We start from the raw sequence: 144179 nt of genomic DNA, 5'->3' as shown, positions 1-144179 counted from the left end.
CTTCCCATCCTAACTGCCTGCTCCATGGACTTCAAGCTTCTGCATCAGACACAAAGATAACAGCCTTACAGAGACTGCTTAATCAGCTCCCAGGACAGCATAAAGCCAAATCCCTTAATATACAAACATATATCCTAGTAGTTCTGCTTCTCTGATTGAACCTGAACTGACAGTTAAATGAGGCTGGTAAGATGCACCTAAAATGGTGCTTGTCACTACATTCTCAAAGCACCTTGTACTAAAGTCTGTATTATATGACACATTCTTATTGCCTTTCTAGTAGATTTTAACTCTCTGAGGTAGGGACTTTTATCTCTGTATGACCAATGCAGGATGGTGCTTAGCACAAACTAGGTGTTTATAATTCTTTATTAAATGAATAATTTGGAACACCTCTGTTGACCCTATCAAAATCTCATTAAGTAACAATAAGGATGTCAATCTGATTTCTATATTAGGTGAATACATTAGCCATCAATAAATATTGACTCAAATGATTATTACATAAATTAAAGTCCTAGGAAGTCAATGAAAATAGCAACTACCCATATGGTACATATTTTCAAATATTTCCTATTATGTAAGTTGTCCATTTGTGTATAAATAAATCCTTACACAAGTATAGGAGAATTAAAGGCAGACAAACCTATGGAAGGGCAGAATTTTCTGATTTACCTGCTGGATTCTTAAGAGTGATTTTATGACTCATTAAGTTCATAATATTTTCTATAGACATACTTCTAAAAGATAATAAAGTCAATGATATGATATACAATATTTCCATTAGTTATTTTAAGAATGCTAAAAAGTTTTAAGTTTCCCATAACCTACTAGTTAGCCAGAAACAGTTTACCACTAAGTCTTATAAACAAGATTATCAGTTCAATGATATCTTTAATTTTTTACCCAATTGACAAATGTTGACATAATATTTCAGAAAATCACGCAACTTGAAAAACCTTGTTTCAACTGTCACTTTATTGCAAGATGGTAGAATTAATTATAAATTTAAACTATAACTTGGTAATCTTTAGCCAGGCACCAAATTTAATTAAAAGCAAATTGCTTATTCAAAAGTGATCATGGAACAACTCAAAATGCTGAGCAAGAAAGATGAGAAACATCTCACTGGCCAATTGATTATTTTAGTTCTCTCACTATATGAAACTCAAACTTTGCATTTTTAGGAAAGGTAAGCTGTCACTTAGTAGACAGCAATACAGGAATATTTTGTCACACAGACTAGGTTCCATTTAGTGAGTCAACTGTTTCTAGTTATCTCAACTGGGATAGATGCATTTACACAACTGGCTGTGCCTGAGCCTTCTTTGCGAGCAGCTTTAGATCTGAAATGCACTTGGCAATTGTCTCCTTTTCCTGTAATAAGGAAAGAGAAATCTGGTTAGACCTTTGCAATCATAGAAGGGTAGAAACACCGTTACTTCCTACAAGAGCTCAAGAACCTCAAGATGGATGATTGGCTTAACATGATACACCACAAGGAATTATTTAATTATTTAACATAGAGATACAATTCATTTTCAGCAAATTCAGGGCATCAGCTAAAATCCTTCAGCTCACAGCTTTTATAAGTGAAACTTGTATAGAGTTTGAAGCCAGATACTCCTGTAACCATGTGCCACTGATGTTAGCTTATACAGCTAACAGCTGCTTGAAAAAGACCAATTTAACAAACAGCAGTAATATGGAAATGTTAAGAAAGAATGAAAATAATTTTTAGTCTCTTTTCTATACTTTTGTTTTCCAAGTTTCTTAAATAAGTCTATTACTTTTATGTAAAAGTTTATTAAAAAAAATAAAAACAATTCATCAAATGTTGATAGATCTTGTTTTCCTAGACCTCCATGGTTACGCAGAAAATGACCACAAATGCCTAAATATACTATATATCTGAGAAGAAGATATCAAGTCATAAGTAAGTAAATAAAGAATACAAATTTAAAAAAGGAAATCAAGTCTAGGTAAATAATAGAAAACACTGCTTTTCTGTCCAAGACCAATGAATTAAGCAGCTGGTAAGAAGAAATGGAGTGGAAATGATGGAATTAGGAAATGGAAGGGGATCAGAAACAGCCTTGTCCAGTCTCCAACGTTACCCAAGTAATGGAACCTGAGCACGAGTCTGCCACAATCAGCGCTCTCAGCAGTCTTCCCACTGTTTTTGACCTATGAAGTGAGAGGCCCTTTGGTAACCAAAATTTGAGGAAAGAGGAAAGCCACCATGGTAGTTGTGCAGCATCTTTTAGGTTACCACTATCCAGAAAAATGGACTAGTGCCACTCGACTGTCTCTAGGCTGAACACTCCTTGCCAGCTATTCCTATCCTAAGAGAGCATCAGCAGTTGCTTGTCAGAGTTATCAATACAATTCCAGAAGCTTCAAAATATTGTGTACCTGCTGTGTAGACAGGCTCTGTACCACATGCTTCTCCACCCAGTTTACCATGTGCTCTTGTTCCTTCCGACGCATCATATTCTGCACAGAGATTTGATAGTCCAGACGATTCTTTACCTCCTTGTATACTCTATGCAGCCGTTCCCGGTAAGTAAGCTCCAAGGCCATAGCAATGTTATTCTGAGCAAAATTAAGAAACGAAGAAAACTGTTTCATAGTTGAAGGATCACTTACACTCTGAGGATTCTGCCAGTTAGAATACACTCCACCACTTTCTTGTATTTTATACAAAATTCTTTTAATTTAACATGAATAGGGAGTACATGTGGTAAAAAATTCTAACAGCATATTGAAAAAATATACTTAAAAGTATGTGCAGTAAAAAATGTCTCCTTGGGCCGGCTCCGTGGCCAAGTGGTTAAGTTCTCGCGCTCCACTGCGGCGGCCCAGGGTTCGGATCCTGGATGCGGACATGGCACCACTTGTTAGGCCACGCTGAGGCAGCGTCCCACATCCCACAACTAGAAGGACCTGCAACTAAGATATACAACTATGTACGGGGGCGGGGGGGGGGGGGGGTTTGGGAAATAAAGCAGGAAAAAAAAAAAGATTGGCAACAGTTGTTAGCCCAGGTGCCAATCCCTAAAAAAAAAAAAAAAAGTCTCCTCTACTACCCCCAGAGGCCACCATCTTCCTGAATTTCTTGTATTCCCTCCCAGAAATATTTAATAAACAAAATATAGGTATTATGCATGCACGCACACACACACATCACTTTTACTAATTATGACATGTAGACCCACCCCAATTTTAAAAGTTATATTGGCTTCTACTATACTGGAGTCCTGTAATCCATAATTTACTTAACGAATCCCTATCAAGAAATCAGGTTGCTTCTAAGTTCTACCACAAATAATGCTGCATATATTGTATACGTCTTTGCACTTATGTGTGACTATTTGCTGGGTCAAATAATAGCTAAAATCCATTGAGTATCTACTATGTTCTAAACACGGCGTGTCAATTGCATTAAGTCTTATAATCACACCATGGGATAGTTATTATTACTATATCCATTTTACTGGGAGGAAACTAAGGCAGAAGTTAAGGAATTTGTCCAAGGTAATGGAATTAATAGATTGTGAAGCCTAGATCTGAATACAAGGAATCAGGCTACAAAGCTCATGTTTTTTTGTGTGTGTGTGAGGAAGATTGGCCCTGAACTAACACCTGTTGCCAATCTTCTTTTTGCTTGAGGAAGAGTGGCCCTGAGGTAACATCTGTGCCCATCTTCCTCTATTGTGTACATGGGACACCCCCACAGCATGGCTTGATAAGTGGTGTGGGTTCACACCCAGGATCCAAACTTGCGAACCCTGGGCCACCGAAGTGGTGTGTGCCAAACTCAGCACGTTCCACAAAGCACATGCTCTTAAAGATCCACTTTAAATTGTCATTAGCATTGTCAAATTCCACAGAAAAGTTGTACCACTTCATTCTCCCACCAGCAACACAAATGCCTATTACTCCAAACCTTGACTAACAGTGTTTATAAAAGCTTTTACTACCTGCTCTTCTGATAAGCAGGAAACATTAATTTTAACTGTCATTATCTAAGGAGAAAATTTACATATTTAGAAGCCTCTTACATTTACTTCTTTCTTTATGAATTGTACACGTTCAATGCCTAGTTTTCTACTGGGGTGTTGGTCTCTCCTAAGCTAACTAGCCTTTTGTGTCACGTAGAATGCATGAATTCTTCCCAACTTGTCATATAGCTTTGTTTATGGTAATTTTTACACATAAAATTTTAAAATTTTTATAAGATCAATTTAACAACTTTTCCACTTACAGTTTCAGGATTTTGTTGTGTTTAGTAGAAAGGCCTTCTCAACTCCAAGAGTATTATATTTTTTTCAATGTTCTCTTTTTCTACTTTTATGATTTCATTTCTTAAAGATCTTCATTTGAGATTTTAGTATAAGGCAAAAGGTAGGAAACCAACTTTCTATCTGCAAAAGTACCCATTTGTCTTTCCGCCTCTAAGATGAAAATGCCACTAACTAGATTCCCTTTTGTATTTAGGTCTTTCTCTAGACCCTCTCTCATCTTGTACCAATCTGGCTTCCTATTCATATACTTGTACCACACTATTCAACGTTCCTTTAATTTTACAGTAAGTTTCAGTATTTGGTAGGACTGTTCCTCATTACTTCTCTTTTTCAGAATACTCCTGGATACTCTTTTTATTTTTTTCTATTAATAATCAATGTGTCCAAGTCCCAACATTATCTACCTCCAGCCTATTAGCATTTTCTTTCTACGAATGTGTTAAATTTAGAGATTAAAGTAGGGAGAATTGATACATTTATAATAGTGAGTCTTCCAATCAAAGAATACGTTTTTAGAAACTTATACCTCAAAAGTACTTTACATTTTTCAAAGTACAATTATACATTTGTAGTGAAGTTTACTCCTAGGCATCTTTTCCTAAATGGTCTATCTTCTCCCAGCATATTTCTAACTGACTGCTATTCCTATATAGAAGACTACTGATTTTGTTTATTAGCTATTAATTTTGTACCCAGACACCTTACTGAATTTGCTTATTGTTTTAAGAGTTATTTTGATTCTCCTGGTTTTTTTATGTATATAATCAGGTAATCTACAAATAAGGATAACTTTGCCTTTTGTTTTCTAATTTTTATACCTCTTATTTCTTTCTTATTTGATAATATCAGATACCACCTCCAAAATAATATTGATAAACAATGGTGGGAGGGATATTGTCAACTTCTAGTTTGTAATGAGAATCCTTACAGGTACCTATTAAATATAACGGCTTGAGATATTAATCTCAAGTAGGCCCTTAATACTTCTAAGTACATTTCTTTAGACCATTCACTCTCTGCTCTTCTTTCTCCTTAAATCTCCAACATCTCGACTACCTTCCCTCTCAGCAAATGACCTTGCTTCCTACTTCACTGAGAAAATGGAAGCAATAAGACAACTCCCATAGACTTCTACAACCACATAAATCAATCTACCTGCATCCATACTCGAATACTTTGCCTTCCTGTCTGTAACTATGACTGAACTGTCTATCCTCTTGAAGCCAATCCCTCCACCTGTGCACTGTATTCCAGGGCCTCTGGCCTATTCAAGGACATCACTCCAGCAAATTTCCCCCCACTTTCTTGGGGGAAAATTTTTTTTCAATTTTTCTCTATTAACTTTTATCAGATGCTAACAAGTAATTATACTTTCTATCTTTTAAAAAAGATCTCTCAATTCCCACATCTTCCCCTCCTAGCTACTAATTTCTTTGCCCATCCTTACACTAAGACTCCTTGACAATTCTGACAGTTGTCTATACTCTAACTCCAATTTCTTTCCTTCCTTTTTTTCTTCAACCTACTCCGATCGCTTCACTCAAGTAGCCCAAGGTCTCTAGAAACCTTCACGTTGCTAAATCCTATGGCAAATTCTTAGGCCCTTTATTACTTGACCATAAATAGGGTGACCATAAATTAAAACAGCCCTTGTTTTCATCTGTTTACCTTGTGTTCCAGTCTTATGGCTTTAAGTGCCAGTTGTACGCTCATGACCCCCAAATCTCTAGCCTGGAATTCTCTCCATCAATTCCAGACCCTTATATCCAATGGTCTACCTAACAACTCATTTCAAACCAATGCATACAACACCTAAGGCTATGTGAAACAAGGCAATCAGAGTGACCCTTGAAAACATAAGTGAGATCATATAACTCCTTTGCTTAGAAGCCTCAGTGACTCTCATTCAGGGAACAAGTCAAAGTCCTTACAGAAGCCTAGAAGACTTTACATGGTCTAGTCCCTGGCCATCCTCCATCTTGCTTCCTTTTATTCCTCCCCTCCCCCTCTTCCACTAGTGATCTTCTTACTTTTCCTTGACTGTAGAAGTAAGCTTCCACGTTTAGGGTCTTTGCAATTGCTTTCTTCTGCCGAGTGTACTATTTCTTCAGAAATCCACACAGCTTGCACCATCACTTCTTTCAGGTCTCTGTTCAAATATCACATTAGAGACCCTCCTGGACTACCCAATAAAAATAGTAACTCCCCCCTCTAAAATCTCTTTTCCTTTAACACTAGTTTATTGTTCTATATAGCACTTATTACCAGTTGACATTCACAGCCACTAATTATTTTCTGTCCTCTCAACTCCTGGTTAGAAAGTAGACTGCATGAAGACAGAAACTTTGTTCTGTTCTCTGCTGTATTCCCAGCACCCTGCTCTGACCAGTCTCCAGACAGAAGAACTCAACAAATGTCTAGTCAACAAATTTTTCATAAATAAATAAAAATTCTAACGATTATCATTTGATTCGTATGAAAAGGTTACATCTTCAAAAGCCAGTTTTGTGTGTACATACATATTATATATGAAGCAAGAAGCATTCCCCAGCTGTAACCTAAACATGCTTGAAAGAGTTTTTAAAATTTTCTGAGGTTTTCAAACATTCATGCACTTGAGAATCTTTAGGGATCCTGCTTTAAAAAATATAGATTCTTGGATAGCTCCTAACAGAGGTTCTGAATCCACAGGTCTTGGAAGGGGTCCAAAAACTTGCACCAAAGACAACTCTGATGCATGTGGTACTAAGACCACTCTGAGAAATACTGGCCTAGATCCTTAATATTTCAGATACTTACTCTACTTTAGCATCTCAATTTTCATTTAGAGGTGCTTCTACAACTTACAATTTCAATATAAGGGCATCTCACTTTAAATATCAGCATAAAGTACTGGGCTCAAAGTAAATAATAACAAAATACTTGAAATATGTTCCTAGGGTTATTATAGAAACTAAATGTTTTAGAATCTAATTACACTTTAACCATAGTAAAAAGTTCTACTGATATCTGAATTTGCTTTGTGAATGTGGAATGTAAGGCATCAGGTTTTCTTTTGGCAAGTACACTATGGAAGACTTTCTTATAGTAAGCATGTATTTCACCTACAGCCCTAGACAGTGCATGCCATTTTTTTTTTTTTTTAAAGATTTTATTTTTTCCTTTTTCTCCCCAAAGCCCCCCCGGTACATAGTTGTATATTCTTCGTTGTGGGTCCTTCTAGTTGTGGTATGTGGGACGCCGCCTCAGCGTGGTTTGATGAGCAGTGTCATGTCCGCGCCCAGGATTCGAACCAACGAAACACTGGGCCGCCTGCAGCGGAGCGCGCGAACTTAACCACTCGGCCACGGGGCCAGCCCCCAGTGCATGCCATTTTTCAATCAGCTATAACTTGATGACTGTTTTCCTTTTGTTTGGATCCAAAATGTGTTCTTTCATAACTTTTACTATTTCTAATTTTAGAGTAGTAATTCTAATTATTTACCCACTTGATAGGTCTTAAATGTCTAAATAGCTATAATTGCCAACCCCCGCCCAAATCTTCTCTTTTCAAAATAAAATATGCTCAATATACTCAACCATTCCTTATACGAGATTCTAAATTTTTGTTTTAAATGCACACAATGAGTAACTTCATTCTCCTTAAAAAGTTCTGAAACCTACCCTCTGGACATCAAAAAGGTAATGGCGTTTTTGAACCAGTGCCTGCTGTGACTTCTCCAGATCAATTGCATCCTGGATCTGTTTGATGGAAGCCTGTTTCACCTCTTCTAGTTGTGCAATTTTTTGCTGCAATTATGATATTCACAACAAAGATCAGCGAAAGTAACAAAGGTAAAAAAAAATTCATTTTATGCTTCCTAAAGTTATACTTCTCATTTGTGAAAACACCTAGAAAGAAACATACATACACATAGAGAGAAATGCACAAATCCTTAAAAAGAGTTGCCCATAATAGCTACCCAATACAGTCATGCACCGCATGACGTTTTGGTCAGTGATGGATCACATGTACAACAGTGGTCCCGTAAGACTGGTACCACAGAGCCTAGGTATACGGTAGGCTATACCATCTAGGTTTGTGTAAGCACACTCTCTGATATTTGCACAATGACAAAATTGCCTAATGATGCATTTCTCAGAACGTATCCCCATCGTTAAGCAACACGTGACTGTATCTTGTTAATGAAAAAACTATGGAAAAGCTGGACAAAGTTTGGTAGATTTTAAAAAAATTTATCTCAAATTAGAAACTAACATTAACACTTATAATTGTAATCATTATTATTAGATTCCTTTCTACATGTTCTTCCAACATTCATATCAAAAACATCACTTGATGCTTCTACTGAGGTCTAAAATCAGAAATAAGGTTTATGGTTCTTACCTCATTGAGTTTATCAGCAAATTCTCCAATAGAAGCACCATATTTTTTAACTATATAGACCAGAACGCCTATTGTTGATATAGCAGAGATGGTCTCTGGAGTAATCACATATATTTCTTTGGATAGAAAATACAAGATAAGCCCAGTTCCGAGCACATAGGGTCCTAAAAGAAGAAAGAGTTATTTTATGATGGATGTGCTATGCGACCAGGGGAAGACAGAAAGATATCGCTGCATTTGATTAGCTGAAGACAACGTTAAGCAATGATTTAAAATAACCAGATTCAAAGACAGAACACTGGATTGAGAAGCAGTATGGCAGAGTCGAAAGAACAAGGATCTGGACTCAAGGAAATCTGACTCTGCAACTTACTGAGCAATACAAATTACTCTGAGCTTAGTTTCCCAGATCTGTAAAGTGGTAACAATATCTTCCTCACAGGGTTGATGAAATCGAGAAATAACGTATATAAGGTGGCTAGCACAACTGCTGGACAAACAGGAACTATTATTCTACAAAGACGCCAGATTACTTCCCAAAGTAAATTGTGTAGCAAAATATACTACTGATCGAATGAGAACCTTGGTCAGGATAAAATTTACCCATTCTTGCCTATTTTTATTGAATAGAAACCTGACTCAGGAAATAAGCAAAAAACAACTATAAAGTAGTTTATATGCAAAACGAAGACTTAAACATCAGGATTCTCAATTCCTGTAGCATCTAATTATAATGCTTCAAACAGGACTATCCTTTTCTTCCACCGGGCCATGAGCTCTGAAAGGACATAAACCATGATTTACCTTTCTCTAGGATTTTCCTCTGTGCCTCACTAAATGCTAGGCAGGGACCAAGCAGGCCTTTGGGGCAGTACTTTAGTGTTCTGAGCAACACTAGCACCAAGGGATGTCAGGACCATCGATGAGAACAAACGGGTTACAGTCTCAAATATATTTTATCCCGTTTCCTATATGAAGTTTCAACCGGTTTTTTAACTTCTCTTTAATATATAAATGTTAAATGTGAATTTGCAAAAAAGGACTATCATATGTAATATTTTAATCACCTATGGAGATCTGAAGACACTAATGTTTCCTGCAATTTCAGTTAGGGAAATGCTATTTTAGGCCACTCCAGGGTTAAAAAAAATAAATCTTTGGTTTCCAATGTTCCACAGTCATAGCAGTATTTGGGTATAACAAGAAAGGTAGTGTATGTAGTAGAAGAAACACCAAACTCAATTGGAGAACCTGTGCTTAAGTCCAACTCAGTTACTAAAGAAAGAATAAATCTCAGCAAATTCTTTGTTTTCCAGTTCTTCTGGATAATAAAAATGTCTTCACAGGACTATTGTAAGGATTAAATAACATAAGCGAAAGCATACTGCATTATGAAAATGCAGGGTTTCAGAACAGTTTATGCCTTTTAAAAGGGGAGAAACTGATAAACATGGTCCAGTTTCTGCTTTCATGTTCATATACACAATTTAATAGTCTCTACTGCCTTACCTGGCTTTCTCATCCACACTTCTTCCCATTACCTGACAGTTTATTACACAGTTACTCATTTCTTCACTGTCTACCCTACAACAGAATGTATGTTGCATGATGGCAGGCCCCTCAGTTCTCCACTGCATGCCTAGAACAGTGCCTCGCACAGAGCAGGCATTTGTTAAATTTGGTTTATCAACAAATGGAGACAATACTATAAAATTAAGTTAAAATTCCAAACAAATTTATTCCAAAGACAAGTTAAAGGAAACAAATCAATTGTTACATTGAATCACTTCCACAATTTCCTTTTAAAAACAGCTGACTTGTTTTTGTGGCATATATGGAAGTGGGAACAAAATCCTAGGTTAACACAAACTAGACCATGCAAACATCCTATCAAACACAGGGCTAAAGCTCACCTGTCACACCCGTTTTAGGATAAAGGAACTGGAAGAACTCCTCAGGGATCAGCCCCAAGCGAACTTTTCCTCCATATTCAGGAAGAGGTGGTACAGGGGCAAGACTTGGCTGTCCTGTGTGAAAGATCCTTGTTGCCTGCAATACCCTACAGATAGCAATTATACAAATTTAAAGTGTATTCTTTAAAGAGAACACAATGTACAACAATTAGAAGAAACAACCAATGGGGATGAGGATGGAGGCAGTTTCCCACTAATCGTCATAATGGAAGAGAAGAGACTGGGAACAGGAAGGTCCAATAATTAGCTGCGTGGCAAGGGTAAAGTGCCTTACTTAAAGCCGTACGTAACCTTCTACCCAATACTAGACTCCCTTCTCTAAGTCTCACAGGTCACCTGTCCACCAACTGTATGTGTTATCAGCACTGAAGTATATAAGAGTGTAGACTCCACAGGCGATCAGGGTTCAAATCCCAGACCTGCCATTTGACTTTGGACAAGTAACTTAAGCTTTTGTGATCTCGATTTCTCTAAGTAAAGTGAGAATAAAGGATATTACCTTACAGGGTTGTTGTGAAGATTAAATGAGTTAATATACATAAAGTGCTTAGCATGGTGCTTGGTACACGGTCAAACATGTAAGTGGTTAGCTACTACACGTGCACTGTGTTGTGAGCTCCTTCAGGGCAAGAACTTTAATCTTTCTGAATGTTCTCTGTGATGCGATGCTAACTAATCACTATGTGAAACAGGCCTTTTCAGTGTTGGGTAGCTCTAATTACGTTTATCTTTGAACTGAACTGCTATGTACATCCATGAAACCTCCATCCATTAGTTCTAATTTTATTTTTCTATGTAAGATCAAGCTTATGTATCTGGGTTAAACATCTCAGTTCCTTCACAATAGTGATTGTCTACAACAAGGAGCTCTCTGGTTTTGTTTACAAAAATGAGGTTATATAGAACTGAACGTGGCTCTAAATACAGCTTGACCAATTCATTTGTTCTACAAATATATGAGAACTTACCATCGCCATTATTGGGCTTGAACTACTGTACTATTATCATGGACTTCCAAACTATTCTTGTACTAAAGTAGCCTAGGACTGCATTTTTAGCAGTTATAGCATACTGGTGTCTCATTAAGCTTCTGATGAAATAAAATCCTCTGGTCTTTTCATTCTGCTATCAAGCTCAGTCTCTTTCAAATTCTCAGTATGTGTTCATCCTTCACTCCTCCAACTCTCTACCTCTATCCCCTTGCAATGTAAGAGTTTATTTCACTGATGGGGTTCATTGCTTGTCTTTTGAATATTATTTCTGCCTCCCAATATATTACCTACCCTGTCAACTTCTGAAATCTGAGAATCACGCTTGAGATTCTTTCATTTAAATCAGGGTTTCTCAGTCTCAGCACTATTCACAATTCTTTGTCGTGGAAGGCTCTTTTGTGCACTGTAGAGTGAGCAGTATCTCTGTGGCCTTTACACACTAGACGCCAGTAGCATTCCCCTCTCACCGAGTGGTGACAACCAAAAATGTCTCTAGACACTGCCAAGTGTCCCCCAGAGGGGAAAACTGCCCCAGGTTGAGAACCACTGACTTAAATCACAGCAAGAGAGGACTTGCTTTAGTCTGACACAAATCATCTTCCCAACTGGCTTAGTTCAACCCTCATCACCTCTTGTCTAATCTAGTTAACAACCCCAAACCTACTCTTTCCACTTCTCATCAAATACCCCTTAATATTAGCTCCCTCCACACTTCTGCCAATGTTTCTAAAATGCAAATTTGACTCTAAAACTCTCCAACAGGCTTTCTCCTACCTATAGAAAACAAACTACTTAGTATAGCATATATGATTCAGCACCTATCAAATTTTATAACCTCATCTTCCTTCATTCTCCTACCCTTCAGCCATATGGCACTACTTACAGCTCTCAAACACAAACAAAACAAAAGCATGCTTCATAGTGCCCCTTCTGCCTGGTATGCCTTTCACTTAGTGACGGGCAAGCCCAATTAGCCTCCAGGACATCTCAAGCATATCCTTCATAAAGGCCTCTCCAATCCTGGACTAACAGTCATTCACTCAACAAAACATTTACTGACTTTCTACTTATGTCAGGCACTGGGAGCACAGCAATGAGCAGACACTGTCCCAGCCCTCAACATTCTAATATTCTAGTGGGAGTGCAGGAAGTGTGAGTGTAGAGATCCACAAGCAATTTCAGGCAGCTGTAAGTGCTATGAAGAAAAACGGAGCAAGGTAAGGGGATAGGGAGCAATGGAGTAGGTGAAAGGCTCTTTTGGTAGGAGGCCAGATGACATTTGAACCAATAAGCTGGGGAAAAGAGAGAAGAGCAAGGACAAAAATCCTGAGGCAATCACAAGCTTAGTAGCGTTCAGAGGAACAGCAAGAAGGCCAGTGTGGTTGGAGAATAAGCTTAAGAGAATGAAAGGAGATAAGTCAAGGGGTAGGATGGGATCAATCCATGTTGGGCCTTCTAGGTCATGGTAGGTTTGGATTTTATTTCAACTGGGATGGAGCTCTGGAGGTTTTAGGTGGGGGGCTGACATAATCCCTCTAGCTACTGTGAGAATGGGCCCTAACGGGACAAGAATAGAGATGCAAGCAGACTAGCTAAGAGACCACTGAAACAGCCCAGGTGAAAGCTGCTGGTGGTTCACACTCCAGGAGTAGTGAAACAAGTGGTCAGAGTCCAGATAGAATCCGGAGAAGAGCCTTGCTGATATCAGTATGACACATGGAATGTGAAAGAAACAGAAATCAAGGATGTTCCTTGTATCTTGTATATATATATCTCTTATTACCTGTATTATGATTATTTGTTTACACGTCTGTATGGAATCTTTTTTCTCTGATAAATTGGAAGCAGTCAACTATAACCTGACTTTATTGAATACAAAAATTAATCACAGAGAGGCCACAGCCAGTTTTTCAAGCCACAGGATAGTTAACAAATTTTGCAAGATTTAGGACTAAGTTTGGAAGTAGAAAGAGAAATCCCAAAGAAAATTGACATGTTCTATGAAATTATATTAACAATAACAGCAGCTAATGGTTACTAAGCACATATTACGTACTATTTATGACTTTAGAATGTCATAGGAATTAAGTCTCTTAATTCTCATAACCCATAATACACTATTATCTCCATTTTGCAGATGAGGAAGCTGAGGTCACACAGCCCGTAGGTGGACAAGCCAGGCGTACCCTGTTCCAGCTCTTGAGTCCTCACTCTAAACCACTACTCTACAGCTTTCTCCCCTCGTAGACAGTGTGCAAGCTCCATGAAGCCAGGTACTTAGCCTTAGTCATTTTTATATCTTTGGTTATGTGGGTGCCAAGATAGATATTTACTGAATCAGTGAATGACTTCTCTGACTCTTATGATCTTGCAGTAAAAGTCAGGATCTGGGAGACAGACTGAAAACCGCATGCTTCTCTGCTTTAATAAAGCTTGGGCTTGGGTATGCAATCTAGGAACGCGGATTCGGGCTGTGGCAACTTTGGCCAGCTGAAGGTCACAAGGGAGAGGGCTGGGGCTGAGAAGACACCAAACCAATTTCTAGTTTAGTTAGAACATAGCGCTTATGCTCTTAATCTTTATCATTAGGTAATACGATGATGTTCCAGGCAGTTACAGGAGCACAAGTGCCGGAATGAGGCTTCAACGTCCCAAAGTCACCTGAAGAAAGGCAGTTTCTGGCCTAAGGCTAAAAGGAGGTGGCCGAGCAGTGAAAGGAGGCGATACAACAAGTCCGAAGGGGAGTATTAACCCCTCACACTCACCCTGGACCGAGGAGGGCCGCGTTCTTCAGACAGGGGGCTGTAAACACAGAAGGCACAGGTCAGCAAGGTCAAGGTGAAATCCGGGCTGCCCCTTCCTCGCTCCCCGAGGGGCCGGATCACTAAGGCCATGCGCCTCTTTGCTGTACCCCGAAACCCCGCGCTCACCTTGGGAGCGGCGCTAACCACTCCCCACTAAGGCCCAAGTCTCGCCAGGCCTTCCTTCACCCCCTTTCCCCAACTCCCTCCCGGTAACGCTAGACGCGCTTCTTTGCAATCACTCTGATAGCCTGGACCAGCGGTCTCTCACCCGCTGCGGCGGCAGCAGAAAGGACCACCCGGGACAGCATGGTCAGCAAGGGTCAAGGCGCGAGTCCAAGCGTCCCAGTGACCCCGGACAAGAGAATCCGTCCGGACAGGAGAAAGATGGTCACTCCCAAGTCTCGCGAGAAGAGAACGTCGTGCCTTCTTTTCCCATCAACTGCGTCTCGAATTTCTTCTTCTCGCGAGAAGAGGCACCGAGCGCGCAGAACCTCTTGCCGGAGAGCAGCAGCCGGAAAGCGGAATGGAATTCTCGCGAGATATACAGAGGCTAGCCTGAGAAGAGGGGCTGAGGCCCAGCGGGGCACCACGTGGGCCTTGCTATCCAGAGCTGAATCTCCCGCTGGTCTCCAGTTTGGGTCTGGGTTGGAGTTGGGACCGTGGAGATGCGGGAGGAAACCTCGTCTCCCCTAGGTGCCCCCGCGGCCCGGGAGTGGAACCTTCCTCCTAATGCGCCCGCGTGTATGGAGCGGCAGTTGGAGGCTGCGCGGTACCGGTCGGGTGAGCTGCGATCTCAGGCCTAGGATCCCTCTCACCCCGGCCCAGGGCGCCCCTCCCGCGGACTTCTAGCCCGCCCCCTCCCCGCTTGCCATCCTGACCGCTACCTCTCGTTGCTGAGCTCAGCCCCCAGCCCTGCCCTGCTTTCCTGAGCTCAGATCCAGACCCGGCCGGCGTGCTGCTCGGTGCGGTCACCATGGAGACGAGCCCTTCCACCCCTCACGCGCTGACAGCTTGTACTTCCCGTAGATGGGGCGCTCCTGCTCGGGGCCTCCAGCCTGAGTGGCCGCTGCTGGGCTGGCTCCCTCTGGCTTTTCAAGGACCCTTGTGCCGCCCCCAACGAAGGCTTCTGCTCCGCCGGAGTCCAGACGGAGGCTGGAGTGGCTGACCTCACTTGGGTGGGGGACAGAGGTATCCTAGTGGCTTCTGATTCAGGTGAGTCACTTTCTCCCCAGCCCACAGGTAGAATGGAGGCTAGGGGTACAGGTCGGTTTGGGCTCCATCTTTAATGTCTCATACTCAGTGATTGGGGGAGCTCGAGGGTGTTGGCCCCGAACGAGAACTCCTATGTAGGTGGGAAATACCTTTCCCAAGGTTCTAAATTGCCTGGTCGTCATTTCTGGAGAAACCCGTAACGAAATTAAGAAATAGATTGGAACCATTTTTCTTTATCCCCCAACGCAGCCCAAGGATAATCTTGATCTTAATGATGATGCTTAAGTCAATGTGTGCTACCTGTCTCTTTCCATTTCTTCCCATTTTCTTCTTCTTCTTTTTTTTTTAAAGATTTTATTTTTTTCCTTTTTCTCCCAAAGCACCCCGGTATATAGTTGTGGGTCCTTCTAGTTTTGGCATGTGGGACGCCGTCTCAGCATGGCTTGATGAGCGGTGCCATGTCGGCGCCCAGGATCTGAACCCCGGAAACCCTGGGTGGCCGAAGCAGAGCTTGCGAACTTAACCACTCGGCCATGGGGCCGGCCCCCCCATTTTCTTCTTTTACTTCGTTCTCATTCTGCTTTCTTTATTTTGAATGTCAGGCTCAGCAATGGAGACTTTGGCATTTAAAGAAAAATCAATTTGGGTGTTGGCAGGCATTTTGTGGAAAGATGAAAGTGAGACATTAAAAACCTAGCTTCTCTGGGGGTTGAGCTTGAACGCTATATGTTCAAGATAACTTTTGCGGCGACGCGGGGGCGGGAGGGGGTGGGGGGGGTTCTCTACTTAGCCAGTCACTCTGCAAGACACTCAATTATTCAGTGTATTTTTTGAGACTCTGTAAGATGTTTATTCAAATTGTTCAATAAATATTTATTAGTTTGCAAATAATTGGAAGATTTAACCTCCCTGGGCTGTGTGCTACACAGAGAATCCTGGAGACTTCATCCGTTTCTCCTGGGAACTTATTTTCCAATGTTTTCTCACTGGAAGCAGAATAATGGATTTTACCAGCTATTCCATCTTTCCCTCTCTTTTTTTAAGAAACTTTCCCCACCTAGGTGTCTGGACTGTTATTAGGAAAACTAATGCTAGCTTAAATCCAAATGCTTGGAAGTTAGCTAAACTCTCTGATGATGTGGACTTTGCTTTGCTTTTATAGGAATAACTCGCTTTTTTAGTTTAATGACAGTGTACTACTTGAATCCTAGAAGTGAATTACTGTCTTGGTATAATCCAAGCTTGTTTCCCTCACCCTCTACTCTACCCGCATCAGGTGCTGTTGAATTGTGGGAGCTGGATGAGAATGAGACACTCATTGTCAGCAAGTTCTGCAAGTATGAGCATGATGACATTGTGTCTACAGTCAGTGTCCTGAGCTCTGGCACACAAGCTGTCAGTGGTAGCAAAGACTTCTGGTGGGTTCCTATTCTCATCACTCCTGTCTCTAGGCCTTCTTGGTTGTCTTTACTATCCTTTTAGTATCATTAAGTAACGTCTTGGGCTCAATTTAAGAATCCAGTGATTAATTTTAACATGTGCATCAGGTTTCCTTAGAGATTTTGCAATCCCTTGTAAATAGACCATGGCAGAAACCCAACAGGCAAAGACATAGGACATGCTGGTTATAGGAAGCTCTTGTTTGAGCACATGTTTTTATGTAGATAAAATGCGGGTCAGAATTAAGTATCTCTTTCCTTTTCCTTCTTAGCATCAAGGTTTGGGACCTTGCTCAGCAGATGGTACTGAATTCATACCGGGGTGAGTGCACGGTCCTTCCTTATCAGTCCTGGCCTTAGCTGTTTTGTTTTTATTCACCTCTTTGGACTCTTTGAACTTTCCTTGGATATTAGAGGCAGCAGCAGTTCCCTGCTGTCCTGCCTGATAGTTTTCTTCCGAAACTATAGTCAGGCCCCAGTGTCTATCCCCTGCCCTTTCTTAATTTCCCTATTTCTATTGATGGCCTCACCACCTTCTTGGCCAACGGAGGCTCAATCTCTCAGTCCTCTTCCACTCCTGCTTCCCCACTATCACTTGGTCACGAAGTTCTTTTGAGTCTTTTTCCACTTGGTCAATGATCTTTGTTTCCATTTCTTATGCTCCCGTTTACTTTAAGGCTTTACTGCACACAGCTGGTGGCACTCCTCTCTCTACCTGTAATCTTTGGTCTTTCATTGGTTTCTTGTGGCTTGCAGAATAAAATCTCATTTTATTGTTACAACATTCAAGCCCTTTTACTATCACTCCCCCTTCACGGGGACTGCGCTAGCTAAACCCAGTCACAGTAGATCCTTGGCATTCTCCAAGTATAAACCCTGAGACTTGTGAATCTTGAACTTGTGAAATACACCTCCATAAGATTTCTATTTTTCTGGTGAGAACCATCAGTTTCTACTAATGTTCCTTTTTCTGCTCGCTTTCAATAACAGCGCTAGCAGTTAACTTTATTTTGGGAGCCATTTTTCATAAAGATACCGTATCTTCATGAAGATAATGTCTAGAGCATTAATGTGTGTGGCTAAGAGGTGGAGATGCTGTGTGATCATCTGCTTTACTCAAAGGCTAAGTGCCTTTCTCTGCCAATTCTAACTTCAAAGTATGTGATTCGGATTTGTGCCAAAGCAAATCGTAAACTCATATGTATCCCGGACTTTCTGGGTCACTGGAAATAGTCAAACAGTAAATGCCAATGCCCGAAGTCTGCTATACTTGCCTTTCGGTTCTTAGACATATGATTCTGTTTTCGTGGTCAATGCTGACTCTTTTTCAGCACTTCTCCTGTTCAGCTTTTTTCATTAGTCCTTTGTGTTTATGTCTTATTCCCGCCCCCCCCCCCCCCCCCCGACTGTATTCCAAATCCCTTGAGGGGAGAGGAACCACGTAGTCTTCATCTTCTGTATTTCCCCGTGATGCTTGTCCCAGAGCTTTGCTTTCTTTAAGTGAGCAATAGATTCCTTTTCATCATGTTGGCTTTCCATGGATTCTAGGACTAGAAAAGAGGTATGGAAGGTGGTTCCATCCCATCCTCTGTTTCAGGGCAGAGCTGCATTCAGACTGCCTCAGGAAGTCTGGTTAAGTGACTTAGAGAAGGTGGTCTGGACAGCCTATAATTAGCATCTACCAGGAATCTTCAAAATTTTTTGCTTGTAGACCTGAAAGAATTTTGAGAAACTGTACTCTCTCACATTTTTAAATATCTAAAATAATATAAGGTTAAATAGTTGCAAAGAAGGTAACTCTTGGCCATATGATTTATTGTATACTTGTTTCAATTTTACGTTTATCAAAATTTTGGATTTGCAGATTAAGCCTATTTAATTTATGCAAAATGTCTACCAAATAACCCAACTGGTAAAAAATGATCTGCATTGTTAAGCCACTTGGCCAAGTTAGACTTCACTTTCCGTCAGAAAAAGTCCGACTTCATTTTTAATTTCAGGTAAACTTGTTAGATGTCTCCTTATGACAACTATCTGTCATATTTTTCAAAATTCTCATTATTAGACAAAAACAGAGATAAGTCACTGAACCACTCTTGTGTTTGTGGCATAATGGAACAAGGCCAGCCCCTTCACGGAAGTTTACCCAGATGCACTTCTTTTGCTCTTTGGCTCTTCGGTATAAGCCCCTTTTGTTGTCTACCTCAGGTTTCTATACTCTTGAGCATTGTACCCTGGAAAGGTTTGGGGTGGGTGTTCCTTCTGAAAAGTGGGAGAAGAGTGATTGTGAAAGTAGAGGTAGGAAAGGAGTGCTGGCCCACTGTAGGCAGCCTCTCAGTTCAGCCTTAGGGGGGAGAAATGGGAGAAATTTATTCCCTTCAAACTTGCAGTGTCCAGAACTCCCTTGGAAATTTTTGTATACTACCTGGAGGCGTGTGTACCACAGCGTGGGAACTGCTGTTCTAGGAGTCTTAGCCATACATTCCTTCACTCTTCTTACTCTGCTGCTGATTTCTCTTTCATTGTCTTTACTAATTCGTTCTTCTCCAAGCCTTTTTAGGTTTTACAACTCCATCAGCCTTTCTTCTTAGGTTTTGTCTGATCCAAAATCTCATGAAGTTTGTTAAATTGCATTATGAGACAAGGCCTGTTTCTCACACCCTCCCTATTGCCCCTTCATGGTGTCCCAGCTGCCTGATGGTACTGCCTCCAGCCTCTCTGTCATGTTTCTCTTTCTCTCTCCTTTACAGCTCACTCTGGGCAGGTCACCCGTGTTGCTGCCTCTCCCCACAAGGACTCCGTGTTTCTCTCATGCAGTGAGGTGAGAGCCCACCCCTTCTTCTCCCGTGCCCGCTCCCTACCCATGCTCAAACCCTCTGGGCCCAAGTCTAGTATGGAGACCTCCTGGCCAGTAGCTGCTGCTTTGGATTGTGAAGTCCCTTTTCTGTTCCTTCTTCTAGGACAGTAGAATTTTACTCTGGGATACCCGCTGTCCCAAGCCAGCGTCACAGATGGGTGAGTCTGAGAGCCCGTGGTGGGAGGGTGGTACTGGGAACACACCTGGAAGAGGCTTTCCTTGGCCAGAGTTAAAAGCAAAGTGCCCAGATGCCCAGTCACTGTGACATAAGTGACATAATCGCTTACTTTCCCACTGAAGCTCTGCTGACCCCATTTTGTGCAGCTGGTACCCAGAGGAAGGGCTGGTTCCTGGGTGGGTAACTTACTTTACATTTCCTGGATGGGTGGACAAAGGGGCCAGAGCTCTTACCTTCATGCTTTATGCTTGAAACTTGCCTGTGACTCGTGTTCGAAAAGGGCAGGAGGCTGATGGATAAATTGTTATGAGGGTCAAGGATGAGGAGACGACTGCCTTCGCAGGGTATGGGAAACCAAATAAAGGTGCTTCTGGGACTGAGAGTGACTTTATTTGAGAAGCTTCTTTTGGGCTCAGGTGTCTTGTTCCAGACCCCTTTTCTCTCCTTTGCAGGCTGCAGTGCCTCTGGCTACCTTCCTACCTCACTGGCTTGGCATCCTCAGCAGAGTGAAGTCTTTGTCTTTGGTAAGGCAGCATGACCCACTATTGCCTGGGAAGGGGGAGGATGAGAGAGAAAGAGAGAGCTAACTCCGTAATGCACAAGGCTCCAGCTGCTCAGTCATCAGCACACATGGGCACTAGATGAATCATGCTAATGGAGGGGTGGGGAGATAGAAGGATCCCAAAGTGGTTTTAGTTTAGCTTTGGAGAAAATGATTTTTTTCCCCAGTAGATTTAATTCCTGATTGTTCATTCTGGCCTACATTCTGGGCATGGCTAGAAGTAAGTGGGCCACAAAGCAAGTGGATTGCTATATGGGGAATTCTTTTCTACTCTGGATAGTCGTGGTGCTATCATGGTGATGAGGCTGTGCATGTGATGACATCATTTGTGGTTAAAATAACAACTACCTCATCCATTAATTTAATTTTCACAACCACCCAATGACTTATTCCTTCTTTACGGAAGAGGAAACTGATGCTCAGAGTGGTTAACTTGTCAAGGTTGAGGAACTAGCATTCAAATCCAGGTCTGGTTGACTCCAAAGCCCATGCTTTTAAACACTGTGATGACATGCTCCCTCTCCTCTAGGTGATGAGAATGGAACTGTCTCCCTTGTGGACACCAAGAATGCAAACTGTGCCCTCAGCTCAGCCGTGCACTCCCAGTGTGTCACTGGGCTGGTGTTCTCCCCACACAGGTACTGTTCTTTGTCGTGGAGGGCCTGGTGCGTATGAATGGGAACAGCGAGGGAGGATGCTTATGTTGGCAAAGCATTAGCTGATTAGGTATTTCCTTAAAGCAGACGCTGCTCTAGCTGAGGTTTCAGAATGTCAAAGATCTCTTAAGATCGTAGTCCTTTTTTGGGTTGTATGGTCTCTGTCTGAAAATAGCTAAAATGTGATCTCATTCCTTTTCAACACCCAGAATGATTAATATTGTGGGCTTCTAGAACTATGTGTTTGGAAAAGCCTGTGTTTCTGGGTTATTGCTGAGGCTGCAGAGAGGGACCAGATGGGACGGTTACTTACCAGGATGATTGTCAACCCCAGCTTTGCTCCATTTCCCTCATCTTTCCTTGGCACTTGTAATGTGGACTTGAGTGGTATACAGACTTTAACCCAAAGTGGGGATCAGGCCACCTTCTCTGGGTCACTGAGTGGGGTTGGGGGCTGACCCAGTCAGCATTTTGTATGGGGACCATGGGCTTTACTTTTCACAACACTCTCCTTCCTCTCTTAGTGTTCCCTTCCTGGCCTCCGTCAGTGAAGACTGCTCACTTGCTGTGCTGGACTCGGGCCTTTCCGAGGTGTAAGTGTGAAGTGGAATCCTGTGATCAGGAATCAGGGAGGGGAGCTATGGGTGGCTGGGTCCTTTTGCTCTTCAGAAAAGTACATTGTCTCTTTTGGAGGGAGAATTCTTCGTCTGTATATAAGGGGACTGTGTGATGGAAGCAGGCAGATTGTTGATCATCTCCCTGTTCTTGAGGCTGATGCACAACCAGCTCTGTCTCCAACAGAGGAGGCATGTGGTGGTGGGTGGGATTTCTAAGTCTGGCATTCCAGCTGTCTCCTGAAAGGGGACGTTCTACCCTTTTCACATAAAGAACCGCATACATGAAATGCAACCTGCTATAGTGTGAAAGGCACCAGACAAAAGATCTAAATTGTACTTCCCTCTCTGCCATGATTTGCTGCCTGATCCTGGTCTATATCACCACCCTTGCTCTAACCTCCATTTCTTCTATGAAGATAGGATACTGGATCGGATGATTGGTAAAGTCGTCTGTGGATAGCTACACTGCTGTCCTAGTGACAAGGCCATACATATGGTGAAGTGTGTGTAACATCCAAAAATGTGCCCTGGATGTTTCGGCTTCTTTTTCTTCTCCAAGCCTGCTTTTTGCTCTTGTCTCTTACCACACCCAAACTTTTCTTTTTTCTCTTCCAGGTTTAGAAGCCGAGCGCACAGAGACTTTGTGAGAGATGCTACTTGGTCCCCGCTCAATCACTTACTCCTTACTACAGTGGGCTGGGACCATCAGGTCATCCACCACATTGTACCCACAGAGCCTCTCCCAGCCCCTGGACCTAAGAGTGTTGCCAAGTAGATGGGATTTAAGACAAAAAGCAAATCTCCCAGGAGTATCCACTCCCTTTGCCCTTGCCCTCTCGGTCTATGAGACATGCAGGAGCCTTACACAGTATGTTGATAGACCAGATCTGTGCAGTGAATAGGCATTGTCTGAGGGAGGCTGGGTTCTGGGGTCCTGTAGTCATAGGGAAGAAAAACTTTGTTGAAAATGGGTATGTCTGTGTGTCTGAGTGTGTGTGTAGACATATAGTTTTTGGTGGTGGGGGGAATAAAAAAATCCATCTAATGTCTTTCCTAAGCCCCCTCCCCTAGGAAAAAGTTCACAAAAGGGTTTTATGCTTCCCATGTATCTATGCTTGAGGAATTGGCCATGTCTGGATGAAGTATAGGTTGTGGGCATCCCTGAATTCTTGGAAGCTGCTCATATACTACTTGTAGAGATAGGAGCAACTTTATTTTTTTATAGAGCTTAATTCACCTTTATCATGAGCAGTGCTTCCATTTACAAAAATCCAGCCCAGCTCACCTGGAGGAAGAGCCAGGACACTCTTATTACAGTTTTGCACATCTTCTTGCTGTTAAACTGAGTCAGAAATCCATTTTCTGGCCGAATAAAAAGTTGGGCCTGTGTAATGCCCGCTCCCCTGCCCCCGTCCCCCCAGGGAGTTGTGTATATGGGAGATGAGTGTTTTTCTGTCATAGATGCCATTGAAAAAAGTTTGGGGATGATGGGGAGCTTAAAGGCATTTCAGTTAAGTTAGAAAACTGACACAAACTTGCAGAGAATGTCTGGCACTTTTCCCATCGAAAACAGCCTGAGACCTGACCTCTCCCGCCTCTGGTCCCCTTTCTCTGGCTATAGGAAGTCTGAATGGTGTTTTTGTGGACTCTGGAAATTTTAAAATGCAGTATCAGAGAATCAGAAATACTCGTTGGTGAAATAAAAAGTTTAGGCTTTGTTGGCCTGTCTTTTGAAATGTGTGTGTTACCTGCAAATAGACATCTTTCACTTGTGTGAGTCATCAGGCTATCAGTTTTATAGCCCATTATTTTCTTCATGCTTCCCCAGCCCCCCATAGTAGCTAGTTGGAACTTAAGGTAAACATTTGGTTATTCAGGTTGGTGGACTGGCTATTGCCAGTTGGAAGCCATGGATCAATTGCTGATTGTATTGGAACTAAATATAATCATGTACAAGCTTTGCAAGTTTAGTTTAGCTGATGTCACATGAAACTGGGCAGTTTTAAGGAATATGGGCAAAATATTTGTAAGTAAAGCTTCCATGCTTCACCCTTGCCAAACGTGAGCCCTGGTCTCACAATTACCCTCCAGTAAAAGCATATGGGAATTTGTAGTCATATGATCCGCTGGTTTTGGGGTGAGGTAGGAATAAAGCCTTCACTGTTTTTAACTATAACTTCTTGGAAGGTAGTAGGGTGAGTGGGTGGAGTCACTGAAGTTCTTCCTGGAGGTAAAAGCTTAGAATTTGTGATGACCTAGAGAAGGTAAGGATGGCATGAGGTGGGTAGGACTTAAATTTGCACAGCCAAATTCCTCATGGACTGAAGAACAGTGGAGAAAAAAATTTAGGGGAAGAGGTCAGAATCCAAAAAAATGTATGTATGTGTCAAAGTGGTTAAAATGACATCAAAGAAAGAGAAAATAGGTTTTGAGGAACCATATTGTAAAAAATGTTAGTTTGCATTCAAATAGATCTGTGCTGAGAGTAGTTCACATCTGTTAATGATTGCCACCGAGATATTTGCAAACCTAATCAAAATCACAGTAGGAGTGACCATCGCAATTTTGTGTGAATGTATATGTTACAGTGAGCAAAAAGATGCCTCAAAATAGAAAGTGATCTCAATAATCAGAAATGTAGTATCACATGGAGGGTTATGGACTAGGTCCCTGACAATAGTTTCAGTAGAGTGAGCACAGACTTGCTGATGACAACAATGAGCTCATTTTATTTTTGTTTTAAACCATACACGTATTTATTTTGCATTTAATTTCACTGGTTCAAAGGTCTAAACCCTGGGGTAAATCCGTTTCCCTGTCTCCATTGTCCTTACTCTGCAGTCCATTAGCCTGGCCCACTATATTCCACTGCTGATTTGGTCCACCAGGGTTTATGAGGCTCACCCTTTGGGTGGTGCTTGGAACCACAACAGACACCGAGGAAGGCTCAAAGTACAGTTTCAGGTGGCACCAGACATTGGGCTGATTCCCGAGGTACCTCTCCTGCTCCACAGGACAGTAGGAGGCGGGTTCTTTAATAAACAACTGTATGGGTATTGCCGGCGGATTCATGATCACGTTACAGCAGCAAAGTCACTCAAGCTCTGACCGCACTGGGCTTCCAGCCGTATTCCCTCTGAGTAGCATGTTAGAAAGGCCAGGAGATTGCGGAGAGCACAGGGGCGGGTCCCTGTGGTTTGTTTTTTAATCATTCAGCTTCAGAGGGCTCCAAAACTTTCTTGCTACATCTAGACCTAAAAGTGAAGGGCTGTGTTTTTTATTTATTTTATAACTTTATTATTTTTTTAGGGCTCTGTTTTTTTAAAAAGCAGATTCTTTTGCATTTGGACAGCGTGAGTAATGTGCCTTTCATATTCTTTGTATTTCAGTATTTGCTTGACAACTTTGTATCTACAAACTAGAAGAATAAAAAAAAAAGATTTATTTCAAAATATACTTAATAAGCATTTCTTTCCGTAAGACGCACTAAATGTCTTCATGTATTCTGGGGAAGCTTTAGGGCATCTAAGGAGAGCCAACATACATGGAAGAAGCTAGAGCATTCATATCCCATTGCCATTTGTAGTGAATTTCTTACTGCCCATCTGTGGGTCACACTGAACACACATTAGAATTACTTGTGCAGGAAACTGATTCTGTTTGGAAAAAAGGGTAAGCAAGCTCTAGTCTCAATTTTGAGTTAATGAAAATTTCTTACGAAAATCAGCAGCCTGTGTAGCACGTTTTTGGAAAAGTAAACAAGTAGGCCAGTCTTAGGCCCAGAACACATTTTTTTTGCTGAGCTCTCCATTAAAAGTGGGTAATTATGGAGTTCTTTAAATCTTCATTACATTGTCGCAGGACTCGTACAATCCAGAGAGACTGACTGAGGTGTGAAGGTCAGGAGAGGAGGGGTTCACTCTTGTTTTAAGCTGTAGAGACACCTAACACACAATCTGTAATCCTACAATCTCCTTTTATCATCTGGTGTAAGGTTTAATATAGTCCTTAACTTATTCTGGAAACTCTCCTTGTCTGGCTAATGATGTTCTGCAGCTTCAATATGTAAAAGATAAAAATTCAAAAGAACAGTAAGTGAAGAACCCCAAACAAATCCTTTAACTTGCTGGTGGGAGCCCAACCAGTGCCATCGCTGAAATTTTCCTCTCTGGTAGTAACCCTTGTCTGGGATGTCAAGCTGATATTAATGAAGCTTGTTTAGATCAGAAAATACACTTCATATGTACAACTCAAATTATCTTCCAGTTCTCCCATCTCCTTAAAAAGCAACTTGTCTCTTACAGAAACCCCCTGAGCAAAGTTAGAAACTGTTTGATGTATGGGGCCCTTTAGCACTGTTATCCAACTTCAGTTGCTTGGCAGAGTTAGCATTGATGCTATCTTTAACCTAGGCAGCTGAGAGGTGACCTCTGCGCCCAACACCATCCCTGGGCCCGTGGTGGCAGACTCCTCATGGAAGGACCAACTTGGGCCTCATTTGTAGTTTTTGGTTGTGTGGTTTTTTCAAGTATGGTAACATATTTACCATTTTAATAATTTTTAAGTGTACAATTCAGTGATATGAAATACCTTCACGTCATTGTACAACTGTCCTGCTATCCATCCCAAACTGAAACTTTGTACCCGTTAAGCAATAACTCCCCCTTCCTCTAGACCACCATTCTACTTTCTGTCTCTGTGAATTTGACTATTCTAGGAACCTCATATGAGTAGAATCATACAATATTTGTCCTATGTGTCTGGTTTATCATTTGATTTTATAAGGTGTTGACTTATTCCTCAAAGTGTAGTCTGTGAACCAGCAGCATTGGCATCAGCTAGAACTTCTAGAAATGCAGAACGTTGAGACCTACTAAATCAGAATTCATGTTTTCACAAGCTTTTCCAGTGACTTGTGCATGTTAAAGTTTGAGAAGCACTGGCTTCGATTTCCTATTGAGAACTCTTGATGAGTCAGGAACCGGGCAGAGAAGTCACCAGTCATTCACCAGTGAGCAGCTGTGGTGTATCGGAAGCTTTTGGGCATTGTGGTGTTTGGTAGTGAGTAAGACAAACATGGTGGTTTCTGCCTTCATCAGTTGAGTCTAGAGGGAGAGGCAGGATGGAGTTGGTTTTAAGTGCTAGCTGAAAGCACTAGATTCCTGGAAAACCGAGGGATCGTAAGCAGTCATGAAGAAGTAGTAAATCTTCCTTGAGGAAGTGACGTTTAGATTGACTCCTAAAGGTCGAATATGGGTTAGCTGATGACTGGGGCTGGGAAGGAATTCCAGATGAAAGTAAGAGTGTGACAGTCCTGCTGTGGAAGGAGCTTAGAGCATCCTAGAAAAGGAGGTCGTGTCAACTAGGATTAAATGGGGAGGGGAATAAAACAAGATGAGGCAGCAGCAACTGGGTGGTGGGGCTCGGAGCCATGGTAAGGATCTCCAATGGGGTAGTAGTATGTTAGATGTGCTTTTCAAATAGATTACATTGCTGTGGTTTGGAGGAGAGACTATGGAAGCATAAAGGGGCCTAGTTTTCTTTCTTTGCCCTTAGCCGCTAGGGTATAGGCAGCTGAACTAGGTTTGGCCATTTTGACATGCCCATCTGGGACTTAAATCTGGAGGAAATGCTGCCAAGATTCAAAGAAGGAGTAGCTGGCAATGATGAGTGACAGTAACCCAGTGGAGGCAACCCCAGTCCCAGCAGTAGAACTTCCTAGCCAGCCTTCCCATGGCAGGACTCTGGCAGTGCCTTTTATAAATAGTCTTTCTTGGATCCTACCTGTGTTTTAAGACTGATTCTATAACATTCCCATTGATTCTGAGTTGCCTTACAGTCTTCATTGAATTCCTGTTTTGATTAAGTTAGCCAGGGTTGGTTCCTATTGTTTGCAACCCCAGCACCCTGACAGTTACTGCCTTGGTCAATGGGGAAAATGCTGCAGAGTCTGTGAGTTTGGGAGTGAAATAGAAGCCATTGTCAACGTTACAGGATTCTATCTGTGAGATCATCGCTGTCATCAGGGTTAGCAGCCCCTTCTGCATTGGTTTCTCTGAAGAGTGTTTTTCTTGCTGGTTCTGATCTTGCTCTGCTCACGCCAAGAGCCCTAGAGTCTCTCTGGGCCCCATCCACTCTAATGTGCTACCAGAAGGTTAGGAAGCCCCTCATTACCGTATACGTAAATAATAGTGCAGCAGGTGCAGTTGGTTGCCTCCTGACTATTCTCCCTCCTTCCTCCATCTTTGCTAACAGGACTTTGACTTTGTTCAGGTATCAGGTGGCCACGTTCTTTAGGGTAGAGAAGAAAGATAGAAGGAACTTGGGTCTTGGATGATGGTATTGAGCACCTGAATTAAGCAATGCTGGAAGCATCCTCTTCTGGATTTCTTTTAATGTGAATTATTAAAGTTTTCATTTTGGTTACATCTCTTCTACTTGAGTTTTCTCTTGCACCTAACAAATGAAAATAGCTAATAATGCATTATATTTTTGAGTACTTACCCTTTAAACACTCTACTTAAAGCATTACTTTTAATCATCAGAACAATCTGAAAGGTAATTATTACCATTTTAATATTATAGATAGGAAAACAGGCTCATGAAAATTAAGCAGCATAATCCAAGATTATATGGTCTTTCAGTCAGGGTCCTAAGGAAAACAGATGGTAGACTCAAGATAATTTGAGGAGGGTTTCTTTACAAAGGGACTAATTACAAAGGTTTGGGAGTGGGGTAGGGAAACCACAGGGCTAGTGCAGGAACCCAGGGCTAGCAACAGTGGAGCTGTTACAGAGAGGTTATTGAAACCGGAAGAAGAGATAGTCATGATGAACAGTCTTCCTTGAGAGGAGCACTGACTTTTGATGGAGGGAAATAGTTACCTTGATATGTCTTCACAGGGAGTGATCCAGGGGAATAAACACTCTGATTTCACTGTCCTCCCTCCCGCTACTCTTCTGACAGGCTAAACCCAACTCAGCTGTTGGAGGTAGTCCAGATAGACTAACTTCTGGGGCAGAGAGCAGGGTGGAGAAGGATGGGGAGGTAGAGGGACAGTTGGAAAAGATCTGTTCCAGTCCACCCTTTTTGCCCCTTAGCATCCTCTCTTGTTCTTAATACAGGTAAAATTTCATGTCCTCAAGAAAGGGGTGCCCAAAGTCCCGTCAGCTATTTGTCATCATAGGGCCATGTCCATTTGTTCATACTCCCACCTTAAACCTAAATGATTAGCCATCATTAGTGCCCTAATATAAAGTAGCAGGAGGAAAATAGGAAGATAAAAACTAGTAATATAAAATATAGCTGCTATAGTCCCCACTTCTGTGACTTGACATGAGGCCAGTTGCCTGTCTCTAAGCCTGGGTGTGATCACCCCCTTGGCTGTGCTTTTCCTCAGCTCATTTATTCCAAAGAAAGACCACTTAATTGTTGGTTCTGGGGCTACAATCAATCATGTATCCTCACTTAAAGAGCTCACTTTGTAATAGATCAAATGGTTAAATCTTGTGTTTTAAGGGTTGTAAGGTATAATAAGTAGAAGCATGATCTCAGGCTTGTGATGGAATGAAAACAACAACAAAAGCAACTCTGCTTAAACCAAGGTTTCTCGTGTTTGGTACTATCAATGATCAATACCAGCTTATTCTTTGTTCTGAGGCTGTCTTGTATGTTGTAGGATGTTTAGCAGCATCCCTGGCTTCTACCCACTAGGTACCAGTAGCACACCCTCCTCCATTGTGACAACTAGAAATGTCTCCAGACATTGCCACATGTCCCGTGGTGAACAAAATTTGCCTAATTGGGAACCACTGGCTTAAAAGAAAAAGAAAGAGGCCAGTGCATGGATGTGCAATAACATATTAACTATCTCCTAATGATGGTCATTTAGTCAATCGGGATTTTTGTTTTGTTTTGTTCTATTTTTTGTTGTTACAAATAAAGCTACAATGAACACGCTTTCTTTGTGTACTTGGGCAGATATATCTGCATGGCACATTTCTAAAAGTGAAATTGCTGGCTTATAGGATGTGTGTATTTAGGATTGTGATATTCTCAAAATGATCTCTAAAGAGACAGAAAAAATAGTACTACCTTTACTACTTTATTAAAATATTCTCTTTTGAATTGCTTCAATTTTTAAACTTAATATCTATGAAATTATGTTTTTTTGGATAATATACATTTTCTAATATAGGTTAAAATAAACACATAAATGTTAAAATTAAAAAAACCTCTTGCACAACCAAGGCAAGAGTGAGAGGTATGAAGGAACTTGCCATATTCACCCAGGTGTCCCTCAGAGGTCACTCAGCTGGGAGGTGGCAAACAGGTAACAGAACACAGGCCTGCCTGAAAATTAGCCTGAATCTGGTTAATTTTCTAATCATTGCACACGGGCCCAGCCCAGAATTACTTAAAGTTCAACTCCAATTAGTTAGAAGTTTTCCAATAGTGTCTTTGCTATTGGAAAGAAAACAATAGAAAAAACAGAAAAAAATCAAACAGCCAATGAACGAAAGAGTAGAGATGGGAACCCCTTCTCAGAGCATGGGCCTCTCGTGCCAAGTTACACAGCCCAGGCCCAGATCAGCTGGGAGATCTTTGTGGAAATGCTGACCCTTGTCGTATTCTGTCCCCTAATCCAGTCAGGGAAAGAATGTCCGTGCTAGGACCGGTCGCAGGGACAAGCAGTTACGCACGAGGAAACAGCGGAGAGGCAAAGTGCCTAGCCAGCGGGCATACCACGTTGGCGGCAGAGCTGGCCACAGCCGCTTTCCTCACCCCAGGCTGTGCACTTGTTTTCTGCCTTCTGCCCAGGGCAGGTCATGGTTTGCCATTCCTCCCTGCTGCCTGAATTCCCCATTCCTGGATATTTAGCCCCTGGTGCTGGGAGGGGCTTTTCAGAAGGTTTGAGAAAGGAAGGCAGGTCTTTGACACCTTCCTTTCCTCCAGCCACGTCTGGACCAGGAGGCCTGGCAGAAGGCCTTCCTTGCCTCGCTCCTGGTCTCCCTGCAGGTTCACCACTGTGCTGTCTGCATCTGCCAACCGGGAGGTGTTTATTGACTCGGTTGCATCCCTCCTGAAGACACATGACTTCGGTGGCCTGGACCTCTTCTTCTTGTACCCTGGACTAAGAGGCAGCCCCATGTATGACCGGTGGACTTTTCTCTTCTTAATTGAAGTAAGGCCAGTCTGGCTGCTCCAGAACCCAGAAATGATTCCACTTTGATCACATCTGGGCTCGTGGCCCAGCAGAAGCATAAGGCTGGGGCACGGGCAGGGGAGTGGTAGCAGAATGTTCTTTTACTGCCATCACCCTAGAGGTGTTGGGTGAAAGAGCAGCTGAGCAGGTGTCCTGTGGCAGCTCTTTTTCTTGTTCACATCCAGGTCTGGCCCAGCCTCCCAGCCTAAAGTGATGCCTTCGCTGTTCAGCTTCCTGGACTCCCTCAGGCGGGCAGTATGAATTCTGTGCTCCCCAGCCTGCCTGCCGCTGGTCTACTGAATAACTTGCCACACTGGCTCACATTTGCCTTTCTCATGAGCCTGTGAGCCGGGCCCGTGTCTGACTCACTTTTATGTCCCCAGAACCTGGCTCAAGGGGCTCCGTAAATAAAGGTTTCCTGGGTGATAATTTCTTTCTCTGACTCTGTTTTGTCTGGTTCTCTGCGTCTGCCTCTCTTATTTCCCAGGAACTCCTGGTTGCCTTCAGGAAGGAGGCACGGCTCACCATCCGTCCAAGGCTGCTGCTCTCTGCTGCTGTCTCTGGGGACCCAGACATCGTCCAAACAGCTTATGATGCGTGCCGTCTAGGAAGGTGAGTGAGTACTGTCTGCGTGGGGCAGGACATCGGAGGGAAGGAGGCACTTCAAGGTCAGAACCCCAGAGCTGCCCAAGCACTGTCCTTGAGCTTTCTATGTGCTTCTTCTGGTGTACGTGAGAGTGTGGGGGTGGGCTGAGGAGCATGGGTGGGGACACAGACTAGCTTCATTTTACCCTAGGCTTTCTTCAGGAGGTCAGAGGGAGGTGACATAATGCCAGCCCCCACAACAGCGTCATCTTGGGTAGAGTCTTCCGCATAGCCCTTTGCTCGCTCTCACAGGAGAGAATCCTATGGGCTTGGGCTCTGGCGTCCAGGAGTACAGCTGTGGACACACACCGTGCAGCAGGTGCTGGCATCAGAGAGGCAGATGAATCACCAACCACTGCCAGAAAAACAAAAATAGGAATGCCCCGTCAGGCCTGGTTTCCAGAGCACAGGACTCCATCAAAAGTTAAAATACCAGACAAAGAAGAGTTCATAACTCCTTCTGGACATGCCAGCTCTGGACTAATTTTCTTGAACCTCAAGAATCAAGTATTTATAGATGAGAAAACTGAGGTAGATACAGAACGAAAGAGGGTGGCGTGTTTCTCTGTGAGATTACACTTAAGGAGGTGAGAGACCTGGTGGGCATAGAGTTGGTTAGTGTTTGTCTCACAACCAGGCAGGATTGAGGGGGGCCTACATTCGCCCAGTGGGAGGGCTTTAGGCATATTAGTTAGCCTGTTTCAATTTCTTCAGCTTTAAAATGGAGACAGTTCCAGCACTTAGGGCATTGGCCAGATTAAAATTAAATTAGATAATCTGTGTAAACCCTTACACCTGTGACCTGGTACATGCTCGATCACACGTCCTCATTATGAAAGCTTTCTGAAAGAGATATTTCGATGGTCACTTGAATGGTGGGAAGACTGAGCTTTTTTATTGCCATGGGGCAGTACCGCTGTACTCGTGACAATCTCTGCAGACCTCTGTTAGCCCTTGGATCGTGCCTGCAAGCATTTGTTTTCTTGTCTGACTCCTGCCTACTTCCGTGGACACCCGGGATGGCATAGGTTCTGATGCACAGCTGCCCCTCACCAGCAGTTTGTTCCGGTGGCAGCATCTCAAGTGCGTGGCACAGCCTGGAGAGGCCCACAGGCGGAAATGGCAGGGAAGCTTGGGTGACCAATGCACTGCTAGGAGCTAGTGAGTGCTGAGATGGTCTGACTTGAAAATCTGGCTAGCCTGATCTTCCTACCTCCTCCTCCTTACCCTTACAGACTCCTGGATTTCATCAGTGTCTTGTCTTGTGACTTACATGGAAGCTGGGAAAAGATCACAGGACATAACAGCCCCCTGTTCTCTCTGCCTGGAGACTCCAAATCTTTGGTAAGAAAAGGAAAGATCTCAGGCAGCCCAGACATCTGCCCCTGAGCCCAGGCCATTGGCTCTTGGTAACAAGGAGGGGTTTGTGTTTTTCCTACCTGCAGGCATATGCCATGAATTCCTGGCGAAAGCTTGGGGCACCCCCAGAGAAGCTCCTCATGGGGCTACCCACCTATGGACATCCCTTTCGCCTCCTCAGAGCCTCAAAGACTGGGCTGCAGGCCGAAGCTGTGGAACCTGCATTTCCAGGGAAGTACATCAAGCAAGCTGGCTTCTTGGCTTATTATGAGGTGACAGGAATAGGGGCCTCTGTCTATTAGTAAGGGCTCCCCAACCTGCAGCCTGGCAAAAGCAAGGACAAGGGGCAAAGGCAAGGGTGAGGGCTAGAGACAGGACCAAGAGGTGGTTCCTGGGACAAAGGAAATCCATTACCTGGGATATTTTCTTTTTCTTCAGGGGAAGTTATCCTAGTCCTGTGTAAGGGATGAGGAGCTGGGCAGAGTCTGAGTGGAGGGGAACAGATATTTCACCTCTTAAAATAAGCTTAAATGTTATATAAATCAATGCCGACTTACTATAGGGCCTAAATAAAAATAACTAATATCTGCAATATACATAATTTCAAACCTTCGCAAAAGTGACAGAATGGTATAACCTCCTCTCCCTCTCCCCCACCACCACACACCCCTCACTCAGCTTCAGTCATCAACCACTCATGGCCAATCTTGTTTCATCTCTGCTCCCTGACTTCCTCCCTCCCCAGTGCTAGATTATTTTGAAGCAATTCCAAAACATCCTATACTATACATTCTTTCTCCTCTACTCCAGTTCCACTCCATTAATCCCCAGCTCAACAAAGCTTGCTACTGAGTGGAGGAAAGCGACAAGTACCCAAGAGAATGTGAAACACAAGAAAAGACAGTAAGAGGCACAGAATGTATGGCTGTAAAATCTGGAAAGGTCTTATGGAGCAGGCAGATTTTGAGCCGAGCTTTGAAGCACAGGAAGAATTCTTATGGGCCGGAAAGACAAGATGGGAAGGACTTCCCAGGTAGAGAACAGCAGGTACAAAGGCACAAGGTATGTAAGAGCGCCACCTGGAGAGCTGTGTCCTTGCCTAGGCAGTAGCAGAGGTGCTGGTGTCCGTCCAGTCTCTGCTCTGTCCTGGCTGGTTGGAGATGTTATCCTGCTAATCCAGTGAAGCATGGTTACGCGTGATGGCATAGTCGAAATAATGTTCTTGAAGGACATTACGGGTCAAAGAGATTTTGATAGACAGAACCTTTAATGACCCCCACCCCCCCCAATGACTTAGACATTAACTTCTGCAGCCCAACTTGAACACTTCTACTTCTTTGCACCATATGGTTTCTTGTACAGTGCTGGGCACCCAGTAGACACTAAGATGCTACAGTGATTTTAACCACCTAGTTCTCCCTGCCTTTAAGAACTTTAAATTTATTAGAAATTCAAAAACTACTTTGATAACTGCCTAGATGGGGCAATTTGTGCTTATTTTTAATGAACAGAGGAGAGACTTGTTTATGAAAACTCTTTGAGAAAGATACAGATTTGGTCAAGGGTCAGATATGCTACTGTTAGTAGTTCAGTATTGGCATCATTTTACCAAAACCTAGTTCGATTTCTTAAGGATGCCACCCACTCCTTGGTTCTCTCTCTTTCCATCATGGACATTAGAGGAAGGAACATGTAATAGCAGGAATTTATCTGGAATAGAGAGGAGGTCCTTTTTGAGTAGCTTCCCTACTCCCTCTTTGGTCTACCTTCTTCTCACTCCCTGGTGAGGAATTCTGGGATTCTTTAACCCTGGGCAGAGAACAGCGTGTCTGCTGGTGCTTCTCTCCATGACACTTTACAGAAATAACCTGGTGGTCCTCTTGGCATATTTGCTACTTTGTCCAGAAAGTGAAGAAGCACTGGATTGATTATCAGTATATCCCATATGCCTACAAGGGGAAGGAGTGGGTTGGCTATGATGATGCCATCAGCTTCAGTTACAAAGTAAGACCTTGGTCCTTTCTTGCTCCAGCATATAGTTTCCCTCTGACTTCCATGAGGTCCTTGTGTGTATAATATGTGTGTGTGTGTGTGTGTGTGTGTGTGGTGTGGGTGGATGGTGAAAATGTGAGGATGATTAGACCAGATGAGCTCCAGACATACCTGAACTAACTGGGGTTTCCTAATCCATCTAGTCCAAACCTCCTATTTTTATTTATTTATTTAGTGAGGAATATTGGCCCTAAGCTAACATCTGTCCCAGTCCAGTCTTCCTCTATTTTGTATGCAGGATGCTGCCACAGTATGGCTTGAGGAGCAGTGTGTAGAGCCATCCCTGGGATCTGAACCCATGGAATATGAAGTTAACCACTGTGCCACCAGGCTGGCCCCCAACTCTCTGATTTTGAAGAGGAGGGATCTTGGTTTTGAGGGGAGAAATGACTTCTCTCGGTTCACACAGCTTTTTGGCGACAGTCTCTTTTCTGTTTGGACCAGATAACTTCATAACAGGTAAACACCAATATGAGGTAGACCATGAATATTACTGATATGTGGCAGCAGTGGGGAAGTCAGGGAGGGCTTCCTAAGGGAGGTGAGCAGCAAGAGATGATAATGACATGGGGAAATGCTCAGTTGGTGCAGAAAGCTCATTTAAAGCAGGTTCAAATAAGACTTTGGGTGGAGCAGAGAATTTTTGTAAAGTGTAAGAGAAGGCAGTAAAGTGCAGCCAGTTTATGGATGGACTTGAATGCTGGTGAAGGTGTTTGGCTTTCATCTTGTGGGCATTTTAAGGCCAAATCAGGTTCCTGAGCAGTTGTGTGATCTGTGAGTTTGAAACCTTGAGAATATAACGATGGCCACCTCCTTCCCGTAACTGGCAGGGTTTTCTCATGAATTAAAACCGAAACGACATGCTCCAGTGGTTCCTGAAGCTGCCGCTGCCTTGCAATCACCTGAGAGACTTAATAAATGTCGACATCCTTGGTTCCACCCCTGAATATTCAGTAGGACTTAGAAAGAGTCTGGAAACTGCTTTTAGGAAACCCCCATGTGATCCTGCTGTAATCAGTTCGGTATTTGGGAAGCCTTGAGGGACGTGGAGGTGTGCAAGCCTGAGATGATGAGGGCCTGGGCCAGGGTGTTGGAAGCAGAGGCAGTTTACGAATGAGAAATTGTCAGGACTTGGCCACGGCCTGGATAGCAGGGCTTATGAGCAGAGAGGTGTCACAGTCTTTCCTACTGGAGGTGAGGGAGAAGTGGCGGGTGTTGCCTGTTCTTTGGGGGAAGTTTGGGGTAGAAAGAGCAAGAGATAGGGCAGCATTCATGAAGAGTCACTGTGTACCTCCTCTGTGCGTAGCACTAGGTGAGGCCTGCTGTGGGGAGAGGGGTAGAAAGCATGGCTTTCAGCCTCCAGGGTCTTCCACGGTGGTTTGGGAGTGGAAGACATAGGAGAAAAGGTCCATGACACAATGGAATTGTCCAGTTGGACAGAATTAAATACATGACCCAGGACATGGGAGAGGGATTGCCCGTATGTGTTGGGGAAAGTCTGGGGCCAGCAGCGGAAGGTGGCCTCACCTCAAGGGGCAGTTACTGTGCCATGCAGAGCTAGAGGGGGACATGAGCCCAGTGTGAGGATGTTTAAGGGATTTTTTCACAGAATCTCAGAGCTGAAAGAAACCTTGGAGATACCTGTCAGGAGATAATTATCTCTGGATTTCTCGGTGTTCCTGCACTGTTCAGGCATTCTGAGCAAAGGAAACAGGCCAGCTATAATAAAAATAAAGCTGCCCTTCCCCTCTCCCTCAGAGCCTTTGCATACATTCGATGATTGTAAAAGTCCCCAGCCCAAAGAGGACTTATTTATATTCCAGAGCAAAGCTTTCAGTCTCTCTGGAGGGAGGAGGGCTAGATATGCCGGCTGAACTATATAAGCTTGAGTCTCATAATTTCAGGGTTTTTCACTTGTGGTACAGACCCTGCTGCATATGCAGGTGAACATGTGGCCTTCATCACGTCACTCTCTGGTCAATTGGGGCACCAGGGGCGAACTTAAGGTGCTAGTCTGGCTGTTCTTTTTGCTGTGAGTAATAATCGTCTGTTCTCTGATTTGGAGATCGGGGTGGGGTGATGTGTGTGTGTACGCATAAGACTGGCAGCCTACCTTGTTAGCTTGTAAGCAGGATAAAATCTCAGATTCTTCACAGTTTCAGACTTAACAGTGATCGGGTTCTTCCTTCCCCTTATTTTACATTTGGGGAAAGTAAATCCCAGAAAAGAGCCACCTAATTTGGCCAAGTCATGTGGCTATTTGGATATGATTGAATCTTTCTTTTTCATCAGGCTTGACAGAGAACACTGGCAAGGTAAAAACAGGACCTGGATTTGAGTCTAAATTCTGCCATTTAGTTATATATGAGATTTTGAAAATCATGGACAAAAGCCATTTTATTTTCTTATCTGTGAACAGGTACAGTATTATCTGCTCTCTCTCTCCTTTATAGCATCACTATGAGATGAGGTTTTGGAAGTGATTTTTAAATAATAAAGGAACATCTATGTTTTAGTATGAGGATAATGGTGATTAGCAGGCTGGGGAACCCCGAGGGACAGTGTTTAACGTTTATGAACATTTACTATGTGCAAGGTATTGATCCAAATATTTTACATATAGGAATTCTTTTTTTAAAAAAAAAATCATTTTTCAAATTGTGGCTAAACAATTCAGTAGCATTAATTACATTCACATTGTTGTCTAACCATCAGCACCATCCATCTCCAGAGCTTTTTCATCTTCCCAAACTGAGACGGCACACCCACTAAACAACTCCCCGTTCCTCCCTCCCCCAGCCCCTGGTGGTCACCATTCTGCTTTCCATCTCTATGAATTTGACATCTAAGTATCTCATGGGAGTGGAATCATGCAGTATTTGTCCTTGCAGTATTTGCGACTGGTTTATTTCAGTCAGCATAATGTCTTCAGGTTCCATCCATGTTGTAGCATGTGCATGTAGAATTCTTTTGATCCAAAAAATGTTGGAAATGTTATTATCCCTTTTTGACAAGTGAGGCAACTAAGACACATAAGACACATAAGGTTATCTGTAACTTTTTCAAGATCCCATGGCTAATGAGTGGTGGACGCTAGATTCGAATATAGGCTGTACTCCTAATCACCATGTTATATTGCCTCCTGAGAGTCCATCTTCTGTTTTTTTTGCCATTGTCCCCAGTCTGGAGGATGGCCTGTACAGCAGGCTGACTGACTACGACTTTTGCAGGCATTGTTCATAAAGAGAGAACATTTTGGGGGTGCCATAGTGTGGACACTGGACCTGGATGATGTCAGGGGCACTTTCTATGGTGTGGGCCCTTTCCCCCTTGTCTATGTGTTGAATAATCTCCTGGTACAGGCTGGTAAGTAGCTATGACCTGGAAGCTGGGGTTGGGAGTTGCATATGCAGGCACTGGGTGCGTCCCTTCTGTTAGATCTAAAGGCTTTGGTGAGGCAACCTGACATCGAGGGAAGAGAAGAAACTGATGTCAGGCAGTCTGTTTTCTAATCCTGGTTTGGGTTTGTGCTCCATCTGACCTCTCTGAGCTTCATTTTCCCTATCTGTAAAAATGGGAATAATCTTTGTACTCATGACATTATTATGAGAACCAAATGAAATACATTGAATGAAAACTGCTGGTACATAGTTAACACTCAATGTATGTTAGCTTATTTCCATTTCTTTCTCCTGCTTTCAAGGGACAAGGGCTAGAAAAGGAAATTAGGTTTCTTTTGGTATCTCTTTGATACCAGAGACTGACCTGGCAGTTAAGAGACGGAACCTGGTTTGCTAGAGCTGAAACATCCTTGGAGATGGTCTATAATCCTCATTTTAAGGATAAAGAGACTGGGGCTCAGAAAGACAACATAGCTAGTCAGGGGCAGAGATAGGACTCCAACCCAGTGCTTTACAAGATGCTGTCTAGAGCAGCCGCCTTGTCCTCAACATTGTTCCTGGTGCCTCCTATGGAAAGTTTCTCCTTGAGGATTCAACAAGGAAGGAATTAGGCCTTGGGGAAAATGTCTTGCTGAAGGTGCAGTCAGAGAGGAAAAGTGAGAACTAGCAGCCTCTTCCTTAGGGTCATTCACTGGAAATACAGGAAATGCACTGAGTGCCCATGGGGGCCTTGGATCATGTTAACGTGATGAGGTGGGGGACCAGGGCTTCTATGTGGTGGGATTTTATCTCTGTCCTCAAGTGGGTGAATTATGAAATCCTCCAAATCCAGATTTGAGGAGCAGGTATGTCAGCCCTGGAGTGGTTCTAGTCCTGCTATAATTAATAGGATGGGAAGGAAGAAGTATGAATCTCATCCTTTTCCAGCTATTTTCTCTAGAGTTCAGCTCAACTCCTTCACCAAAATTTTGGCTCTCATCTGCTATGAATTCTTCAGGAACCGACTCTGAAAGGCTGACTGTGACCAAGGCATTGACCACTGATTTGGGGATTTTGTCCCCAAGGGAAGAGAAGCCTAAGCTCTGTTGGTGGGAGAAGCTGGGGAAAGTCCTTGTCTTTTCTTCTAGGTCACCTGACAGAAGCTGCCTGTGCCCAGCCATTCATAAACCATTCGTGGGGCAAAGCATGCCCCAAAGCCACAGTGAGTTAATCACTTTTCTGTTGAATAAACTGAAAACACAAGAATCCATCTGAGTTCTCTGAAGTTCTTTTCTTCAGATAACCTGTGCAACCCAATTGTGAGCTTCTCCCTTTCAAGGTCACTTTCCTTTCTGCTATTTTTGGAAAGAGGGAGTTTGTGTCTAGCTCACAGTGATGTGTTTTTCAGTGTGGATTATGTTTCCCTCTCTGCCGTGAAGAACCGCTTACTTCACTGTTGGTCAGAGCCAGAATCTCTTCTAGAGAAGTTTTCCACAATCCTCGAGGGGAGCTGGCAGAAGGAGAGGGAAGTTGAGTCTTCCAATTATATTCCCTGCTTGGTAAAATCTTAGTTGTTTCTGAAAAAATACCTCCGTCTAGTCCCTCCATAAGAAGTGGTTGAGGGGGAGGCAAAACAGTATTTTTCTGTTACTTGCACACTTCTCCTAGGTCTCCTCCAGAAATACCAATTCCCACATTTTGCACACTGAAATCTACCTAGGCTGGAAGCATATTTACTATTGTTCCATTGGCCAAAGCAAGTCAATGACCAAGCCCAAAGTTAGAGTGATAGGGAGTTATCCAAGTGGATACAGGATGGCATAAACAAATTGGAGGATATTATTGCAATAATCTACCACACAAACTCAATGTTCCAATATTTAAGAGAAGCTAAGATGGGTGTGTGTGTGTGTGTGTGTGTGTGTGTGTATGAGTGTGCATTTAATAGAAATCTGTTGATTTCAAAGCATTGGCTAAAACGTCTGCAGTTGGATGTCGCTATGGATAGTGGATATGACCCCTGGCCCAGGGTGCTTTGATAGGGCACTTGGATCAAAGGGTTCCATGTTTGCCTTAGGGTGCGATGGAACAGAGATAGGTTGACATTTCATTCTGGACAATGGATTATCTTAGGTTTCTTCTATTTAGTGTAGAAACCGTACCTTCATGTCCTAAAAAGTTGAGGATTATATATTTAATTGGTAATTCTTAAGAGAATAGAAAAGAGAGAGAATTGTAGCTTTTCCCACTAGCTTCTATATGGATAATAAATATTTCTAACGAATCTTTGTGATTTTTTTCTGTCCCATTTTCTGCATGTGCTTTATTCAAGGACAATGTACCTAGCAGTTTGTAATTTATCTCTATATTTTTCTGAGGAAGGTTAGCCCTGCGCTAACATCTGCCGCCAATCCTCCTCTTTTTCTTGAGGAAGATTGGCCCTGAGCTAACATCTGTGTCCATCTTCCTCTATTTTATATGTGGGATGCCTATCACAGTATGGCTGTATGTCTGCGCCTGGGATCTGAACCGGCCAACCTAAGGCTGCTGAAGCAGAGAATGCGAACTTAACTGCTAGCCACCGGGCTGGCCCCTATCTATGTTTTTAAACATCTAACTTATAAGCTTCCTAGAACTTATCTCTTAACTTTAAATTGGAACTTCTAGTTTCATCATCTACTCCAAAACATAGATCAGTGGGCAGCCAAACTTCTGGCCTCTATTGATCATGAGAAAAGGGGAAGAGGAGAGTACCATCTTGAAGTTGCACACTTCTCTTTAGTTCACATTCTGCAATGAAACCTGAGAAATAGTAGTTTTATTCCAGTGGGCCGTGAACTCAGGTAAATATTAGGATTCTTATACTTTGAGATATAACGAGAGGACAAATTTTGGGGCCAAATAGAAGTCTTTGCCACACATCTGCCCTTTTGGCTACTCAAATATCTATGCAAATCTTTCTTTCATGTTTAGAAATCACCTACTTTCTTCTTATGGGAAATGATTCCAAAGTCTCTTTAGTTACTGCGTCCAGTTCAAAGGCCAGGGTTTTTGGGTGATGCACAGTCCTTGCCATCAGGTCCAGATATGACCCAGCCCATGGCCTGATAACCTATAAACCAAAAGGCAAATTATTTTCACCTTCCCCAATAAAAACTCCCTTTGGAAAAAGAAAAGAATGGGAAACATTGCAATGATCCTATCCTGTTGGCTATGAACTGCAAAGATTCCCTCCTTGCTGGGAGTGTGAGTTCCTTAGTTAGTTCACCTGCCAGCCCCTAGTTCTGCTCTCTCAGGGGAATTCTCTTGTCCATTTTAGAGAGGAAGTATAAACTGGTGGTTAATCAGTATGTCTAGAGCCATAATGTATTAGTTCGATCTTGGCTCTTATGTGACCTTGGGTAGATTACCTACCTTCTTCATGCTTCAGTTTCCTTGTTTGGTAAATGTGAGGATTAAATGAGTTAATTAATATACTTAAAACACTTAGAAGAGTGCCTGGCACATGGTATGCATCCCACCCCCTGCTTTCTTGAAAGCTTCTCTTGTCCGTTTCCTTCGTGAGCACATCTGGAGAGGACTGGAGAGGACATGCCTCTAGCAGCTTATTTCTTGTTGGTGCAGTTCTGGAGATAGGGATTTGTTTTAGGATTTGAATAATCAGACTTTCCAGTCTAAGCTAGAGAGGTCTCTGGAGATACAAATCTCCCCAAAGCATAATAGGCATAGCAAGGCTTTTAGTCAATTTGCATCTAGTTCATTCCAATTGTGAGTAACCACAGCCAAAGATCTTGTCTGGATATAGTTTTAACCCTGGAAATTCTGGCCTTTCATTTCTCGGCTGTTGTGCTCTACCTGCATTTCTCCACCCCTTAACTTAAAGGTGACTACAGGTTACTGAAGAAATACGTTTAAGTGGGAGTAGTCAACATATTTGATCTGATTTCCGCTCCTGGCTGTGCTCCCATTGTCTGGCCAAGAACTTTTTTGGGAGATTCTTGACAAAGATTTGAGGCCACAGTCTGATCTCCTGCTAAAACTGCTCTTTAGAACGACCTCTTATAGCGTTTCAGTTTTGGGTGTAAAAACATTGATTTTTAAAAACTCTGTGAGATCCCAAATTACGGGTCTCTTGGTCAGCTTAAATGGTATGTTAACAGCTTCCGATTTTATCTCCCTCTCACACCATCCAACTCCCGAAACTTTTCTGCGGTGCCCTCTGGAATTCTCAGCAAAATGCCTGATAGCCTTGACCTCTTCTTTTGCTGCTCCCTTCGTCTTCCAGCTTTAGTGGAAACCTGGTTCTTTCCTGGCAGTAGCATTTCCTCTTAGTGATGGCTGTTTTTTCTTCAGCAGCCCTGGGCCTGGAAAGAGTATTCCTCTTGTTCCTCATGCCTCTTTCAGAGCATTCTTGCTCTGTATTTTCTAAAACTTTCCAGATTTACATCTCATATTATCAGGTTATATCAGTTACTACTGCCCTTTATGGTTGTCATCAACTGATCCCTGGTGTCATATTGCAGTTTTAGCTCCTGGCTCATTGTCACTCTCTTCCATTCTGCTTCAATATTAATTAATTCTTGCCACTCTCATGTAGACATTCCTTCAAAAAATCATTATATGGATGGTTATTTCAGAATTTTGGCCTCCCAGTTCCTTGGCTTCCTCTCCTCCAATGAGTTTGTCTTCCACCTTGCCTCAACCACTTACTTCTAAGATTGTGCCTAATGGTGTCCTTCTACTAATTGCAACTCCTCCACAACCTTAGAGTCACTCTAAGCGATCCACTCTCTAACTACCATCTTCTATCTTTCTAGATCATTCTCTCTAATACCTTAACTCAAGATTCTTTGACTCCACCAAGATCCATTGATCCAACTACCTTTTCACTCTCCCTTACGCACTAGATGCCTTCACTCACTCCTTATTCAGCTTAAATTCAATGGTCAATCATTGCAATCATTCCCTGCAGATACCTTGACTCTCTTGCACCTTCTTGCTTCAGCTACTCTTTGGCAAAAGCTTAACCCTGACTAAATTCAATTTCGCCAACTCCACACCTGTATTCGTGCTGCTGAATGTGCTGGAGAAAAGCACAGAACCTCACTGACTGATCTTACTTTTAATTATGACCCTGGACCTCAAGTGCAACCTTATGGTGCCAAGAAATCTATCATATGCCAATATACCATGGTCCAATTGTTCTATCACACTTGTTGATGACTACTGTATACCACTTCTGTCTTCAAATCTCCCACATCTGTGCTCCAATCCTCACTCTTAGCTGATGATTTTGATTCCTACTTCATTGCAAAAGTTTGAGGCAGTCATAAGACGACTTCTACAGACTCGCATACCACACCTGCCTGTACGCTCTGCCTTCTTGCCAATTACTAGAGGTGAACTATAGTAACAAGCACGAGTACCAACAGTAAAGCCAGTTTCTCAATGTGTGCACCAAACCCCATGTGGTCCCCAATGCTCAAGGCTATCACTCCAACAATTCTCCCCTCTTTCTCCCACATCAGTCACTTTTTCTTTATTGGATCATTTCATCAGCATATAATCTATTGTTATTTTCTCCATTCATTAAACAAATCTAGCTTCCCTGGGCTCCAATGCCTTTGCTAACTACTGCTTCATTTACTTGCTTCTCTTTGAAGCAAAACTTCTTATAAGAGTTTTCTATATTAGCTATCTCTATCATTTTTTCTTATTCTCCCTTATTTTGCTCCAATCTAACTTTTGCTCCCATCAGTATATCAGAACTACTCTTGTCAAGGTCACTGGTGATGCTCAAGCTGTTAATGTGATGGTCAAGTCTCAGTTCCGATCCTACTTATCAGTGGCATTGATACACTCCATCGCTTTGTCCTCCTTGACCCACTTTCTTTACTAGGCTCTCAGGCTTTGTTTCTGCCTGATTGGTCATTCCTTCACAGGCTGCTGTGCTGGTTTCTCCTCTTCTTCCTGACCTCTTAATGTTGGGAAGCTGCAAGGCTCTGTCACTGGGTATTTCTTCTTCTCTGTTTACATTCATACTCTTGGTGTCGTCATCTGAGCACATTGCTTTAAACAGCATCCAAAGTGTTGTCAAGAGAAAATAACCCCAAAACACAAAAGAACATCTGTAGTATGCTATCGTTCACGTAATAAAGGAGGGAACATTTGAAAATACACGTGTCTGCTCATTTGTGCACACAGGTATACAGAAAGGATAAACAAGAAACTAATAAGATTGGTTTCCTATAAGAGTTGACCGGGAATAGGGTAGAAAGAATGGGAGATTGGGAACAGGGTGCAAGGGATGAGGGGGGGATTGACACTTATCTGAGTATACATTTTTGTATAGTTCTGACTTTCAGAACCATGATCAGTTTCACATGACCCAAAAAATAAATAGAATCAAGGATATCGTGGTGGTGGGGCGACTCAAAACTGCAATGCAAAAAGTAACAAATGAACTTAACTATATTAAAAAAATACAACAACAACATAACCACATTGAAGGGGTTGGGGAAAAAAAGAACTAACTTTAGTAATTTTGGAAAATGTGATTTTGCCTATATATTGAAAAGCTAAAGTCAAAGGGAACCAGGCACAAACTGTACTCTAGTTAGCAAATGTGTTTTTTACAAGTATATACATTAGCAATTCTGAAATTACTTTATGTGTATTCCAGAATTGAACAAATAAGTAAATATACTGTGGATAATAACAGCCAGGTTTCTCACTGTCAGAGAAATAAGTTACAAATAGGGAAAGGGGAAGGGCTGAATGAACCATGTCGTGTTGGAATCAGAGGTGTCATGCGAAATGATGGTTTTAAAAATATATACAGATAGGTCAATATAGAATTTTATATAGAAATAAGTGTATATATAAACATGTTTCCTAGCTTTCACTACTGAGAGGGCCTAGAAGTAATGATATCTAAGTGGTAGGAAATACATCCAGTGCCCAGATCTTGATTTCTAAATTCTATTCTCCAATTAAAGGAATCAGGGACCCTTGAAGAAATAGCTAATTTTTGGATTGGAGCAGGGAAAGTACAAGAAAAGACTGGAGCATCTTATGGTTCCAGAAAGTAAGGAAGTACTCAAAAAATGATGAGGCCATGTCAGAGGGACATAACAGCCACCTTGAAGGAGTTCCCAATGGCCAACATTGGGACAATTTGAGCAACAGAATAATGATAATAATGGATTATAACCCACAGAGTAATTATCATGAGTCCATACTGCTATCCATGAATAACTGAATAAACAAACAAATAAGAAGGGACAGCTCTTCCTTATAATAGAATGTCAGTTAGCAAATGTAGAACAAACAGTGGAAATAGAAAATCCCTATTTGACAAATACCACACAAAAATAATCGTTGGAGACAAGAAAAATCAACGGATGCTAAAATTATTGGATGAAAATATGATGAGAAATAGAATATTTGCATAGTCTCAAAGTATTTCACCACAAGATAATGTTATTTACAGAGGGAAAAATAGTAACTTCACAGTGGGAGAAACATGGCAGCCACTATATGAACCAAGAGACCAAAGTTAACATCACCGGAAGTGCGATGTTAACATTATGTAACTCCTAATATAATGCACAATTTCAGTTCTGTGTCATTCTTTCCAAAAATACATCATAAATATCTGACAAGCCCAAAATGAAAAACATTCTACAAAATGACTGGCCATACCCTTCAAATGTGTTCAGGCCATGAAAACCAAGAACTGCCCATGTTGGAGGAGACTAAGGAGATATGACGACCAAGTGCAATGTGGGATTCTGGATTGGATTCTGGACCAGAACAGGCATTTCCTCCAAAACTTGTGTTGAACAAGTTCTTGCCACCCCCATGGCTCCTGCACTGGCCTGAGACACCAGTACCTCTCACCCATGTTACTAAAATACCGTCTTGGCTTCTTTGCTTTCATCCTTGTCCCCTTCCGTTTCTTCTCAATCCAGCAGCCAAACTTAAGCCTCATCACGTTTCTCCTTTGCAGTGGCTCCTGATGTCACTCACAGGAAAGACAAAGCCTTTACAACGGCCTACAAGACCCTCCCCGTTCGGGCCTCCTGGACCTCCAGAAGAGGCTCTCTCAGCTCTCCGTAATAACGGGGCTGCAGCTCTGCCCTCTCCTGTTGTTCCTTGAACACCCCGGTGCACTCCTGCCTCAGGACCTTTGCACGAACTGTTCTCTTGGTCTGGAACACTTTTCTCCCACATATCCCCACAGCTCATTCCCTCAATTCTCAGTCTTTTGTCAAATGTCACACTTCTACAAGACCTACACTGATCACCCTGTTGAACACTGCTAACTGCATACTCCCTCCTGCTACCCTCTTGATGTTCCTTACTCTGCCTTATTTTTAATTTATTCCATAGCAAGTATTACTTTGAAAAATATTAGAGGGTCTTGTACTTTTGGGAAACTTACTCTTTCTAAATCTAACACTATGTGAATTGTTTATAGATTCTTCAGAAAATGTTGAGTGTTTAGCTGAGGTGCACATGAGATGAGCTGCCTCTGTGTCACATCTGCCAGTGTCTCTCATAACCTCTATCTTCTAATAATACCTGGTGAACGCCCTCCCCCAAACTCTTTGTAATTATTGTGATATGAACAACTGTTGCCATGACAGTGTTCTTCTAGGCTCTGTGGTCACTTCCTACAGAGATGTGGCACATCAGACACAATTTACTTAGGTCTGAAAGAACTGGCATTTGTCAAGAAACAATGTCATTGCCATGTCTCCTAATAGACCCAGTACCTTGAGGAGAAGGGGCTTGTGCAACCTTTGATGAATCGGGGACAGATGCCTGGGTATAGCTGCTCCCTCTTCCCTCTCTGGGTGGAAGGCACTGTGTGGACTGTGGGTGATATTTCAGGAACCAGGCTCCTACAAGGCTTTAAACACTAGTGAGAGAGATAGACATGTACTCAAATGATGGATCTGAGCAAACTCAGAGGCTGCTCTATACTGTACGGACATTATTTCATCTTATTCTGAGGAAACAGACTCAGAGAGCTTATGTACTGATAGCTTGCTGCAAAAAGACTTTGTAAATGCAGTAAGAGAGCCTGGAGTGTTAAGGGACTGACAAGAAGCCAGAGACACAGATGTGTGGTGGGAGAAGTCTTGGGAACTGCTGGCAAGGTGGTGGCTCGGCTTATTTGACATGGGTGGGAACGGGGGCAGGATGCAGGCTCAAATAGGCATGACTAATGAACAGGCACAAGTTGTCTCTGTCTCGGAAAGTGAGCTATGGAGAAGATGTTATGAGCTTTTGTCCTTTCTAATTTGAATTTTGAAGAATCACATAAAACGTTCCTTTCAATGTTTTTAAAACCTGTTTTTGTAAATTAGGAACACTGCCACCAGGAGGCAGCAAAACACACAGTTACTTTTTTTTTAAACATAAGCAGGAAGAAAAGGAGAAAAGTATGAGAAAAGCAATAGAATACCTTTCTACACAAAATTAAATCATATATGAATCTCTTTGCCATTATTGTTAAAGTTATGCTTTCATGCATATCGAAGCAGAGAGCTTGAGCACAGCAGGTCTAGTGGAGGACACTGTGGTTAGACAGAGGTTGAGTTTACACAAACCACTCTTGAAATCCCAGCTCTGCCTTTTATTAACTAGTGGTCATGGGGAAGATAAAATAACTTCATAGGGTTGTCACAGTGGTTAAATGACATGTATGTCTGTCTTCAAAGTCAGTGTTCAATAAGTGAAATTATTATTGTAAGTACATCCTCTGTAGCTCTTAAGCTTCCCTTTAAGAATTTATTTCTATAGGGACCAGCCTGTGGCCGATTGGTTAAGTTCGTGCTTTCTGCTTTGTCCGCCCAGGGTGTCACCGTTTTGGATCCTGGGCACAGACATGGCACTGCCCATCAGGTCATGTTGAGGCGGCATCCCATATGGCACAACCAGAGGCACTCATAGCTAGAATGTACAACTATGTACCAGCGGGGGCTTTGGGGAGAAGAAGAAAAAAGAAAAATAAAAGATTGGCAACAAATGTTAGTGCAGGTGCCAATCTAAAAAAAAAAAAAAAGAGGGAGAGAATTTATTTCCATAAAGAAATATTATATCATATATATGATATTGGAAACTTTTTGGGTTTGTGCATAGCTCAAAGTTTTCAAAGGTAGATTCATGACAAACTTTCAGTACCTTCTCTCATGCCAGCTACAACTTTACTTAGGGAATCATTTTGGTAACTGGCCCTTTTAACTTAATGCTTCTAAAAGCCTACAATCTACAAAACTAGTATAAATGGCATATAGCAGGTATTAAGTCTGTCAGTAGCTGGATTTAAAAAACTTTAATGGCTCCTTACTGCTTACAGAATAAAGTCAATATTGCTTAGCAGGGCATAAAGGGTCTGCCTTAGAATCTGGTCAAGCCTGTATAGACACCCAGTATGGTAGTCCAGTAGTTCTCTCCCTGGTGCTCCAGGGTGTTGTAATCAGTCATGAGGCATGTCATAAATAATTTGATAGAATAATAGTTAAAATACTGAAGGTACTGAATCCGTACTGCTTTAATATAGTAGTGTATACTCAAGAGTTTTCCTATTTAGCATTTCAGTCTCCTCCATTTCAAATGGTTTCTTGAGTAGAAAATAATTTGCAGAGCTACAGTTAGCAAGATGAGAACCGTGCAGATCTGGGGAAGGTCCCTTGGATGTGTCTTGGCTGGTGAGGAACCACGCTGAGAATTGCTCTTCTGGCCACGTTCGTCACAATGTTCTCTGAATTCATCACACAACTTCATTCCTTTGTGCCATTACTGAAGCTTTTTTTCTGCCTCAGATGGCTTTTCTACTTCCCTTATTCCTCATCCAACATTCTGCAAGATCCTTACTCAAATGTTACCTCTTCTGTGAAGCCTCTTCCATCTCCCCAGGAGCTACCCCTCCTTCTCTCTGCTTGCTTTATGAACACTGTTATTCATACACACATTTGAATGCCTAGAGTGACCACATCACCTCATAATTTTGATATGTGTTAGTCATTCCAGCAGTAATGCAGACATTTGCATTCAAGGACCGTTTCTTAATAATCTTTGAGCTCAGTACAGAGCTCAGTACAGAGGTGAGCACAGAGGATGCATTCAATAAACGTTGGCTAATTCATGAACTAAGAAATTGAAAATAAAGAGCAGAGTGTCATAGATTGTGAGAACCATATATGAAAGGCTATAGATGAGACTGATCAGAGGAAGAGGGAGGAAAAGAAGAAGAAGAAGGAAAGAGTAGACCTCAAATCCCTAAAAGCACATGCCCTCTAGAGTTGAAGAGCAAATTGTTCCATTATTCTGACAGCACTCAAGTTGCCAGCACCCATTTCCCGGTAGACATGGGCACCAGGATTCTCCGTCCTCAGCGCATTTTACATTTCTTATCACATCCTAATCCTCAGATTCCATCAGCAAAGATGTTAATTGCTTTTTAAATTGACTACAGAGTGGATATTAGAGTCCTTATGCTTGCCACTGGAAAAAACAAACAGAAATCATGGACGTGTGTAGGCACAAGCTGGTACAAAGGTGGGAAAGCTCATGTGCCTAGAGATGAAGTGTTTAGGGAGATCAGGGTGTGAGAGACATCCAATCTCCCGCTGCGTGGCCCAACCCTTGCGTCTGCCACTGTGTCCTGTATGTTAGTGCAGTTGAAAATCAGCACTATGAAGATCCTGGTCTTGGGTCTTGTTTTATCTACACCTCTCAGAGTGTGTGGAAGGTGTGTATTGGGGTTCAGCTCCATCGTGAATTCCAGCCTAAAGGGAGCATGAGTAGTGAGGGAAGAGCAAAGGCCTTCCTCTGCAGGTCCCTTGGAAAGGCAGTCAGGTTGTCTCTTGGTACTATGACGTGAACACCAACTGGGGGCCAAGACTTGACCTGGAAGGTATGTGTATATATGTGTGTGTGTGTGTGTGTGTGTGTGTGTGTAAGGGTGGGTTGAGTGTTTTGTTGGCTGAGAAGGAAGGATGCACAACCTCTGCCCCAAGTTTATGGGAGGGACTGGGAAGAAATAGATATTTATTCTCTGTAAACAATATATAAACACAAAACCCAGAACATATGGTGTAGTGTGTTTCCAGGCTGGGAATGCTGGAGTGACTGCAGTGGTGAGAACTTGCCAGAATCTGGGAGGATTTCCTGTAAGAGGCTCTTCTTGAGTAGAGTAGAGAATAAGTTTGAAAACTCAGGTCATATCATTGAAGGGATGGCCTTAAAGGAAGAAGGTGAAGCTCTTTCCTTTTGTTTACCCCATTCTCTGCAGAGTCAATCTGAGGAAAGGCAAATCTACCCACCAGGTGATGGAGGAGCTGGGTGTGCTGGAGACATTCCTAAAGAACTGCCCAAAGGCTGATCCAGCTGCCAAGTATCATTTCAATAATGATGCTATTGTTTGTGAGCCCATCACAAGCTACCTGATGTGAGTGAAGGGGGAGGCAGCTTTCATAACCCTTGGCTAGTAACTATTCTTAGATACTCATTTATACCTCTCATTAACTCTGATTTTCGACTAATTACTAAACCCAAGTCTCACCTTCCTATGGAAAGTATGAGTTGGTACCATCTAATAGTATAGTCGTTCCCTTTCCTGCCTTCTTTCTTTTTGTTACTGGCTCATCTCTCGAAGGCCCCATTTATGTGGTTAGGAGATTCATAATGGGGAGGTTCAAGTCGATGGGGAGATCCAGAGGAAATGGTAGCAATGAGCTGCAGGGGAAAGAAGGAAAACAGGAGCCAGGCTGCCAGGCAAATCTCCAGTGGTTCTAGACACTGCGCAGCTCCTTCTTTGGAAACATACTCTGTCGCCCAGAGAAAATATCTGAATGTTCTTGAGGCTACAATGTCTGCTCAGGGCATCTCAACATACTGGTATCCTGTGGACTATCCTTAGTGAGAGGTTACATAGAGTGTAAAGCTGGAAGCAGCTTTAGGGATCTTCTGTTTCAACTCCCCCGTTTTATAGATGGAGATGCAGGAGGCAGGTAACTGACATGACTGGCACAAATTCACCTAGAACTTAAATTATCTCTCAGTGAAGTTCCTCTCTTGCTTTCCATGCCACCTCTTATCCTTGACTTCCTAGTACCCTTTCTAGTATGTGACCAGGAGAGAGGAGAATGGTGGTGGAAGTAGCTAACACTGCAAGAGAAGGGGAAACAAGTGTGTGTGAATGTGTGTGTGTGTGTGAATGTGTGTGTGTATTTGATGTGGGGAAGATGGATGGACACCGGGAAAGGAGAAAACAGTGATTGCTTCTCCAACGTTGGGTGTTCTGACATAGCATGGTAGATACACAGAGGCGTCACCTTATTGCAAAGTAGAAAATATATTTAGAAGAGGATATTGTCTTGCCAGACTACGCCTCTGCTAGTCAAAGGCTTGCAATTAGAGACAAAAAAGTGGAATATTGAGAGCATCTGGCTCCAGATGGACAGGAAAACTTGTGGGAGAAGCCTCTTATTCCTCAAAGGAAATGATGTAGGCAAAATGTGGCTTCCAGTGGATCAACTTCTTCCCATCCTTAGGTCAAGGTTTGGTTGGTTAATGAGAGTGACAAACCTTTCTTCTCAGTCTCTCTACTTTGGGGACATCAGCACCAGGATACCACCCTGAAATTTCCTGGTCCTCTTTGACAGGGGCTCCTCTAACGTGTGGGTACCCTCTACCCACTGCCAGAGCCAGGCCTTCTGTGAGTATACCACCACCAACATCCACCCCCGTGGACGGGAGCAGAGAGGGGGGTTAAGTCAGGACTGCACACAGGCTTATAATGCCAAGTCCAGAGTTCTTGGTGCATATCCATTATCTCATCTTCCTTAAATTAGGAGCATTGAGAAATCATGCCCTCAGTCCACATTTTGGAAGTGCTGACAGTTCTGGTGAGAGACAGCAGAAATAAACTAAGGCTTCCATTCTTTTCTACATTGTTCTTTTTCCTCAGCTCTCTCCTATGGGCTGGGATTCCTGGCTCTTCTGAAGCAATCTCTCTCTCAGGGAATGGAGGGTGGGAAGGAATTTGGACAACGTCTGTTATCCAAGGGGACAGACTTTTCTGGGGCTAACACAGTTTGTCTATGATACAAAGGACCTGAGGCTGAGCCCCTATCCCAGCCTTGATCTGGTGACCCCAGGCCATTGAGGATAAGTCGCCTCCAAGTATTTTGGCAAGCAATTAATAACACTAATATTCCATTCAGTCTTTCTACAGCTAATCATAACGGGTTCAACCCCAGCCTGTCCTCCACGTTCAGAAACAACAGCTACTGCCTGACGGTGTTAGTCATGGCTTAATGTATTCACTGTTAGAATAAATATCATCTAAGTATCATGTCTATTATAATAAACTCCTTAAAAACAGTAAGTAGTTCACTCCCTCCTTATAGCATCATAATCCCTATAAGAGCATCTTGCACATAGTAGGTGCTCACAGTGTATTGATTAATTGATCACAGGCTCTGACTAGGTTTGGCACTGTGTGCTGGGCCCCATACAGGTAGACTAAAGAAGACAAGATATAGTCCCTGCCTTCCAAGAGCTTTCAGTCGGAGCTGGAGTGGTCACCAGGCCAAGACTGAGGACACTACTCCAATAATCACAAAGGCACAGAAGCATTACATGGGCAGTTGGGTTGTGTGGTGGACTGGCTTCCTGGTAGAGGCAGAATGTTGGAGCTGCTGGGTTGGGGGATGAGGGATGGACGTGGCTCAGCAGCAGAGGCCACCTGACTCACTTTGTACTGGTGCCCCCCTCAGGTTTGCTGTCGGTAACCAGGCCACTGGCTGGTGCTCCCAGGGCTGCCAGGCCATCGTGGCTACAGGGACCTTCCTGCTAGCTTTACCCCAGCAGTGATGGGTTCCCTCCTGCAGGCGACAGGAGCCCAGCAGGTGCAAAATGGTGATGTGAGTAACGAGAAGCCAAGGGTTTCTCTGCACATCCAGGCAGCCTCAAGACAGGATCCTAAGTGCAATGAGTGCACGAGAGGGAGGAGGAAAGGTTGGGTGGGGACCTGAGCCCCTGGCAGGCCAGATCAGGTGGGGACACAGTATGACATTTCAGGCATGAACCCTCAGTGCAAGGAAGGATAAGGGGACAGAGCAACACCAACTCCATCCAGACTGTGAGTACCGGGGGAATGATTGTCCGGAGGTGCTGCAGGTCCCAGGAGCACATTTCGGCTTGGTTTGGCCGCTGTCATTGGACTGCACTGAAATATTAGAGTCAGGGCGCAATGCATTTCTCCGTTCCACTTGGGTTTCTCTCTTCAGAGTAGCCTCCTGTCCCCACAACTGCTCCCCTTCATACACGTATCTGTGGTTGTCTTCTCCCTGAATACAGGAGTCTGGGCCCTGACTAAATCTCGGTTCCTCAGGGTGTGTGTGTGTGTATGTGTGTCTGTGTGCGTGATGAGTGCATGGACAAGTGCACACAAGTGTGGATATTAGTGTGTGAGACTATGCTTCTACAAGTGTGTGCCCATGCTTTTTCTCTGTAATTTGTACTTTTTGAGGTTAGAAATTGTGTTCTGGTATAAGCCTAACTGTTTATGGCCTTGTGGATACAACCAAAATCTAATTGTTGAGATGTATTTAAGGAGAGGACTCAAGGCGCAAGAGGATCTGGTCAGTGTTGTGTCTGAGAATTCAGGCCTTGCCTTCCATGCTCTGAAACAGCCTCTGCTGGAAGGTCAAGAAGAGTCTCATAGGAAAAAAAGGGGGCCTTGGGTCCTCTGTCTGGGCTCCTAGTCCCCTGGCGCTCTGCAGCTTTGCCTCTTCTCTCTCTCAGCTTGTGGTCAACTACAGTGCCGTACAGAACGTGCCCACCATCGCCTTTATCATCAGCACATCCCAGTTCCCTCTGCTCCCTCTGTCTATGTCTTCAATGTACGTATTCACTCCCAGGCTCCCTGGATATGTGATTAGATGGGACCAAAGAGCTGTTCTGTGTCCCAGCTCACAACTGGGCAGCTATGGGGAATCCCCAGTGGCGGAGACCCCACAGGTGTCACGGAATATAGGGTGGGGGATGTGCCTGTGGAGAAAGGTCTCTACAGTGCAACTGGTTACATCCTCATGTCCTTTGTCTATTCAGAACAATGGCTACTGCTGGCCTGGAACTGAGGCCACTTACCTGCCGTCCTCCAGTGGGCAGCCCCTGTGGATTCTAGGAGCTGTCTTCCTCAAGGAACATTATTTTGTCTATGACAGGGCCAACAACAGGGTGGGCCTGAGGCAAGAATCATGTCTGTAGAAAGGAGAATAATAAAACACAGGATTTTTTGAGCACTCTCCACATGCCAGGCACGTGTCCCTGGAGCTCAGTGGGTTAGTGGACAAAATGTGAAAGCTCTAGTTGGGTGGGTCAGAGGCTTGGGAGGCTACTGTTGAGCAGCCCAAGTCTGGCTGGTGTTCCTGCTGTGCTCCCAAGGCACCTCCCAATATCTCTGTCTCTCCCACGAGTCTCTGAGTTCCTGGAGGGCAGGGATGGTGTCTAAATCTTTGAATCTTCATTATTTAACACAATACTTTCATACAGTGGGCTTTCAAAACTGCCATGTCAGTGTGGATCACAGCTTCCAAAGTAGCCTTCAATGATCTTTGCCTCCTGGTGTTCACGTCCTTGTATAGTCCCCTCCCACACTGAATAAGATTGACCCATGTGACCTATAGGACACTGCAGATGTGATGGAGTGGCACTTCCATCATGCTTTTTCTTGGACCACTTGTTCTGGGAGAACCAGCTGCCACTCTAGCAGCCCTAAAGAGAGGTCCACAAAGGAGACACTGAGACCTCCTGCCAACAGCCAGCACCAGCTTGCAAGCCACGTGAGCGCATCATCTTAGGGATGGATCCTTTAGGCCCAGTTAAGCCTTTGGTGACTGCTCCAGCCAACATCCTGACTGCAACCTCCCGAGAGAACCCAATTCAGAACCACTCAGCCAAGCTGCTCCTGAATTACAGAAACTGTATGAAATAATAAATATTTCTTATTGTTTTAAGTGGCTAAATTTTGGAATAATTTGTTACACAGCAAATTATACAAATTATCTATTGTAATTAGTTACAACAGATAACTAATAGAGTAGGAATAGCTTGGTGGTTATCTGGCCATAAGATTGCCCAATACCAGAACTGTTGAAGATGAGACATCCATTTATTCAACCAATGTCTATCAAGTGCCTAGTTTGTGTCAAGTTCCGGGGATCCAAAGATGAACTTGGCGCTCAGGGGTATATGAGTCAGCTTCTTCCTAAGAAGGCTGAAAGGAGGCTAGATGCACTTAGGAAATTCCTGGCTCAGTCTGAGGATCTGTTCTCAGGCCAAGGCTGGCAGCCGCTCCTGTACCTGTGCCTACCTTATCTCCTTCCTGGCTTCGCCACAGTTCTGAGGGGTACAACTGTTGGCAGTGGCAAATCTGTGGTCTTGGGGTCATCAAGGTGAGATAAAACAGGCCTGACACCTGCAACTCCCGTCTCCTACATAGCCACACCTCTTCCTCCCTTCTCCCCTTTTCTAAGGAGTCATGCTTTAGCAAAAATATGTCACGATGTTCCTTACACCCTACTGCCACCACCCCTCCCATAACGAGGAGAAGGGGTCAAAGATATAAGGTCCACGTTTCTCTGGTAGCAACTGCCCTCTCCCCATCCCTGCCCTGGCCTGGAATAAGGGAAGAGAGCTGGCAGCTACTGCATCCTATGGCTACCCCTGTCCTTCCCCTCCAGAGCAGCGGCAGTAAAAGCACAAGGGGACAAGGGGGAGATGATGAGCAGGACTAATTGTGCCCCTTCCCTGAACTGGATCCCTCCTTCCAGGATCCTTGCTGCTGGCCTTGAGCATAGGGCTCCATCCTGTAGGAGGAAAATTACATGCCTTAAATGAATGCTTCACTGTCTCAGCTCTACCTTCCACGTGTTTTCCTGACGCTGGGCCCTGTACCTTGGGACTCTGATTCCCAGCACAGTGCCCTTAATTCTCTTCCTTGGCGGGGGACACTCAGCCCCAGGGCTGAGTTAAGGCCTCCAATTGTAAGCAGTTCTGTCAGAGTAGCCAGGCCTGGACTGGTGGTCCCTGCTGGGTTTCTCTTTCCCTTTTGGGGTGGGGTGCTGGTCCTTATGAAGCTGGGATAGGTGGTGATATGAATTTGATAGCCTTGGAGACCTGTGGTCATGAGGTGCCGGCTGTGCTGCTCACAGTGATGAAAGGGGTCTCCTTCTTATGTGGGGCTGAGCCAAGAGGCTGACCAAGGTGGCTGCTGTGCAGGCATGACGGGGAGGATGCTGCTCTGGGCCTGTGAGTCTCCCACTCTTTTTGCCTTTCTTCCTCCCACAGGTCATGGGGTGTCCCCGGGAATGGGGCTGGAGGGCAGGCATCTGTTTCAGTGAGCCTTCTGCATAGGGTCCCCCAATGCCTTGGCTCTGAGCAGAGGCACTTGGGATCCAAGCTTGGGAATGGTGAAATGGGGCCCTGGGAAAGGCCACAGATAAGTGCAAAGGCCCTCAGGCCCTTGACACCTTGAAAGTCTCCTGGGTGGGAGCAGGTGCTAATTGGTAAGCCCGTCTAAGGACTTCCTGTTTTTGTGTTTTTTTTGTTTCAGGCTTGGCTGTTCTGCTGCAGGTACCACTAGGTAAGGAATAACACAACACTCCAATCTTCCTGAGAGGTACTCTTTTTTTCTCCTTTCTTCCGACTCTGCATTTCCTTCTCCTTCTATTGATGACATCAGGACTAGAACCCCAGCCTATTTTGCTGGATCCCAGAATGTCAGAGCTGGGAGGGAACATATAGCTCATCAAATCCAAAATGCCTCACATTACAGATGAGAAAACCAAGTCACAGAGAGGGAAAGTGACTTGTCCTTCATTATTCAGCATCAGCACTTAACCCTACGTTCTGGTCCAAGACTGGTACAGTCTCTACTACCTAGAAGTCTATACTTTTCTTCATGTTGTCTTTTTTCCCTTCAAACATCCTCACATTCTTTCTAATACCTAGGTGTTGGGCTGTGGATGTGAGACATGACTAAGGCCCAGACAGGGGGCTCAGGAGAGGAGAGTGGAGCCTTGGAGTAAGGCTGCCTAGAAATAGGGCATGCACGATAAATACTTGGGGAATAAATGGATGAATGAATTGGTATTGATCTTAATCTTGCAGTCCTGAGCAGTTTTTCTGAGTCTTATGTAAAAATGAAGATACCATTTCCCTCATAGTGTTGTTATGGGAATTCAAATTTAAGACAAACAATGCATGTAAAGCCTCTAAATAAAGCATCAGCCACATCATATGCCATCTACAAAAAGTAGATGTTTTATTGATAATGAACCTGAACAGTCTTTGAAGTTACGCATAGTGCCCAAGGAGCATGATTACCCTGACCACTTTCTTTTGTGATGGCAAATTGATTTTATTTTAGCTGTTGACTCTAATTGATTTTTAAAGTTTTCTGAGTCATGAAAGATGTTTAGGCCTTGCTCAGATTCTGTCGAAAAAAGTCACATGACTGTTTAGCAAGGTCTTCCACGAGCATGGGAAAGGAATAAAGCAGTTATCTACCAGGTACTCACAGGTAACCCTTCCTCTTGGACAGGTCATCAGCAAGTGAGACAGACAGTGGGCCCTTGTGCCACGATGACTGCTGCTTTCTCCTCACAGTCTCAGCCTATAAGCTGGTGTGCTACTTTACCAACTGGGCTCAGTACCGAGCAGAACCAGCCAAGTTCTTCCCCAGGGATATGGACCCATGTCTGTGCACACACCTGATGTGTACCTTTGCCACCATGAATGACAATAAGATTCTCCCTGCAAATGGCATGATATTGGCATCCTGTATCCTCAGTTCTGAGCCCTGAGAGAATGGTCAGTGGGAACTGAATCCATAGTGAGTGAGGCACAGGGAGGGATAATGGAGCACCCAAGTTCGGTCTCCAATTCATTCTCAAATATCATAAGATTAAAGGTTGTATTGGCAGCTGTCCATTTCCAAGAGCCAAGAATGAGAGGGAAGAGAGTCTTTTTCTGCGATGTCTGCATCCTGCAGGCTCATAGAGCTCTCACTTAAACGTGCCTCTTTGTTTCTTTCTGCAGCAATGGAGATCTGGTCAACTTGCTGGCCATTGGTGATTGGAACTTCGGCACTCAGAAGTAAGAGTCTTCCCGTGGCCAGGGGATGAGGGTGGAGGGGAGAGAAAAAGTCCCTCAGGCTGGGGTGGGAAACAAGGACGCCAGAGGAGAGGTAAAAATGGATATTCCAGAAGGGAAAGAGGCTCGCACCTGGAAAGAGACTGATGTCTGCAGATGGGACGGGCTGGCTGCAGCAGACATGGGGAAACAGCAATGGTATTGGAGAGTGAGTGGTCAAACACTCAAAAGAACATACAGAAGGATGAGCAGGAGAGAAGGGGCTTGACGACGGAGAAGCCCAGTGAGAATGCAAGAGCCCTGGCTGGGTCACAAGCTTTTCTTCCAGTAAGCAGTGAGAAAGGATTGGTGACCTCATAGGCATTTAGACTCTGAGCTGGAAAAAGGAGTCGGTGAGATTAGACTGGACTTGTATGTAAAAAGTTATCCAAGTCAGTGGTAAGTTACTTTTTAAATTATGAAAGTAATGCATTCTGATAAGTATTTTAGAAATTAGATAGCATTGAATTATTTGACATAAAAAGTAATGTGCTCCCTCTCTTCTCCCCCTCCTCGGTTCTCCAGAGGTAGCCATCCTTAAGGTGCAATGTTAGAACAAGTTGCAATGAGAGTTTTTATTCTCACCCTAATAGCCAAGTAAGCTTTCTGGCAGTTACCTATCAGGTGACAAGCTAATTCTCACCTATGGTATTTGATCAATATTTCTTCCGCCTCGTGTCCACTCCACCAATATACCTTCTTCTTATCTTGCCCACAAATCACTTAAATAAGAAATTCTTTGCAAGTGAATCCCCCAAAACTCCAAACATCTTTCCCCTGCTTTTTAAGTTACCCAATTTGTGCTGGTCAGTTTACTTCCATGAAAAAAAATTAGCTATTAAGTAACGGAACTGAAAAAACCCAGATAAATTAGGGAGGTTGTGATTCAGTTTAGAGAAGGTTCATCATAGGCTTAGTGTAATCAAGAAAAACCTAGAGTGTTTAAACATGTGTTCATAGGGTATAAAACTGCTGACTATGGCAGAGGAACTAAATTTTTTAGGTATTAAACCGCCTTCAAATATAGGACTCATAATATACTTAAAAGTAAATTCTTTAGGGGTCAGAAGTGCTTCATTAAATGCATACACAGATAACTTCACATAAATCATGTCTTCATTTTGGAACAGTAAATATAAAAAACGAGCATCTTAGAATCAAAGAAATATAGTGTCTGAACCACTGCCCCTGAAAGATTCCACTAATAAAGAAAATGTCCATGTACCTTTAATGGTATAAATAAATAGAAAAATACTATCCAATGGGTATACTGAAGGAAAAAAAGTTTAAATTAAAAATGCTTATCCATCGATTAACATTAACATTTTTGAGTCCTTTATCTTAACTGTAAAATCCAGCAGTGGTTATTATGAAATGCATAATAAAATTGGTATCAGTGACAGTATGGGGTCTGATCCTGTTAATACAGTCAACTCTTTGCCTAGATTCACCACCATGGTCTCCATGGCTACCAATTGCAAAATCTTCATCTGCTCTGTCATTGACTTCCTTTGTCAACATGGATTTGATGGCATTGACTTGGATATCGAACATCCAGGGTCCCAGGGAAGCCCACCTGAGGAAAAATAGCAATTTACCATCTCGATTAAAGTAGGAACACAGCACTAGCTCTGTGACTTCTTGCGGAGAAGCTGGTGGCTTAGTGGATTTTCTATGAGAGTTGCATTTCCAGGGGATAGCAAAGGGTGCTGCCCTCAGACAGTACACTGGTTAAGGTGTTTGAGGGTTACAAGTAACAGAAACAGACTGTCTGGCTAGCTTAAGCCCAAAGAGAAATTATTGGAAGGATATAGGTAGCTGAAGGAATCCAAGGAAGAAATTCTTGAGTTGGGAAGGAGGACGATTCATTCTGTCATTCATTAGTAAGTTTTTATTGAGCACCTATGGTGATCCAGGCACTGTGCTTCACACTGGAGACAGAGCAGTGAACCAGACAAACAGCATCCCTGCTCTTGTCAGGCTGAAGCACAGTGGAGGATACAGACCAAAAAAAAAAAAGAAAGAAAGAAAGAAAGGAAAAAGAAAAAAAAACTATCAAATAATCACAAATGGTGATGAGAGCAATGATAGAAATAGGATGGTCAGAGGAGTCTTCTCAGAGGAGTGACATTTGAGTTGGATACGAGACTTAAAAATAACCAGCTGTACAAAGAGTAGAAAAAAGTGTTCTAAGGAAGTGGTGACATTAGCAAAGGCTTGGAGGCAGGAAAGAGCCCAGCATGGCTCTACAAAAATGCGAGGCTAGAGCTTTAAAAGGGAAGGTGAAGTCACAGTAGGCAAGAGAGCTCCTGGACCCACTGCCAGGAGGTCCTGGGCTTTTTCTCTAGAATTGTCATTAAATGTGACTTGGATTCGAGGACTCTTAGACTCTTCACCTCTTTGTTCCAATTTACATTTTACCAGGACTTATATTTATATTATGTTTCAGGGGCTATTTCTGGAAACAGGGGAATTGCTCTGAGCTGGAAACCAGCCCAAGAGGTACTTATAGGAAATAGATAATGAAGACATCCACTAAAATCTACCCTCTTTTCTTTCTCCAGGAAATGCTAGAGGCTTTTGAAGAAGAGGCTAAAGAAACAGCATATGCCAGACTGCTGCTCACAGCAGCTTATCAGCTAGAAAAGGGACCATTGATGCGGGGTATGAAATAGCAGAGATTGGGAAGTAAGGGCACTGGGTCTCTGGGCCCCCAGATCCTAGAGCAGAAATTCCTCAACTTTTTGGTGGCGAGCATCCCAAGTAGTTATGTAAACATAGTGTTTAGAAAGTTGGTACCTCCAATTGCCAAAGAGGTTTGGGGACTTAGTGCCTCTGGGATAAGGTGCTGGCCCCTTTAAATTGTCACGGTGGTGGGCTTTGGAGAGAAGAGAAACAAGATTCAAGACCACGGCAAATCCTTATAATAGCAATTCCCATTAGCAGTTTCTTTTGCAAAAGGCTGTAAAATCAAGAAAGCTATTATCTGCAAAGCAATAGGAGAGCTGCTCACCTGTGATTCCCATGGTCCTAGAGACGTGAGTTTCTGAAAAATATGCTCTAACAACCCACGTTTCCTAACCTTCTGCCCTGGGTCTGCCCTATTTCTTTCAAGGAGGTAAAAGAGACTTCCTGTGTAGCACTATGGGGCTCACAGAAGATAACCAGCTCCCCAGGGGCCCCCAGGAAGCCACATTGGTAGGGCCATATGGCTATCTACTTGACATCATGAATTTCCCACTGCTACCATTTCTTGCTCTTAGACTGTCTATAAGAAAATGCCCCCAGGATCCTGATGGCTCAAAATCTCTTGTTTCAGGCTCCTTGATTTCATCAATATGATGACCTATGACTTCCATGGTGTCTGGGACACATGTACAGGACATAACACTCACCTGCACGTAGGATCCAAGGGTCAAGGTGACATGCGTTATTTCAACTGTGTAAGAAAGAGAAGTCTCCAATCATATGCAAAGGGGAGACAGGGAAGGGATTGGGGAAAGCCTTGGATGTTGGGAAAGAGGCTTTCTCTTCAGAGGACAATTAGCTAGACTTTGCTAGTCAAATGGTACAAACACTGGTGAGGAAATAATGTCTGTGTTGCCTTCTTCAGGAGTACGCCAGGAAGTATTGGAGAGACAGTGGAGTCCCTGTGGAGAAGCTCATCATGAGGTTCCACTCCTATGGGAGGACCTTCTGGCTCAGCACTTCTGACACCTCAGTCTGTGCCCCAGTCTCTGGAGCAGGGTCATCTGGTCCTTACACACGTATGACTGGCTTCTGGGCTTACTACAAGATAACTGACCTGGCTAAGTCAGGCTTAAAATGCACTGGGGAAAATTCTTTCATTCTCTAAGTCATCTTGCTACCCTTCTTCTCTTGAGATCCTATACCCTGGCTTCTCATAGCTCTGAGCATAAGCAGCCTGGGAAAAGGCAGTTTGGTGGCCGAGGAGCACTTTTCACTTAAAAAAAATATCAATCTGGATTTCTTTTTGGGTTTTGAAGTGTATGGCACCATGTTTCCCACAGCCCCAAAGCAATACTAAATCCTATTACATTCATATAAATAACTGGAGAAGGATTTCAATTGTCTAGCCCAGGAATGCAAATAATTTGATCTCTCTTCCAACTCTTAATTGCATTTACTCAAATCCTGGGCTGATAGGAAAACTCAGAGACTGCAAGGTGAATGATTAACAGTGTTTGCCAAAGACTCAAGTGTTTATGGAAGAATGACCACCGCTCGTATGTTCATGCTTATCGCTTCTCAAATAAACTCTGGGTACAGAATTAGAATTATACTTGTTCGTAGTCTGATTTCATTAAACGTGTTTTTATTTTATGAAACAAAATCACTTTCTAGAGAAATATGTGACATTAATGTATATTTCACAATGTCCCCTTTTCCATCCCCTCCCGCTTCTATTTTTCTCCCATCTAAGTCCTTTCTGCTCCAGTACATGATATAGATCTGAGGTGCGCTCAGCATTGCCTTCTTCATTCCTCCCACAGATCCGCACATTCCTAAGGAGCCACAAGTGCCTGAAGACCAAAAAGGCCCACATGCTTATGAAAACACGGAGTGGGTTGGTTATGACAACATTGAGAGCTATGGATATGAGGTGTGAACACTCTAAAAAAACTTACCATTCTAGCTTAGAACCTGAGTTCATCAAGAGCCCATTTTACCAAGATCTGTGGCTTTAAAGTTTTAAAGATGCTCAAAGGAAGGGCAGGCTAACCTCATTATGACTTAGCTTTCCCCAAGACAGGGAAAACAATATGATTACATATAGATTTAATAATACAAAGTACAATATATAGTAAATACACTGATATATAACTAGAATATTATAATACAGTTAAAATTTATTTCCCAATTTTTGTCCAGGGTGAATCTCTACTAGTTCATGTGAATGGTTAGTAGCCTGGCCTAAAAACATCATCTTCAATGACAATAATAAAAATAGTCCTCCACATTTTTACCTAAATGCTTTACAACCAGTATCTTATTTGATTCTACACAATCCAGTGAAGTAAGAATTAGTCTCTCTGTCTCATAGATGGATAAGCTGAGGATCGCGGACGCTGTGACAAGTCCGAGGTTACATGGCTGGAAAATGGCAAAGGCAGTAACTGAACATGCAGTCCAGCTCAGCGCCTGGGTTCTTCCCACTGCCCTGCTCTGTCAGCACATCTCTATAGAATCCTGGTCGGGAGGGGTGGTCAGCAAGGAGGAAAGGTGCTGCATGTTGCCGTGGTTAGGGAGCCAGATATACCTGATGTTAAATCTCCGATCTTAGCCCGGGTGAGTTCCCTCAAATCTGTGAAAGAGTAATAATAACAATAATAATAATAGGATATACCTAGTAGTTCCCAGGAAGGTTGAGTAAAGAAGGTAAAGACATAGCTTAGCCTGGAATTCTAGTATTAAATAAATATTAGCTTTATTTATATTACTACTCAAGAGTTTATTAACGAGGGCAAGAAAACACGGATAGAACTGAGTTAGCCAAACACATGACCTGAATCCACAAGACACATACCTTTTCACAGAAGAAAAATTGACAGGGTCCCACCCCACCTGCTTTTCACTCCCTAACATCGCCTTGTTACCCCAAACTTCACTGTTTGTTGCACAGATGCCATTTGATTCTGCCAAGCACTCTTTTTGACCACAGGTCGACTTCCTTAAGGAGAACAAGTTTGGAAGGGCCATGAAGGTTTGGGCCATTGGTCTGGATGACTTCTCAGGCTCCTCTGCAATGAGGGCAAATACCCACTCATTCGCAGGCTGAAGTCACTGCCAGGCCTGTCCTCAGGTGTGTCACTACTGAGTTTACCACATCGTTCCAAAGAAGATACAGGTCAAGCTGCCAAGAATGGCAAACGCAGAGAGGCCAGGGTGCAAGGAGGCAGCCACAGAACTTGTAGCTACTCATATTTGAGAAAAGGGACAGAGTTATACAAAGCACCTTTTTAGAACTCCATTTTTCAATCAAGGGGCCGGTCTAAGTCCAGTAGTTACTGTGGGCAAGGATTTAAATATACCTGATACCCTAGAGGTGAGCTTTGCTGCTCAGGAAGATTTCAGCAGAGAAGAGGAATCTGATATCCTGAAACCAAGTCTGATATACGTTCTGATTTTCTCTCTCAGCTCGACTGCCCCTCTCTCACTGCGGTGCACCAAATCCTATAATCAGATGGCTTAGCTGCTTCCCCACCCGCCTTAGACGCACAGATTTTGTTGGTTGGGTGCTGGTGGGGAGGGCTGGAGGCAGGTCTTGAAGAAGAGCGGGGCCCAAGCCTCATGTCTCAGCAGCACGAAGAGAGAAACCTCTGCCCTTCATGTGGTTCTGTATGTTCCTTGGGGTAAGCATCCCTGGGGGAAGACCTAAGGATGGAGGTGGAGAAGTGGAAGATAGAAGACGCTCCTTATGTCTCTACACTGAGGAAATTCAGGCGCATTGATTTTTAGAATTGTAAAAACCTGTACGAGACAATGATAAAATGACTTGTTCAAATTAACAGCGAGGGAGTAAGAGGCAGCAAATTGTAGTAGTTGAGAGCATTCTACTAGTAGAGTAAAATAAGATAAAAAACGTCTGAATCACCAGAGGGAGACAAAAAAGAAAATATCAATGGTGAAACAAGTAAAAATAAAGCATGACAAGATGATAAAAATCCAAACATAATACTCAAGGTTAACAAGATGACAAAAACTCAAACAGATTACTTATGACAGAAATATCGACAGATAAACCTCCCCTACTAAAACCTGAATATTAATTAGTCCCCCAAATAACATCTTTGGCGCCATCACTGCAGGGTCGGGTTCATTTCCCCGTGAGGGGAACTAGAAGAGAAGGCCGCGGGTGACATACTGCTGGGACTCCAGGGTTCTTGTTCCCCCTTCCTCTATGCTTTGAGCATTTGTCCCTTTGTAACGTTCTTCCCAGCTACATCTTGGAACCCTCACAGGGCTCCAGTTCTTTGAGAACAAAACTGATACAGGAGAAGGTTGATAGCTTGCTGCTTCCATGTTCAAAAACAGCTTATGATGATGCTCTGAAATGCTCTGTTTTTTAGAATGTACCCCATCAGCCACCAGCGCTTGGTGTAACCGACCCGTGACACCCATAAGTGAAGGTTTCTGCACCAATGTTGGCAGAGGCAGCGGCAGTGATGGTGGAGGCGGTGGTGATGGAGGAAGTGGTGGAGAAGGTGGCAGTGACGGGGGCAGTGGAGGAGATGGAGACTTCTGTACTGGCAAAGCAGACGGAATCTACAGTGATCCTGAAGACACCACCAAGTTCTACCAGAGTGTGGCAGTCAGTACCTTCCACTTCCACGGTGTCCAGGGTCTAGTTTTTGACCAGACCTGCAAGTGCTGCAATTGGCCTTAAGGCAACAGTGTTGATAAAATCCTTCTTTGTTACAAATTTTCTTGTGCTGCATGTCAAACAGCATCTTTCAATATTCTGTGTAGTCTATATATTATATCAATCTATCTGTCACGTTGGAAGTCCTAGCCTACAAAATCACATCACGGTAAGGTTTTACTCTATTAAACCCTAAAAAAACTGTAAACCCTTTGAACCAAATCCAGATGTAAAATAAATATGGCACTGCATGTTTTATTCTTTGTATTCATTTGTACTCTTTCTTAAGTACTTGTGTTTACAATTTAGCATTTTACGGGATCCTAAAGGTTAACTGAAGCTACATTTAAAAATTTATTTGAAAAACTCACCAACCTCATAGATACAGAGAACAGATTGCTGGTTGCCAGAGGCAGGGGGTGGGGAGGGTGGGCAGAATGGGTGAGGGGGTCAAAAGTCACAAGCTTCCAGTTATAAAATAAATAAATCCTGGGCATCTAATGTACAGCATGGTGACTATAGTTAACAATACTGTACTGCATATTTGAAAGTTGCTGGAAGAGTAAATCTTAAAAGTTCTCATCACAAGGAAAGTGAAATTCTGTAACATGTATGGTGATGGATGTTAACTAGACTTGTCGTGATCATTTCACAATATATACAAACATTGAATCATTATGTTTTCCACCTGAAACTAATATAATCTTGTATGTCAATTATACCTCAATAAAAAAATTATTTCTTATCAAATCAGATTTCCATTTTAGAAAAGTGAGTTCCCTTCCCTGGGAAAAGCCTTGAGCATATGTAGCGGGCAACAGTGTGAAAGCGGTTCTATCATCCGTCAATATCCTCCAAAGAAGGGTCCACGTCCCTGAGTCAAACAAAATAATGACTGCTGAATGACCGCCTCTGAAAATGCCTGCATGTGTGTGGGTCCAAAGGAGGAGAGGGAGGAAGGTGTGAGAGAGGTGAAAAACATCCGTCCTGACTTACTGCACATCATACACACTTCTTGACAAAATAATAGAAATCATCAAATCACACAGTTAAAAGAAGTCTCCATATTGGGTAAAAGTTTTTAGGTTGAGGTATCTTCATCAGTATCTTAATATTCTAATCTGATTTCCAACAGAGACATTTCCTTTACCATGATTTCTTCAGAAGACCTTGGCCCTTAACGAATGAGGCCCCTCAGCATCAGAAGCCTAGGAGTTTCACCTCTTACTGCCTCTTTCACCAGCTAACACTTACCATGGGCTGCCCCTGAAGGTGACAGCAGGCTAAAGCTTTTCTGCAGCCACTGGCAGCGGCTCACTTTTTGGTATCCAGACATGTGCAGACTTGCCACCCTTCTGGTAACGACTAATAAGCCCAAGTAGGCACTAGAGGACCTTCCTGTTAAAAGATAAGGTGGACCACACTTGGTGCCCATCCTGAAGGAACTACACCTGAGTTTATTTCAGTCAGTGTTGGAAGGAAAGGGGCCCACCTCTCAGGCCAGAGAGTCTAGATAAACACTCTGAATGTGGCTGCTGTGAGCGCTGACCTTGATACCCCTAGACTAACCTGTAAGGCTTCAGGGGGTCATTCAGATTGGGGGGCAGACCCAATCCACTAGCTGCCCTGGGGAGTCCTCCTCATACTTCGGGCCAGGCCTGAGGAGCCAGTAGATGAGTTTATTTTCATTCATGTTACATCCCCAGTGCCTGCCACTATGGCTGACGCATGGTAGGAACTCAATATATACGATGACTGACAGACTAAATAGATGTAATAGGAAAGGGGGAAGTTTTGGTTCTGTGAGTTTTACATGAATCTTGGAAAGGCAACCAAACCAGGACCTTCCCACTCCACGCTGGGGAATTCAGAAGCTTGTAAGAGCTCCTAAAACATGCTTTTCCCTGCCTTTAAATCACTCTGTACATAGCAAGCCCAAGCAAGCCCAAACGCCATCCAAATCCTTTATATGTATAGGCCAACAGCCTCCTGTTACGAGGGGTTAGTGGCAGAACATATAAAACTGGTGCCTGGAAATTAGAGCTAGGGAGCAGGGATCCACAAGTATTTCAGTAAAATAGAGCCACCTCATAGAACACTAAATAGGAACCCTCAGATCCATCTATGTATCTATACAAGAAACCAGCACCTGGAGACAGAACACTCTGAACCAGTCTTTATGCTCTCATCCAATAGTTAGGAGACCCTTGCACCTCGCGGGGCCCCATGCTGGCAGACAAAGGGGCCACAGCAATGCAGAGGGCGAAGAGCAGCTCTGCCCTCAAGCCTGGAGAAACTGTGGTAAGGAGGAGCACGTGAAGGCAGTCACAGCTTCTCAACTGTAAAACAGGCTTAGGTAGGCCACACGGTTCCGATGCTTTCTAAAGTCTTTGTCTGTGGACAGCTGCAAGGAAAGAATATTGTCTAGGTCAACATTCTCATGAGGACTCTCTGCCTCTGGTCCTCCCAGCTGTGCAAAATGGAACTCTGCACGTTATAGCTGTTACGGCCTCACTAAACTCAATCCCACAGTAACCCAGCTGTGGTGATTCTCCCAACATATGTTTGTACATCTACTTGTGGTCACCTTACTTTGTTGTATATCATCCTAGGAATTATTTTATACTTGGTGAATCTCCAAGTATGGCTGGTAAACTTCTTGAAAACAAAGATTATATCTTTAATTCTTTTTTAAATAATGTTTGTATTTTACTTTTTGAGGAAGATTAGCTCTGAGCTAACATCTGCCGCCAATCTTGCTCTTTTTTGCTGAGGAAGACTGGTCCTGAGCTAACATCTGTGCTCATCTTCCTCTACTTTATATGTGGGACACCTGCCACAGCATGGCTTGCCAAGTGGTGCGTAGGTCTGCACCCGGGATCTGAACCGGCAAACCCCGGGCCACCCAAGCAGAACGCGCAAACTTAACTGTTGTGCCAGCGGGCCAGCCCCTATATGTTTAATTCTTGAATGTTACCCATAGGCCCTAGCATGATGATGTTAATACATTAGGCATTTAATAAATACTTGTAGAGTTAATCCAAAGCTTCACTATGAAAAAAAAGCACCTCTGGAATTATGATAGCTAACATGCACTAGTATAATACAGGTACTGTGTTAAATGCTTTTCTACATTCTCACAAGCTTTACAACCTTATCAGACTGATTCTATTATACCCATTTTGAAGATAAGAAAACTGAAGCTTAGGAAAAATTAAGTGACTTGCCCAAGATCACACAGCAAGTAACCAGGGGAGCTAGTATTTGAACTCAGGCGGTCTGGCCCCAGAATCCGTGTTTTTCCCAGAATGCTCTACACCTTCCTGATAACCTAATACTCAAGCGGTGTGATGGAAAGAGCGCTGATGCAGGAGTCACGAGATCTAGATTCAAGCTGAGCAATTTGCACAAGTCACTTAATCCATCTGAGCCTCAGTTTCCCCCTATATCATACAGAGATAATTCTCCTGTACCTACTACAGAAGATTATTTAGGGATTAAATAAGAAAATGTGACTTTGGTTCAGTCACACACACCTTTAAAAATCTAAGGAAATTGTGTAACTTTCCAAAAGGATCCCCATATGCATATACACACAAAATTGCACATATAACTTCATGGGAACAAGGCCTTCCTAAAGCTCACTCACAGACTCCCGTTTAAGAACCCTTCATACATAGGTAAGTACTAATAGAGTGCTCTACGGAAGTCCAATCTTAGTACCTCAGCTTTTAGAGTTCTTTTCTGTAGACATGGAACCTGAGCCCAGTCTGGAGATCCAAATTTCATTGGCCAGGTGATTTTTTTGGGTGGCTTAGTTTCTGGGTTGTAAGCGCCAGGGCTAGAAATAAAAATACAAAACATCATATCTAATGAGTTAGTGACCACATATGAACCCCATCAGTACCACAGCTATCCCTGAACTAGTCCTAACTCCTTGGGAAAAGCAACAGACTAATTAGCTTTTTAATGTTGGGCAAGTGTGAGGTTCCTTTGCCTGTTAGTATATTTCTAATTAGGTCTCAGTGCTAAAGATATCTTGTCTTGACATCCAGTTACAATAAAAATTGACTCTAGTTTAAAAAAACATTTCCACAACTCAGTATCCTTAGCTGAGAGACCAAAAGATCCTAGAAGTGGTGAGTAACAAAAGAGATCTACCACAGTGATGAATGAGCACTGCCCACGATTTGAAAGGGGTGATAAAAGTACACTGATAATTTAATCTATCAGCAATCTAGGGACAGCAAATTAGAACCAATTAAATTTTGACAATGGGATTATTTTTTAATTGCCTTTGTTCATACCACTTTGTCTTTTGGTGTAGACTCTTTGCTGTGGTGGTGATAACACTTAGAGTGGACGTGGGGGTCAAGATTCAACACTTCCACTTCCTTACTGCAACCTTGAAAAAGTTACATTCAATTCAGTTTCTGATCCCCGGGTTTCTCTAGTAACAGAAAGACCTTGACCTTTGCCCTACAATTCCATAGATTCTGAATGGCTTCCTAACACTTCCCTAGGTCTACAAACCTTGCATACTCTAGCCCCGCCCCTTCTGCTCTGTTCCCATTTCCTCCCCGGCTCACTACACTCCAGCCATGCTAGTCGTCTTTTTTCCCTCACACCAAATCCTTCCTAATTTACAGCCTTTCCACTTGCTGTTCCTTCCGCCTGGGAAGCTCTGGGCCCAGATTTTCACAAGGCTGGCTCAGTCTTGTCCTTCTGATTTCAGATCAAGTGTCATTTCCCCAGAAAAACCTTTATTGACAATCCTTGCTAAAGTAGCCTCTGGTCTCTCACTCCGTATCATATCATTGTCCTGTTTGATTTTCTTCATAGCACATCACCAGGTCACCATACTTCCTGGTTTGTCTGTGATAGTCTTAGTTTATGTCTACTGTCTTGGTATAAGTATTAATCAGTCCCCCTGTCACTCTCAGAAGTGTCCTGGTCTGACTAATAAATTATATGGTCACTTTCTTTATTACTATTGATATTTTCTTGTTTATTTGCTTCTCATCTATCTGGACTCTAGAATGTAAGTACCAAGAAATCGGGAGCCTTGTGTGATGGGTTTAATGCAAAATCTCTGGAACATGCAAAACTGCCTGGCACATTTATGAATATTTATTGAGTGAATCACTGTGATTTACAATTCTATAATGTCAGAGATCTGGAGGACAAGAGGCTGAATCTTCAAAGAAGGGTGGTTTCTTATTTGGCTGGCATGCTTTGGATGTAACCCCTTCTTGGTATTTTCTTTCCTATTGCTCTTTGTTGAAGTGCACCAGAAAAGAGGAGGCAGACATACCCAGGATCATAAGTGTCCTTTGAGCATGTCCTAAAGCGTGGCAACAAGGTATTAAATGGAGCAAAATTTTGTTTGTGTTTTTGCTCCCGAGGAGTTACTGTCTGGTACATGCCTGGGTAAGGCGTCATATCCTGTTTCCAAGAAAAAGATCAATATGTTAGAGGGTGACACAGATACATAGAAAGCTTCTAAGTAGAAAAAATCAGAATCATCCTCTTCTTGGTCATGTATCAGCTATGGTTTAACCACCTGAAGCTTAAAAACAGATCTACAGTAGGTAGAAAACCAAGATCAAGATAAGGGTGTGGTTCAGCTACCTAGAGTTACATAACGCTTAGGTTGAAGAAATAAGCCTAGGGCAGAGAACCAAGGTAACTTGTTGCAGCTGCTACCCCCACCATCCCACTCAGAGATATTTTTAGAGCCAGCATCCCTCTCCTTGAGCTTAAGTGTCAGGACAATGGCCAAGAAGAGATTAGAACCCTACACTAAAGACTTTTAGACTTGAAATCCAATCACATGAAAGGGTGGAAAAGTTGGAATTTGTTTTTTAGCTGATAATATGATGCATATAAACAAAGCTTCCAGTATTTTAGCATCAGGTGTCTCAGCACTGAAGCCCTATCTTGGCACAATTTCTTCCAAGAATTGTTTTCCGCTCTCCCAGGACTCACACACATGTGGGATGGTAATACCCAAGCTTTTCCAACAGGCTTTTTAATAGCTTTTGCCTAAATGTCTATTTTTCTTGAATTTCAGGGCATATTCTTTAGGTAACCTCCCTCTCTCTGCTTTTTGCTCTCCGATGCAAAAACATGGATCACACTAAAATGTACGCACTTTCAGCCATTTCTCACCTTATTAATTGGCTTAAACCTTACGGCTGTTCTAGCTCCAAAAGTATATCCTTTTCTACTGGTCGGGATCTTAGAGAGGTTGTATGCCAAGCCATGCATCTTTGGGTAGTATAAAAAGTAGAAAGAAAGGAAAAAAACACAGAGACCATTACAGTCATCAAAACAGAGTAACTTAGAATGTTCTTATCTGAATCTTCTCTGCAGAAGTTGCTTTTTCTTTCTTTACTCCTCTTAGCCAAGACCAGGTAAACAATTATATAAATAACGTGTAACACAGGTAACTCTGCAAAGGAATGTGGCTGGATAGGTAAATGATATTTCTCTGCCTTCCAGTGAATCCCATCCTCTGAGCCCCACAGAACTATGTTTGCTTTATACAACTGTCAGTCTGATCATATTATTTCATAAACTGACCTACCAGCACTTCAACAATCCAGGTTTGGAGTAACGGGAGGGTTTGGCATTGGTTCACAGCCCTTTGGAGGTGGGAATGGCGTGGGGACTATATGAAGCAAAGGCTTGCATTTGGTGGGGGTTCAAAGGAAGGAGCAAGGTCCTTTAATTTCTAACATTGGCCCTGACAGCTGGTTGCACATGACCAGGACCCCTTCTCATGTTGGGACCCTGAAGATCAGAAATCCCATAGAATTTTTGTTCCACAAAACTTGGGTATCCTTAGACAGCCGAGGAACTAAGACCCACCCAAGGGAAGGTGAATACTCACATCTGCCATGTAGCTTCCAGGCCCTCTGTGGGGTGCTCCCCTAAGAGGGAGAAACTTGTTCCCCAAAAAGTTTGGGGGATGGAAGTGGGGAAAGAGCTTCCTCTGTTGACACGTTCCAAAGGAGTTGTCAACCAGCGTCTCTGAAGATCAAGAGAGAGGAGAAACTCCACGTGAAGGAAGGCTGCTCTGTCTAAGTGAGCACACGGGGGACAGGCGAGATGTGGGAGGCGGAGCAAGGATTGGGTCCGACCGAGCTCTTAACAGAATCAGACCGAACTCCATGAAGGGGAGTGAACTATATCCTCCCTACTGCTTTCTCTTTCCTAGCCTCCGCACTCTTCCTCCTGCCCTCTACTCTTGACTCCTCTCCTGCAGCCCTCCTCACCTGCTTTGTTGAAGCACAGCGCCGGTGCGCCGCCAGGCTAGCATTTGTGTACTGCGTTGCCAAGGGAACGGAGGCGGGCCAGGCGAGTCCCAGCTGCGGCCCTCCCCAAGGGGAGTGGCTCCTAGCGCGCCTGCGCAGCTAGTTGGGGTGCGAGAAGAGCCACTATTGGGCCAGGAGCTCGCACCTCCCGGGCCAGGAGCCCAGGGGAGTGTGAACCCTGCAGCCGGGGTAGGGGTAGAGGGTTTGCTGGACCCGCGGCTGTAGGGCCTGCGGGGGTGAAGGGGTGGGCAGAAGGGCTTTGGAGACTGGGCCACCGGGGATGCGCTGCTGAGGCAGGGACACTGCGGTGCCGAATGCCTCGAAATCCGGGCTGCTGGGATCAGAAAGTAGACAAACGCAGCCGCTGCAGTGATGGCTGTGGGGATGGGCTCCCAGGGCAGCGCCCTAAGCAGGGGAATTGAGAATCGAGTGGAGCCTAGATAGTTCCATATTAGGCCCCTTTTAGACTCATTTTTCTTTTTCTCAAGTGTTTCCCATCAGATTGCCCCCTTCTACCCCTAAGTGGAGCACGAGGCTTTAAAAGGGCTGGAAGCCTTGAGTGGAGCAGTAAGAGTGCAGCGGAATAACAGAAGTGCTGAATAGTTTAAAAATCTTAAGCAATCGCTTAAATGTTTAAGTCCCAGTGTCCTCATCTCTAAATTAGGAATAATAATTCCTCTTTATAGGGTTGTTGAGAGAGTTAAGATAACAGAATTAAAGCCATTCAGTGCCTGGCTCCGAATTGCCAATACTTGGTAGGTGACAAATACAAGGGGTTATAATTACTGAAGATAATATCCAGCCAGCTGAGGAGCGCACTCATCCTAACCCAAGAAGAAATGTCAGGGTGTGTGTTGCCTTCTTTACCTTTGTCCTGAGTATTAACACTAACTTGTTTTCACTTGGTTTTAGGGTGGCTTTAGGAGTTGTCAGGTGTTGGAGGCAAGACCGCAGTGACTGGTCCATACTACCCTTTGGCCTCTAAGGTTGACCCTGGGGTCCACAAATAGCCTGGGCTAGCACTGTCTGCCGGGATGATTTTATAGATCTTATGCAGGGTTTCCAGAAAAGGTGATACTGAATCCTAGAGGATATTTTGGAAACTTGTGGAAGCATTTTGCTTGTGAAATATTATTGGAGGTATGCTCCTGGTCAATGGACCAAGGAGGCTGGACCCTCCCTGCATTGAATTGCCCAGTCACACAGTGAATTGTCTCATGTCCTACATAACATTCAAATGTCCTGCTGGACTCTACAAAAAATAATTGGTTATGCTTGACTTTTATAATAACATTGAAAGAGTTTTTTTTTTTAATAAGAAATAATGTAGAAATCCCAGTAATAATGGAGAAAGTTGTATGAGAAATAAAGCTTAAATGGAATAAAGATACGGTCTCAATTTTTTGTATAATTTACTCCAAGCATTCTCTCTACTCAAAATATAGTTGCAATAATACTGATGGTAAATAAAATGGAAAGAAATATTGGTATTGGTTTGATAATTTTCACTTTCATTAATATTTTAGATACTCACAGTGTTTTTTGAAATCAGTGTTTATGTTATTAATGACATGAAACATGCCTTACAAAGTACTTTGAAAATATGGCAACCCATTGCCTTGTTGGTAGACTGGTTTGCTTTAGACTAATCCTCCAGCTGAGAAAAGACAGAAAACCTGGGCTAAATAAAATATGTATGTTTGAAGATGTCAGGGATATACTAAGGAAGAAAGAACACGCAGGGCCAAGATCCCAGAGAGAGGGGAAGTCCAAAGTGGTAAGCCCAACAGATGGTGCTATTGTCCCCTTTGAATATGTGCTAATTAAAAAGCTAGCTGAGAAGAAGAAGATTTGCGCAGAACTTTGGACAGACAGTCTCTGAAAGCTGGGGAACAAAAATTAGGTTGGCCATGGAAGCATGACTGGAAAACACCATGGGCTTTTAGTTGGGACCCTAAAGAGATAAACCCTAGGAATAAGGGTAAATAAGAAATAGACCAGCTTAAAAAAGACCCTGAAGTCCAGCTTTGTATCAATTCAGTCCTCAACTGCATTGAGGTAATCTGCTTCTAACCTAACTGCCTACCAGAAACAAAAGTGAATCAAGTCTGAATATGACATCATCCAGAGCCTCAACTAATTTTTATAATTTTTTTTGTGAAAAATGTTGGACGTTCAATATAAAACAACCACTCATGGAAAAAAAAAAAATGAGTAGAAAGAAATCCAAAGAAATCCAGAGATTGGAGTTCTCAAACATGAACTTTAAAATAATTGTTCTTGCCTTGAGACTTTGGATGATGCCTCAAGACTGCAGGGTGGACATAGGAAGCAAAAGGGAAGCAAGGATACATGCGATCATGAAGCAAATTCTTGGCTTCTGAGGTAAGAGGCTAAAAGAAAAAGATAGATTAGTCTCTAAAATCAAAGTTGATAAAGATCCCAGTGTACTCAAGAAAAGAGAAGTTTTCCCCATCAATCTTCCTGTTTATGTCACTAATTTAACATACAGCTGGGCCCGCATATATCCTGATTGATACAAGTTTATCAGCTTTTCATTAAAGCCAATCCAGATATAGTACCATCAAAGATGGGCTGTCTGTCTTCTGCATGTATTTCCTGTATAACCAATTGTGTAATGGTAAAATTGAGAAGTTAAGGCAGAATTTCAAGTATCTCTAAGAATTGTCAAGGATCCAATGTTTGAATGATGATCATGCACAAAGGAATGTATGCAGGTGAGTTCTTAGTACAGAAGAATACTTAGACAAAGTTTTATATTGTGGCCACTTTTGATGAAGACTTTAAGAATTCAGCAGTTCCCATCATGTACATTTCTAACCATAGTTATGACATCAAGAGGATGCCTGATGTTTACGGAGACTATCAGTTATAGCTTTATGAGACAGTTATCTGCTTTTTTTTATTTGACTGTATGTGAGGTCATTAGAAGAATAATTATTCCGGGAAACCACCTGCTCTGTTGCAATGGTCTAATTGAGTGGGGATAAGTAGATTCAATTTTTGGTATAATGTTTTAAAAAGATTTTTATCTCACTTAAAAATTTGTTGGATTAAATAATAATAAATTAGTTCAGCAAAGGGTATAAAGCTGATAATTTTATTCAAGACATTAAATGACAAGGTGGGGAATTTTAGAAGAAATAAAAAAGAATCAAATAAAAGTTGTAGAAATAAAAAGTTCCATTACTGAAAGTAAAAACTCAACATGTGGATTTAACAACAGATTATAAAAGCTGAAAAAAAGAATGAATGAAATGGAAAATGAATCAGAAAAAAGTACTCAGACTGAAGCTTGGAGACACAAAAGGACAGAAAATACAGGAAAAAAATTGCAAGAGACAGATGAGAAACAATGACAAGGTCTAACACACAAATATTTGGAATTCCACATGGAATGGAGGAGAGAGAATGTGGTAGATACATGAATTGAAGAGATAATGGCTGAGAATATTTCAGAACTGATGAAAAACAAGGAACTAGGGATTAACAAATGCTGTAATCTCAAGCAAGACAAATAAAAAGAAAATCTTACTTGATCATATTATAGTTAAAAACTAATACAAACCAAAAAGAGAAAATTCTTGAAATCAGCCGGACAAAAAAGGCATGTTACATTTAAAGAAGCAACAATAAGCCTTATAGCTGACTTTTCAATAGAAACAACAGAAGCCAGGAGACAACGGAATAGTATCTTTAAGTGCCAAAGAAACAACAGTAAAAGGATGAAATACATGTTCCATATGAAGACTAACAAATAGAAAGTGAATGTATGTATACCAAGACAATCAAGGATATGAGGGAAAGAGAGACACTGAAGAATTATTCTGAATTGAAGAATATTGATGAAACATGACGATTTAATGCAACACATATTCCTGGATAGGATCCTGCATGAGATAGGAAAGATGTTGTTGGGACAGTTGGAAAATTTGAATAGGGTCTGTGAGTTTAATGGTAGTGTTGCATCAATGTTAATTTTCAGATTAGTAGCCTTGTATGGTCTTAATGTAGGAGAGAATCTCTGGGAGAGTTACACAAGAGCTTTTAGGGAGGATGGGGCGTCATGTCAGAATCACATATGTATATATGTATGTCATGTATATATATAGATATGGAGAGAAAGAGGGAGAGAGGGAAAAGTAACATGAACAATTGGGGAATCTGGGTGAAAGGGATAAGGGCATTCTTTGTACTGTTGTTGCAACTTTTCCTTTAGGTTTGAAACTGTCTCAAAATAATAATTAAAAAATATACCATTAGGTGAATGAGAATACAAGCCAAGATATGGGAGAAGGTATGAGCAAAAAAGCATCTAGACCTGCAATGTCCAATGCAGTAGCCACTACTCATGTGTAACTATGAAGCACTTGAAATGTGGTTAGTAAAAGTTGAGATGTGTACAAGTGTAAAACACACACCGGATTTTAAAGACTTAGAATGAAAACAAGAGTTCAAAACATCTCATTAATAAATTTTACATTGGTTACATATTGAAATGATAGTATTTTGTATATATTGGGTTAAATAAAACAAGTATTAAAATTATCTTCAAATGTTTCTTTTTTGCAGAGGAAGATTTGCCCTGAGCTAACATCTGTGCCAATCTTCCTCTATTTTGTATGTGGGTTGCCACCGTGGTATGGTTGCCAATGAGTGGTATAGGTCCACACCTGGGAACCTAACCTAGGCCACCAAAGTGAAGCGCACCAAACTTTAACCATTAGGCTGTGGGGCTGGCCCCTCCTTTTACTCTTTTTAAATGTGACTATTAGAAAATTTAAAATTAAACACATTGCTCACATTATATTGCCATTGGATAGGACTGATAAAAAAAGTGGCATAAAAAATGAGTAAAAGACTTGAAAGGGCACCTCAGGAAAAAGAATATCCAGAGATTACTGGGAAGATAGCGGCATAGGAGGACTCTGAACTCACTCCCTGCCATAGACATGACAAATTTACAGCTACTCTTAGAACAATTAACCCTGAGAGAGAACCAGAAATTGGATAAAAGAACCCCCACAAAAATGTAGTGTTGATTGAGGTGGAAGAGGCAGAAATACCTTTCTGGAGATGAAAAGCCACATTCTAGCCATGGTGCTTTGTGACTGGGAGCAATCTTAAGGTAGGAAGCTTTCCCTGGAGGAGTAGGGGATCTGAGCAGATGAGCTTTGCCATAATAAACAGCTTTTGAACTCAGCACAACTGAGATGAGTATCATAATATCTAGCTTTGCTGGCTATTAACAACAAGGGGGAATACCCCCAGAAAAGCTAGTGAACGTAAGAGAAAGAAAAGCCTGCTCTTAAATGGCCCACACACAAATTCACACATCCTGGAAAGCAACACAAAATCACCAGAAAGAAAGTTGCACAGTTGTTTGGTGAAAGAGACTCACTTGATGGTCTCTGGGCGCATCTCAAGGAGGCAGGAGGCAGTTGGGATCACCTCCCGAGGGACTGAGACATTGATGGCAGCCCTTATTGTGACCTAGTATAGGCATGCTGAAACAGACACTGGCAGGAGCCATTGGAGTTCTTCCCCTGGCCTGTTAGCACAGGAGTCTGCCCCACCCACCAGAGCACCAATTTAATCCAGCTCAGTTAGGACAGGCAGCCCATCCTAGGGAGTGGCTCCACCCACCAGCAAGCCCTCAGGCAACTTGTGGACCTACATAGGTAGGGTGTGGGGGACCTGTTCAGCAGGGTGAATGAGTTTGCTTCAGTGGGGTGGGGTATGCACATGGGGCAGGACTGCATTGACAGAGTGCATGGGCCTGCAGGTGGTGGAGCTTGTCAGCTGTAGCAGACTTGTGCTTCTTAAACACCTACATAGGGGATCTGCTACACATTCCAAAGCCTGAAAATATTGTGTGATGCCATGCCTGGGGCCAGCCCCACCAAGCTGCACTCCTGAGAGAGCTGACAACAGCCTCTACAGCAATTGTGAGCTCCTGAGCCTAGCAACCAGCCACGCTGGGGGTATACTCACTCAACATAAAAACTGCAAGAGAAATGTGCTGTTAGACCTTGCAGCCAACTGTGCTGGGTCTGCACTGCCCAATAAGGTGACTGAAGGGACTATGGCAGCCACACATAGCTGAGTGTTATGACCAGCCAGCCAGGGGGACAGCCTACTTTTGCTGTGCACCAGCAGTAAGAGCAATACTTCCATAACACACAGGGGACACTTTTGGAACATTTGGAACTGGTGACAAGAGGGAAGCACATTGCTGGGCCTCATAAGGAATCTCTTACATAAGGCCCCTTTTCCAAGATTGGGAGACATAGCTGATCTACCTAACAAGTAGATATAAGCACAGAGAAATAGACATAAGGAGACAAAGGAATGTGTTCTAAATAAGGGAACAGGACAAATCCTCAGGAAAAGAACTAAAAGAAACCAAGATAAACAATCTACCTGATAAAGAGTACAAACTAATAGTCATAAGGATGCTCATTGATCTTGGAAGAAGAATAGATGAATACAGTGAGAACTTCAACAAAGAACTGGAAAATATAAAAAGAACCAATCAGAACTGAAGAATACAATAATGGAAATGAAAAATTCACTCGAGGGAATCAATAATGGAGCAGATGATACAGAAGAAAGGATCAGTGAGCTGGACAAGAGACTAGAGGAAATCACCCAAGTAGAACATAAAAAAGAAAAAAGAATTAAAAGAATGAGGACAGTCTAAGAGACCTCTGGGACAAGATCAAGAATACTAACATAGGTGTCCCAGAAGGAGAAGAGGGTGACAAAGGGGCAGAGAATCTATTTGAAGATATAATAGCTGAAAACTTTCCTAACCTAAGGAAGGAAACAGACATCCAGGTACAGGAAGCACAGAGAGCACCAAACAAGATGAACTGGAGGAGGCCCACACCAAGACACACTGTAATCAAAATGTAAAAGCCAAAAGAGAAAGGCAACAACTTACATACAAATGAAACCACATAAAGCTATCAGCTAACTTCTTAGCAGAAATCTTATAGGCTAGAACGGAGTGGCACAATATGTTTAAAGTGCTGAAAGGAAAAAACCTATAGGCAAGAATACTCTACCCAGTGAGGTCATCTTTCAGAGTGGAAGGGGAGATAAAGAGTTTTCCAGACAAGCAAAAACTGAAGGAGTTTATCACCAATAAAGAAGCCTTTCAAGAACTGGTAAAGGGTCTTAAGTGGAAAAGAAAAGACCACAAATAGGAATTAGAAAATTATCAAATAAAAATAAATAAAAACAGTGGTGAAAGCAAATATTTAGTAAAGGTAGCAGATCAACCATCTAGGAAGCTAATATGAAGGTAAAAAGACAAAAGTACTAAAATTATCTATTTCCATGATAAGAGGTTAACAGACACATATACACAAAAGAAAGAGGTAACATATGGTATCAGAAACATAAAATGTTGGAGGAGGGGAGTAAGAGAGAAGAGCTTTTAATAAGAGGTCAAACTTATGAGACCATCAACTTAATAAAAGTTGCTATTTACATAGGTTATTGTATATGAACCTCACGGTAACTGCAAACCAGAAACTTATAATAAATACACAAAAAATTGAGAACAGAACCCAAACGTAATACTAAAGGAAGCAATCAAACCACAAGGGGAGAGAGCAAGAAGAGAAGAAAGGAACAGAGAAGAACTACTAAAACATCCAGAAAAAAAAGTAACAAAATTGCAATAAGTGCATCCTTGTCAACAGTTACTTTAAATGTCAATGGACTAAAGGCTCCAATCAAAAGACATAGGATGGGGGGCTGGCCCCGTGGCCAAGTGGTTAAGTTTGCGCGCTCCGCTGCAGGTGGCCCAGTGTTTTGTTGGTTCGAATCCTGGGCGTGGACATGGCACTGCTCATCAAACCACGCTGAGGCAGCGTCCCACATGCCACAACTAAGGACCCACAACAAAGAATATACAACCATGTACGGGGGGGGCTTTGGAGAGAAAAAGGAAAAAAATAAAATCTTAAAAAAAAAGACATAGGATGGTTGATTGGATAAAAAAACAAGACTCACATATAAGTTGCATACAAGAGACACACTTCATACCTAAAGACACTCACAAACTGAAAGGGAAGGGATGCAAAAAGATACTCCATGAAAATGGCAATGAAAAGAAAGCTGGGGTAGCAATACTTGTATAAGACAAAATAGACTTTAAAACAAAAATGTAACAAGAGACAAAGAAGGGCACTACATAATGATAAAGGGAACAATACAACAAAAGCATATAACACTTGTAAATATCTATGCACTCAACGTAGGAGCACCTAAATATATAAAGCAATTATTAAAAGACATAAAAATAGAAATAGACAGGAACACAATAATAGCAGGGGACTCTAACACTCCACTTACATCAATGGATAGATCACCCAAAGAGAAGATCAATAAGGAAACATTGACCATAAATGACACATTAGACCAGATGGACTTAATAGATATATATAGAACATTCTATCCAAAAACCACAGAATATGGATTCTTTTCAAACGCACATGGAGCATTCTCCAGGATAGATCAAACACTAGGCCACAAAACAAGTGTCAACAAATTAAAGAAGATTGAAATAATACCAAGCATCTTTTCCGACCACAATGCTATGAAACTAGAAATCAACTACAGGAAGAAAACAGGAAAAGCCACTAGTTAGGGAAATGCAAAACAAAACTACAATGAGATGTCACCTCACACCCATCAGAATGGCTATAATTAACAAGACAAGAAATAACAAGTGTTGGAGAGGATGTGGAGAAAAGGTAACTCTCACACACTGCTTGTGGGAATGCAAAGTGGTGCAGTCACTATGGAAAACAGTATGGAAATTCCTCAAAAATTAAGGATAGAAATACTCTATCATCCAGCTATTCCACTGCTGGGTATTTATCCAAAGAACATGAAAACATAAGTGCATAAAGGGATATGCACCCCTATATTCATTGCAGCATTATTCACAATAGCCAAGACTTGGAAACAATCTAAGTACCCATTAAGGGATGAATGGATAAGGAAGATGTGGTATATATACACAATGGAATATTACTCAGCTATCAAAAAAGATGAAATCTTGCCATTTGCGACAGCATGGATGGACCTTGAAGGTATTATGCTAAATGAAATAAGTCAGAGGGAGAAAGTTAGATACCATACGATCTCACTCATAAATAGAAAATAAAAACAACAACAACATCAAACAAACACACAGATTCAGAGATTAGATTGGTGGTTACCAGATGGGAAGAGGGGAGAGAGGGGGGACAAAGGTGTGACTGCACACATGTGCAGGGTGATGGATGGCAATTAGTCTTTGAGTGGTGAACATGAGGTAGTCTACACAGAAACTGAAATATAATGATGTATGCCTGAAATTTATGTAATGTTATAAACCAATCTTATGTCAATAAAACATTAATAAAAAGAAGAAAGAAAAAAGGAATATCCAAATGACCAGGGGCCAGCCCGGTGGCGCAGCAGTTAACTTCACACCTTCTGCTTCTTGGTGGCCCTGGGTTCACTGGTTCGAATTCCAGGTGCGGACATGGCACTGCTTGGCAAGCCATGCTGTGGTAGGCATCCCACATAGAAAGTAGAGGAAGATGGGCATGGATGTTAGCTCAGGGCCAGTCTTCCTCAGCAAAAAAGAGGAGGATTGGCAGCAGATGTTAGCTCAGGGCTAATCTTCCTCAAAAAATAAAAAACCCCAAAAAGCAAAATGACCAGTAAACATATGAAAAATGATCACCTTCAGTAGTCATAAAGGAAATGCAAATTAAAAATACAATTTTACCCACCTGATGGCTAAAATTATAAAGATGACTAGCACTTAGTACTGCTATCTTTTAGTGTAAGTGTAAATGGATACATTCGCTTTGGAAAACTCTTTGGTGGTATTTACTGAAGCTGAACACAGACCTCCCTATGACATAATCATTTCTACTCCTTGGCATTTACTCAGCAGGAACGCATCCAATTGTGTTCCAAAAGACTTGTACAAGAACATTCAAAGTAGCATTATCCATAAGAGTCTCAAACTGGAACAACCAAATGTCCATTAACAGTAAAACAGAAAAAAATGTAGACTAGTCATACAAAGGAATACTATACAGCAATTAAAATGGACAAAATCCTGGACATGTAATATTATAGATTAATCTCACAATGTTGAATGAAATAACTTAGACATGAACATTTACACACTGCATGAATAAATTTACATATGGTTCAAAAAGAGGCAAAACTAATCTACGTGATAGAAATCAGAATGGGGGGACCTTTGTAAAGGAGGGTGGAAGTAGCATCTGCGAGGGAACGTGAGGAGGGCTTTCAGAGCGACAGCGATGCTCCATTTCTTTAAGTGGGTACTGCTTACAACGAGTCCACCTTGCGTATTGCATTAATTTGTTCATATTATTATGATTTGGGCCTTTTTTGGTATGCATGATAGACCAATAAAATAGTGTATTTTAAAAAATCTGGCAACTCTAGAGGAAGCACATTAACATTATTTACTTACTTCTTTTCAGGTATAATAGTCACATCCCTTTCCTTTTTTTTACTTCGATGGTTTGTAATTTGTCGAGTATTAACCCTATTTTAACTAAAGCTATTTACCTTTTTCTGTCATCAGAAACCAGTAAGTCTGGAGTGTTATTGATTCTCCTAACACTAGTCTTTGTTCTGGTGTCCACTTATAACTCTGCTCCTTTATTTTCCTAAACTGTATGGAATGACATTTAACCTTCTCTCTTAATTCTAGACTTACTCATTATATGGTGCAAACACCTGACCACTTCATTGTCTCCTCAAGTAGTCATATCTGAGCACTTATATCTTGTTATGTTATTAGGAATTATTTTTTCTCCTTTACATTACAATTATGGCATTACATTGTTTGTGAAATTATGTGTCGTAGGTTATGCTATCCACGAATTTAATTTTAGGATAATAAAGGAGGTGTTACAAAATAATTCGTTACTCAAAGCAAGACTTGGGTCTGAGTAGGATTGAGAACTCCAATCCAGAGAATAGAGATTCTGCTGGAGGACAGGTGTGTCTTGAGAATGGAGACAGAGGAGAGGAAAATAACTTTCTAAATCCCACTTTCCAGACTTTCTTAAATACCAGCCTCTCTCATCTGATGGTAGAGGAATGAACACAGGCTTTTAAGCCCCTCAGAACTGGTTTCCAACAGGTACTGGTCTGTCATTCACTAGCTACATGACATTGTGGAAGTTAAGCTACCTGAGCCTTGGTTCATCTATAAAATGGCACTAATCATCTCTTCACTCTTCGGGCTGCCATGAGAATTTAGGAGATAACACAGGACAAATATTGCACAGCAAGTGACTAATCTATAATTGGTATTTAACAAGTGTTAATGCACTTCCAGTCTGCCACCTCCATGCCCAGGGCTACGGCCAACTCCATGGGTACCTTTGTGCAAATAAAAAAATGGTGCCCTTTCATCTGAATGAGTGCCACCCTTGTGAAGGCTCATGACTTGGTGAGAGGAGCACTGCCTCCATCCCTGCCTGGATCGGGGCCATTAGGTAATCCTGTGCACACAACCCCCCTTTCCACTAAGACTCCGGTAGTGAAGGATCAGTTTTCATACATGTACTGGAGTCCAAGAACATGATTACCATTAGGAAAGTTCCAAAGGAATGGCTGGGTCAGGCGTGGTGTGAATTTTTTGTCCGTCGTGTTCTCAGGTAGACGCCATGGATTTTGAAGATCTCCAAGAAGCTCTGGACCAGAGCTCTCTCTCAGAGGGACTTTCAATAAGGCTGATCCTCTCATATCATATCTCCATGAGTCACCGCTCTCATAAGTGGACTTTAACCAGGAAAATGAAGGGTGTAACTAAGACTGGCTGCTAAACAACAGCCCCACCCTTGGAGTCCTCCTTCAAGTCATTGTGACATTGCCTTCTGTGAGGCAACACTGTGATGTAAAGGAAGCCAGAAAGGCCCAATCAGCTCTGCTAATTATTAACTACCTGATCTTAGGCAAGTTTTCCTCACAAGATCTTAATGTCCTCACCTGTAACATGAGGACAATATTCACCATGCAGGTGATAACCTATATAAAGTACCTAGTCCAATGCTTGGGATACTCAACTTGTTAGTTCCTATCACCCTTCCTGCCTTCATTGATTTATTCATTCAACCAGTACTTATTAAACTGTTGTAATATGCTGAGTATTGCCCTAGGCAGGAATAAAGCAGTGAACAGAAATCCTTGTTCTCATAAAGGTTAATTCTAGTAGGGGAGGCATACAATAAAAGAGGTAAATACGTAAAATGTATGGTATATCAGGCATTGATAGGTGCCAAGGAAAAACAAAGGAAGCACAGAAGGGGAGAAGGAGAACGGGGGTTTCAACTTTAAATTGCATGGCCAGGAATGGCCTCATTCAGAAGGTGGCTTTGAGGAACGGCCTGAAGGAAGTGAGGTAGAAAGTCAAATGGAAATCTGGGGAAAGAATATTCTAGTTTGTACAAAGGCCCTGAGGCAGTAACAAGCCCGGACTATTGCAGAAACAGTACAAACAGACCAACATGGTTAAACGGAGGGAGTGAGAAGAGCCTTAGGAGGTGAGGATAGAGCAGTCATGGGGACTGGATTGTGCCTGTCCTCTTTCTGTACACAGTAGGTACACAGTAAACACTCATTTTTGTATGACTAATAAATATGTAAATGTAGCAGGAAAAATGGGGGGTCACCAGTCTTTTTTAGGCTGCAGTAATTTCTGCATTCTAGAAATGGTGACAGAATTTATCTTTGTGGGAAAATAATAGCACTGGAAAAGGCATTAGTCTGGGAAACCACTTTGATCTAGCTACTGGCCACTATGTTATTCAAAGATGCTTTTCCTCAAAGTCAACAGCCTCTTTCCTGTCCTTCACCGAGTGCAGTGCCCCACGGCCTCACATCCCCTCCTTGGTGTTTATTTTCCTTAATCGTGACCTACACGGGAAATTCCTTCCTAAAAGACTACCCCAAATTTCTATGCTCTATTTTATTCCAGACTTCATCATTCTTTGGCTAGAAATGTAATTACATTAGTAAATACCCAATTTTACCTACTCTTGCCTTCACCTGCTCATTGAGGACGCTAATCTCCATGTCTATGTCTTCAATCTCCAAGGCATGTCACGTAAGTGCTCAGAAGTCAATACATCAGCTACAATCACCATAAGTGCTATTTTCCCATGTTTTGTAACCCAATTCCAGCCCCATCTCATCCATGTTGAATTTAGATCATGTCACTACCCCTCCATCTCTGCGATAGCCCTCCAATGGCTTCACAGAATAAAATCCAAACTTCTAACCATGTTTCAGGACCTTGCTTGATCTGACCCCAGCCTATTTCTTCCTGTGCCCAATACCTCATGGTAACACTGGTCTTCTTTTTTCTAACATACACGCTCATTTCCACCTCAAGGACTTTGTACTTATTGCACCTCAGCCTGAAATAGACTTTTCCTAGATCTCAAAATGACTGGCTGTTCTTGAATGTCAAGGCTCATCTCACAGGGGACCTCCCCAGAGAGGGCTTCCTCGACTGCCCAAACTCAGGTACGCTCCTCCCCTGGTGACTTTCTGTCACTGTTTCACTTTCTGCACTTCTTCGTTTGCCTGTTTATGGCCTATCACACCCACCAGCAAAATATAATCCTTGTAAGGGTGGATTTACCACTATATCTTGAATAACTAGAACGTTACCTGGCGCATAGTAAATAATCAATAAGTGTGTGAGCTTATGAATGGTCACTACACAGAAAACTGCTTGTGTTTCATCACCACCACCGGTGATGCCATCTACCCTGAGAACGCTGAGGTCTGTGTCAAGGGAGGCAATAAAACGTTGTAGTTAGGATTGTGAGCTCGGGAGCCAGCCTGCCTGGCTTTGGAACTGGCTCTGCAATTTATTAGCTGTGTGATGCTGGGCAGGTTTCCTAATTCCTCTGCGCTTCAGTTTCCTGGAATTAGTATTATCTTCCTCACAAGGTTGCTGGGAGAATTAAATAAGAAATTACAAGTAAAACACTTAGAGTTTGACATACAGTAAGCATGCCGGAAAAAATAGGAGACATTATATTCTTATTATATTAGTTAAGATTCTTTTAGTTGGAAATAAAAGAAACAAACATAAACCAGCTTAAGCAGCAAAGAGGAATTTGTTATATAGTTATAAGGGTGCTTCACAGAACCCAAAGGGAGAAATGCATCTGGGACCCAGGGAAGAGCTAGAATTAAGAGTTGGAAAGCCATCGGTAAGTGTTGTCTCTCTCCGTCTTGCATCATGGCTTTTCTCTGTAGCTCTCCTTTAGTCTTATTGCTCTGCATCCAGGGCAACTTTCCCTTCTCAGTCTCTCACTATAGCCCCTGAGCTTGCATATTACAGGCCAAGCCACTCTCAGGGACTGACAGCCATTCCTTGTTCTCTGTTGCAGATTCCAAGGGGTAATAATCTGATTGGCCCTCTTGAGTCTACCGTCGACCCCAGTCAATCAGCCAAGCCAGGGGAGGAGACACAGTACAAACACAGCAGGTGGTGACCACCGCTATGGTTTCAATGATGGTGGCGGTCTCCTGAGAAAGGGATACTGCTGGCCCAAGGGCTGGACAGACACCCCAAAAGGAGTCCACTGCACAGATCTTCCCAAAGCTGCCAATCCAAGAGGCGCTGGACCAGATCTGAGACCTCAGTAGATGTAAAGAGAATGCCCTGGCCTTCTTCTCCTTGAACAAGCCTGTGCCCCCAAGCCCCATGGAATCACTTTGGCTCCTTCCTGAAGATGGTCACCAGGTTACAGACCTATCTTCTGCGTCTTCTTATCTTATCCCACCACCAAACGTTCACACACTTCCTCCTGACAGTCTCCAAATTTCATGCAGATCAACACAGGCAGATAGAAGACTGGGGTTGTTGGCTCCACCACTTCCTCATACTATCTTAGACTGGGGTTGTTGGCTCCACCACTCCCTCATACTATCTTCCGCCATTCCACCCCCGCATACAGCCTGTATTTTCACGTCTAGAAAGGTTTCCTCCAAAATCACTTAAAACCAAGGACACTCATGTTTTGACTGATGGGTTTTTTTATGGAACCCTAGGTGGCAGCAAGATGTGCTAAGCAAAGGAGACTGTTCAGAACCCATGGGAATTGAGACACGGGTCAGGTTTGTGCCCAGTTGCAACGATAAAACAGCTTGTGTCAAAGACAAGCCTGGCCTATCGGTTCTGCTGGTATATGATTCCATTCAGGCAGTGCCAGGAGGCATTTCTCTTTTATGCCACAGGATAGAGACCATCAGCTTTGCTGGCACAGAATCCATTGCCGCCAGAGCTGCCTCCAGAACTGCTGCTCCCGGTCTCTCTCCCACTTCCGCTCCTGCTGCTGGGAACAGGAGTTACTGGCTCCGTGGACTGAGCAGGGGTGGTGCAACCTGAAATAGCACAAAGAGAAGACTAGTGGACCTGGCAGAATCTCCAACTTTGCCTAGAGGTGAAGAGACCAGTGGATCTCAGGGTGAGGTCTGGAGATGGAGTGGTCTCCTAAAACTAAGGAGATGGCAAGGTAACTCTATACTCAGGAATCAGAAAAAGCTATAATTTCAAACCAGCCTGGTTTTAAATTTAAAAAGTTCTCCCTTCTCTTACGATGTCAAAAGCTTTAAAAAATAAATTTACTGAGCACCCAGTATGTGCAAAATACTTTTCTAGTATCTGGGTATTAATGGAGAGCAAATAAGCTCTAAGAGAAAATCTGGAAAGAAAATTAGGGAGTTGGAACTTCTCTTGAATTACAGACTAGAAATATGTAAGCACTGCTGAGGGTTTCTTGTTAAATCTCACCCAGCGAGCTGAAAGAGACTTTAAAAAAATTTTTTTATTGTGGTCTAAATAGTTTATAACATTGTGAAATTTCATTTGTACATTAGTAATTGTCAAACACCATATAAATGTGCCCCTGCACCCCTTGTGTCCTATCCCCCTCTCCAGTAATCACTAAATTGTTCTCTTTGTCCATAAGTTTGTTTATATTCCACATATGAGTGAAATCATACGGTGTTTATCTTTCTCTCTCTGGTTTATTTCGCTTAACACGATGCCCTCAAGGTCCATCCATGTGGTTGTGAATGGGATGATTGTGTCTTTTTTTATGGCTGAGTAGTATTCCATTGTATATATATATACCACATCTTCTTTATCCAATCATCAGTCATTGGGCACTTGGGTTGCTTCCATGTGTTGGCTATTGTGAATAATGCTGCAATGAACATAGGGGTACGTAAGTTTCTTTGTATTGTTGATTTCAAGTTCTTTGGATAAATATCCAGTAGTGGGATAGCTGGGTCATCTGGTAGTTCTATTTTTAATTTTTTGAGAAATCTCCATACTGTTTTCCAAAGTGGCTGCACCAGTTTGCATTCCCACCAGCAGTGGACGAGGGTTCCCTTTTCTCCACAACCTGTCCAACATTTAGTATCTTTTGTGTTGGGATTTAGTCATTCTAATGGGCATAAGATGATATCTAAGTGTAGTTTTGATTTGCATTTCCCTGATGATTAGTGATGTTGAGCATCTTTTCATGCACCTATTGGCCATCTGTATAACTTCTTTGGAAAAATGTCTGTTCATATCTTCTGCCCACTTTTTGATTGGGTTGTTTATTTTTTTTGTAGTTCAGTTGTGTGAGCTCTTTATATATTAAGGAGATTAACTCCTTGTTGGATATATAATTTGCAAATATTTGCTCCAAGTTGGTGGGTTGTTTTTTCATTTTGATCTTTGTTTCCTTTTGCCATCCAGAGGCTCTTTAGTCTGATGAAGTGCCCCTTGTTTATTTTTTCTTTTGTTTCCCTTGTTTGAGTGGACATCATACTTGTAAAGATCCTTTTAAGGCAGATATCAAAGAGTGTACTGCCTATATTTTCTTCCAGAAGTTTTATGGTTTCAGATCTTACCTTCAAGTCTTTGATCCATTTTGAGTCTATTTTTGTGTTTGGAGAAAGATAATGATCTACCTTCATTCTTTTGTATATGGCTGTCCAGTTTTCCCAGCACCATTTATTGAAGAGGCTTTCCTTTCTCCATTTTATGTTCTTGGCTCCTTTGTTGAAGACTATGTGTCGTTTTATTTCTGGACTTTCACTTCTGTTCTATTGATCTGTGTGCCTGTTTTTGTACCAGTAACATGTTGTTTTGATTACTGTAGCTTTGTAACATGTTTTTCAGTCAGGGATTGTGATGCCACCAGTTTTGTTCTTGTTTCTCAGGAGTACTTTGGCCTTTCGGGGTTTTTGGTGCCCCATATGAATTTTAAGATTCTTTGTTCTATTTCTGTGAAGAATGTAATTGGGATTCTGATTGGGATTGCATTGAATCTGTAGATTGCTTTAGGTAGTACGGCCATTTTAACTATATTTATTCTTCCAATCCACATACATGGAATATCTTTCCATTTCTTTATGCCATTATTGATTTCTTTCAGTAATGTCTTATAGTTTTCTTTGTATAGGTCTTTCACCTCCTTGGTTAAATTTATTCCTAGATATTTTATTGTTTTTGTTGTGGTTGTAAATGGAGTTGTGTTCTTGTTCTGTTAGTTCATTATTAGAGTACAGAAATGCCACTGATTTTCATATGTTGACTTTGTATCCTGCAACTTTGCTGTAGTTGTGGATTATTTCTAACAGTTTTCCAATGGATTCTTTAGGGTTTTCTGTATATAAAATCATGTCTACAAAGAGCGAGAGTTTCACTTCTTCAGTGCCTATTCGGATTCCTTTTGTTTCTTTTTCCTGCCTAATTGCTCTGGCCAAAACCTCTACTACTATGTTGGCTAAGAGTGGTGAGAGTAGACACCCTTGTCTTGTTTCTGTTCTCAATGGGATGGCTTTCAGTTTTTCCCCATTGAGTATGATGTTGGCAGTGGGTTTGTCATATATGGCCTTTATTATGTTGAGATATTTTCCTTCTATACTCATTTTATTGAGAGTTTTTATCATGAACGGATGTTGGATCTTATCAAATGCTTTCTCTGCATCTATGGAGACAATCTTCCTCCTTTTGTTAATATGGTATATCACATTGACTGATTTGTGGATGTTGAACCATCCCTGTGTCCTTGATATGAATCCCACTTGATCATGGTATATGATGTTTTTAATGTATTGCTGTATTCAGTTTGCCAATATTTTGTTGAGGATTTTTGCATCTATGTTCAAAAGCAACATTGGCCTGTAATTTTCCTTCTTTTTGTTGTCTTTGTCTGGTTTTGGGATCAGGGTGATGTTGGCCTTGTAGAATGTGTTAGGAATATTTCCATCTTCCTCAATTTTTTTGTAATAGTTTGAGAAGAATAGGTGATAAATAGTCTTTGAATGTTTGGTAGAATTCTCCCAAGAAGTCCTCTGGTCCTGGACTTCTATTTTTGGGGAGGTTCTTGATTACTGTTTCAATCTCTTTGCTTGTGATTGGTCTATTCAGTTTCTCTATTTCTTCTTGATTCATTCTTGGGAGGTTGTAAGAGTCTAAGAATTTATCCATTTCTTCTAGATTGTCCAGTTTGTTGGTGAATAGTTTTTCATAATATTCTCTTATAATCTTTTGTATTTCTGTGGTATCTATTGTAATTTCTCCTCTTCCATTTCTAATTTTACTTATTTGAGCCTTCTCTCTTTTTTTTCTTAGTGAGTCTGGCTAAGAGTTTGTAAATTTTGTTTAACCTCTCAAAGAAACAGCTCCTTGTGTCATTGATCTTTTTTACAGTCTTTTTGTTTCAGTTTTATTTATTTCTGCTCTAATTTTTATTGTTTCCCTCCTTCTGCTGAGTTTGGGCTTTGTTTGTTCTTCTTTTCCTAATTCTGTTAGGTGTAGTTTAAGATTGTTTATTTGAGCTTTATCTTGTTTGTTAATGTTGGCCTGTATTGCTATAAATTTCTCTCTTAGGACTGCTTTTGCTGCATCCCATAAGAGTTGGTAAGGTGTGTTTTCATTCTCATTTGTCTCCAAATATTTTTTGATTTCTCCTTTATTTCTTTGATGACCCATTGGTTGTTCAGTAGCATGTTGTTTAGTCTCCACATTTTTGTTTCTTTTCCAGCTTTTTTCTTGTAGTTGATTTCTAGTTTCACAGCATTATGGTGAGAAAAGATAGTAGATATTATTTCAATCTTCTTAAATTTATTGAGGTTTGCCTTGTTTCCCAATACATGGTCTATCTTTGAGAATGTTCCATGTGCACCTGAGAAGAATATATATTCTGCTCTTTTTGGATAGAGCGCTCTATATATATCTATTGAGTTCACTTGGTCTAGGTTTTCATTAAATCCACTATCTCCTTGTTGACTTTTTGTCTGGATGATCTATCCATTGATGTAAGTGCGGTGTTGAGGTCCCCTACTATTACTGTGTTGTCATTGATATCTCCTTTTAGGTTTGTTAATAGTTGCTTTATGTACTTTGGTGCTCCTGTCTTGGTTGCACACATGTTTATAATACGTGTTATGTCTTCTTGGTGAAAAGTCCCTTTTATCATTATATACTGCCCCTCTATGTTGTTCTATACAAGTTTTATCTTGAAGTCTACTTTGTCTGATATAAATATGGCAACACCTGCTTTCTTTTGTTTGCCTTTAGCTTGGAGTATTGTCTTCCATCCTTTCACTCTGAGCCTATGCTTATCTCTAGAGTTGAGATGTGTTTCCTGGAGGAAGCATATTGTTGGGTATTGTCCTTTAATCCATCCTGCCACTCTGTGTCTTTTGATTGGATAATTCAATCCATTTACATTTAGAGTGATTATTGATATATGAGAACTTAATACTGCTGTCTTTTCGCACATTTCCTGGTTCTTCTGCATTTCCTTTGTTTTTTTGTCCTGTGTATTTCAGACTACCAATTTGATTAGGTAGTTTTCCCTGTTGGTTTTCTTCATTTTCTCCTTGTTTATCATGAATGTCTCTGTTCTAATTGTTTGTTTAGTGCTTACCCTTAGGTTTGTATAAAAAATCTCATAGCTGAGATAGTCCATTTTCTGATAGCCTCTTATTTCCTTAGACTATACTGATTTCATCCCTTTCTTCTTCCCCTTCTAAGTTATTATTGTCATATCATTTTCCATTTTGTGTTATGAGTTTGTGGTTAAAAAGATGAGATAATTTTTTTGGTGCTTTCCTTTTATTTATTCTTGATGTTAAAATTAGGTGTTTACTCACCTGATGTGATAGAGAGCTGCCCTTTTCTGATTATTGCCTACCTATTCATCTCCTTGCTCAGGGCTGTGTAGCCTCTTTCCTATTTATTTTCTCAGGTATGAGGGCCTTCTTGAGGATTTCTTGTAGGGGGGAGGGTCTTGTGGCAATGAACTCCCTTGGCTTTTGTTTATCTGGGAAAGTTTTTATTTCTCTGTCATACCTGAAGGAGATTTTCATTGGATAGAGTATTCTTGGCTGGAAGTTTTTGTCTTTCAGGATTTTGAATATATTATTCCACTCTCTCCTAGCCCGTAAGGTTTCTGCTGAGAAATCTGCTGAAAGCCTGATAGGGGTTCCTTCGTAAGTTATTTTCTTCTGCTTTGCTGCCCTTAGTATATTTCTTTTGTCCTTGGCTTTTGCCAGCTTCACTACTAGATGCCTTGGAGTGAGGCTTTTTACACTGACAAAGTTAGGAGATCTGGAGGCTTCTTTCACATGGATTTCCAGCTCCTCCCCAGGTTTGGGAAGTTGTTAGCTACTATTTCTTTGAACAAGCTTTCTGCTCCATTCTCTTTCTCTTCTCCCTCTGGAATATCTATAATCCTTATGTTGCATTTCCTGATGGAGTCAGATATTTCTCTCAGAGCTTCTTCATTTCTTTTTAGTCTTAGTTCTCTCTTCTCCTCCCTCTGAAGCACTTCTGTAGTATTATCCTCTAACTGACTGATTCTCTCCTCCATATTGTCAGCTCTGTTGTTTAGGGAATCCAGATTTTTCTTTATTTCATCCATTGTGGTTTTCCTCTCCAACAATTATGACTGGTTCTTCTTTATGGTTTCAATCTCCTTTGTGAAGAGGCTCTTGAATTTGTTAATTTGTCTTTCTGTGTTTTCTTGTAACTCATTGAGTTTTTTTATGATAGCTGTTTTGAATTCTTTGTTCTTTAGGTTATGGATTTCTGTTCCTTCAGGGTTTGTTTCTGGGTACTTGTCACTTTCCCTCTGGTCTGGAGCTTTAATATACCTACTGGCACTGCTTGATGGAGTAGATTTTTGCTTCCTTATGGTATTCTTATCAGGTCACAGCTGCCATGTACCACCAGAGGATGGGGATCAGGCGCTGTGTATTCTGGGCCCAGCATAAGCAGGGGCTCCCCAGCTCCTGCCACGGACTGCTTTTCTCTCTGAGTGACTGATCAATGGGAGATCTGGAGCACTGGGCAGGGGGAGGAGTACTCTCCTTCCCCAGTGCTTCCCTTAGCCCCTGCTTGTCTCTCTGTAAGGAGCTCTGGGTGATTGCAGGACTGTACACTTTCCCTTTCTCCACCACCACTGCCAAGTTCTCTGCACCATGCTCCAGACAATTCTGGGGTTGAAGTACCGGGCTGGGGTGGGGTGCCTCTCTCACCTGCGCATTTTCCTTCCATGGCTGCCACACTCTTCACACAGTGCTCTGGAAGATTCTGGGACTGGAGTATTGGGGAGGGACAGGGTGCTCTTTTCACCTGAGCACTTCCTGCCACCACAGCACATCTCTCTCCATGGAGCTCCTCTGTATCAGCTTTCACTTCCTCCAGAGGATCCAGCCCCACCACCACCTTCAGGCATATGGTTGCAAGGGTCTCCCAGACATCTTTTGCGATGTGTATATGTCCTCTTTTGTTGTATGAATGTCCTTTTGGTTATATCTTAGAGGGGAGAGTCCAAGGGAAAGGTTCATTCCACCAAGATGCTGACTTAACTTTACCTGAAATAGAATTTTTTCTTTTTAAAGATTTTTTTTATTTTTCCTTTTTCTCCCTGGAACCCCTTGGTATATACTTGTATATTTTTAGTTGTGGGTCCTTTTAGTTGTGGCATGTGGGATGCAACCTCAGCATGGCCTGATGAGTGGTGCCATGTCTGCGCCCAGGATCTGAACCAGCGAAACCCTGGGCCTCTGAAGCTGGAGTGTGTGAACTTAACCACTGGGCCACGGGGCCGGCCCCTGAAATAGACTTTTAATAAGGGATTTATAGAGAAGTAAATGCATATATTGAAGATCAGCCCAATTTATTGAGGTTTTCCCCCACATTTACGACTTAGCATATCTGGAAAATCCAGCAGGTGGGCCTGGTTTCCCATAAGACCATAAAATTCCTGACATGAGAGTTCAAGGGTAGAGAAAGAATGTAGCATCTGTCTCTTAGCAGGGCAAGAGCAATGAGGTGAAATGGGAAGAGTCTCCCTGGGCAATGGGGATGGGTGAATGTTAGAGCTGTCTTTTGAGATGGAGAAGGAACATTTGTATACCCTGGGCATCCTCCTGCTGTCACTTACTTGCGCTCTGCAGGCCAAGGGCATCCTTCAGGGCAGTGATCAGGGGGGACTTTTCCTGGTTGTAGAAAGTGTCAGTGAAGTCATCCAGGTCAACAGCCCAGATCATGGCACCTCCGAAACCGTTCTGCTTAAGCCATTGAGTTTGTTTAACGATAGAGGACACCAGGTGTCATTTTCTTTCCCTAAATTCAGGGCTGGACCTGCAGCTTGTTGGAGAAGGTGACTTTAGCTTGATACTGAAGCTCCTGACGTTGTCATAACCAACCCACTCATTGCCCTGAGAGGCAGAGGGCACATCCTGAGGGGTATCCCATACCTGAGTGGCGCCATTTTTCAGGAAGGTGCAGATCTTTAAAAAGTCAAGAGATTCAAATCTTTTAAATATGACTCCCATGAAAGAAAAAATGTACACTTGTCTCTTTGATTTTTTTTCATGTCTCCAATTGGGGTTTTCCTCAGTTTTCTAATATCTAATAAAATAATAATTTTCTTATTTCCAGTAAATAAGATCAAGTTGCTTTTGAAATACTCATGTGTTGTCTGTATTCTTAGTGCTTGATTTTGGGAGCCCACGTTAATAGGAGAGATACAGTTATTTTATTCCCTTGTGTGCTAATATAAATGACCTTAAGTATGTAGTCTGTCGCTTGAAGGGTTGTTGCACTTTATAAGTGCTCTTCATACTAGATTGGGCAAATGAATAGGTTATTTAAACACTTAAAGCATTTGGAGTGATATTTTTGTTTAAAGTAGGTAAGTACTGGACAGAAGGGACATTCCAACTTTCTGAAGATTCTAGCCCTAAGGCTACAGCTCAGCACGGAGCATGAAATTCACAGAATTTCAATTGTACAGCCCAACCTACCTGCCTCATAGTAGGCCCAGAACCCAACCTACCTGGTGTAGGGTCCAGCAGAACCAGCGCCAGAGGTAGGGGTGCCAGTGCCAGTGTTGGAAGGTTGCTCAGGTTGAAGGCGTGTCCGTGGGCTGGAATGCAATGATGAGCTTCTCAGCTGGGGCTCCATTGTCCTTCCAGTAGTTCCTGACCTAATCCTGCAATGGCAATGGGTTAGCTAGTGACCCCACCCAGCTGAGGACCCAATGCTTAGTTATGTTAGGCCACTGCTCTAACAGGTAAAATTGTATAATGTTAATGACAGCTAGATTAGTTAGTATTTTTTAAAAACATTTTGGTGAAATCATAGTTAATGAGATATGATCAGACACTTAAGAGGACAGTTATCCAAGTGAGACATTTGCAGAATTTATGTTTGTTTTGTCCCTGAATCTCCATGTGATTTACACCATCATCTCTGGCCGGCATCTGCATCTGTGCAGGGACTCAACACACTGAGGTAGGTGTTGCTGCCAGTGTCAGTTGAGTATGTGTAGAGGGGGCTGTTCTCTCCAGTGTAGCCCTCCCAGGAGCTGTGGAGGTCATAGGTCATGACATGGATATAGTCCAGGTACCTGAGGTGGGGTAAAGGATTTAGAAACATTTCTGATGGTCATTTCCACACCTATGCAGGCAAAAGAAACCACTTCCAAAGCCTCCCAAACAAGGTCCCTGAACAGCAAGCAGGCTAACAACAAGTCTATAGGCAAAGTGATACCTATAGGAGTTTAAAGATAAGGTGAATCACTCACGGGGACAACTGGGGAATCTCACAGCAAGACTGGATGTTGGAGATGCCAGGAGCTACTGCAGCGGTCACCATCAGCCTAGGCTTGTTGATCTGCTTGGTCTCCTGCTTCATGCATTTCCTATGGAATAATCAAGTATGATAGGTATCTATGAATCTGATTTCAGTCCTTAAATAATAAATATACATTTGTATAATGCTTTTCTTTTTCAAAGTGCTTTCACATATTGTATGTTACCTTAGTTTCTTGATATCCTATAAAGTAGATAGGATTGATGATATTAATCAATTTTGTAGCTATCTGTTATGCAAAGAAGTTAGATAATTTCACCAAAGTCCAACAGCAAGTTAGCAGCCAGCTCCTGACCAGAACCCATGTCCCAGATGACCAGTCAGAGCTCCACTTACATCACTACACCCTGAAGTTACAGTTGCGGCAGTAACTTATGTCCAGATTTTAGCAATATAGAAATTCGCTTCCCTTAATTCAATAAATGAACTACTTTATAGGACTGACATCCCATCAAATGAAATGCTGAATAGACCAATGAGGAAGGTGGTAACAGCCAGGTTATAGGTTCCCATTCAATGCTAGAGGTTAATCCACCTTTATTTTGTGTGACTCTAATCTCATTTGGAGTACTGAGTTCACTTTTTATAATTGCACTACTATTGGGTGTGCTAGAGTGTGTTCCAGTGAAGAGAGGGTCTGTCTGAAAATTGTCGTGAGAGTAATGGTTAAAGGAACTAGGATATTTAACTGGAAGAAGAGAAGTTATAGGCAGGATATTAGAGCTGTCTTCAAATATTGAACCGATACATTGCAAAAGGCACAGTTTTATTCTTTGTTACTTCAGTGGGCAGAGCTAGAACCCATGACTGGAAGTTACAAATTATGACTGGAGGCATGCTCTGGCTAAGAATAAAGATGTTCCAAATAAGTAGATTGACTTTTCAGCTAGTGAGTTACTTAACATTGAAACTGTTTGGAGGCTGGCTGATAATCCAGTATGTGGGATGGTATAGAATGGAATCTCTGTCTTGAGAGACAGTAAATCTGAAAACCATCCTTGGCTCTTCTCACTCCATTCACTTTTCCTTAGTGATCTCTTAATCATCTACTTTTGCCAATGACTTCAATACAGTATATCAAATGAAATTCTTTGTCCTGAACTCCAGACTTGTATTCATTCAATGTCTATTGGGTATTCCTATCGGATGTCCAACAGATTCCTCTCATTCATCACATTCAAAGACAAATTATTGAGTCCTTCCTCTTGGTCTAGATCTACTTTTCTTCCTGTATTTATCATTCTAGTTAATAGGACTTCAATCAAATCAGTTATCAAAGTCAGAAAACTGGAAGCCTTCTCTCTTTTCCACTTCCGATCCATTTCCAAAACCTACAGATTCTACCTTCCTTCTGTCCCTGAAATACTTCCTGTTTCTATCCTCATTGTTAGAGCCTTTGGGCCCTCAGCATCTCTTGCCTGATTTACCCCAATAGCCACCTAACTCTATCCATACCTCCCAATCTCCTTCTAATTCATCCTCCGTGGTTAAAGCCAGAGTGAGCTTTCTGAAACACAAGTTTTGTCATATCTCTCCACTACTGAAAAATCCTTCAAAGCTCCCCCACAGCCTTGAGAGCAAAGTCCAAACTCTGTGAATGGGGTCCCAGAATACTCATTTAAATGTAAATGTATAAAATAAATTGTGTTCTACTTAATATTGAGGTTCTGGTGTAGTAGTTTATTTAAGTAGCATAGTGGTTTAATGTGCATGCTTAATATGCTGACTTAGATTGTGAAGTCTAAAGGGACATAGGTCACAATGGGCCAATTTATTTTCAATAGCAAATGAATACCAGGCTCTCCCACCAAGGACTTGAGGACTTCCGGGGCAGTTGCAAAGTTCCAGCCTCCAATGGCCAGGAGAGTTTTCAGCTGGCTGTTTCTGTAAAGCAAAGGATAGAAACAAGAAACTTCAAAATTCGTGAGTCCCTCTATTTAAAATAACATTGCTTTGGTATCAAGCCTGGTCTTTGATGTTGTCTTGATAAGATGTTCTGTAGAAGAATTTTCCTTCACTACTAAAAACTTTCTCTATAAAAATTATTTGTGTTGTCATCATCATAAACGCACTCAGTTCTTTAAGGAAATCTAAATTATGGGACTGGATTTTTTAAAAACAGGAATGTATTAGCAATATTTTACATGTATGTAATTTAAAAGTATAATTAGCTTATATTCCATTCCATCAGATGAAATGGTAAATGTTGCTTGATCATACTTACTTTCCTAGCCTCTATGATAATGAACATAAATCAATTGGCTTAGAATTACGCACGTTTTCTGGAACAGTGGTTCTCAAACATCAATGAATGAAGTGCAAGCGTCAGAGTGGGAGGACAACATTAAAATTCCAGGTTTACAACCTCCTTTCTCAGCTATTCTGATTCGGTCACACTGGGGTAGGGATTGACCTTTTTATCAAGTGCTCCCATGTAATTCTGATGAGTAGTCAATGGATCACACTTCAAGAAATACCACTCTAAAGGGGTTTATTTCCTCTTAGGTATCATAACTTAAATTCTAGCAGCTGCGTTCAAGATAGTGCCATTACTGATGGTAGAAATGGCCTGTAGCCTCACTTCTCCTAGATATAACTAAACTGAACAAATTAGAAATTAAAGGATACCAGGATTTTTGTTTGTTTTATTTCATTTTTACACAAAATAGAACTTTATTAAAATACAGCAAATTCTTTTGACTTTTTGGGCTCAGAGATGTGTAATCTTCAGCATCCTCTCTCTTCTGCTCTCTGATGTGAGTAGATAAGATGTCTTACAGTTTCCTGGGTTATAAACAGGAGAAGCAGAACTAATATGTTTTTAATACCTGCTACAGCAAGCAATGTGTTATGTTATTTGTATCCTCGCTACTTAAAGTGTAGCTCCTAGACCAGAAGCAAGAGCATCATCTGGGAGTTTGTTAGAAAAGCAGTCTTGGTCCTCACTTCAGACTCACTGAATCTGAACTGCATTTTAAGAAGATCCAAGATAATTTGTTTGCACATTAATGTTTGGGAAGTACTGACCTAGGAGATTCCAAATTAGATATCTTCCCCTTTTCCTATTTGTTTTTCAGGCCATTGAAAGCTTGGTAGAGACTCACAGCATTCCATTCAGTGGTAGTGATCTCATTGTTCCCCATTCCAACAAAGGCATAGATCAGGTGAGTACGGAGGCAGGAGTTGAGGTCGTCAGGCTTGAAGCATCGCAGGCCTGGCGGGTACTGGGCCCAGGTGGTGAAGTACCATGTCAGATGGTAGGTAGAAACCAAGGGTAGTAAGAGGTAAGAACAAGGGCCTGATTTAGGTGCCACTGAAATGTGCCGTGAGTTTTGGCCCTGCCTCTTTTTCTCTCTCTTTGCCTCACATGACTTCTCTCTGTTTTGGGGTGGTTGGTATGAACACTTTTGAAGATGGGTTCAAAGATTCTAACTTGGGAACTGGCCACTGACTTGAGGTTGTTTATTTTTTAAAGATTTTATTTTTTTTCCCTTTTTCTCCCCAAAGCCCCCCAGTACATAGTTGTACATTCTTCGTTGTGGGTCCTTCTAGTTGTGCCATGTGGGACGCTGCCTCAGCGTGGTTTGACGAGCAGTGCCATGTCCGCGCCCAGGATTCGAAGGAACAAAACACTGGGCCGCCTGCAGCGGAGTGCGCGGACTTAACCACTTGGCCACGGGGCCAGCCCGAGGTTGTTTATTTTTAACCTTGACGGATTCATTTTAGGATCTCAGATAAGCCGCTCAGTAGTCCTATGAAACCCAATGAATACTAATTTACAGCTCTCAGGCAGTGATGCTGAAGAGGATGGCAGTGACAGCCAATCCAAAACAATAGATTCTCCCAATGGCACAACCATCCGTCTGTGAAATAGAAGTAGCTCTCTTTCCCTAGTGTGGCTTATCTCTTGATATACTTTTTTAAAAAGTAATACTGGAATATTAAAAATTCACATGTAATACATTAGGGAGACATTTGTGTTATGAATAATTTATAGACTTTTGAGGTTTACGGTAGAAAAGACTATGTCAAAAATAGAATACAGAGTCTATGACTTACCTAGCTGAGCTTCAACAGAAGGGCCAGACCTAGAGAGAAGGAAAAAACCTGTGCTTTGAACCAATTGTCTATACCCTGTAGAATCTAATTCTGAGGCCTTGGGTGCCACCCTTTTGTCATAGGTTGTTACAGCTCAAGTGGCTCTTAGGGGTGATGCCAAAGAATAGGCTTTGCACAGAAGGCATCCATAGATTTACACCTCCCTTCTCTTAGTCAAAAATGGCCATGGCTCTCTCTTCTTCCACCTTCCATGTCAGTAAGAAATGTTATTGAACGCAGAGTTCAAAGTCTACTATCTGTGGAAGGTCTACTTACTAAAATTATCTAAAATTTCTCTACTCAATGACTATACATCCCTCCACGCTTCACCTCCCTGAAGTAGGATGAGTACAGCCTTCCACAGACAAGGCATCCTCTAAAGCAGTGAATTCAGAATCTCCTGGAGCTTTGGAATGGTTTTTTTTTTTTTTTGGAAGCACCTTTTAGGAGCCTTTACAGCAGAAGAGAAAAACTAGAAGCCGTGAGGCAAAACTCCAAATGCCTTTCCCTGGCTTCCACAAGAGCACTTCTGATCTGATTGTGTTATAAATTGAGCTAGAGGTTTCATTTAGGAAAGGTTCTAAGGCTATAAAAACATTGTAAATCACAGCTCTAGAGCAACTGATAAACTGTGGATACAGCTTGGCTCTAAACAATTTACTGAACCACCTTCTCTGCTCAATAAGGACAAAGCGATGCCATATCTCCTAACAGCGTGGTGGAGATCATCACCACGGAAGACATCAGCTTAATAGCTTTTTTGGTAGTTTCCAGGGTTGATAAGCATCTGTTTAAACATTGTGGTTATGTTTTTACGTTGTGGACATTTCATGCCTGGTGTTAAAGCACATCTTTATTGGAAAGTAAATAGTAAAGACCTGTGGAAGTTTTTAGCTGTTTTTAAACATTTTTTATCCATGGAATTATTCATATATAATTTGTACAATTAGTGCCTAGGGAACTTTTCATCTTTAGGTGCTACTTTCTGGACATTCCACCCACACCTGTTCTTTGGAATGACCTTAAGTCATGATTATATAATTATGCTTCCCCAAATGTCCCCTCTGAAGGGCAACAAGAACTTCCATTGTTCCCAATTACAACCAGAAGATGTTAAAAGATATTTTGTGTTGCTGATGGATAGAGACGATTGTCATGATATTGTAAAGAGTCTCTTTTAATAGAAATATTTGCAATTTGACCATTTCTAAAGTTTTATGTTTAAAATTGCAACGCACCTTTCCAAACATTATCCACCACCGTTATCCTATAATAAATTTCTGCTTCAGCCAAAATAGTCTATTCACTGTCTCCAAACACATCTTGCATGTCTTTGCTCACCTTCTCTCTCCATTCTTTGCTTTTAATGCCTTCTCCTTCTCCTCACCACCTACTCCATTTTTATAAGTCTTCAAAGCCCAGCACAGATTCTCTCTTTGAAGCTCAATGATCTCTCCTTCCTCTGAGATACTTCATGTACTCTAGTACACGTTGTCTATACTGCTTAAATGGTACTGTCCTGTGACAAAACCTGGAATGCAGTTGATAGGCATATGGGTGCCCATTGTGGGATGTTGGCCCCTTAGCAGACATTGTGAATCCAGACTGATTTCTCTATTTATCGTATTTAAAAATTAAATTGTATCCGTTCACCCAATGATAATTAGGTCCTGAGTGTTTGGTTTCCACTCACAGGAGCAGAGAAATTCTGGTGGAAGAGTTTCCAGGGAGGATTTCAATTGTGAAAATAATTATATCAACAAACACTACAAGCAGCTACTATGCCCCAGAGATTGTTCTTGGTGTTTATATCACTAAGAATTTATTTTTCAAGTGACTAAAACCAACTCTAACAAGCACAAATCAGTGTATTGGAAAAATATGAGGAAGCTCACAGAATCAAATATAAGAATGTAGGACGTGCCTCTGATATGACAGAAATGAAGCATTTCTTGGGGGAGTGGAGTGGGAGGAGGGCTTAGGATAAACAAATTCCAATTTTATTTTTCATCCATGCATCATTCCACACAAGAATCAAATAGGAGAAATAGTCTGATTGAACTTGCACCAAACCTGTGATTGGGGAAACGACACGTCACTCGGATTTAAATTTCCATCAGGATTGGTCACAAAAGGAAATTCTAAAAGAATGGAGAGTGAATACTGAGTGACTGAAAAACAGTGAATGCTCATCACAGGGCTCTACTGCATTATTTCATTTAGCCTATAAACAAAGATTATTACTATCAGCCAAATTTTGTACATGAGAAAATTGATCAGACAATCTTAAGCACTAAATCCAGCATTCAGTGCCAAGACTAGCTGTCTCCAGAATGGAAATCTAATATTTACACTGCACTGCCTCCTTATATTCAGTGGACTAGTTGGTGGTCCAGGTTGAACTTTGAACTGGGAAAGGCATTTCCCTGAGGCACCCAGGAGAATATGGATGGGATGAAGAGCCAGAATTGTGTCAAATCAAGGTAAAATCAAGGGTTTGCAAAAACAAGCAGCAAAGCCAGTAGTCCTAGGTTCATCCTACTCGGCACCATCAGGTCTAGCTGCTGTTTAGATTTAGTGAATATTTTCTGTTGAATTTGGCACCCCTGACCCTATGTGAATGACCCGCAGATAAAACAGCCCTCTTAAGAGCTCCAAGTGAATCCCCATCAAACCTGCCTCTCATCTGAGCACTCGAGAGTTGAAAATAATTACCATCATCATAAGATTTGTAGAATAAACAGAGGTTTAAAAGTGTTGGCATTGTGTGTCCTTTCATTTTGTTCAGTTTTTTTCAATACGCCTGTATTATTTTTAGTCTCTCAATTCTATGGTAAAATGTACCATACACATGAGTTTAGATATACATTTAAAGAAAAATATTAAAATGAAAACTTCTGTCACACGACCCAGCTTAAATAAGATACTATTATCGTTGAATATTACCCTATGTGTCCTTCCTAGTTAGGTGTGTCTTACTTCCCTGGAGTAAGCCATTATCCTGAATTTTGTGCTAACCATTTCCTTGTTTTATTTATAATTTTATCACATATGTCTGTATCCTTAAATAATACATTCATTAGTTTTATAATATTAGTTTTAATATATTCATTAGTTTTTACTGTATGCATATATAAGTAAAATAATACCATAATACTTCTATTTCTTGCTTTTATAGTTCAGCATTAAATTTTTGAGATCCATCCAAGTTGTTACAAGTAGCAGCTGTTCACTTATTTTCACAGTTGTATGGTATTCCATTATATGAATGTGCTGCGATTCACTTGTCCTTTCTGCATAGAATAACACATGGTTTGTTTCCAGTTTTTTCCCCTATATACATATATAAGCATTCCTGTACACATCTCTTGGTGCACATGAGCAAATTTCTCCAGTGTTTACACCTAGGAATGGTATTGCTGGGTGAAACAGCATAAGCATCTTAAAATTTATTATTTAGCTAGACATTTTTTTCAAAGTATTTGTACCCTTTTGTACTACCAACAGCAATGTATGAGAATTCCTACTGTTCCGCATCTTTGCCAAAACTTGGTATGATCAGACTTCAAAATTTCTGTCAGTGTGGCAGGTAGTTTTAGTTTACATCTTTCAGGTTACTAACAGGGCTGAGCACTTTTAAACGTTTATTGGCCACTTTTGTTTCCTTTTCTGTGAAATGTCTGCTCATTCTTTTGCCCGCTTTTCTATTGAGTTGTCCACAAATTTATTATTCCTTTATAGGAGTACTTTATACATTCTGAATTGCAGTTATATCTTCTCCTACCCTAAGGCTTGTCTTTTCGCTTTCTTTATGGTGTCTTATGATGAAAAGACATTTTTAATTTTAATGTAGTCAAACATATACAAATTTTTACTTATCATTTGCTTTCTTTTGTATCATAATTGAAAAAATGCTTTCCTACTGTGAGAGCATAAATATTCTTTTATATTTTCCCCTAAACTTCTAAATGTTGCCTTTAAATTTAAATCTTTAACCCATCAAATTTGTTTTTGTGTATAGCATATGGACTAATTTCATTTTTTTCCATATGAATAACTAGTTACCCCAGCATCATTTATGAATAACCCATCTTTTCTACGTCTGAGATACCATTGCTATGTCTCAGATCTGTCATACATATTGGCATCTGGTCAAATCTCATGCCACCATCCCCATCTCTCAACACATACACTGCTCTTCATCCTCAGGAATGTCTTAGTCATTGTGGCCCTTTATACTTTCATTTTAATTTTATAATTTACCTGCCAAATTTCATAAGAAACCCTGATGGAATTTTGATTGCAATTACATGGAATAAAATTGGAGAAAACTGAGATCTTTGTGATACTAAGTCTTTCTGTCCATGAACATGGGTTGCCTCTCAAGTTATTTACATCTTTTAAAATGTCTGTTAATAAAGTTATATAAATTTCTCCATAATGATCTTTCACATCTTTTGAAAAAAATGTATTCCAAGGTATGATATATTTTGTCTCTATTGTAAAAGATATCATTTAAACTGCATTTTCTGTTTATGGCTGTTGCATATAAATGTAACTAATTTTTATATAAAATTTAATTCTAGCAACATTATTAAACATGCTTATTAGTTTAAAGAATTTTCTGTGCACGTGTTCAGTTTCCTGTGTAGTTAATCATGTCATCTGAGAATAATGGAAGTTTTATTTCTTCATTTTTAACATGCATAGCTGAAGGACCACCACATAAAAAGACAATGAGAGACTGACCCATGCAGTCAATCTAAGTAAGAACGCCAGTTTATTCACATACAAAGAGGGGCACCGCTGGTAGAATACTCAATACTAGTCAATGGCATAGAGCATTCTCCCACACCTGCCTGACATAATGGTTTCCATGTAACAGGACACAGTATCAGAGTGGACTCTAGAATCACAGATTTGGATTCCAATCCTGGTTCTCCTCCTTACTAGATTAGGTACATTAGACAAGTTATTCCATCTGTTAGCCTCAATTTCCTCACCTATAACCTATGGATAATAATAGTTCTTATCTCATAGGGTTGTTGTGAGGATTAACTGAGATAATCTATGTAATACAGCTAGAACATATTAGGTATTTAATAAAATCTAGCTATTATTATTATAGTCATGCACCGCATAATGACATTTTGGTCAATGATGGACCACATGTATAATGGTGGTCCCATAAGATTAGCACCATATAGCCTAGGTGTGTAGTAGGCTATACCATCTAGGTTTGTGTAAGTACACCCTATCATGTTCACACAATGATGAAATCGCCTAACGAGATATTTCTCAGAACATATCCCCATAATTAAGTGATGCATGACTATTCCCAAATTAAAGATCTCAAATCCTTTAGTAGCTGAGGAACAATTGTGGGCACAGGGGGAGTTTTCTAACATTTGTGTGTGGATTAAATGACTGACATGTTTCAAATAAGAATTTACTAGAGTATTTTTGAAATACAGATTTTTAAAGAAAATACCAATTCCTTTGAAAATTCTAGTTGCTTTTTGCTACATATTTCCTCAGTTGGCAGAGGAGGAAAACTATCACCACTATCCTCTGCGTGTTTATAGTGAGGAATCTATAAATCAATTTTTTTTTTAAATTTTAGAAAAATGCTCATACTTGAAAAAGCCCCCAATTAGAATTTGCCAGTGAGGGAACCGACTTTTCAAAAGTGGTGTATTTCCTGCTCTGGAGACGTTCAAGCATACGCTGCAAGATATCTGAGGTTATCTTGTAAAGGATTTCGATGGTCAACAGATGACAGATTTGCTGACCTCTTCTAGCCCAGTTGACTCTTACTACTCCCCCAACAGGGAGGCAAGTTAGACTTTGTTGTCCGTTTCTTGTTCTTCTCTACAGATGAGGAAACTGAGGATGAGAGTTTGACAAAGTTACGCAGTAAGATGTGGAGCCTGAACTCGAGCTCAGAGCTGCTGACTTCTAGTCCAGTGTTTTATCTATTTTTTTATTTAGCTTTCTTTTTGCTGAATTCCATATTTCCACTAATGCAGCCTAAGACAGTACCATCTCTCACAGCAATTTTATCATGTTGTTGTTTCATATGGAACCTCTCACATGAAATAGACTCAAGTCAAATCTCATTCGTATGTGCTTAGGAAACTGATTTTTTTATAACCTATGCATACTTTTATTATACACAGAATAGTGTTTTGTGTCATTCGTTTACAGTCTATGTCTCCTACTAATAGGTAAGCTCATTGGTGGCAGGTTCTATTTTTTTTTTTATTGAGTTCATAATAGTTTACATCATTGTGAAATTTCAGTTGCTCATTATTTCTTGTCTGTCACCACATAGGTGCTCCCCTTCACCCCCTGTGCCCACCCCGCACCTCCCTTCCCCTGGTAACCACTGAACTGTTTTCTTTGTCCATGTGTTTGCTTATATTCCACATCTGAGTGAAATCATATGGTGTTTGTCTTTCCCATTCTGGCTTATTTCACTAAGCATAATACCCTCCAAGTCCATCCATGTTGTTTCAAATGGGATGATTTTGTCCTTTTTTGATGGCTGAGTAGTATTCCATTGTGTATATATATATATATACATCATACCTTCTTTATCCAATCATTGGTCGATGTGCTCTTGGATTGCTTCCATGTCTTGGCTATTGTGAATAGTGCTGCAATGAACATAGGGGTGCAAATGTTACTTTGGATTGTTGATTTCAAGTTGTTTGGGTAGATATCTAGCAGTGGGACAGCTGGGTCATGTGGTATTTCTATGTTTAGTTTTTTGAGGAATCTCCATACTGTTTTCCAAAGTGGCTGCACCAATTTGCATTCCCACCAGCAGTGTATGAGGGTTCCCTTTTCTCCACGCCCTCTCTAACATTTGTTATTTTTAGTGTTAGTGCTTATAGCCATTTTAACAGGTGTCAGGTGGTATTTTAGTGTAGTTTTGATTTGCGTTTCCCTAATGATTAGTGATGTTGAACATCTTATCATGTACCTATTGGCCATCTGTATATCTTCTTTGGAAAAATGCCTGTTCATATCCTCTGCCCATTTTTTGATTGGGCTGTTTGTTTTTTTGTTGTTCAGCTGTGTGAGTTCCTTATATGTTGTGGAGATTAACCCCTTGTTGGATATATGATTTGCAAATATTTTCTCCCAATTGGTGGGTTGTCTTTTTGTTTTGATCCTAGTTTCTTTCGCCTTGCGGAAGCTCTTTAGTCAATGAAGTCCCACTTGTTTATTTTTTCTTTTGTTTCCCTCGTCTGAGAAGACATGGCATTAGAAAAGATCGTTTTAAGTTTGACGTCAAAGAGTGTACTACCTATGTTATCTCCCAGGAGTTCTATGGTTTCAGAACTTATCTTCAAGTCTTTGATCCATTTTGAGTTTATTTTTGTGTATGGCGTGAGATAATGATCTACTTTCAGTCTCTTGCAAGTGGTTGTCCAGATTTTCCAACACCATTTATCGAAGAGACTATCTTTTCTCCATTGTATGTTCTTGGAAACTTTGTCGAAGATTAGCTGTCTGTAGATGTGAGGTTTTACTTCTAGGCTTTCAGTTCTGTTCCATTGATCTATGTGCCTGTTTTTATACCAGTACCATGCTGTTTTGATTACTATGGTTTTGTAGTACATTTTGAAGTCAGGGATTATGATGCCTCCAGCTTTGTTCTTTTTTCTCAGGATTGCTTTAGCAATTCTGGGTCCTTGGTTGGTCCCTATGAATTTTAGGACTCTTTGTTCTATTTCTGTGAAGAATGTACTTGGGATTCTGATTGGGATCGCATTGAATCTGTAGATTGTTTTGGGTAGTATGGACATTTTAACTATGTTTGTTCTTCCGATCCATGTGCATGGAATCTCTTTCCATTTCTTTATGTCATCATCTATTTCTTTCAATTATTTCTTATAGTTTTCATTGTATAAGTCCTTCACCTCCTTGGTTAAATTTATTCCTAGATATTTTATTCTTTTCATTGCGATTGTAAATGGAATTGCATTCTTGAGTTCTCTTTCTTTGAGTTCGTTATTAGAATATAGAAATGCAACTGACTTTTGTAAGTTGATTTTGTACTCTGCAATTTTACTGTAATTTTAAATTATTTCTAATAGTTTTCTGATTAATTCTGTAGGGTTTTCTATATATAAGATCATGTTGTCTGCAAACAGTGAGAGTTTTACTTCTTCACTCCCTATTTGGATTCCTTTTATTCCTTTCTCTTGCCTAATTGCTCTGGCCAAAACCTCTAGTACTATGTTGAATAAGAGTGAAGATAGTGGGCAACTCTATCTTGTTCCTGTTCTCAGTGGGATGGCTTTCTGTTCTTCCCCATTGAGTATGATATTGGCTGTGGGTTTGTCATATACGGCCTTTATTATGTTGAGGTAATTTCCTTCCATCCCTTTTTTGTTAAGAGTTCTTATCACAAATGGCTGTTGGATCTTGTCAAATGCTTTCTCTGAGTCTATTGAGATGATCATGTGGTTTTTATTCCTCATTTTGTTAATGTAGTGTATCACATTGATTGATTTGTGGATGCTGAACCATCCCTGTACCCCTGGTATAAATCCCATTTGATAATGATGTATGATCTTTTTGATGTATTGCTGTATTCAGGTTGCCAATATTTTGTTGAGGATTTTTGCATCTATGTTCATCAGTCACTTTCTTTTTTTGTGCTGTCCTTGTCAGGCTTTGGTATCAGAGTGCTGTTGGCCTCATAGAATGTGTTAGGAAGCATTCCATCTTCCCCAATTTTTTGGAATAGCCAGAGAAGGATAGGTATTAAATCCTCTCTGAAAGTTTGGTAGAATTCTCCAGGGAAGCTTCCTGTCCTGGGCTTTTATTTTTTGGGATGCTTTTGATTACTGTTTCAATCTCTTTACTTATGATTGGTCTATTCAGATTCTCTATTTCTTCTTGATTCAGCTTTGGGAGGTTGTAAGAGTCTAAGAATTTATCCATTTCCTCTAGATTGTTCATTTTGTTGGCATATAGCTTTTTATAGTAGTCTCTTATAATGTGTTGTATTTCTGTGGTATCCATTGGTATTTCTCCTCTTCCATTTCTAATTTTATTTATCTGAATTTTCTCTCTTTTTTTCTTTGTAAGTCTGGCTAGGGGTTTGTCTATTTTGTTTATCTTCTCAAAGAACCAGCTCTTTGTTTCATTGATCCTTTCTACTGCCTTTTTTGTTTCAATAGCATTTATTTCTGCTCTAGTTTTTATTATTTCTCTCCTTCTACTGACTTTGGGCTTTGTTTGTTCTTCTTTTTCTAATTCAGTTGAGTGTAGTTTGTGGTTGCGTATTTGGTATTTTTCTTGTTTGTTAAGGTGAACCTGTATTGTAATGAATTTCCCTCTTAACACAGCTTTTGCTGCATCCCTTATGTATTGGTATGGCATGTTTTCAATTTCATTTGTTTCCAGATATTTTTTTATTTCTCCTTTAATTTCTTCAATGATCCACTGGTTGTTCAATAGTATGTTGTTTAGTCTCCACATCTTTGTTCTTTTCACAGCTTTTTTCTTGTGATTAATTTCTAGCTTAATAGCATTGTGATCAGAAAAGATGCTTGTTATTATTTCAATCATCTTAAATTTATTGAGGCTTGTCTTGTTTCCCAACATATGATCTATCCTTGAGGATGTTCCATGCACACTTGAGAAGAATGTGTATTCTGCTGTTTTTGGAGGGAGTGTTCAATACATGTCTATTAAGTCCAACTGGTCTAGCTTTTCATTTAATTCCACTATTTCCTTGTTGATTTTCTGTCTGGATGATCTGTCCATTGATGTGAGTGGAGTGTTGAGGTCCTCTACTATTATTATGTAATTACTAATATCTTCTTTTAGGTTTGTTAATAGTTGCTTTATGTACTTTGGTGCTCCTGTGTTGTGTGCATAGATATTTATAAGTGTTATGTCTTCTTGGTGGAGTGTCCCTTTAATCATTATATACTGCCCCTCTTTGTCTCTCTTTACCTGTCTTATCTTGAAGTCTACTTTGTCTGATATAAGTATTATGACACCTGCTTTCTTTTGTTTGGCATTAGCTTGGAGTACCGTCTTCCATTTCTTCACTCTGAGCCTATGTTTGTCATTAGAGCTGAGATGTTTCCTGAGACAGCATATTGTTGGGTCTTGTTCTTTAATCCATCTTGCCACTCTCCATCTTTTTATTGGAGAATTCAATCCATTTACATTTAAGGTGATTATCGATATATGAGGGCTGAATGCTGCCATTTTATCACTCATTTTCCAGTTCTCCTGAATTTCCTTTGTTTCTTGCCCCACATGTTTTAGTCTACTAATTGCATTATGTAGTTTTTTCACATTGTGTTTCTTTGTTTTCTCCTTATTTATTATTTGTGTCTCTGTTCTGCTTTTTTTTTGGTGGTTACCATGAGGTTTGTATTCAAAATCTTGTAGATAAGATAGTCCATTTTCTGATGGCCTCTTATTTCCTTAGACTAAATTGATTTAGTCCCTTTCCTCTTCCCCTCCTAAACTGTTTTTCTCACATCTTATTCCATCCTGTGTTGTGAGTTTCTGGTTAAAATGACAAGATTATCTTTGTTTTTGGTGTTTTCTTTCCCTTTATCTTTAATGTTATACTTGAGTATTTGCTAACCTGTTTGGATGCATAGCTACAATTTTTTTTTTTATTTTGTCTACCTATTTATTTCCTCACTCCATGCTTTGTAACCCCTTTCTCTCTTTTTTTTTTCAGGTATGAGGGCCTTCTTGATGATTTCTTGTGGGCTGGGGGGTGGCGCTTGTGGCTACAAACTCCCTTAGCTTTTGTTTATCTCAGAAAGTTTTTATTTCTCAATCATATCTGAAGGATATTTTCACTGAATAGAGTATTCTTGGCTGAAAGTTTTTGTCCTTCAAATATTTGGATATGTCATTCCAGTCTCTCCTAGGCTGTAAGGTTTCTGCAGAGAAATCCACTGAAAGCCTGATAGGGGTTCCTTTGTAGGTTATTTTCTTCTGCCTTGCTGCCCTTAGTATTGTTTCTTTGTCATTCACTTGCCAGCTCCACTACTATATGCCTTGGAGTGGGTCTTTTTACATTGACAAAGTTAGGAGATCTGATAGCTTCTGTCACATGGATTTCCATCTCCTTTCCCAGGTTTGGGAAGTTCTCTGCTATTATTTCTTTGAACAAGCTTTCTACTCCATTCTCCTTCTCTTCTCCCTCTGGAATACCTCTAATTCTTATGTTGCATTTCCTAGTTGAGTCAGATATTTCTCAGAGACTTTCTTCATTCCTTTTTTGTCTTAGTTCTCTCCCCTCTTCTATCTGGAGCATTTCAATATGTCTATCCTTGATTATTCTGATTCACTCCTCTATGATGTCTGCCTTAGCGTTCAGGGAATCCATATTCTGTTTTATCTCATTGATTGTATCTTTTGTCTCCAACATTTCTAATCGATTCTTATTTATAGTTTCAACCTCTCTTGTGAAGTACCTGCTGAGCTCATTGAATTGTTTCTCTACATTCTCTTTTAACTCTTTGAGTTTTTTGATGATAGCCATTTTGAATTCTCTGCCATTTAGATTACATATTTCTGTGTCTTCAGAACTGATTTCTGGGTACTTGTCATTTTCTCTCTAGTCTGGAGATTTAATATAATTTGTGATGGCAGGTATTATTTTTTATTCATCTTCATATGTCTAGTGATAAATGCACAGTTCTTGGCATTTCAAGGAATTTATCAACAAATGTGTAATATGTAATGATTTCAACTTAATTTAAATGAAATACAGGAGCTGAGGATTATCTATTTAATTTTGTCTCATCTCTTGGACCATTGTTGTATCTCATTAATATCTTTTAGAATTGCTAATGTCATCCATCACATTTAATAAACTCATCACATTTAACAAACTCATCATCCAAAGATGGGACTATAAGTGAAGTTGAGAAATACTTTGACTCCTGTCCCATGGCTTCTTTGTATTCAGAGCAAATAATGACCACAGAGTCCTGGAAAGCTAAGAATGGTTAGGTGAAACTTCTGCAGGGTGCAGGTCTCATTCACCTGAGGCCAACAAAGGATGATGTTCATTCACAAGGAAGAACCCCTGATGGGACATCATACAGACCAGAAAGTGTCATGTATAGCCAGGGTCAACCAGTCATTGGTTGTTCTCCTTACTAACAGGCATAAGCATTATATGGAGTTGAACAAGGCCATGCAGTACAAAGGTCAAGAAAAAACTGATTGATGACTACAACATTGGTCCCAAGTTGGCTCCAATGAGCATGGAACCAGTACCATCCCAGAGGGAAGAAAATTTCTCCTTCATGGCCTACTAGTCCTAGAATCTAAGATCCTTCACTGACAGTCAGTTACATTGGCAGACACTAGGTGGTGTAACTCAATAGAATATTCTAAAAGGATAGTGACATTAGGAGTTACCAGAATGGTCACTGGCTCTCCCTGACTGTACCCAATTCTGGATGGTAGATTCAGTATCATGAAGATGAGCAGAGGAATCCACCACCTGTGACAATTGCATCTAAGAACTTGGGGCAACTCGAGTAATAATTTTCCTGGGAAGATCTAGTGTAAGACTGAGAGAATGCATCCACCACCTGATCTCACATGGCTTCAGATGTTTCCTTCCTACCTACCTGGCAAGGAAATTTTTCTTCTTCCATAAATATCTATGGCATTTCGTCCATGCCTGGGGCCATCACCTAGATGGGAATCCTGCATCAACACTTTCCCATTCCCATGGTCATGGCCATAGTTGGAGCACTTCATCTGCACCAGCACCAGGGTAAGAATGGCTGTTCAGTGCCCACACCGCAGCGTTTTCGGCTCAGAGCAGAGTAAAGGTAATGCTCACAGCTGCAGTTGAGTAGACCATCAACAGCCAGGTAGAGATAGCAGTGACCCAGGTTAGTCTCCACCCATCCCTTAACACACGGTGCAGTCCTGATTTCACAGTTGCCAAGAGAGTCAGGGTTGCAGGAATAAAAAGAGAAGGGTGTGGGAAGGAATATCTGGATTGGGTCCCCAAATCACAGTCATTCAGCACCAGAAAGCTTCCTGTCCTCAGATTCCTAGGTTCCTAACAGATGGCTGAGAACAGATGGACTGTTGCTGGGAATGGCTCTATTTAGGACATTTATAGGATTGGGTAAACAATCCAGTTAGCCTACCAGTTGGAAGTGAACACCAGGCTTAAGCAATTTGTCTTCGAGTTGACTTCTCCACATTCTCTTGTCCCGTCCTCTGTGGGTAATAAGAGACATGAAATAGCTATCAGATTAGGTTTGGACATTGTCTTAGTCTTCTCATGGTGCTATAACAAAAATACCATAGACTGGGTAACATAACATAAATTTATTTTTTCACAGTTCTGGAGGCTGGAAAGTCCAAGAGCAAGGTTCTAACAGGGTTCAGTTTCTGGTGAGAGCTCTCTCCTTGGCTTGTAGACAGTTGCTTTCTAGCTATATTCTCACATCGCAGAGAGAGAGAGAGATCTCTGGTGTCTTTTCCTCTTTTATAGGGGCACCAGTTCTGTTGGATCAGGGCTCCACCTGGTGACCTCATTTAACCTTAATTACCTCTTTAAAGGCCCCATCTCCATTATAGTTACGTGGTGGGTTAGGGCTTCAGCATATGCATTTTGCTCACAATTCTGTCCATAGCAGACATTACAAGAATAAATAAAGTTATCTCTTCTCTGCTTGACATGTGTGGAGGTTATCTCCAGTTAGAAAGCTAATGCCTCCAACTCGTCAAGTCAGGAAGTACCAGGGAGTGGTTGGCTATGACAAAGCCCCAGTGCTACCCCATTTGGTCAACCACTTTGCTGTCAATATTGTAGAAATAGCTATGATTTTGAGTTCTTCACCATCATGTGTTTTGGATATGCTGTCCCCTAACGTTCCCTCTGTCTTACTCACTAAGTGATAAGTCTAGCTGTACCTGTCCTTTGACAGTCACTGAGAGGGTACCTGTAAGCTTGTATTTTTTTCCTAACCAAGGATAGGAACTATCATCAATTTTATCATGTTTAAACTCTTTATCTAAAAGCCATAATCACATAGAATTCTAAGATGTAACATCAATAGGACTCAACCCAGCAGCTCTGTTACTTCAATCAGCCCACCTTGGGATTATCTTCTTCACCTGTTATGGGGAACTAATCACATAAGCCACATACTTTGTCTTTCCCCTTTTCTGCACACATTTAACTGGGGCATGTAGCACTCTAATGTCCTAAAAACCCATGCCATTTTGAACTGACTTTACCAGTCAAAGAAAGAGAGTCAGAGAAGTGGCTTATTTGTTTGATCCTGCTTGCATAAGGCCATATAAAAAAAATCATTTCACATTCAACAAGTCAGAATTTTCAAATTGTAATTTCACCAGAGATGCTGACTCAGGCTCCCTTCAATTCTCCTTTGAGCAACTTCCTTCAAGGTTACTAATAACAACTATGGAATATTAGGCTGGGTGGTCTTAACCACTCATTCTCTTTTCATCACACTGGACCTTCAGGATTTGGAGGACCACTTTCTGTGACTGCCACAACAATCTTCAAAGGTAACGGGTCACAATACTCTAGGCAGACTTTTCTAATCCCAAGTCACTTGGCTTACTTCTAGAAGGCCGTGGTGGATGCCCTAAGTCTGATACTCAGCAATTTGTACCACCTCTCAAGCAATTAAGGGTGACTAGTAAAACAGCGTGGAGACTAGTCTTTCTGGAACTATGTTTATTGGAGGAAAACCCAGATATTGAAGCAATAGCAGGTGAATGATCTGCCCATAACCATCTTATTCTTGGGCAGCACACCGCGATCTAGCGGAGTGCAAATCTAGGTCTGAGAGAGAGACCCTGGGCCTTGGATGTTGGGGTTTTTATACTTCTTAATTATTAAAGAACCAAATTCCTCCTAGTGAGATTAGGGTATAGGATCTAACAGCAGTATGGTGTAGCAGAACCTTGTTTTCAGCTCTGTCCACTATCTCAGCATTCATAAATTGGGATAACACTCAGCCTTCCCCTGGTGTGATCCAACCCTTGTGATTACAGCACCACTACTTGGTGGAAACTTGGCTGAGGTCCTGATCTACTATGTCAGCTCTCTGCAAGGATGGATTGCATTAAACCCTAGACTGTGGGCTATAGTTGGTTTCCAGACGCAGCAGGCAAATTTCCTCTTTAGGGAGCCATCCTGCAAGGCATCAATTAAGTTAACACTTACTTCTCAACTGTCTTCCAGGAGAAATTGATAAGGAATCATCATAACTAAGGCAAATTCTGGTTAAGTTATTGAAATTTAAGAACAAATAATTAATTATTCAGGCACCAGATGGAAAAAATCAAATAACTTAAAAAGTATGGGTTTATGAAGGGGTAGTGAGTACCCACTGGCCTCAGATGTTCCCACTATATTATTCAATGCCAGAATACAATGGAGAAATGCCTACGGTCTAAGACTAGGTTTACCTGGAAGTAGCTCATGTGAGAGTAATTTATTTGGGAGTGGAATTCAGGGAGCAAGAGTAAAAGATGAAGGAATGAAACAGGGAAGAAAGGAGGGCCAATACAAAAATATATTACCAAGTTGGCCACTGCTAGGGGCAACTGGATGCTCAACCCCTTGAGACGGTCTGAGAAGTCTTATAAATGTGTTTCTAGACCATCCAGGGAAGAAAAGTGGAAATACAATGTTCCCCTGACTCCCAGGGTTGCCATTAACTCCTCTGCATGTCTAGGTTGTCCATGCTTTAGTGGAAGTCTGTATCAGAGAAGCTCCAGAGTGGGAAGCAAGGATTGCACAACACAGGTCTAAGGCAGAGTAGTATGACTCCATGAAGGTGGTTGAAACTTGTGCAGAACTGGTTGCTGCAGCTGTGGCTGAAATCAAAGGGTAAGGCAGAGACAATTTGAAATGGTGCTAAGAGGTTTCATCTACACCAACAGAGTTCTGAAGAAAAAGGAGTATTAACTTGTCATGTTGTACTCTGCCAAGGAATTGTTCAAACATTTTCCCTGTTTCAAAGGGAACAGGCAGATGTTCTTAAATATGAATGGACTCAAGGATTATAGCAGCCACAGCATTGCTTGAAAGAACTATACAACTGCAAAGTCATCCAACAACAATAACAAAAAGTAAATTAGGGGCCAGCCCGGTGGCACAGCAGTTAAGTTTGCACATTCCACTTTGGCGGCCTGGGGTTCGCTGGTTCGGATCCCTGGTACGGACCTACACATCGCTGGTCAGGCCATTCTGTGGTAGGCGTCCCACATATAAAAAAGTAGAGCAAGATGGGCACGAATGTTAGCTCAGGGCCAGTCTCCCTCAGCAAAAAAAGAGGAAGATCGGTGGCAGATCTTAGCTCAGGGCTAATCTTCCTAAAAAAAAGTAAATGGGAAAGTCGTGGGGAAAGAACTAGCTCAATATGCAATGGCAGAAAAAAAAAGGACTAATACTTACAAATTTTTGAGAAAAAGAGTAAACCAAGACTTTTATGTCCAGCAAGCTATTGATCAAATATAAAGGCAACAGTCAGGCATTTTCATACATGCAAGAAAATGGAAGACAACTACTGCCACCCCTTCTTGGCTAACAAAAACAAAACCAATGAGAAGCTGTAGTGTAAGTACTTGTGATGAACAGCACGTTCATTTAAATATGAGATGGTCGTTCTGTTATAAAACAAGGTGATATTAAAAATTTTGACTAAGTGAAAATAACAACCTAAAAATCAGGAGGTGAGAGGTATTGAAAGAGTGTTAAATTTTTATCTTTCATACTTCTAAAATTGAAGTAGGAACTTAAAAACATAATCCAGCTTCTAGTTTCCATAATCCTTTGCTCTTCACCCATTTCTTTGCTTCCCTTTGAGGCACACTCAGACAGTTTTGTGTATTTTGTCTTCAATTTTTTTCCTTCCATTCTCTGTTAAGTCTACTCCACTCAGGCTTTTGCCACCAAGCCATGTACTAAACCTACCCTTCTTGATGACCTACGTGTCATTAATCTAATGGTCAGTTCCCAGACCTCGTCCTACTTGACCTGTCAGCAGTAACGGACACAGCTGATCACTTTCTTCTCCTGGACACCTTTGCTTCCTTGGTTTTCCAGACATTTGACTCCTGGTTTTCTCCCTTACACATCCCTCCTTCTTTGGTCTTCATTACTTGTTCCTACTCTTCTCTCCAGCCTCTGGATGTTGGATGCCCAGTGCTCAGTCCGTGGGCTCCTTTCCTACCTGTACTCACTCTCTTAATGATTGCTTCCAATCTGTTGACTTTAAATACCAACTACATACCAAACTCCAAAAATTTTATGTCCAACTTCCTACTCAACATCTCCACTTAGAAATCCAATAGGAATCTTAAATTCAACATTTCCAAAATTGAATTCATGGCCTTCCTCTAGAACCCTCTTTACCTTTGGCCTTTCTCATTTCAGTTGACAATTCTGTATTTGCAGTTTCTCAGGCCAAATGTTGGGATTATCCTTGACCTCTTTTCTTCCCCTCATATTCTACATATGATCCATAAAGAAATCTTTCTAGCTAAAAAAAAAAAAAAAAATCTTAAAAGTACAGTCTAATTCAATCACTTCTGACCACCTCTACTGCTGCTTCCCTGGTCTGAGCTGTCAGGTCTCTCATAGATTACTGCAAGAGCCTCCAAACTGTGCATTCTCAGCAAAGCAGCTAACTGGTTATTTAAAGATAGAAGTCAAATCAGATCATTTGTCCACTTAAAGCATTCAAAGTTTCCTCATTCTTTCAGAGTAAAAGTGAAGTCCCAATAATGCCCTATAAGGCCTTAAACCAGGTGTCAGCAAGCTACTGTCCGAGGGCCAAGTCCAACCTACCACTTGGTTTTGTACAGTAGCCTGTGAGCTAAGAATTGTTTTTACAATTCTTATGGGTGGGGAAAAAAAGAAAAACAATACTTCATGACACATAAAAATTCTATGAAATTCCAATTTCAGTGTCCATAAATGACACTTTGTTGGAACCCAGTCATGCTTCTTCATTTACGTGTCGTCTCTGAACGTGTTCACACTACTACAGTGGCAGGGTTAGGCAGTTGCAACAGAGACCTTATGGCCCACGAAGTCTAAAATACTTGCTAATTGGTCCTTTACAGAAAATATTTGTAGACCCCTGTCCTAAACATTCTGTTCTCTCCTGACCACATCTCCCATAACTTCCCCTATAATTCCTCTAACCCTAACCCTTGCTCCCTTTTCTCCAAGCAGATTGGCCTCCCTGCTATGGCAAACATGTCACCTGTTACAGCAGGAGCAGGAGGCATCAAAGACTAGGCTAGACTGGCAGTGCTGAGTGAAGGTCTGTCCACTCACACAGCTGTAGAAGGCATTTTTGTCCCAGGGTCAGGGTTGTTGGGTCATTTTTGTCAGCCTGGTTGGCACAGAACCCACCGCCACTGAGGCTGCCTGCAGAGCTGTCTGTACTGGGAGCCTCCACAATGGGAGCAATGGGCTGGGCTGGGGCTTTGCAACCTGAAAGAAAGAAACCAGATCCTGAGCCCTCCTGCTTTTGGTCAGTGATACCTTAGCTCCTGCCTCTATGTCTCTGCATAATTCAGTCTCCTGATCTGGTATACCCTCCTTCCCCTTTCCTCTTTGTTCATCAACTCCATTAATTGCATCAATCCTCTCTCTCCAACTAGATTGTGAATGTCTATAGAGTAAAGATTGTGACTTAAATATTTGAGATCCCCTGTGGTACCTCCACAGTGTTGCATACATAATAGATGCTCAAAAAATTGCTTGTGAAATGAATGGATGGATAAACGAATGGTGAAGAACACTGTTCTTCCCACCATTATTGAATCATTACCAAACATGAATAGAGCAATAGTCATAGAATCACTTATATAATGGTCCTCTGACTTCCAAGAAGCCTTGGAGATTTCTTTCAAGTTTGAGGCTTAGTGCCCTTTCTCACCTGCTAACTCACCCACACTCAGCAGGCCCAGGGCATCCTTCAGGGTGGTGATCAGGGGGAATTTGCCCTGGTTGCAGAAAGTACTCAGGAAGTCATCCAAACAGACGGTCCAGACCATGGCACCTCCAAAGTTTTTCTTCTTCAGTCAATCAGCCTGTGGTAATTAGAGAGAAATCAATTAAGTTCAACATCAAGGCCAATTTGTGGTTCCAGGGCTACAAACGAGAAGAAACAACAGGCAACAACAGTCTCCAGTCAACAGGCAACAATCAGTCTACCCTGATTTTGAAGCTCCTGGTGTCGTGATATCCAAGATACTCATTCCCTTTGTAAGCACAGGGAACATCCTCAGGGGCCTCCCACACTTCAGGAGCTCCATTCTTCAGGAAGGTACAGTTCTAAGAGGATAAAAGGAAAAGGTCAAGTGGTAGGCAAAGTGCCCAGGTGACAGGGGTGAAAGGGCATGGGGGAAGGGAAGAAGGGAGGGAGTACATGAAATCTACTTGCAAAGGAAGGCCTGGAGCTCTATCAGCAAATTTCTCAGTTCATTCAGGATTTTGATTCTTTGTCACATTTGAGCCATTTATTTTTAATTTGAGGAGAAGCTCCTAAATCAAAGACTACCCTGGCAGTCAGAGAAAGCCACGTTTGCCTCTCTCTATGAGGTATGAGGAGCATACCTCATAGTAGGCCTAGAACCCAGACTGCCTGGTGCAGGGCCCAGCAGGACCAGTGCCAGAGGTGGGGCCGCAAATGCTGGTATTGGAGGAGTTGCTCAGGATGAAGGTGTGTCCATAGGCTGGGAGTTCAATAATGAGCTTTTCAGCTGGGGCCCCATCGTCCTTCCTGCAGTTCATGCCGTAATCCTGCAATGGCAGCTGGTTAGCTAGAGGCCCGACCCAGCTGATGGCCTAGTAACTAGTTATTATTTGAGCTTTTTTGTATGGTTGTACCTGCTGTATAAAGTATTTGCGATGTATTTTAGAGCATCATTGACGTACCTCTGTTGAAGTGGTGTGTCTCTATCTCAACTGATTCTTCTAATAACATACCAATATGTAGGATTTAGATACACCCTTCCCACCAAAAATACATGAGAGAAGGACTAAGCTTTTTCTCATGATTTTCTTGGTATGATCCACTGGTGAATGCCTGAAATTCTGTGGCACACATTTGCAAGAGATTATAATAGTAGAAAATAGACAGGGAAAAAATGGAACAGGAATAGGGGAAAGGTGGGAGAAGCACTTTGTAATTCATTGAAATATGAGTAATGAGTACTTCATTTTCTTTCATTAAAAAAAGCGTTGGCTATTACTCTTATTTCCTATCTGATGAAATTACCAGTACAGTATTAATTAGTTGGTGAATTTTTAGTAAATGAGAATTAGTTAATTAATTACAACATCTTAATTTCACATTTAAGAAAATTACTAAATTTATGATGCCTTTTGTCCCTGAATCTCCATGTGATTTACACCATCATCTCTGGCCGGCATCTGCATCTGTGCAGGGACTCACCACACTGAGGTAGGTGTTGCTGCCAGCGTCAGTTGGGTATGTGTGGAGGCGGCTGTTCTCTCCAGTGTAGCCCTCCCAGGAGTTGTGGAGGTCATAGGTCATGACATGGATATAGTCCAGGTACCTGAGGTGAGGTAAAGGATTTAAAAACATTTCTGATGGTCATTTCCACACCTATGCAGGCAAAAGATACCACTTCCAAAGCCTCGTAAACAAGGTCTCTGAGCAGCAAGCAGACCAAGGATGAGCGTCTATTGCACAAGTGACATACAGAGGTGTTGTGGGACAACTCATCACTCACTGGGATAGCTGGGCAATCTCATACCCAGACTGGATGTTGGAGATGCCAGCAGCTACTGCAGCGGTGACCATCAGCCTGGGCTTGTTGATTTGCTTGGCCTCCTGCTCAAAAGCTTCACACATTTCCTATACATGAGTAGGAGAAAGTCTGTGAATATCAACTCTAAGTTGACTTCCATGACAACTCTTTGAATGAATCTCTTTCATCCTTCTTTCCTCAGCATCCTCACTAGAATAGGGTCTCCAGGTCCTTTATTTCCCACTTAGGGAGCTAGGTTTTCTATACAGCTTCAATGATCTTTCAAATGAGACTCGTTGTGTGGTTTCCAGTCAAAATGATACGGAATGCAGTTCACCTGCACCAGGATAGTGACGAGATGCTTACCCTGAGGTGTGCTCCCACGACAGCCAGTCTACTCCCAATCAAAGTCCAGCCCATCAAACTCATACTGGCACAGGAATTTGATGACTGAGGCAATAAAAGTCTGGCAGTTCTCAGGAGTGGAAACCATGGTAGCGAAACTAAAGGAGACCCAAAGAAGGCAGGGTGAGGGACTGCCTCAGTAGTCCCAGTGCCTTGTAGTAAAATCAATGGAGGAAGTCATCTCAAAAAACTTACTGAGCAGTCTCAAAGTTCCAGCCACCAATAGCCAGGAGAGTTTTCAGCTGACTCTGATAGAAAAGAAGCAAACAGTTGTGTCAGAACAAATGGAAAGCAAGATAAGTCATTTTTCAGCATTAGCTGTTAGAGTGATTGAGAAGCCAGGAGAAGGCTCATGCAGCCTCTCATGTTGATTTTCTTCATTCTAAATTGTAAGAGTGGTTGGAGAAGGTCACCTAAGGTTAGCATGTGTCAATGTCTCTACAGTTCTAATTGCTCCCTTGGAGGGAAGCCCCTGACTAAGGACACAGTGCTTTATCAGTGCCAGGTTTGGGTTGCTTCCAAGTGGAAGATTGTTTTCGTCTGATTTCACAAGTACTTGGACTTTCCGAAATTTCTCTTGGCAACTGAGCTATATTTCAATTGACAACCACCTCCTGTGAGCCAGCCGTTTCCCCTGATGTTAGAGTCATCACTGTGCTGGAAATAGTAAGAGAGCCTGGAATTTACCTGTGTGTTGCTTATTGGCCAGTTTGGAATTTCAGCCTGGAGGCTGCTGTGGAAGGTTTTGTTCCAACTGTTGCTGTAGGTGAAAAAATTTTAAACCTCATCCTTTAATCACTTACTTGTTTTTCAGGCCTTTGAAAGCTTGATAGCGTGATCTCATTGTTCCCCACCCCAGGCCAGACTGATATGGGCTCGGTTGGTAAAGTTCCATGTCAGCTGGTAGGCAGAACCTATTACCCAGAGGGAGAGGCTGAGAAACAATTACAGAGAAAGCTCCCTGAGGAGTCACAGATTGCTTAAGAAACCACAGATTTCCAATAATTTTCCTGTTTAAGTCTCAAAAGGAGGGGTAAGTTCTGCATGAGAACCCTGTATGTTGCTGTAAAGCCATAATTAGCAGGCAATTCAGGGATGAAGACATCTCCTCGGGGCAGTGCTGTCGCTCCAAGAAAGACTTAAAGAGACTTAGAAACAGTGCTTTCAGCGGACATGAAATTTCAAAGCTAGTAAACTCTGATTTAGATGTATTCTAGCCCCCTTTACATGCTGATAATAGCAATTACTAATGCTTCCTCAGCACTGCTTGTGTACCCAGCACTGCTCTGAGTAATTTACTTAGATTCACTCAGTAATCCTCGCCAAAACCCTATGATGTAGGTACTTGTATTATTCCCATTTTACTCATTTGGACACCAAAACACAAAAAAGACGATGGTATAAGTCAACTTAGCACTTGCAGCTGCATCCCTGAGTAATAATCCACCCACGGAGACATGAACTGTCCGCTAGGCCAGAGTCTGGCTTCCGGTTTAGATTCTGCCGTGAACTCCCTACATCTCCCAGGACAAGTCATGTGGTTCATTCGTGCCTTAGTCAACTAGTCTGTGAGATGGAGTGGTAATACCTTTCCTGTCCGCCTTTCCTTTCCACCTCTCAGACAAGAGTTGTTTTAAAGACCCAGTAAGATGACAGATTTGAAAATGCTTTCACAGAGCAGAAGGCACCATGTGGATGCCTTGCCATATCATTTCTTATTGTTAACATTTATTTTTAAGACCACTATCTAGTCAGTTTCACCCTTGGGATTTTTAGGCCAATGATCCCAATCCTTTAAACTTGGTTAGGGAATTTTGAACTTCCTAAAAAAAGTAATTAATGTTTTTTGTTCAAAGTAGAAGGACAGAAGGCCATGCTGAGTTTCCAAATTATGAAGAGACAAAAAAAGAACGATCTAGTGGTCCATCCCAAGAGGAACACACACTTAGCTCAGCTGTCAGCACAAGGAGCAAACCTTAGAGCTCAGAGAGAATAACGAGCTACGGGAACACGTCTGTGAGCAGAGCAGCCTTTGTAAATGGGCACTTACTTTGCAGTAGGAAACTTTTCTTGTTTTACTCTTTGAGTCCTTTTACTTTTTGCTGAGGAAGATTGGCCCTGAGCTAACACCCATGCCAATCTTCCTCTATTTTTTAGTATATGGGCCGCCAGGGCAACACGGCTGCTAACAGAGTAGTGTAGGTCCACGCCCAGGAACCGAACTCTGGCCGCCTAAATGAAACGCTCCAAATTTAACCACGAGGCCACGGGGTCTGGCCCTCTTTGCGTCCTTTTAATACTCTCTGTAGACTCCCAACCTACCGAGGCTGAGGAAGCCTCAGGATTTCTCCTGGAAGCCTCAGGATTTCTCCTGGAGGTCCACTCCTCCCCAACTCCTACTCAAAAGACCGTCAAGTGCCACGAGCCTTGAGGCTTGCCAAGGGAAGCAGACTGCAGAGCAGTGGGAGACCTGGCACTGGGGAAGGAACTGCGTCCCTGTACTTTTGCCAAAAGCAATCAACTCAGGCCATTTGGTTTGAATGCAAAGGTAAAAGAAAATTTTAAAGCGGCAGAAAAACAAGAAGGGGAGAGTGGCTCACAGGCGCAGAGTTGCCATGGTTCCTCACCAGCAAGGATGGTGAGCTTGGTCACCTTGCCTCAATGGGAGAGACTCCTTCATCTAACCTGCCTTGTATACTCTCTTCCTCCTCTCCGTGACTTATCAGATTCTCCTTTATCATGATTGCCTCTAAGGTAAATGTTATTGATGGTGCTTACAAAGCTCAAACACATTTAAGAACCCATTATTGACAGGGAAACCATACCATCTTGACTTCACTTTACAAGAAGAAAAGATTGGGCTCAAGCCTAGGAACCATACTAAGGAGCTCCATTATGGAGTAGCTTACGTGGTCCAAAATGGTTTATGTACAGTGAGCGATACTCTCTGTTTGGATAGTGAAGCAGCTAATTGGCTATTTCACACTCTCTTTGACAGGCAGAAGCATTGACTAACTTTGCATTCATTCATTGTTTGCCATCATTCATTCATTCCTTCTAAGAACAAAGGTCCCTCTTTAAGCAAAGGCATAGAGGGGCATGGGCTACTCTGTCCTTTGCCCTCAGATACATTACGTCCTTCCCTCCTGTTCCTTCTCCTGTTCCTAGTCCTCCTACTTTGACCCATACTTCTACTCCTGAAGAGGCCCTAGCTTGGTTCCTCTCTGTTCAGGCTCCTTTCAACCATGATAATTCCCTAGGTTCAGCTGCCTCGGCAGCTCCCAGCATAACGCACCTGGCCACCAGACCCTAAGCCTAATGGGTGACACTTTCCAGGTGGTTATTCCCCCCAGGCCAACACCTCTTCCTGTTACCCATATTTCTGGGAATGGTTCCAAAGTTCTCTTGGTCACTGAGGCTCTCACTAGAATAGTTTTTTTGTCTCATGCCTTTCCTCTACTCTCCATAACCCATTGGTCACTGAGATCCATAGTGCTCCTCTCCGTGCTGCCACAGTGCCCCCCTCCTCAGGACCTTCCAGTCTACTCCCCACCACCACTGCTTTCAGAGGTGATCATCTATGTTGGTTTACTGTAGCCTCATTTTCCTTTTAAATTTAGTCTATATATGGACCCAATTCCTTGGGGATGGGGGTGGGGCTTTAATGGCTCCCCATTGTCTCATAGAAAGAAATTATTTTACTTCACCTGTCGTCAAGACTCTCCACAATCTGGCCTCAGCTTATCTTTCCAGGCTTGCCTCTGGCTAGCCCCTCAGTATAAATCTTATATATTTAATTGCACCATTCTCCATGATCCAAACAAGTCTCATCTCCACGTTTTTGCTGAAGCCATTCCCTCTGTCTAGAATATAGAATATATTCCTCCTCTACCCACCTCCCACTGCCATGTTTAAAGGCCCAGCTCTGATGCTTCCCATCATGACACCTTCCCCAATCATCACAGCTGGAAGTGATCACCTTCTTCATCTCTGCTCCTCTGGAACTTCGTTTGTACCATTCAGATAACTCGTTGCTTATTTTTATGAGCATGGAACTAGTGGAAAGTCTACACAGATTAAAGTTCAAATCCTTTCTACCACTTAGGTGTAGGAAGCTGCGAAAGTTCCTTAATCTCAGTTTCCCAGTTTGTAAAAGTGAGATACAAAGCCTGCTTTGCCAGGCAGTTCTAAGCATTAAACAAAATATCTATAAAGAATCAAGTGCATAATAAGCACTCCACGAATGATAATTATCATTATAGAATATTACACATATGCCTTATCTTCCCTGTTGACAATGCTCCTTAAGAACAACAATCAAACCAATGTTGATTACCGTATCAGACCTAAAATCTACTTCCTATGCAAAATAGGCCCCCAAAATAAACATTCGCTAAACATTAAACGAATTAACTTTAGTAGGAGTCACTATTGCAAGTTTGTTTTTTTTTGGGGGGGGGGAAGATTAGCCGTGAGCTAAAATCTGCTGCCAATCCTCCTCTTTTTGCTCAGGAAGACTGGCCCTGAGCTAACATCCGTGCCCATCTTCCTCTACTTTATATGTGGGACTCCTGCCACAGAATGGCTTAACAAGCATTGCGTAGGTCCGCTCATCGGATCGGAGCTGGTAAACCCCAGGCTGCTGAAATGCAATGTGTGAACTTAAACACTGCGCCACGGAGCCGGCCCCTGTGAGTATTTTAAATACAAGAACAGGCTGGTATAAGGGCATCTTTTTGGGCAGGGAAATTCTGATTTCTTTCAAGTCACATCTTGTAGAAGGCCGTCTAGATGCACTGCCTGCCTTAGTACAAGCACTAGGAGTTGCAGGACGGATTTTAGTTGAGTCTTTTTACAGTCTGAGAAGGGCTGCTGTAAAGCTTGTAGTGGAAACGCAAATCAAAACTGCAATGAGATATCACCTCACATCCGTCGGAATGGCTATAATCAACGAGACAAGAAATAACAAGTGTTGGAGAGGATGTGGAGAAAATGGAACACTTATACACTACTGGTGGGAATGTAAACTGATACAGCCACTTTGGAAAACAGTATGGAGATTTCTCAAAAAACTGAAAACAGAAATACCATATGATCCAGCTATTCCACTACTTGGTGTTTATCCAAAGAATAGGAAATCAACAATTCAAAAAGATTTAAGCATTCCTATTTTCACTGCAGCATTATTTACAATAGCCAACACATGGGAGCAACCCAAGTGCCTATCAACAGATGAATGAATAAAGAAGATGTAGTATATATACACAATGGAATACTACTCAGCCATAAAAAAGACAAAATAGTGCCATTCATGACAACATGGATGGACCTTGAGGGTGTTATGGTAAGTGAAATAAGTCAGACAGAGAAAGACAAATACCATATGATTTCACTCATATACGGAAGATAAACAAACACATAGATAAGTAGAACAGGTTAGTGGCTACCAGAGGAAAAGGAGATGAGAGGAGGGAAAAAGGGGTAAAGGGACACACGTGTATGGCAATGGATAAAAACTAGACTATTGGCGGTGAGCACGATGCAATCTATACAGAAACTGAAACATAATAAGGCACACCTGAAGTTTACACAATGTTAAAAGCCAATATGACCTAAAAAAAAGAGTGAGGCACTGAGGCAGAGTGCACACCATGTACACCCGGAGGAAAGGTAAGTGTGGTTTTTCTCATCTTCCTCTCCAGCCCTCCCAGATCATCACCGGTCCCTCCTGTGTCTCCCTAGCTGTGTTTCAGAATGTTCCAAGTATTCCTCTCCCTTAAAAGTAAAACGAGTGAGCTAGGGAGTATGAGCAGTACAGCACATGGAGCACTTTGCTGGTGCCTGTGGGTCTCGACTCAGTCCTACCTCTGATTTGCTTGGGGTTTCCAACCTGTTGAATGGCATTGAAGTCCTGACCCCACACTTACTCCCAGGATCTTAAGGTTCTTAGGTGAGTTCAAGAAAGTTCACAATCATTTGTGCTAGTTTAGTAATGGAGCTTGGTTCTTTGAAAGTCTCCCGATCCTCTTGTGGGCTCCTCGAAAGCACTAGAGGACTATTAACATTGCTTTATTCTGGCCTCTCTTTCAATGGTAAGGGCAGACCCCAGTCTGTGATTCCAGGGAAGTGCTGCCCACATTCCTCAAAGGACTCAAAGGACTAGGATCACAGCAGCGGTGGATACAGGGCAAGGGAGGAGGGTGAGAGGCAGAAAATACAACCTTTAACCCAGTCCAAGGCGTAATGGATGAGAAAATTTCCCGGACTTGGAAGTCAGGAGATGTCTAGTGTGAGCTCTGTCACTAACATGCTGCGGCCCTTGGGAAAGTCACTTGATCTCTCTGGCTTCCTATCTCATGTATTTGTAGCCAATGATTTCGATGTTCCCTTCCAGAGACGGATTAATATGCTCTTACTCTGTCTCTCTTTGCCTTCACACCAGATGCTAGAATATTTGACAACTCTTTTAAATAGAATAAATGTCCAGATTCTCAAATTTCCTACGTACTCTTTGCTAGAATTTATTTGCCTGAAAACTAGTTTGCAGTGTGAAGATTTTCCTTCCTTGCTTCCCCTTTCACAATTGTTATTCTCCCCAAAGAGCAGAGAAAACTGAATATAAAACATGTGGGTAAAAAAGCTCTTTCTCTTCAATGAGGCAGCCAATCGGCATATGTAGAGATGCAGATCTCCGTGAGACCCTGATGGGTAAGACTGTCACCCTTGAGGCTGAGCCCAGTGACACCACTGAGAATGTCAAAACCAAAATTCAAGATAAGGAGGGCATCCTACCTAGCCAGCAGTGTCTGGTTTTTGTGGGTACCCACCTGGAGGATGGACGTACTCACTCGGACTACAACATCCAGAAAAAATCCACCCTGAACTTGTTGCTTTGCCTGTCAGGTGGCATTAATGAGCCTTCTTTCTGCCAGTTCCTCCAGAAATACAACTTTGACAAGATGATCTGTCCCAAGCGTTACCTCTCTTGCACCCCCATGATGTCAAATGTTACAAGCAACACCAACAAACTGCACCCCAAAAAGAAGGTCAAATATCGCCCCTTCTGCTCTGGAGGGTGGCCACCTGCACAAGCCCCATGGCCCTGGGGTCTCAATAAATTTTCCCTTTAATTGACTGGAGCAGAGAAAAAAAAAGATTGTAGATTTAAACCTAAATATACCAGTAATTACATTAAATATAAATTGGCTAAGAGCTCTACTTCAAAGATTGCCAATCTATTTTTTTGTTTAAAAAGTAGTTAAGTATGTGCTGCTTATAAGAGATATACCACAAAGACACAGCAAGTTTGGAGTAAAAGGATGGGAAAACTGTACCATGCAAGCACTAACCAAGGAAGGCTGGTGTAGCTATACTGATATCAGACAAAAAGCAGATTTTAAGATAAGACTTGGCGGCCGGCCCGGTGGTGGAGTGGTTAAGTTCACATGCTCTACTTCGGCAGCCCAGGCTTTTGCCAGTTGGGATCCTGGGTGTGGACTTAGCACCGCTCATCAAGTCATGTTGAGGCCGTGTCCCACAAAGCAGAACAGAAAGACCTATAACTAGAATATACAACTATGTACTCGGGGGCTTTGGGGAGAAGAAGGAGGGAAAAAAAAGGGGATCGGCAAGAGATGTTAGCTCAGGTGCTAATCTTTAAAAAAAAAGAAAGAAAGAAAACAGATAAATCTTACAAGAAAAACACATAATATTGAGTGAAATAATAAAGTCAACCCTAGAAGAGTACAGGAAGTATGATAGGATTAAAAAGAAAAAGAAGCATCCATAGAGATAAAGAAGGACATTTCATAATAAGGGGTTGATCCAATAAGAAGATAGCGAAGTTCAAAATATGTGTAACAGTTAAGCTGACAGAACTGAAAGGAGTAATAGACAAGTTCACAACCATAGTGGGAGATTTTAAAGTACCTCTTGATATCGACCCTGATATCAGTTTCCCCACATTAAACCCAGCATATATGGGGTTAAAAGCAAAACACCCATTCCCTGCTTACTCTCTGGCTTCCTGGCTCCAGAATCCACTATCCTCCATGAAGACAGACACCGTCAAGGACAAGCACCTGGACTATCTCCTCCTGCAAAGAGATAGGGGCTGGTGGGAAAGCTGCTGACCAGCAAGGTCATGAGCTCCCTGCTGTCTGCAAGTAGTCTCAAGGCCAAAGACAGGCTGGTGGGAAAGCTCCGACCAGCAAGGCCATATGCTCCCCCTCCCCTACCTAAAGCCCCAAATAAAAACCCTTCCTTTTAGCTTTTCGGGGAGTTTGGGATTTGAGCGTTAGCTGCCCTCTCTCCTTGCTCAGCGCTGTGCAAAATAAAATTCCTACTTTCTTCCACCACACCCGGTGTCAGAGATTGGCTTGCTGAGCAACGGGTGAGCGAACTCACTTCAGGTTCGGTAACACTCTCACAGTAACAGAGCAAAGAAAAAAGTCAGTATCTAGATCTGAGCACATGATTAATAAATTTGCCCAGTTGACTTACTGCACCCACAGTTGCACAATCACATTCTTTTCAAGTGTACATGAAGGAGTGAAGGGGGCAGGGGCTCTTGGTTCCAGAGAGCTCTCACTTAAAGCACATACAAAGAAGAAATACTCTAATGAAGAGACACAATCCAGCAAGTGGTCCTCAAAGGTGTGTGCACAGAAGGCTGAGAGTGTTGCCGTAGAAATTAGCATATGGGGAACCAGGTAGGAGGTATTAAAAGAAGGCATTCTTCCAGTAAAAGGTGAGTCACAAGTTGGAAGGAGCAAAGGAAGGAGGTACAGTTTCTGACCCCTATAACCTTGTAGTCAGCTACTGTACTTACAGTAAATGCCATTGGAATGCACCTGTACCAAATGGTTCATTCATGAATGTTCATTCACTTATTTAAAAATGACCTAATGAATGCCTACAATGTGTCCGGTACCATGTTGATGCTGGCAACAAGACACAGGACTTCCCATCACTGGTGTGGACAGATAAATAAGTGAAAAATTATGATCTGGTGAAGTAAATGCTATAGGACAAGTTACTCTGGAGTGACCATTAGAGCCAAATAAAAAGGTGTCTAGCTTGAGGAGTGGGCAGCTATGCATCTGGATTTAAGGATTCCAAAGAAAATAGTCAGAGGGAGGCAGAGAGGATCAAGAAAATGTTTTTGGAGAAGATGGCTTTTAGAATATCCAGCATTTAGCTCTGAGATACAGTAAAGACATGGAGAGACAGGGGCAAGAGAAGGCCAACAAAGTGATAATGCAAAACTTCACCACTGAAAAGAATAAAATAGCTCTGATATGCTGATGAGACGGAAAGGCATCTGAGAAAGTGAAAAAAAGTGAGGTACAAAACACAAGAAAAAGATAGTAATGGATTGTTCTGGAAAATGGGACTATAGGACAAGTGTGGACCACTGTAAAATGGCCACGGTGCATTTTAGCTCTTTGCATCAGGAGATGGAGATGTTTACCCCACCCTCTGAATTTGAGCTGGCCATGTTATTTACTTTGACTAATAGAATGCAGCTGGCGTGACATAGTGTGCATCCTGGGCCTATACTGAAGAGGCCCTGCAGCCTCTGCTCTCACAGTCTTAGAATGCTGAGCCTGCCATGTGAGCAGGGCTAGTCTGAGGGAAGACGAGAAACATGTGGCCAGTCACCCCAATGGCCCTAGCTGACAGCCAGGCAACCCCTAGAAGCAGAGCCATCTAGCTGACTGCCAGGTGACCCCAGATGCATGAGCAAGCCCAGCCAAGGCCAGCAGAAGCAGCCAGCTCATCCCAACCCAAATCGCGGACCCACAGAATTGTGAGCTGAATTAATTATCGCTGGGTGTTTTTTAAATTTAAATTTTATTTTTTCAAATTGTAGTAGAAAGCAACAATATAAAATTAACCCTCTTAACCTTTTTTAAGTGTACACTTCATGAGTGTTTGCTATAATCGCATAGTTGTGTAACAGATGTCTAGAACTTTTTCATCTTGCCAAACTGAAACTCTATACCCATTAAACAGCAGCTCCCTCCTCACAGTCCCTGGCAACCACCATTCTATTTCTGCGTCCACGCCTTTGACTACTCTAGATATCTCATGCGAGTGGAATCATACAGTGTTCGTCTTTTTGTGACTGGCTTATTTCACGCAACATAACGTCCTCAAAGTTCAACCATGTGGTAGCATGTGAAACTGTCTCTATTTTAAGCCACTATATTTTGGGGTGGTTATTATGCAGCAAAAGTTAACTGACATAAAAAGGGTGGTCTCAAAGTGTCTGATTCATTAAGTCTGGGGTGAAGACTTGAAAATACTGATCTAGGTATTAGTTGTAGTAAAAGGCGAGAGAAAAGACTTCAGAGCCAAACCATAAGCCACACAAAGAGATGTGGGGAGCAGGGTCAGGCCCAGGAGCTTTATCCTCTAAGCCAGTGCTCCCTAGACTGTCGTTCGGAATTGTCAATGGGTATTCAGAATGAAAAGGGTTCTTTGGTTGAATATGTTGGAGAAATGCTGCATGTGAAAAGCCTCTCGTGGAAAATCACAATTCTCTTTATATTGAGAACCCTGAGAATCCTCTATGCTTAACCTGGCATTTCCCAAATATGTTTAATTCCTGGAATTTTTTCCCAGGTTTGTTACATTACTCTCCTACAGAACACACCAAGAAGAGGATATAATAGACAGTGTTTCACAAATTATTAAACTACGGAATCCATTTGTCGGGCATATTTATTGATATCTTAGAGTATATAGTTTAAAAAAACATTGCAGCTCTGTTCAACAGAAACATATTGGGAGCCACATACATAACTGTAAATTTTTTAATTGCCACATTTAGAAAAGAAAAAAGAAACAGGTGAAATTAATTTAATAATACATTTTTACTCTAATTTATCTACAAGATCATCATTTCATGTGACTACTCATTTTTATAACATATACAAGTTATTGAGACATTTAACATTTTCTTTTCCCTTTGTGAGTCTTCAAAATCAGGTGTGTATTTCACACTTAAATACACATCTGTTTGGACTAGCCACATTTCAAGCGCTCAGTAGCAACTGTAACTAGGGGCTACCGTATTGAATGGCCCAGCTCTAGAGAGACCAGCAGAGAGCTCAGCTCTGGCTCTTGTGTTAGACGCTCCTCATAGGTTTGCTTTGATTGGTTGCATTCTGGATTTACGCCCTCTCATTCTTTTGAGGGATGCTGTAGGGAGCCTCTCTATATAAAACAGGCCTTGTACTGCAAGGACGTTCATCTTCACATTATACAGCGTTCTCTTAATGAAAATCCTTAGGGGAAGCATCCTTCTGCTCTTAGAATCTAAAATAGTACCGTTTTTCATTTTGTACTTCTCTTGTTGGTTTGTTCTGATTTTCTGGACATTATAAATTGTGTAACTAATTTTATTTCTTATTTTTCATTGGCTACCAGAAATATAGAATCAAATTTGTGGCCTACACACAGCACGAATATAGGATAACATTTCCCAAAATGTGTTTATCACTAGCTTGCAAAAGACTGGTGTTATTCAGAACACATTTGGTGAAATGCTGCAGCTGATGGAAGAGCCACCTGTCAGATCTAAATGATAACTCTGATAGAGTTGTTAAAAAAAAAAGGAGTGATAGAGTGGGGAACTAGAGACAGCAGAAATAACAAGAGTGGAGCAAGTGAGTGTCCATGGGAGGAATAGTGGCCAAGGTGGGGGCACCTGATCCCACAGGCTTGCCCACCTCCCATGTGGGCACCTAGAGCTTCTTGGCCAGGAGCTTTTAAAGACCCAGGCGTCGCCCACCTGCCCAGTGTTGCTGGGGATGGTGCTGACTGCGGTTCGCTAGACCGTGGCCCACTTTGGCTGGCGCAAAAGGAGCCACAGCAGCCAGCGCCCAGCAGCCTTGGGAGTCCTAAGGCGCTGCAGGCACCCACGAAGGTGCACATTTTGGAGACGAGTTTCCTGGGGCATGACCGGACTCCTCCCCTCGCCCCACCTCTTTCCAGCTAGCAGAAGGGCAGTATTTCCCTTGGATTCTGGCCAGCATTTGTCTTGCTTGACAGCTCAAGTCATCTCAGGGATGCTGGATGCCCCTGCAGAGGTTTTGAAAAGCTCTTGACAACCTTTAGCAGTGGATCGCCCAGCCAGTGGGAGGATGAAGGGCGCAGGTTGCTGTGAGAATTGTGATGTGCAGGAGGCGTTGATCAATGACACCTCCAACGCGCAGTCTCTTGACTTTCAACTGCCTCCTTCCGGGGACAGGGATGGGGATTTCCTCACCGGGCCCGTCCCCACCCTGTCGCGTCCTGTCCAGTCCCGCCATGCCAGCAAACCCGCTATCTTCGGCCCTTTCCTCACCCCAAGTGGAGATTTCAGCGCCTCGGCCCATCACCTCAGCTCTGCGCTCCTCCACCCAGAAGTCCCCCGCGAGGGTGTAGGGATGGCAGGGCCCGCGCCGCCTGCGAGAGGGAAGGGGTGCAGGAGATGGGGAGAAGAGAGGAGGGAGCGCTGAGGTGCCAGCAAGTGCGCTTACCTGGCTCTCGGCTTGGGATCTCTCTGGCTGAGGTCCATTTCCACGAGGGGGAAGGGGAGGGAAACGGTGGCTGTCGCGGCCCGGCGCTGGGCGGATCATTCAGCGTAGGCTGTGCAGGTGCGGGTGGCTCCCGGAGGGATGGCTCCAGGACCGCCGCGCACTTGCCTGCCCCTGACGCGCAGGTGGCTCACTACCTGCGGGCTATACTCAGTCCTCCCCGCGCCGCCTGAGAGGCCCATGTCCCGCGGAGAAGGCGACCAGTCGGGGGCAGCATAGTGGCTCCAGGTTCCTGGATGGGGAGTACTGAAGTCAGTGGAGGGGGTGCTAGCACACTTGGTAGTGCCACCTGATCTGCTCCACTCTGCTCTCCCCTGAGTTCTGAGTAAGAGCCAAAGACTGGAGCCTGGGTTGGGAATGAGGGGTGGTCTCTGGGTGTGGCTGGGCCAAAGGGCGGCACAGAGGTCGTCGACACCAGAGCCAAACTGCCAGATTTGAGATGCACTGTCAGCTGTCTAACCTTAGGCAAGTCTCTCAGCCCCTCCGTGCCAGTTTCCTCTGTAAAGTGGGACTAACCACCATGACTACCTTAGTGGGTCCTTATGAAGACTCCACGAGTTGATGTTTATAGAGTGCCGAGCACAGGGCCTGCTCATAGAGTGCTGTGTACGTGTTGGTTAAAGCTGCAGGAAAGAACTTGGAACCAGGCCTGGGGGAATACCTAGGGCGGCTTCCTTCCTGCACAGCCCGGGCAATGAGAGAAGGAGCCATCAGGGTGTGTGGACTCTCAAGATGAAGACAGCCATCCAGACACATGCACAAATGGCTAAAGGGCAAGCCACAGGGATCACAGGGGGATCTGGGGAAGCCCTGGGCCAGAGACGTTTTAACGGCTGTGAAATGTGTGCAAAATATGTCAAATCCACTAGAAATTAAGTTCAAGTTTACTTTTTGTAGTTAACTTATAAAGTGGCTGGGTCAGCACTTTATGCAAATCTGGAGTGTTCTTTTCTGCTGATTTGTGAGAACACTCAATATGTAATGGGCTATCTGATCAACAATTCTGAGTCTCTTCACATAATTCATCATCCAAACTCAGACATATTTAAGACTGAAGGGGGCAATAGAATTATGTAATTTTTGAAACATTTATTTAGGAAGAAGATTAGCCCTGAGCTAACATCTGATGCCAATCCTCTTCTTTTTTGCTGAGGAAGATTGGCCCTGAGCTAACATCTGTGCCCATCTTCTCCATTTTATATGTGGGATGCCTGCCACAGCATGGCTTGATGAGTGGTGCCTATGTCCACACTGGGTTGGACATGGCCAACCCCGGGGCTGAGGAAGCAGAGCACATGAAGTGAACTTAACCACTGCGCCACCAGCAGACCCTGAAATATTTATTTTTGATTGATATTTTGTTGTACAAACGGACTTATCAAATAGTTTTATTAAAGCTATTTTCAAAACATTTTTTTCTAAAAGGTAAAAATATATATCTGCCCAGTTAATTCTGAATAACTAGTCTTGCTACCTATTCACAAACTCCAATTAGTTTCTTAGCCGTATTTCTAGTATGTTGTCACTGGCATTTTTCTGAAGAATGGAGCTCTTTTATTACAGTTTTATTACTTTTAATTTTTTCATAATATTGGCTGAAATCTTCATCAAAGTTGTTTTTCATGTTCATCCTTTCAGAAATGCTGATATCTTCTGTGTTAGTTTGCTACAGCTGCATAACGAAATACCGCAGACTGAGGAGTGTCAACGACATAACTTTATTTCCTCGAGGTTCTGGAGGCTAGAAGCCCAAGATCAAGGTGTCTGGCAGCTCTGTTTCTTCTGAGGCCTCTCTCCTTGGCTTGTACCCTGACGATCTTCCTTTACCTCCATTATCTCTTTAAATGCCCCATCTCCCCTATAGTCACATTCTTGTTTGGGGGGTCGGGGGCGGTTAGCACTTCAACGTAGGAATTTTGGAGAAAGACAATTCAGCCCATAACACCTTCTATTGATTTTCCTCTGTAGGCCAAAACTTTTTTAATTGAGAAAATCTCTCTGTACATATGCTCAGAGGAAATTCTGCTAAATGGGGAATGTTTTCCATTCTAATTTTTTTCTATTAAAATGTTTAAATATTTCAACTCAAATATTTTCACAGTGCTATCTTTTTACCTCCATCTAGAGATCCTTTCTTCAACAAATATCTTTATGAGACAAAACTCATCAAATAAGTTATCTCTATTTATGACTCCTTTGAATATTTCCCCAAATTCAGATGCTGCAAGATTGCAGGCCTCTTCAGTTTCTTTCTAATCGAATATAGCGATAAATGTATCTAATTAAAATAGTGGTTCCACTAAAAAATTCTTCCCACAAATTGAAATATTTCAAAACGCAATTTTAGAATTTCAAAATTGTACGTTATGTGTCATTTGAGCACTTATTTAATCTGTTCAACACCTCTTTCAGAGTCTCTATTTGCAAAATTCTTTTTTTAAATAATATTAACTTTCTTAAACTTCAAAAGTTAGTGTTTTGGAGCTTCATTTATTGAATACTTTGACAAAATATTTATAACTGATTTGGAATAAAATACAGCCAAAATTTAGAAGATGTGCAGAAAAAAATGTTCAATACCACTGTGGAACACTTTGAATTGATTAAGAAGTAATTCTTCATGGTCCAAACATTTCTAAAATCCAAAAGACATTAGGCAGCAAAAAGAGAAAGCATATACTGCCAACTGATGTATATTTTCTTGCATTCAACATGAGTGTTGTCAAAGGATAGTTATACGTTAGTTATCTATGTATATAAAGATATTTGAAAATTTGGCAACTTTTATTTTGAATGATAGAATGTCACAGTTTTTTTTTGGACGTCTTAGTGAGTGATTTGTGGCCTACAACAAATTCCCAGGATGTTTCTGCTCTGTAGGTTTTTTAATTTAGCAAGAATATTGTTTTTACATAATGTTGTGCTCCATCAATATTTGGATTTATTCTTATCACCACAAAATAGTTAATTTTCAATGTTGAGCTTTTTAACTGAATTTACAATAGCATTTACAGTAACATCAGATGTTCCACCTTTGACATAATGAACCACCAAGACATTTACCTTGATTTCATGAACTGGGTGAAAAAATTCAACCATCATTAGAATTAACTTACACGATTTTTCTCTTTGAAGCATCTGATGAAGTTGATATAAATTTGGTATAACTTAAAAGCTTGTGAATTTGTTTTGCAACTAGAGCTTGACTTTTATACATATTCACACACACACACAAAACACAGAATAGAAAAAGAAATTAATTTGGCACATCCATCATTAGATCTACTGAAATGAAAATTTCTGCTTTACCGAGTGATATAAAAAACACCTCTGGCAACTACTTTTGCTAAATCATCATCTTTAGGTAAAATCCTCTTAAAATAATTAGTACTTTTGGAGTAGGTGCTGATTCTTGTTTAGCAGCTTTGTGTCTTCCAGTTTTCATGCAATATCAAACAGCCTCACGGTGGAAAGTAAACATCAACTAACATCTTATGCAAGTTGTACATTCATTTTAATTTTCTTGGAAAATGGAAATTCCATATTTAATTTTTCGTTATATGGGCATTTTAATGTTTTTTTTTTTTTCAGTTCATTGCTGACAAAAGCCTTTACCTGCAAAATAAAAAGTGTTGTCAAACACTAGAATAAGTAACTGGTTGTAGATTTACGCCACACAATAAATGACTAACCCAGTAACAAGAGCATTCAGATTACTCTATAAGCTCACTGGTAGGACCACTGAGCTTCTATTTCTCTGTTCATATTCCAGATACTCCTGACCTACAATTCCCCACTGACCCCACCACTGGTGACCCGATGACTTTGTGCATCTCTCCGGCTGCGGTTCAGGCCATGGCACACGTGGTTGGCCCCCAGGAGCAGCAGTATCAGTAACCCCCCCCACCCCCGCCAGTCCTGGAGAACAGAGGGGGTGCTCTCCCCAGCCACCTCCATCCAAGCACAGGTCAGCAGTGAGCACCCTGCACTGGTCATTGCAAGAGGCTATAATTTAAGCGTTGTCAGCAAAGGGCCAGGGAAAGAGAAATGGGCTATCACTAGTGGATGTTTAGGTTTAACCGTGTGTTAAAGTAAGAATTCTGTGTACAGACCGTGGCAGAAAGTGGAAGTATAAAGTGGAGGAGTATCAAATCCATTCCAGGTAACTTTGGTGCAACTAGTAACAAAAGCATTTTATAGTAAAATTTAAAGCCCAAAAATCTCTAAATGAATAGGAGGCTAAAACAGCAGTTAACAGCTCGGTCTATCCCAAGCAAACTGAGAGGTACCAAGGTGGACAGACACCCTGCTCATACTCCACCTCGTGAGCTGGGAGGGAGGGAGATAAACTTCCAGAGGTTCTGTTTATTTTTATGCCATTTTGTCAAAAGAGCACAATCCACAGAGCTGCTTCCCTCTCCCGTGAGCAGGTTCGTGTGGAAGCACTTCCTTGCTTGGTGAGCTGCATTCTTCAGCTTCCTCAGCTTGGTAACTGGTTTGAGGGAGAGCAGAGGCTATGCTGTCCCAGAGATGATAGGAGCGAGACCTCTCACCCCTCATGTAATGTGCCTTTTCTTTTAATTTTCTTGGTGCCTTCCCTAAGGGAATTGAAGGGTACATTTGGGTGTGGTGTGGCCATAAAAATGATAATGAACTACTTTTTAAAAAATGAGCTAATTTTGCAATCAGTGCTGATGGTCTTTGTTCCTCCCCTCATAGGTGTGGAAATGGAATGCGTAGACGATCCTGCAGGCGGCCATCACATTCTGTGCTCAAACAACATGTACAGCTTGCTTGGGGTTGGTTAGCCCTGGAGTGGGAGCTGAGTAAACCTGGTGAAGGAAGAGTCCCTGAAGGAGGTGATGCAGTAAATTAAGTGGCCTGAGTCCACTCACTCTTCTGGGTCCTTCTGCAAGAACTTTGGAGGGATACTTGTGGGGAAGAATAAAGACTTGATCTCTCTTGTCCCCCACCCCCAGAGCCTCTTCCCCCCACCTCCTCCCCTCAGGAAGTGCCCAGAGGACCAGAACTTCCCACAGAGATGCTCAGAGAGGTCCCAGCCACTGCGCCTCCTTCTCTCCTAGACCCAACCTCTGGAGACCTGTGGGGAGCAGGAAGGAGGGACTTCTCTTTTACACGCAGGGCAGTATAGTGCAGATTTATAAATCAAAGTAGACAACTTGGAATTCTGATTCAAAACTTCCATTTAATCATTCTTTTGTCCTACAGTCCCCAATGGACCCAATAGGTGGATGGCCTAAGCCCAGTTACAGCAAGAGTAGTTGGTGTCAAAGACCAGGCCTGTCTTACAAGCCTCCTCACAGGTGTGCCCATCCACATAGTTCGAGAAGGCGCACTTGCTGGTGGAGCTGGATTAGAGATCCTTGGACTTCCGGCACAGAATCTACTATCACCAGCGCTGCCATTCCAAGTAGCTGCAGTGATGATGGGCACCAAGCTGGTGCCCAGGGTAGAGGTGGGCGCTCTGCAACCTGAAGAGAGTAAGAAAAGGGCTCCCCATAGGTTCTGGAGTAGACTCCTTTCCCAGGACAAGTGTTGTGTCTATAGGGTCACTGGGGGTTCCTCTCAGCCAAGGGCACATCCTACCTGACCCAGTGTTAAATGCTCTGGGCCTGAATCAGTGATACTCAAGTTCACAGCCCAGCTCTGCTACAATCTATGTGACCAAGAACAGGTCATAACTTCTATGAGCCTGAATTGCCCCTGTATTTAGGGGATAATAGTTCTATCTCTTAGAATTAGGTAAAGCACTTCCCAATGTGCTTGGTATACAACATAGTAAATACTACACAAATACTGGTTTTTATTTTATTTTTAAGGGGAAAAATAATGTGTATTTATCACCTTTATCACCTAAATGCTTGCCAAATACTATGTTCCATAACTCCTCAAAAACCTACAAAGTAGAGAAATTTTACAGAGCATTTTATTCATGTTAGCTAAGACAAGAATTGAGATTCAAAACCAGTTCTGAGTTCAGAGCCTATGCTATGCCCACTACACCAATATCTTTTTTTTTTTAAATCACTTTATTGAGGTATAATTGACATACACAAAGCTGTACATATTTAATGTTACAACTTGGAAAGTTTGGAGGCGAATGTTCATCATGATCACCACAATTGACGGCATAAAACTATCCATCACCTCCAAGAGTCTCCTCTTGCTCTCTTTAGTTGTTATTATTTTTTTGGTGATAAGAACATGTACCATAGATCCACCCTTCTAGCAGATGTTTAAGCATACAATACAGTGTTGTTAACTATGGGCTCTATGCTACACAGATCTCTAGGACCTATCGATCTTGTGTAACTGAAACTTGGACTCTTTGACTAATACCTCCCTCTTCACTCTCCCTAGTTTTTATTTTTAAGTAGACTGATACACCTGTCTCCAAGAGTGCCTGTGAGGATAACATAAAATCTAAAGAACCAGCAGACCTGACATGGAATAAAAGTCTAACAGTCAGCGCTGGCTTTCTCCCACGGCTTCCTGGACCCCTTGCTTTCTGGATTTGCCCCGGCCCTTGGGGCTTGGGCAGAATTGTGTGTTGAGACCAACCGTTACCCTGTCCTCGCTTTGGGGCAGGCACTAGCTGGACCCCTTTGGGGTTCTCCCTCTCTCATCCCTTTCCTCATCTCCTAACTTTGTAATCCTTCCCTTGCTTTGTCTTCTGTGCTCCACAAAGTTCATAAAGCTTAGAGCCTTGTCCACAGAAGTGCCCCCATGAAGTCATCCAAGTCAATGACCCAAATCACGGCTCCTCCAAGCTGTGCTTCATCAGCCACTCAGCCTGTGGGAGAGAAGTGGGGGGGACTGTGGGGTGTCTTTGCACAAGTTCAAGGAGCAACTCCAGCAGCATGGTGGGGAGGATGATGATCCAGTTATGGGGAGGAGGGACTGGGAGGGTGGCTTTCTTGCAGTGACTCTGAGGGACTCATGAACATATTTGTATTCAAGGAAGATTTTAGGATGACCAAGTCAGGGAGAATAAGTCTTGGGCCCAATCAGCCCTTTTCCCCTGCCTTCTGTTATCACCAACCATTTCCTGAGAAGGCTTGTCTGAATTGAAGCTTGGGTGGATTGTAGTGTCATAAGAGATATAGGGCCCTTCACACAGCAAGTGTCTGTCTGGGCAAAGAGATGGGGCCCCATATGGGGAAGTATGGGAGGGCCCCAGGGTTGGTGAGTGGTAACCACCCACACCTGAGCATGTGAATGCCAGTGGCCACAAGACTAATGGGCCAGAGGATCTCTCACCTCCCGGTTTCTCTTCAGCCTGTATATATTTGCCGTAAGCAGGAGAAGGAGAAACTCTGATCTACGCTGTTGCCCTTGGAGTGGGGAAGAATGCCTGCTCAGAGAACTGGATCAGGACCAGAGCAGAGCAGGGGAAAAGACCAAAAGGGAGTCTCCAGGAGTAGGGCAGGACGAGAAGGGGCAGGTGCTGAGGGAAGGGAGGAAGGCAACTGCAATTGCAGAGTAGCAGAGGGGCTGCTCTAAATGCCAGACTCTGCAGCGGGGCCATTGACTCCCCCTGAGACCTTAGGGCTTCTCTGGGTCTTGCCTCACCTTGCCTCACCTCTCTTAGGTGTCTCCTGGGATTGTAACTCAAATGCACTTGCGGGACAGGTTCCCTCTCTCTCTCAATGCTGCAAAAGGAAGGGTGTAGAGGACCTTACCTTGAGGGTGAAGCTTTTGCGTTTAGCATACCCAATCCACTGGTTCCCCGTGTAGACACAGGGCACCTCCTGGGGGGCGTTCCCTGCCTCGGTGGCTCCTTTCAGGAAGGAGCAAACCTGGGGCAGGAGGAACAATCACCACTTGGATGGGCCCCACTTTGCTCAGCCCATCTCTCCTTCCTCTCTCCCTTTCTTTTCTGGGATACACTCTCCACCCCACCCCTCTTTGCTGGAAATAAGAGCTCGTGGTTTCAGTTTCACCCAGCTCCCTGCCTTGATTCCAATCCAGTGGCACACTGGAGAGGACACTGGCTGGAAAGATGAGACATTAGCTCTGTAAGGCTTTTTCTGCCTCTGTCCCCAGCCCCGTCAGACCTGTCCCCAGAGTACACATTCAGGAAAACATCTGCCTCATTCATTTTTTCTACTAACTGCTCCTGTTAGTTGATTAATCCTTGGTCAAGTCTATGCATTGAGCTTCTGCTCTGTGGCTGGCAGGGAGGGGGAATCACAGAACGTTAGAATGGCAGGGGCTAGCCCAAGTCTTCCATCATCTACGGAGGAGAAATGGCCTTGTCCTGGCTCATCAGAGTTATCCATTTTCCCTCCCATCTGAAGCCCTCAGGTGCTCAGTGGGCCCTTCCTTCCTCCTCCTCTTCCTCCCTTCCTGTCTCCCTCCCCGCTTCCTCTCTTCCTTCCTTCCTTCCCTATCTCCCTTCCTCCCTCCCTCCCTCCCTCCCCCAATTCTTCACTGTGTTA

General features: G+C 42.1%; 5 protein-coding genes and 1 pseudogene across 9 annotated transcripts; 3 read left to right on the top strand and 3 right to left on the bottom strand.

The window, feature by feature from the left end:
• Positions 1-959: 959 nt before the first annotated feature.
• ATP5PB (ATP synthase peripheral stalk-membrane subunit b) lies at positions 960-14940 on the bottom strand. Its single transcript, XM_014837249.3, has 7 exons — positions 14732-14940; positions 14425-14461; positions 10608-10753; positions 8695-8858; positions 7971-8096; positions 2416-2595; positions 960-1377 (listed from the first exon to the last, which is right to left on the bottom strand). Exons 1-7 carry the CDS (start codon positions 14769-14771, stop codon positions 1300-1302), a joined length of 771 nt encoding a protein of 256 aa, XP_014692735.1. The 5' UTR covers positions 14772-14940; the 3' UTR covers positions 960-1299.
• A 168-nt stretch (positions 14941-15108) lies between these two features.
• On the top strand, positions 15109-23720 carry WDR77 (WD repeat domain 77). The gene is made up of 10 exons (XM_014837248.3): positions 15109-15243; positions 15490-15675; positions 16952-17093; positions 17387-17436; positions 19865-19935; positions 20075-20129; positions 20602-20673; positions 21241-21349; positions 21892-21960; positions 22600-23720. Exons 1-10 carry the CDS (start codon positions 15129-15131, stop codon positions 22757-22759), a joined length of 1029 nt encoding a protein of 342 aa, XP_014692734.1. The 5' UTR covers positions 15109-15128; the 3' UTR covers positions 22760-23720.
• Positions 23721-30841: 7121 nt separating this feature from the next.
• Positions 30842-40044, top strand: OVGP1 (oviductal glycoprotein 1; the record flags this gene model as incomplete). The annotated part of the gene is made up of 7 exons (XM_044748920.2): positions 30842-31168; positions 31677-31801; positions 33070-33178; positions 33280-33465; positions 35081-35197; positions 38476-38611; positions 39587-40044. Coding segments are annotated over 7 exons (1314 nt in total), but the record flags the coding sequence as incomplete, so codon positions are not given.
• PGBP (pepsinogen B, pseudogene) lies at positions 50236-58268 on the top strand (annotated as a pseudogene).
• CIMAP3 (ciliary microtubule associated protein 3) lies at positions 63159-73577 on the bottom strand. 5 transcript variants are annotated; one of them, XR_011494901.1, is made up of 6 exons: positions 73122-73500; positions 72398-72496; positions 71541-71671; positions 69950-70067; positions 65069-68630; positions 63159-64168 (listed from the first exon to the last, which is right to left on the bottom strand). XR_011494901.1 is itself a non-coding variant. In XM_070487028.1 (6 exons), exons 2-6 carry the CDS (start codon positions 73128-73130, stop codon positions 68562-68564), a joined length of 426 nt encoding a protein of 141 aa, XP_070343129.1. In that variant the 5' UTR covers positions 73131-73261; positions 73507-73577; the 3' UTR covers positions 63159-68561. The 5 variants fall into 5 exon arrangements, 4 of the variants coding, with proteins under 4 accessions (XP_070343129.1, XP_070343130.1, XP_070343131.1 ...); XM_070487028.1 differs by adding an exon at positions 73507-73577 and having other exon boundaries at positions 63159-68630; positions 73122-73261; XM_070487029.1 differs by lacking the exon at positions 65069-68630 and adding an exon at positions 73507-73577 and having other exon boundaries at positions 73122-73261.
• Positions 73578-81241: 7664 nt separating this feature from the next.
• On the bottom strand, positions 81242-136292 carry CHIA (chitinase acidic). Its single transcript, XM_070487027.1, is given in 19 exon segments — positions 81242-89031; positions 96105-96248; positions 96336-96453; positions 96974-97065; positions 97068-97100; positions 97103-97157; position 97330; positions 97452-97574; positions 97752-97868; positions 99615-99703; positions 115096-115168; positions 120886-121039; positions 121164-121283; positions 121566-122530; positions 122708-122832; positions 123092-123228; positions 123326-123378; positions 131146-131226; positions 135661-136292. Coding segments are annotated over 11 exon segments (1128 nt in total). The 5' UTR covers positions 115153-115168; positions 120886-121039; positions 121164-121283; positions 121566-122530; positions 122708-122832; positions 123092-123228; positions 123326-123378; positions 131146-131226; positions 135661-136292; the 3' UTR covers positions 81242-88732.
• Positions 136293-144179: the final 7887 nt, after the last annotated feature.

The sequence above is a fragment of the Equus asinus genome, chromosome 16 (assembly GCF_041296235.1).
Source record: "Equus asinus isolate D_3611 breed Donkey chromosome 16, EquAss-T2T_v2, whole genome shotgun sequence".
NCBI classification, from domain to species: Eukaryota; Metazoa; Chordata; class Mammalia; order Perissodactyla; family Equidae; genus Equus; species Equus asinus.
This window is presented reverse-complemented; position numbering and strand designations above follow the sequence as displayed.

Excerpts from the sequence above, each read along its gene's own strand:
- ATP5PB (XM_014837249.3), bottom strand. The coding sequence starts at position 14,771 with ATGCTGTCCCGGGTGGTCCTTTCTGCTGCCGCCGCAGCGG. Across the intron at positions 14,462-14,731 it reads TTCTGCTGCCGCCGCAGCGG|CCCCCTGTCTGAAGAACGCG; the intron begins GTGAGAGACCGC and ends CTGTGTTTACAG. Across the intron at positions 8,097-8,694 it reads TTGCTGATAAACTCAATGAG|CAAAAAATTGCACAACTAGA; the intron begins GTAAGAACCATA and ends TCATAATTGCAG.
- WDR77 (XM_014837248.3), top strand. The coding sequence starts at position 15,129 with ATGCGGGAGGAAACCTCGTCTCCCCTAGGTGCCCCCGCGGCCCGGGAG. Across the intron at positions 21,350-21,891 it reads CTGGTGTTCTCCCCACACAG|TGTTCCCTTCCTGGCCTCCG; the intron begins GTACTGTTCTTT and ends TTCCTCTCTTAG. Across the intron at positions 21,961-22,599 it reads GACTCGGGCCTTTCCGAGGT|GTTTAGAAGCCGAGCGCACA; the intron begins GTAAGTGTGAAG and ends TTTCTCTTCCAG.
- CIMAP3 (XM_070487028.1), bottom strand. Across the intron at positions 70,068-71,540 it reads AAGGACACTTATGATCCTGG|CCCTGGCGCTTACAACCCAG; the intron begins GTATGTCTGCCT and ends TTTTATTTCTAG. Across the intron at positions 68,631-69,949 it reads AAAGAACTCTAAAAGCTGAG|CTGTCCACAGACAAAGACTT; the intron begins GTACTAAGATTG and ends CTTTCCTTGCAG.